This window comes from Hemiscyllium ocellatum, chromosome 7 (genome assembly GCF_020745735.1).
Source record: "Hemiscyllium ocellatum isolate sHemOce1 chromosome 7, sHemOce1.pat.X.cur, whole genome shotgun sequence".
Classification (NCBI taxonomy): Eukaryota; Metazoa; Chordata; class Chondrichthyes; order Orectolobiformes; family Hemiscylliidae; genus Hemiscyllium; species Hemiscyllium ocellatum.
The window spans coordinates 13723686-13867864 of record NC_083407.1 but is presented as its reverse complement, the minus strand read 5'-3'; the positions used below and the strand labels follow the sequence as shown (position 1 = coordinate 13867864).

Here is a 144179-nt window from a genome sequence, read left to right as displayed (position 1 = left end):
TTTTGTGTCATCCGCAAACTTGCTTACCCAGCTTTCAAGTCCTTCCTCTAGATCATTTATAAAGATAACAAAAAGCAATGGTCCCAAAACAGATCCTTGTGGTACACCGCTAGTAACTGCGCTCCAAGATGAACATAATCCATCAACTACTACCCTCTGTCTCCTTCCAGCCAGCCAATTCCTAATCCAAACCTCTAATGTATCCTCAATGCCATACCTCCGAAGTTTTAGCATTAGCCTACCATGGGGAACCTTATCGAACGCCTTACTAAAATCCATATACACAACATCTACTGCTTTACCCTCATCCACTTCCTTGGTCACCTTCTCAAAGAACTCAATAAGGTTTGTGAGGCACGACCTGCCCTTCACAAAACCATGCTGGCTATCCCTGATCACGTTATTCCTACCCAGATGTTCATAAATCTTATCCCTTACCATTCTCTCTAAGACTTTGCCCACCACTGAAGTCAGACTCACTGGCCTATAGTTACTAGGGCTATCCCTACTCCCTTTCTTGAACAATGGGACCACATTCGCTATCCTCCAGTCCTCTGGTACTATTCCCGTTGACAACGACGACATAAAAATCCAGGCCAATGGCTCTGCTATCTCCTCCCTAGCTTCCCATAGGATCCTGGGGTAAATGCCATCAGGCCCAGGAGACTTATCTATATTCATCCTTTCCAATATTCCCAAAACCTCTTCCCTGCATATTTCCAGGGCATCCATTCTAATTATTTGTGATTCCATATTCACATCAGCAACAGTGTCCTGTTCCTGAGTGAATACTGATGAAAAGTACTGATTTAATGTCTCTCCAATCTCCTCCGCCTCCACACACAACTTCCCACTACTATCCTTGACTGGACCGATACCTACCCTAGTCATCCTTTTATTCTTGACATACCTATAGAAAGCCTTTGGGTTTTCCCTAATCCTACCAGCTAAAGACTTTTCATGTCCCCTTCTCGCTTCTCTTAGCTCCCTCTTTAGCTCCTTCCTGGCTACCTTATAACTCTCAATCGCCCCTACTGAACCTTCACGCCTCATCTTTACATATGCCGCCTTCTTCCCTTTCACAAGGGACTCCAATTCCTTACTAAACCACGGCTGCCTCACAAGGCCCTTTACACCATGCCTGACTGGTACATACCTATCGAGGACACGCAGTAGCTGCTCCTTGAACACTCCCCACATCTCATTAGTGTTCTTCTCTTGAAGCCTGTTTTTCCAATCCACACATCCTAAGTCATGCCTCACTGCATCATAATTTCCCTGCCCCCAGCTATAGCTCTTGCCCTGCGGCGCACGATTATCCCTCTCCATCACTAAAGTAAAAGTTACCGAGTTGTGGTCACTGTCCCCGAAGTGCTCACCTACCTCCAAGTCTAACACCTGGCCTGGTTCATTACCTAGAACCAAATCCAATATAGCCTCCCCTCTTGTTGGCCTGTCGACATATTGTGTCAGGAAACCATCCTGCACACATTGTACAAACACCGACCCATCTAATGAACTCCCCACATCTCATTAGTGTTCTTCTCTTGAAGCCTGTTTTTCCAATCCACACATCCTAAGTCATGCCTCACTGCATCATAATTTCCCTGCCCCCAGCTATAGCTCTTGCCCTGCGGCGCACGATTATCCCTCTCCATCACTAAAGTAAAAGTCACCGAGTTGTGGTCACTGTCCCCGAAGTGCTCACCTACCTCCAAGTCTAACACCTGGCCTGGTTCATTACCTAGAACCAAATCCAATATAGCCTCCCCTCTTGTTGGCCTGTCGACATATTGTGTCAGGAAACCATCCTGCACACATTGTACAAACACCGACCCATCTAATGAACTCGAGCACAGTCTTTGGACTGTGGGAGGAAACCTACGCAGACACAGGGAGAATGTGCAAACTCCACACAGACAGTTGCCCGAGGCAGGAATTGAACTCAGGTCCCTGACACTCTGAGGCAGCAATGCTAACCACTGAGCCATTGTGCCTCTGTGGATTCAAGCCCACTGCTGAGAACTGAACACAGATCCACACTGGGACTCCAGTGCTCACTGTCAGGGATGTGATGTTAAATTTGGTGGTCCACTTGGATTGCTTCTTCCCAGCATTCATATCAATAGTAAAATGTCAGGCAAGTGCCTGAGCGCATCTAGTTGCTGAGTGAGGGTCCTTAATAATAAGGTGTAGTTAATCCCTTAGGTACACGTGGTAAATTGGGGAAGACAAACTACAATAATATTAGGCAGGAATAGGAGATAGATTGGAGGCGGCTGTTTGAGAACAAATCTACACTGGACAAGTGGGAGTATTTCAAACAGCAGTTGATTAGAGTTCAGGAGGGGCACGTTCCTGTGAGAATGAAGGATTGGTATAGCAGGTGATGTGGAGCTTGGGTGACCAGGGATGGTATGAAAAGGAAAAGGAAGCATATTTAAGGTTCAGGAGGATGGGAACTGATGAAGCCCTTGAAGTATACAAGGAAAGTAGGAAAGAACTTAAACAAGGAATGAGAGGGGTGAAAAGGGGCCATGAAACATGGTTAGCAAACAGGATTAAGGAGAATCCCAAGGCTTTTTATACATATATAAAAAGCAAGAGAATAGCCAGGGAGAGGATTGGCCCGCTCAACAACAAAGGAGGGAATGTATGTGTGCAGCCAGAAGAGGGTAGGTGAGATCCTAAACAAGTATTTTGTGTCGCCAAAGAGGAGGGATTGGTGGAGATTGATCTAAGGGAAGGGAGTGTTGAATTTATAAGCCAAGTTGCTATTAAAAATGAAGAGGGGTTGTGTCTTAAAAAAAATATTAAGGTAGATAATTCCCCAGGTCCTGATTGGATCTATCCCAGAATATGGAGAGAAGCAAGAAAACAAATTACTGGAGCATTGCCAGCCAACACTGTATTCTCTTTGACCACAGAGAACTGGAGAATACCCAATGATACTGGATCAGTGGTGCTGGAAGAGCACAGCAGTTCAGGCAGCATCCAACGAGCCTGAACTGCTGTGCTCTTCCAGCACCACTGATCCAGAATCTGGTTTCCAGCATCTGCAGTCATTGTTTTTACCTAATACCCAATGGATATCCCATTGTTTAAGAAGGGTAACAGGAATAATCCTGGAAATTACAGGTCTGTGAGTCTCATTTCAGTGGTAGGGAAATTATTGGAAAAGATTCTCAGGGACAAGATCTATATCATTTAGAAGCAAATGGACTGATTAGCGACAGACAGCATGGTTTTGTATGGGGGAGGTCGTGCCTCACTAACTTGATTGAGTTTTTTGAGGAGGTGACGAAGGTGATTGATGAGGGAAAAGCAGTTGATATTGTCTGCATGGACTTCAGTAAAGCCTTTGACAAGGTCCCTCATGGCAGACTTGTATAAAAGGTGAAGTCACATGGTATCAGAGTGAGCTGGCAAGATGGATACAGATATAAACAAGGACTGAAGATGCTGGAAACCAGAGTCTAGATTAGAGTGGTGCTGGAAAAACACAGCAGGTCAGGCAGCATCTGAGGAACATGAAACTCGATGTTTCGGGCAAAGGCCCTTCATCAGAACTGGATACAGAACTGATTTAGTCACAACAGACAGAGGATAGTGGTAGAAGCATGTTTTTTAAAATGGAGGGTTGTGATTAGTGGTGTTTCACAGGTGTCAGTCCTGGGACCTCTGCTGTTCCTGATCTATATAAATGATTTGGAGGAAAACATAATTGGTCTAATTAGTAATTTTGCAGATGATACAAAGATTGGTGGAGTTGTGGATAGTGAGGAGAATTGTTAGAGGATGCACAAGGATATAGATCAGTCAGAGGCATGGGCGGATATTGGCAGATGAAGTTTAATCCAGACAAATGACACATTTTGAAAGGTCAAGTACAGTGGTAATTATACAGTGAATGGAGTATTGATATGCAGAGGGATCTGGGTGTGCTGGTCAACAGATCACTGACAGTGGCAGTGTAGGTAGATAAGGTAGTAAAAAAAGGCCTAGGGCATGCTTGCCTTCATTGGAAGGGGCATTGAGTATAAGGATAGGCAAGTTCTGCTGCAGCTTGATAGATCTTTGGTTTGGTCACGCTTGGAATTTTGCATACAGTTCTAGTCACCACACAACCAGAAGGATGTAAATGCTTTGGAGAGGGTATGGAAAAGGTTTACCAGGATGTTGCCTGATATATGGGATCTTAGCTATGAATGAAAGTTGGATAGACTGGGTTTGTTTTCACTGGAGCACAGGAGGTTGAGGGATGACCTGATGGAAGCTTATAAGATTGTGAATGACATGGAAAGAGTGGAAAGGATGAGGCCTTTTCCCAGGGTGGAGGGGTTAATTACTAGGGGACAGAGGTTCAAAGTGCAGGGTGGGAAATTTAAAAGAGATGTGTGAGGCATGCTTTTCACACATAGGGTGATGAGTACCTGGAACGCACTGCCAGAGGAGGTGGTGGAAGCAGACACAATAACAGCATTCAAGAAGCTACCGGACGAATACATGAGTAGGAAGGGAATAGAGGGATACGGATCCTGTAAGTGTAGACAGTTTTGATATGGAAAGGCAAATTGTGTCAGCGCAGACTTGGAGGGCCAAAGGCCCTGTTCTTGTGCTGCATTGTTCTTTGTTCTTTGTTTAAACAGTGCACAGTGCATCTTTCAGCAAATGATTGTCTGATGGAAGAGGTGAGATACACACCCTAGATTTCCCATCAGCAATACATCAGCTGGGGCATCACTACAACTGCTGCAAGGCTAGGTCTCAGTTAGATCCTTCTCATACTCAACAAAAGCCCAAGCCCACATTCAACACAATGAGCTTCAGTTTGTGTTTCCCTCCAGATAGTTTATTAGATTAGATTAGTTACAGTGTGGAAACAGGCCCTTTGGGCCAACAAGTCTACACCGACCCGCCGAAGCACAACCCACCCAGATCCATTCCCCTGCACCTAACACTACAGGCAATTTAGCATGGCCAATTCACCTAACCTGCACATCCGTGGACTGTGGGAGGAAACCAGAACACCCAGAGGAAACCCACGCAGACACAGGGAGAATGCGCAAACAGTCGCCTGAGGTGGGAATTGAACCTGGGTCTCTGGCGCTGTGAGGCAGCAGTGCTAACCATTATGCCGCCATGCTTCTTGATACTGTCACTACAGTGCTGGGGGACTTCTGCATGGTCAGATGTGCAACCATTTGGGTGATACTTTAAAACAAGGTCCGGTCAGGTGCCTGTAAAAGAGTTGATATCATGCCACTATTTTACACCAGTGTATGAATTAATTTCTGTCATTCAATCAACATCGGTAAAAGATTATCGATCATTATCACATTGCTGCTGAAAAAAAGGTTGGTATTTGCAAATTTGTTGTCCACAAATCCAACTTTGCAATAATGTCAACACTTCAAACAGTACGACAATGACTGTAAAATACATTGGAAAGTTGCTAAAAAAAGATGCATGTGGTGAAACATTCTACTGAGATAGAACATTTGCATAGTATTGTTGAGTTATGGTTAACTTCTCCATCCCTCTAAGGTCGATAAAGGCATGAGTCTATCTGCAAAAATTAGCATTTTAGCATTTCTAAAGCACCTAACAAACCTAGTAATTATAATAGCATTTAGCAAATTCTTCATGCACTTTATAGATAATGAAGTTTTTTGTTTGAAATGTAGTCATTATTGCATGCAAGGGAAATGTGCTAGCCAATCACTGCCAGTAGCTCACCCACTATCTTCTCCAAAGCAAGTAGGGATGGGCAATAAATACCAATGATGCTCATATCCCATGAACACCTTTTTCAAAACACACTCACACAAAAAGAAATGGCCAGACAATCCACATTAATAAGGTTGGCCAACGGATTGACATTAATGCTTTCCTTGCTAATTGTCAAAATTGTCACCATGTGATTTTTTAACATCCACCTCAACTGGGAGGGAAGGCATTGATTTAATGTCTTGTGTTCATGACGGCACTTCTAACTGTGCAGAACTCCCTCAGTACTGTACAGAAGTATCAGTCAAGGTTTCGTGGTCACATTGCTGGTGTTGAACTTCAGCCAGTGACTGTCTGACTCAGAGGCATGCTGTCAATTGACACCTGACTTTGCAACAGTGACAGTTTGCAATAATGAGAGTTTGATTATATTTTCGTGTCGGGGTTTACGAGTTGGAATATGCTTGCACATTATAGTTCCACACCCAAAATAATCAAACTGAAAAGCTTCCTATGTTTATGTGGATCTTTATACATATATGACTCTTGAAGTTTTGCAAATTCAGTTTCATAAACATTAGGATAGATGATGATCGAGACATTCTTGTTTGAAACAAGTCGCCCTGTGTCTAAGCAAGTACTAGTCAGGAATTTGTACCCATCACACATTTGTAAAGCCCTGAGCTTTGTTTCCATGGGAAACCAAGATGACATATCAAAAAGCTGTAAACCCTGATTTTTATCAGTTTACATGTCCAATAAATCATGAATCGATGTTCGGATATCTCCGAGATTTATTATTTAATTGGAGAGTGTGCTCCAGAATGTATTTTGACTATCATGTCTCTTCTTGGATTGGAGTGGTTTTTTAAAGTGTCCAAGGCTTTCAATGCTGACATTCCAGAGATAACAACATATTGTAAAGGATTGGTAGTCAAGGAATTCTAAGTAATAGCCTGTAAAACAGAATTTGCTATCAGCTGAAGCCTTCTTGATAAAGAGCTGCCACGGAAGAAGAATATACTTTCATTTTGTGGAACGCACCTTTAAATGGTTTACATTTCTGTTCCCCAGGTAATGCCAGCTGAACTGGATCTGAGTGATGTGTGACGATACTCCAATTACTCCACTGCTCGCACCTCTGACTGTCAACAGCACCGAACCCGGATTGAAAGGTTGGCCAAGTCAACAACAAGCTGCATTTCATCAAGTTATAGAGTCATAGAGATGTACAGGACAAAAACAGACCCTTCGGTCCAACTCGTCCATGCTGACTGGATGTCCTAACCTAATCTAGTCCCATTTGCCAGCACTTGTCCCATATCCCTCAAAATCCTTCCTATTCATATACCCGTCCAGATACCTTTTAAGTGATGAAATTATACCAGTCTCCACCACTTCCTCTGGCAGCTCATTCCATACATGCACTAGCCTCTGTGTGAAAAATTTGCCCTTTAGGTCCCTTTTATATTTTTCCTCTCTCACCCTAAACCTATGCCCTCTGGTTCTGAACTCCCCCACTGCAGGGAAAAGACTTTGTCTATTTGTCCTATCCATGCCCCTCATGGTCTTAAACACCTAGGGTGTAGGTTTGCTCACTGAGCTGTAGGTTTGATATCCAGACGTTTCATTATCTGGCTAGGCAACATCATCAGTGGCGACCTCCAAGTGAAACGAAGCTGTTGTCTCCTGCTTTCAACCCCTCAGAAAATGAACAGGAAATGACATCACCACAAACCCCAGGAACCCCATCCAGGAGAAAGATATAAATAGAAAGTAGGAGACAACAGCTTCTCTTCACTTGGAGGTCACCACTGATGATGTTACCTAGCCAAGTAATGAAACATCTGGATATCAAACCTACATCTCATCGAGCAAACCTACACCCTAAACCTCAACCTGAGCTACAAACCTTGCATTTTATAAACCTCTATAAGGTCACCCCTCAGCTTCCGACACTCTAGGGAAAATAGCCCCAGCCTATTCAGCCTCTTCCTATAGCTCAAACTCACCAACCCTGGCAACATCCTTTCAAGTTTCACAACACCTTTCTGACAGGAAGGAGACCAGAATTGCACACAATATTCCAAAAGTGGCCTAACCAATGTCCTGTACAGCCACAACATGACCTCCCAACTCCTACACTCAATGCTCTGACCAATAAATGAAAACATACCAAACGCCTTCTTCACTATCCTATCTATCTGCGACTCCACTTTCAAGGAGCTATGAACCTGCACTCCAAGGTCTCTTTGTTCAGCAACACTCCCTAGGACCTTACCATTAAGTGTATAAGCCCTACTCTGATTTGCTTTTCCAAAATGCAGCACCTCATATTAATCTAAATTAAACTCCATCTGCCACTCCTCGGCCCAATGGCCCATCTGATCAAGATCCCATTGTAATCTGAGGTAACCCTCTTAGCTGTCCACTACACCTCCAATTTTGGTGACATCTGCAAACTTACTAGCTATACCTCTTATGCTCACATCGAAATCATTTATATAAGTGATGAAAAGTAGAGGACCCAGCACCGATCCTTGTAGCACACCACTGGTCACAGGCCTCCAGTCTAAAAAACAACTCTCCACCACTACCCTCTGTCACCCACCTTTGAGCCAGTTCTGTATCCAAACGGCTAGTTCTCCCTGTATTTCATGAGATCTAACCTTGCTAACCAGTCTCCCATGAGGAACCTTGTTGCACACTTTATCAAAGTCCATATACATCACATCCTCCACTCTGCCTTTATCAATCCTCTTTGTTACTTCTTCAAAAAACTTAGTCAAGTTTGTGAGACAGGATTTCCCATGCACAAAGCCATGTTGACTTTTCCTAATCAGTTCTTGCCTTTCCAAATACAGGTACATTCTGTCCCTCAGGATTCCCTCCAACAACTTGCCCACCACTAATGTCAGGTTCATTTTCATGGTGTCTTTAATGCAATAAAATATCCCAAGGGTCTTCACAGAAGTGATTATAAATCTAACTTTGACCTGGAGCCATACAACAAGATATTAGTATGGGTTTTTAAGAAACACATTAAAGGTGATTTAAGGGAGAGGTGGAAAGGTTTTAAGGAAGAAGTTTTGAAGGATAACATCATTGCATTACAGTTATCCATAATGGAGAGAGTCAAGTTGAGGGTCAGGATCAGAGGAGTGCAGAAATGTTGGAGGTTTGCAGAACTGTTTAGAGAGACAGGAACAGGCTACCGCTAGTCCCATTTTGTGATTGTACAGTATTTCCAGGAGAAAGCGAGGACTGCAGATGCTGGAGATCAGAGTTGAGAGTGTGGTTCTGGAAAAGCACAGCCGGTCAGGCAGTGTCTGAGGAGCAGGAGAATGGATGTTTTGGGAATAAGCTCTTCATCAGGAAGGTGTTTCCAGCCCTAGATCTATTGTTAATCTCAGGCTGAAAGACTCATTTGTGGAAAAATGCATACATTAAAATAAATGTTCCTTTCCTTTCATGTTGTCCTTTCTTAACGTAAGAGCTAGGAGCAGAAAAAGACCATTCAGCCCCTTGAGCCTGCACTGCCATTTTCATATAACCATGGCTGACCTCAACTTGGCCTTAACTCCATTTTCCTGCTCGCACGCCATAACCTTGCAATCCGTTACTAATTAAAAATTCCAAAAATCTCTTATTTAAATGTATTCAGCGGCCGACATGCACCGTACTCTGGAGTAGTGAATTTATGATTCTTGGAGAGAAGTAATTCCCCCTCATCTCTGTTTTAAATGTGATCCCTCAATCTAAACTGATAGTCCTCTCATTCCAGTTTGCCTCACAAGGAGAAACATCTCCTCTACGTCTACTTTGTCAATCCCCTTTAGTATCTTATGTATCTCAATTAGACCCCCTCACATTCTTCTAACTCCAGAGACTATGGGTTGAAACGGCCAATCTCTCCTCATAAGACCATCCTTTCATTTTGGAATTAATCTGGTGAATGTTCTTTGAACTGCTTCCAATGCAATTGCATCCTTACTGTATCTTTGTCAGTTCACTTACCTGTAGACAAAGTTAACAATCACACAACACCAGATTATAGTCCAACATTTTAAACCTGTTGGATTATAACCTGGTGTTATGTGATTTTTAACTTTGTCCATCCCTGTTTGAGGGTCGGTATGGACTTGTTGGGCCAAAGGACCTGTTTCCACACTGTAAGTAATCTAATCTAATGGAGGCAGCACGGTGGCTCAGTGGTTAGCACTACTGCCTCACAGTGCCAGGGTCCCAGGTTCGATTCCAGCCTCGGGTGACTGACTGTGTGGAGCTTGCACATTCTCCCCGTGTCTGGGTGGGTTTCCTTCGGGTGCTCCGGTTTCCTCCCACAATCCAGAGATGTGCAGGTCAGGTGAATTGGCCATCCTAAACTGCCCATAGTGTTAGGGAAATGGGTCTGGGTGTGTTACTCTTCGGAGAGTTGATGTGGATTGGGCTTACGGGCCTGTTTCCACACCGTAGGGAATCTAATTGAAAACCTTCCAATCACACTTACCTGTCAAGGGATCAAAAGCCCTGCTCCTGAATGTGAATAAACTGAGGGTTAAAGTGGGTGATGTCCTGTACTTCTCATGGGGATACCCAGGCAAACTGCACCGAACAGAAGATCATGGGAAACCACTGGATAGCTTCCCAATTTATAGATTCAGTTTATCATCGACATAATTCCTTGATCCCATTTAACCAAACCTTTAATATGTGCCCTTCACAAAGACCTCCACCAGTTCAGTTCACCTGCTTCCCCCCAGTGCTTGTATATGATATGTGTAATCTTTCACCTAAACTGGTGCATTGCTCAGGTTCCCTCCTCATTCCCATTCTTTGCAAATTGCTGTGTTCAACCGATTGTGGCACTTCTTTCATTAGTAACAGCTACTGCACTTCAGAGAAGTAAGTGATTGGTTGTGAAGTGCTTTGGGACAAGGTAATGAAAAGCACTTTTGGTTATTTTATTCGATAAAACCTTTTAATTTCAGGCCTAGTTTGAATACGTCTAAAGGAAAATGCTATATTCATAGTGGAAAGTCTCAAGAAGTCTAACAATTGGGAAAAATGCATTAAGTCATGGAATGGGATAGCACAAAGTAGGCCATTCAGCCCATGGCGCCCCATTCTAACTCTTTGAAAGAGGAGTTCAGCTTAACCCTCCATATCATTTTCTTTTCTTTCCATAACTCTCTAAACTCCTCATCTTCAATTGACTGTCCAATTCCTTTTCCTCATTACCAATGGACTCAGTGACAGCCATCATCTGTGCTGGAGCATCCCTGGTCTTATTAATTCTCCAAGTGATAGGGTTTCTTTCATCTCCTCTCTAGATCCTATTACATGGTTTCTGAGTGACCCACTCACTAGATGGAATAGTTTTCACCGTCTATTAATAGTCCATACCTCCGATGAGGACATATTTTCTTAACAGATAGCTGAACAGTTCCAGCACAGAAGGAGATCATTCGATCTATCATATCTGGAGGTCACACATCCATTCCCCTCCAAAAGTTTCACTTCAGCGTCTTATGTTGAAGGTCTTGATTAAATCCACCTCCACCATACTTGCTGGCAGTGAATTCCAGATCCTAGCCTCTCACCACATAAAAGATTTTCTCTTCATATTGCAATTACTTCTTTTATTGATTACCCTTTGGCTCTGGATTCTTCTATCAATGGAGCAGTTTCTCCTCATCTACTTCCTCATGATTTTGGACACTATCAAATTTGTTGTTTAATCTTCTCTTCTCAGGATATCATGTTGCAGCTTTATAAGACTTTAGTTAGGCCACACTTAAGAGTAATGTATTCAGTCCTAGTCACCACATTACAGGAAGGATGTAGAGGCTTTGGAGAGAGTGCAGAAGAGGTTTACCAGGATGCTGCTGGGATTAGAGGGTATGAGCTATAAGGAGTGGCTAGAAAAACTCAGCTTGCTTTCCCTGGTGCGGCAGAGGCTGAGGGGAGACTTGATGGAAGTCTGTAAAATTATGAAGTGCATACAGTTAGGATTGACAGTCAGAATCTTTTTCCCACAGTTGAAATGTTGAATACTAGGGGGCATGCATTTAAGGTGAGAGGGGGAAAGTTCAAAGGAGACGTAAGTGGCAAATGTTTTACACAGAGAGCAGGAGAAGTCTGGAATGCACTGACAAGTGTGGTGGTAGAGGCAGATATGATAGGGGCATTTAAGGGACTTTTAGATAAACACATGAATATGCAAGGAATGGAGGGATATTGACCAAGGGCAATTAACAAGGATTAGTGTAATTTGGCAATATGTTTAGCACAAAGAGCCATTCCTGTGCTGTATTGTTCTATGTTCTCCAATCTTCTCTCATAGCATCTAACAAGTGATTGAAAGGAGATTGCCCCTTTTTCCAGGAAATACGAATCAAAGATTAAAAATGCTGGAAACTCAGTGGTCAATGGTCCTTTGTCAAGACTCGCAGGTTGACGATGCAACTGCAGAGATGAAAAATAATTGGGGGAAGAGTGAGTGGGAATGAAAGGGAGGAAGGAACAGAAAGATCCATGACAGGGTGGAGGATGGGGGTGATTAAGTCATCAAAGAATGGCATTGGAAGGCTAACGAGGGAAGGAAATATGTGAATGTTAAAGAAACAAATTGTGGATCTAGATAAAACCATCAGTCCATAAGCTGTAATAGCAGAAGTAGGCCATTCAGCCCATTGAGACTGCTGTGCCATTCATCCTCAATTCCACTTGCCTGGGTTTTTTCCCCCATAATCCTTGATTTCCTTACTAATTAAACACTTGTCTATTTCGATGTTAAATACACAGCCTCAATAGTCCTTTGTGTTAAAGAAATCCATTGAGGAATTTTTGGAAAGGTTGGGACTACCTAAACAGTAAAAGGAAGGGTGTGGAAAAGGTGTAAATGATCTAAGGATGAATCAAGTTGAAATGTAAATGGTAGAAGTTTAGGTCTAAATAAGGTGTAAGTAATATAATGATGGGTTTAGATGAGGTATAAATGGAATAAGAATGGGTCAAATGAAGTGTAATAGTGTAAAGATGGATGTAGATGAGGTATAACTAGAAAAGATTGTGTCAGAAATAGAGGAAATGGAAAAAAAGTAGAATATTCCAGCTCTGACAAAATGTTATCGTGTGAAATTATTGAACTTAAAATGGAAAAAAAGTCAGAAGAGAGAAAAACAAATCTGTTTTGCACTCATTCGCAAAATCAAGATCTTGACATCATTGATGAGAAATATTTGAGGAATGGGAAGGAGTAGACAGACAATGGGGTGAAAGCATGAATATTAAAAACCCTCTCCCCGAAGGTATTCTGACATTTTTCTTCAGAAAACTTTCACGCTTGAGGGTATTTTTCTTAATGCCGGATTGAGTTGAGTTTTTCTTGTACTCGGTATCTGATGTGCTTTTGTGTTCTGGGCACATTCTGTAAAATGTAATCTTCATCTTGATGTTTGCACAAGTATCGTAATGTACTTTTATATTAAAAAAATCAACCTGGCTCATGGAATTAGGTACGTCACCTGCAGTGAATTTAGTGTGGTGTAAAGTCCTACCAGAGCCAATAAAAAAAAACCAGAGAGCTTTGCATTTAACATGACCAGCAAATGCTGTATCTACTGCTGCAAATCATTTATGGAAAGGGTCTAGTTAAATTTTAAAGCAGCATTGGCACCATTTACAGCCAATATAAGTTACATCTGTTCAAGCTTTCTTGTCTCCCTGTCATAAATGTTAGAATGGCTATGTTTTTTTTTGCATTTTACATCTCAATAAATGCAGGATGATTCAATTAAAGTTACATTGCTCAATTTGAACTCTAAACCTTACCATTATAATGCTTTACCTTCCTTTGTATCGCAGTTAAAATTAAGTGCAGGAACAAATTAAGTTCTAATGGTTATATACAGCTCAGGGGTGATAGTAGTGTAATGGTGGTGCCACTAGACAAGTAAGCCAGGAATCCTAGTTTATTTTATAGAGACTTTGGCTCATATCCCATCATGGTCAGGCAGCATCTGAGAGGCAGGGGAGTCAACGTTTCAGGCAAAAACCCTTAATCTTTTGCGTCAAAATATCCCCTGTTCCTCGGATGCTGCCTGACCCTGCTGTGCTTTTCCAGCACCACACTCTTGACTCTGGTCTCCAGCATCTGCAGTCCTCGCTTCCTTCTCACATCCCATCATGGCAACTAGCAAACTTTTGCTTCAATTAATTAAAACCTGGAATTGAAAGCAAATCAAAGTAATCTGATATGACTCTTTTTCAGAAGTGTTTGGAAATGTTAACACTGCTTTTTGTCCATAGATGAAGAAGGGCTTATGCCCAAAACACTGATTCTCCTGCTCCTCGGATGCTGCCTGGCCTGCTGTGTTTTTCCAGCACCACATTTTTCAACTCTGGTCTCCAGCATCTGCAGTCCTCACTTTCTCCTCCTTTTTGTCCGTAAAGGCTACCAGACCTGCTGAGTTTCTCCAACAGTTTCCGGTTCTAAGTGCTTTAGATTTCCAGCAGTTCTTTGTTTTGGTTAATTCTCCCAGATCATTAGTCTGGGATTCAACATTACACATGACCGCAACACCACGACTGCTCCATCACTGAGTGTTTTGCTAATAATTTTAAATCTGTGCTTCTGCTTACTGACCCATTTGACAGGTGGAATCGATGTGCTGTACTTGTTCCATCAAAATCCCTCATTATTCTGATTCCCTCTATTGGGTGTCCAATAACATCCATCATTTTTACCACATGAATGAAGTCCATCATCCCTGGTATCATTATTAGATTAGACTTACAGTGTGGAAACAGGCCCTTCGGCCCAACAAGTCCACACCGACCCGCCGAAGCGCAACCCACCCATACCCCTACATTTACCCCTTACCTAACACTATGGGCAATTTAGCATGGCCAATTCACCTGACCCGCACATCTTTGTGACTGTGGGAGGAAACCGGAGCACCCGGAGGAAACCCACGCAGACACGGGGAGAACATGCAAACTCCACACAGTCAGTCGCCTGAGTCGGGAATTGAACCCGGGTCTACAGGCGCTGTGAGGCAGCAGTGCTAACTACTGTGCCACCGTGCCGCCCATCCTGGTGAACTTCCACTCAATCCTCTCAGACGCCTTACCATTGCTTTTGAAGTCATCAGAATTGTACACAATTCTCCAATTAAGGCCTACAGCAGTGTTTGTAAAGTGTTTGACTTCACTCCCTTACTTTTTTATTCAATTCTGATGTCTACAAAGACAAGATCTTGTAGCTGCACATTCTCCCCGTGTCTACGTGGGTTTCCTCCAGGTGCTCCGGTTTCCTCTCACAATCCAAAGTTGTGCAGGTCAGGTGAATTGGTCATGTTAATTGTCCATGGTGTTAGATGCATTAGTCGGGGGTATATATAGGATAGGGAACGGGTCTGGGTGGGTTACTCTTCGGAGGGTTGGTGTGGACTTGTTGGGCCAAATGGCCTGTTTCCACACTGTAGGGAAGCTCTTCTAATCTAGATTTGGAGATACTGGTGTTGGACTGGGGTGTACAAAGTTACAAATCACACAACACCAGGTTGCAGTCCAACAGGTTTAATTGGAAGCACTAGCTTTTGGAGCAACGCTCCTTCATCAGGCAGTTCATCCCAACCACCTGATGAAGTAGCGGCGCTCCGAAAGCTAGTGATTCCAATAAACCTGTTGGACTGCAACCTGGGTGTTGTGTGATTTCTAACTTTATTCTAATCTAATCTGCCAAAGAATAACTTGGCAAAGATCCAACTGATCGTCAATGGTCAAAAACAACAACACCATGTATTTATTTATTATATGATGGAAATTGGCAACACCTTCAGTCAAACCATTCCAGTACAGCCACATCCTTGGAGCCTGCCTTGCCAGGTGGGAATTGTCTAAGCAAGTCATGTCCGCTAAAGGTAGGACAAATACAACCCCAACAGACCTCTCTCGCTCATTAGCAGAGTCTTGGAAGGAGTCATCATCAGGGCTATGAAGTGCTACTCAACTTTGTCTTTAGTTACTCATAGGACATGGGTTTTGCTGGCTAGACCAGCATTTATCGCCTGTCCCTAGTTGCCCTTGAGAAGGTGGTGGTGAGCTGCTGTCTTCTTGAACTGCTGCAGTTCATTTAACATAGTTACAGTCACAACACCCTCAGAGAGGGATTTCCAGGATTTTGACCCAGCGACATTATAGGAACAATGATATTCAGTAGTTCCAAGTCAGGCTGAGTGAATGACTTGAATGGGAAATTTCAGCTGATGGTGTTCCCATATATCTGCTGCCCTTGTCCACCTGGAGTGTCGAAGTCACAGATTTGAAAGTGTGTACTAAAGGAGTCCTGGTAGGTTTCTGTAGTTTATTTTGTAGGTCAGTGAGCACAAGAGTGATGGATGAAGGGGATTTTCTGCCAATTAAAACAGGGAGAATAGAATTTTGGAGATTGGATTGTAAGAAATAAGCATCAGAATGTTTCGGCAGCAAAGACGCGATGATAGGACAAAGTGAGGTGACGTTACCGAGGTAGAACCAGACCCTCTTAGTGATGGCACACATAGGGGCCAAGGAGGCATGGAGTAGGTAGCCCAAGGACAGAATACCGTGGGGACCAATGTCACTGTCATAACCTTCCTGTTACTTATTCAGGTATCCATAAGTCATAAACAGGAGCAAGATGGCTCATCCTTCTATTATGAGTCAAAGCATGATAGCCAGATCATCATGACTAAACACCTTTCACTCATTATATCTTTCCCAATCGACTTGACACTTTTTTGGACTCTTGTGGAGGCAAAATAAGTAAAGATAGGCCAGATAAAGGAAAATAATGCTGGAAAATTTCTCATTAACACAACTCAGGTGATCAAAGTGAATCCAGAAGATGATAACATTCTCCAAGTGCTGTCGATAAAGATGGCTACCTTCTCTATGAAGTGATCTGTGCCCAGTCAAGAACAGGTCCTCCTGAAGGAGAAAAGAGTAGCGCCAGGTGGGAACGGAGGCACCAGGAGGGAGGTTCATGCCACAGCCTTGAAGTTACTATATAAGGGTCCCAGTGGAAGAACAGCAGATGTGTCCCAGGGCTGACTGTCAACTTCTTGAGAGTCATAGAGACATAGAGCACAAAAACAAACCCAACTCGTCCATGTCAACCAGATATCTGAAATCAATCTAGTCCCATTTGCCAGCATTTGGCGCATATCCCCTAAACCCTATTCATATACCCATCCAGATGCCTTTTAAATGTTGTAATTGTACCAGCCTCCACCGCTTCCTCTGGCAGCTCATTCCATACACACAGTACTCTCTGCATGGAAAAAGTTGCCCCTTAGGTCCCTTTTAAATCTTTTCTCTCTCACCTTAAACCTATGTCCTCTAGTTTGGACTCCCCCAGCCCTGGGAAAAAACTTCCACTTACTCTCTCAGTGCCCCTTTGTTGACCATATTTCACTTCGGAGCTGATTGGCTAATTGTTAGAAGTCAAAAAGGTTGGGAGGATGGGTAGACTCTTTGGCTACTGTGCACAAGGACAATTACATATGGCCACCTCTGTTTAACTATTCTAGTCCATTAGACGTAGGTATTTTGATTAGCAAGAGGACTCTGCACTTAATCATCATGTCCATCTCATTCACTTATGCAACTCCAAAATCTAATGTGTGCTTGTTTCCAGCCCATGTTGTCAATCTCACTCAATCTGTTGTAAACACCGGATGCCCTCATATTAGTGCATTATAAGTATCCTGCAGTTAAGATTAGAGTTAACACACATCAATGGGGTAAAACATAGATTTCTTACCTCTACTGCTGGCTCTGATGCATAATGTCAGGCAGCATCCAAAGAGCAGGAGAATTGACGTTTCGGGCATGAGCCCTTCTTCAGGCTCATGCCCGAAACGTCAATTCTCCTGCTCTTTGGATGCTGCCTGACTTGCTGCGCTTTTCCAGCAACACATTTTCAGCTCTGATCTCCAGCATCTGCAGTCCTCATTTTCTCCTCTGATGCATAATGGTTGGTCTTATATCCCAAAAATAGGAATCTTTGATCAATCTGAAACAGTATTCCCTACACTAATGACTGCTGGTCACCTCTCACCACTTCACAAGAAAGAGTATGGTAAACTTGTGACTATGATGACTGAACTGGCAAACTGCAATTCCTGACTCCAAATCTAACCAGGGTACGTTGTAAAGTTGAATCTGGGAAATCTGGCCTTTTGTGGCTTGGATCTAGGAAGGCTGTTAAAGGAAGCTATGAGATAGACATTTTAAAAACCGAACTGATTAAGTAATAAGACCCTGTCACCTGTACCTGCATGGTCCAACTGAAAAGTTACTCAGTCTCATGCCATGCAGTTGAATATTAATGTTCATTGAACATAGGAAATAAAAACTGTGGCCTAACATTGCTCTCATCCTGTCGGATTAATTCAATTTCCGGGATTCAAACCTGTAGATGTATTGATTCATTTTTATTGTCACAGAGCAGAGATCAACAAAGTACAGCTTTTGTATCAACCATCTCAGATATGTTTAAACAATGATTTACAGCACCTGAATGCCACCAAATGAGATAACATGTTGTCTTCTTAACATTCGATGGCATTACTTTTGCTGATTTCCTCATTAGCAATATCCAGGGAGTTATCATTGAACAGAAGCTGAACTGGACTAGCCAAATAAATACAGTGGTTACAAGAGCAAGGCAGAGACATTGGAAATATTGCAATGAATAACTCACTTCCTAACTCCCCAAAGCCTGGTGACCATGTACACTGCACAAGTCAAAAATATTCTCTACTTGTCTGCTTAAGTGCAGCTCCAACAACACTTGAGAAGTTCAACACCATCTGGGAGAAAGTCGGCCATTTTATTGTTGCTAACAATGCAGCAGTCATTCTACAAGATGCACTGCAGCAAGTCACTCCTTCCACAGCAGCTTTGATACCTGCAACCTGTTCCATCTAGAAGGACAAAGGCAGCAGATACATGGGAACACTACCACCTGCAAGTTCCCCTCCAAGTCATGCACCAACCTGCCTTGGAAATGTATCTCCATTCCTTCAGAAGCAAACATAAAGATGATTGGAAAAGCTCAGCAGGTCTGGCAGCATCTGGGGAGAGAAATCAGAGTTAACATTTTGGGTTGAGTGACCCTTCCCCAGAACTGTTCCTTCAGTGTTGCTCGATCAAAACCCTGAAATTCCCTCCTTAGTGACTTGAGCAGGTACCTGCAGTACTTGACTGCAGCAATTCAAGAAGGCAGTCACCACCAACATCTTTCCTGAAGAAGGGCTCATGCCCGAAACGTCGACTCTCCTGCTCCTTGGATGCTGCCTGACCTGCTGCGCTTTTCCAGCAATACATTTTCAGCACCAACCTCTTAAGGGCAATTAAGGACAGGTTTGCCAGTGACACACAGAAGATCCCAAGGAAGATATTTTTAAAAACCATTTCATCACAACTGAAGTTGCCTGTTCATGCAATTCACAAGATGAAACCAATCATGGAATTCCAATATTTCACAGTGAAACATCAACATGTAATTTGGCAATGAAGTTTTAACGATTTGCCTGAATGTATTTTATGGATATTTTCTCAACAGCCTGTCAGCAATGTATTGCACACCTCTATAGCAGTTGGAACTTAAACCTGGGCTTCCTTGTCCAGAAATGAGGGACCACTACCATTTCACCACAAGAGCTCCTCAAATGCAGTTTCTGTTCGAGGAATGTCCTTTAAATGGCTCCTCATCTAAAAGAGTGGAGGTCATCACATTAGTATACAGAGTCAAGATTAGAGTGGTGCTGGTAAAACACAGCAGGTCAGGCAGCATCCAAAAAACAGGAAAATCGACGTTTCGGGCAGGAGCCCTTCATCAGGAATGAGGCTGGAAGCCTCGGGTGTGGAGAGATAAATGGGAGGGGGTGGGGCTGGGGAGGAGGTACCTGAGAGTGCAATAGGTGGATGGAGGAAGGGGTAAAGGTGATAGGTCGGAGAGGAGGGTGGAGCGGATAGATGGGAAGGATGTTGCTCCCAATGCCGTCTCCTCTACATTGGGGAGGCTGGATGCCTCCTCGCAGAGCACTTCAGGGAACATCTCCAGGATACCCGCACCAATCAACCCCACCGCCCTGTGACTGAACATTTCAATTCCCCCTCCCACTCTGCCAAGGACATGCAGGTCCTGGGCCTCCTCTACCGCCGCTCCCTCACCACCCGACACCTGGAGGAAGAACGCCTTGTCTTCCACCTCGGTACACTTCAACCCCAGGGCATCAATGTGGACTTCACTAGTTTCCACATTGCCCCTCCGCCCGCCTTATCCCAGTTCCAAACTTCCAGCTCAGTACCATCCTCATGACCTGTCCCATCTGTTAATCTTCCTTCCCACATATCCGCTCCACCCTCTCTCCCGACCTATCACCTTTATCCCTTCCTCCATCCACCTATTGCACTCTCAACTACCATTTCCCCAGCCCCACTCCCCTCCCATTTATCTCTCCACACCCTGAGGCTTCATTCCTGATGAAGGGCTCCTGCCCAAACCGTCGATTTTCCTGCTCCTCGGATGCTGCCTGACCTGCTGGGCTTGTCCAGTGCTGCTCTAATCTTGACTCTAATCTCCAGCATCTGCAGTCCTCACTTTCACCTATATTAGTTTATGCAGTCAAACAAATGCTGGTTAAATAAGTAAAAGCATTGTTCATGAAGAAAGCAATCCATGGCAATATTCTTACAACTCCAAGAATAAATTTAAAAGATCTGATCATTTGAAGCAGGTTAACATAAATAGGAGTACTTCCAACTGTGCATTGTGAGCAGCCATTTATTGTGTGTGGTGAACTTGAAGCTGAACCAATGGAAGTTTACGTTACATTGTGCAGAGCCATTTAATTTCCAACTCCATCTCCTAAAGCATTGCTGTTGTTTGAAACAAACAACTTATGACATGTCATATAATCTTTGTAAATAGCTATGGTAACAAAGCACAGAGCAGGTGACCAATTGCCTGACTTTTAAATACAGCTTATTTGTCTTTACTTGACCCTTTCAACTGGTTTAATATTTCTGTTGTAACGATAATATAGTGAACTCTTAACTGACTCCCTGCAATCCATTGAGTCATAAACATCGCCACACTCTAAATGTTTGCATCAACTAGTTCAGATACTTTACAGGACAACTCTCGAGCAGGGAGGACTTGGCTGCCTGGTCCAGAGACACGTGCACAATACTGCAGCACAAAAGCTCACCACGTAGTATCAGAAGGTGGTGGCCTAGTGGTATTATTGTTACACCAATTAGCTCTTTGGGGACCCTGAGTTCAAATCCCACCATGGTAGGAGTTTAGTTTAATTTTTTTTTAAATCTGGAACTAAATGTCTAATGATGACCATGAAAACATTGTTGATTGTCAGAAAAAAAACATCTTGTTCATAAAAGTCTTTTAGGGAAGGAAACTGCCATCCTCACCTGGTCGGGCCTACATGAGACTCCAGACCCACAGCAATGTGGTTGACTCTCAGATGCCTGATGAGTAATTATCACTGGCCTCGCCAGTGACATCCACATTCTACAAATGAATAATATAAGTATAATTAGAAATGGGTAAGAAATGTCTACAACCCACACTTCATGTGAATGAGTTGAGATGAAAATAGATTCTTTGACAACTATTTATAATGTCTCTTTTCTTTCATTGAGAGCTTAATCCACTTCCATTGCAATATTTTAAATTAAAGAGTTGGGGAATCTTATTGGAGCCTGAATGGTGTGGGCCATGTTGTGATTGATGTAGAACTAAATGAGAGGCCTGTTGAGGCCCATTTCGAAGTCGGGAGCATCTCACTCACTATTTCATGGTTTTCACAAGTAGTATGGCAAGTTTCTGACTGGGCAGTTGTGAGTCGTGCTGGCCTGACACACCTTACTAATATTTAACATTTTATCTAACTAAACTCACCAACCAAGCTAAACATCAGGAAAACAACCTGAAGACCAGAGTATGCACTTGCCGATATCAGAGTCAAAAAAGTGAGGCACTGGAAAAGCACAGCTGGTCAGGCAGTATCCGAGGAGCAGGAGAGTCGATGTTTCAAGCATAAGCCCTTCATCAGGAATGTGGTGACTCGAGCATCTGCAGTCCTCACTTTCTCCTACCTGCCAATATCAGCTAGCCATTTGCTCTGAACGATGTCCATGTTGGACACCAGGCACCAACATTGCAGGTCACACTCCATGGACATTATGTATCTGACATGTGCCAGCCTACAAGATCCCTCCTGATCCATCTGTGATCCACTTACAGTGCACTCTCACTAGGCAACTATCATTGCAATGCTGCAGCACAGACGCTGTGCACGAAGCGACACACATCCAGCTCATGGGCTGGACCACGCTACAACTCCAGGTTTGCTATTTGCTCTCTCTTTGCGCACTCTCACCTTTCTGAATGGTTACAGTATCCTTGCCCAGCCTTGGCTTTCAGCACTCTGTCCCCTCAGTCAGAGATAGCAGGCTCATCTTACTTCCACCTTGCCTTGCCATTTAGCACAGATACAAAAGCAGGAAGCTTGACATGGTCGATGACCCTCAGTCAAGTCAACAGGGTACAGCCTTCACTCAGGGAGTTGCCACACAGTAAGTCAAGGGCAGTCTCTAATACAACTTGCGGCTTTAAAACTGTCAATCCGCTATTCGGAGCCATCAATGTTAAGGCCTTAACCACACAAAGGGGTAAGGAGCTGAACGTCAGGCTGCCCACCACCTGTCTTGACTGTCTCTACCCTATTGGAATGACAGAGAGGCAGCTATTAATGGAGATGAAAGTGGCTGTTGTCTTTGGTGTAGATGGAAGGTGTCCAGGGTGGGTAGACAGCACAAAGGACTCCCACTCTGCTGAGGACATGCAGGTCCTGGGCCTCCTCCATCATCACTCCCTCACCACCCAACACCTGAGGAAGAACGCCTTTTCTTCCACCTCAGGACCCTTCAACCCCAGGGCATCAATGTGAACTTCACCAGTTTCCTCATTTCCCCTCCCCCCACCTTACCCCAGTTCCAACCTTCCAGCTCAAGACTGCCCTCATGACCTGTCCCACCTGTCAATCTTCCTTCCCATCTATCCATTCCACCCTCTTCTCTGACCTATCACCTTTACCCCCACCTCCATCCACCTACTGCACTTTCAGCTACCTTCTCCCCATTTATCTCTCCACTCCCCCCCCCCCCCCCCCCCCCCGCCCCAAAGCTCCCACCCTCATTCCTGATGAAGGGCTCTGGCCTGAAACTTCGATTCTCCTGCTCCTCAGATGCTGCCTGGCCTGCTGTGCTTTTCCAGCAACACACTCTCAACTCTGATCTCCAGCATCTGCAGGCCCCATTGTCTCCTAGCACAAAGGACAGGGTGAGTAGTGCTGGGAGTTGGACAGAGTGAGGAAAAGGTAGCAGGCTAATGAGAGTGGTAGAGCATGAGCCTTGATGGGAGACGAGTACAGTTGCAGAGATAAGGTAACTGTGAGGGATCAGAGAAACATTGTTGGTCCTTATTCTGAAGGAATGCTGAGCTTCCTCCTGTCTTGCTGGGCATTCGTCCAGGTGGCCGAGAGTGGTTTTAACCCCAGTATCAACCTTGAACAAGGTTGACATGGTCTGGTGTCATGACATCCACTGCTGATCCTATGGGGGAAGAGGAAATCTCACTTCTGCACCAGCCCATCCAGCAGGACCACCAGGGTCCCTGCCCCCAAGGCCTGGTGATGATTTCCCTGTTGCCTGCCATATCCAGCAATATGCAGGCCACCCCTCCCCGGGCTCACGGCGACTGTCCAGCTGCACAATGGACCTTTGAGGACAGCTCTGACACAAAGTTGCTGGTGGTTTCTGGGACATCTGCTGAGTGGCACGTTGTTCAGGGTTGATTGCAGAGTACAATGGTACTGGAATTGGACTTTACGGACTCCGTAGGTTGTGGGGTATGTGGTTAATGAGGCAAGTTTCATAAGATATGGTGAATAAAGCTCACCAAGCCTCACAATGGGAATCCTTCAATAAAAAAAATCAACATAACTCCGACTTGACCTAAAAAAACATAAGATTCTGCCCCATATACATTCAGCCTTACTATCTCCATTGACTTTTATTTAAAGGGAGACGATGGCCCAGCGTTGTTATCATCGGACTGTTAATCCAAAGATTCAGGTAATATTTTGGGGACCTGGGTTTGAATCATGTCATAGCAGGTGGTGGAATTCAAATTCAATTAAGATCTGGAATTAAGAGTCTGATGATGACCATGAGTCCATTGGTGATTGTTGTGTTAAAAACCCATCTGCTTCACTAAAACCTTTGGGAAGGAAACTGCCATCCTTACCTGGTTTGGCCCCCATGTGACTCCAAACCCACAGAAATGTGGTTGACTCTTAACTGCCCTCTGGACAATTGGGGATGGGTAATTAATGCTCGCCTAGCCAGTGATGTCTTCATCCCCTCAATGAATAAAGAAAAGTGGGTCAACAGTGTCAGTCGTAGTAAAAGGGGGATTTTAAATTTTAAAGGTTACAGACTCAAGTTTTACTAAAATTCACGTTTAACCATGGAGGACTGTGAGAGTGCTACCCTGTCAGAGGTACTGATTTTTGTTTAGATGTTAAACCAAGGTCCATCTGCCCTCAGAGTTGGAAATTTTTAAAAATTCCACAGATTTCAATGAACAGCTTGTGATTTATCTCCCAATATTTGTCCCTCAAAAGAGATTATTGTTAATCAGATCATTATCCTACAGTTATCTGTGGGAGCTGGCCGTATGCAAATTAGCTGCTGAATTTCATACAGTACAGCAAGGGCAAACACTTCAAGATCGCATCTTCCTTCAAAAGTGCTTTAGGACATCTGGTGAACAAGAAAAGCGATGCACAAATGCAAGCTTATTTTCTCTCTTGATTTCTGACTAAACTTTCGGCCACCCATCCTTTTCATTTTGTTGAGTGATTCCATTGTGTTCCCTTGGTTGATTGTCCCTTCTGTGAAACAAACTGAGTTCTTTTAATACAATAGAGGCGTCACCTGGAGATTAGCTGTGTGCAACTTGCGGTCTATTATTGGAGATTCAAGTGGGCCCAAGGCGTGGATCTTGACTGTGTCCAGCGTGGAGGAGAGTCAGCCACTACTTACTTTTCTGGAGCTAACACAGGACCTGGAATCAGTGGCTATGACATTGGCAGAGGAGACCCAATGTAGGCCCAATGGCTAAAAATGGTGCCTGCCTATCGATTACTTCGATGTTAGCTGGGTCTGGTGTAGACGGCCATGAAGTTGTGTCAGAGGAATGATGGCACACGCTTCGTTGAAGGTGATGAGCTTGCTCAGGACTGATGGACTCCTTTCAAGCTATAACTTTCTCTTCCTTTCCTTATTCTTAAATTATTCAAAATGGTGCCATTTTGTGGTGCGTAATGGCAGCTTTTCACTGTCTTCTATTGTATTCTCACTGCAAAATACGCGTGACAATAAAATCAGAAGCAAATTCACACGCATTCCTGCAAAAGGAACAGACTGAGGTAATGCCTGGAGGAGGAGAAGTATATGTTTGAATCCTACAATTCTGTAAATAAATGTTTAGAGAAGTGTGTAAAGATTGGGTCCAATTCCATCATCCAGCATCTGGCATTTCAAAGAATAGCACAATATAATTACAAGTGTTTGTTTTTGCCAATGATGATATCTTTATAAACTAACAAATGTTAACAAATAAATAAATATTAACAACATGAACTTGCACATTCCATCATACTAAAAGCTAAATTATACCTCAAATTCCAAACGTGCACTGTATCAGTTTCAACTAGACATGAGTGAGTTGGTTTTGCATGAATCAATCACATTGTTTGCTCACTGATCAATTTGAACGTCATTATTAAGGATTCTACAGTTTTGTACACTTTCTATTTAGTATAGCCTCACTTGGGATTGGTTGCAAAATGAGTTAAAGCAAATGTCCATCTCTAAAAAGACATCTTGTCTTCCACAGGAGAAAATACTGTGATTAAAGAGTGATACGCTTTAATTGGGAATAAGACTGATGTATTTAATTGTCACAGAATGACAGTGCTGTTGAATGATGTTACGAATTGAAGGTTTAGTGTGAAACTATGAGAAATTATGTAAGGAGCCTTTCTAATCCTCACACTGTAGGGCTGTCCCCCTTCAGTTTTTAGCTGGAGATCTTAGTATTTTTATTTAGTGAGACATCTGTTACTTTGCTTAAGGCCCAGTTTACAAGCTGACAATTAAACCTTGAACAACACTACAACAGTAGATACTTCTTGTGGGACCTTGCTGTTTGCAAATTGGTTGCTAAATTTCCTACATAATACCATTGACTACACCTCAAAAGAGGTCTATTGACTGCAAAATCATTGAGGCCACCTGAAATAATGAAAGATGCTACTGAAATGCATTCCTATCTCTGTACACTGTAGCACAGCTGTGGTAAGGACAGAAATAGCACTGAGGGCACTTTGGTGTTAGCTAAGTCTTAGTGCTGGACCTTTTGCCTTGAATCAGCAAATTGGAATTTCAAGTCCCAAGCTAGTGACTTCAGTGCTATAATTCAGGCTAACCCTCTAATGCTGTACTGAGCGAATGCCTCATTGTGCTACCTCTTTGGTGACATGTTAAATTAAGGGCTCACCTACCCTCTCAAGTGGATGCAAAAGTCCCCCCCTCTTCTTATCTTGAAGTTTTCAATACTTGAGAGTATTGATGGAAAAGACAACATTCATTGCTCATCAATAATTGCTCAAGATCTGAATGGTTTACTTGGCCATTTCAGAGGGCAGTTAAGATTCAATCCCATTGCTGTAGGTCTGGAGTCAGGTCAGTTTTTAAGATAAATATTGATAGCTTCCAAATCACATTATGAAAGCTAGCTGTTAATTCCAGATTCATTAATCAAATTTAAATTTGCACACTGAGACAAGAACCCCATTCCACCAGAACAATAGTCCTGGCCTAGTGTCATTATGACTATATAATCACCTCCCACCCCATAAGTTACTTTGCTAGTTCCATGGCACACACAAATTGGTTGCCCAACCATTGTTCTCTTACCATCAACCCTCAGAAAATGCACACTGTACACGGCAAACCAGTGAGAATCAGCAGCACTGCTGGACACTGTTTGTAGAGGTCACCTTGCTCTCTTGATTTCTCACAAGTGACCTGTAAAATAAATTGCTGCCACTCAGAATCCTTGTAACTAAAGCAAAGGTACGAAACCTGCCTCACACTTGGCTTATAACTCAAATGTCTTGGCAAAGATGGAAAGTAAGTGGAAGTCTTATCCAGTGGTGAAAATGTGTTGATGGAAAAGCGCAGCAGGTCAGGCAGCATCCAAGGAGCAGGAGAATCGACGTTTCGGGCATGAGCCCTTCTTCAGGAATCCAATGGTTTGGAATGGCTTCAACCTTATTCACCGCTGAGTTAGCCTATCCTGGTGAGGCAAGGTGTACTAACTCACGAAGCTGATAATCCTCCTCTTGTCTATCAATGATCATTGTCCGAAATGGATTTCTGTGTGTGCAGGAAGCAAGGGTAAGGGAAATGTGGAGGTAGCTACAATTTCAGTCTCCTTCCCTCCTTGGAGAACTGTGTAAATGCCACACATGAACAAATGAGCTGGGAAACTGTGATGCAAAGACCACAACGAGGTGAGCCAACAGATGACACTTTCTGGAATTAGGAAATTATGGACCCTTGTCCCCCACTGGACACTTGACCTCAAGATCTAGGTGGATATGCCAGCCTTTTATTGAGGGTGTGCTGCATTGTTGTAGGCACCATCTTTTGGATGGAGTGCTCAACAAGGACTCCAGTTACCCTTCAAGAGCACCAAATCAAAATTGGGAAGATATTGGAGATCAGAAATAAAAGGTGAAAACACTAACATAAAGATCCTTCATCATAGAGTCATTACAACACAAGAGGCCATTCAGTTTATGTTGGTTCTCTGCAGAGCAACAAATTTTATTCTGTCACTCATTTCTATATCAGTAGTCCTGCAAGTTTAATTCTCTAAAATGCCCAGTTTCTGTTGAAATCATTGAATCATCTTTGCTTCCATTAATCCGGTAGGCAGCAACTTTCATGTCATGACTTGCTGCACAAAACAAGCACAACAACACCTCTATTTCCTTAGGAGGGGAAGGAAAATCAGCATATAAAGACTTTTATCGATTTTGATAGATGCACCATAGAAAGCATTCTATCTAGATGCATCATGGCTTGGTGCCAAGGGTGAGGAACTTTATCTTGCAATAGATCGAAGACATTGGGACTGTTTTCTATGGGTAGTAGGTTTATTGAGAGAAGATCTGATAGAAGTTTTCACGACCATGAGGGGCTGTGTGCAGTAGTTTGAGAGAAACCGTTCCCATTCATTAAAAGATCAAGAACAAGAGTGCACAGATTGAAAGTTATTTGTAACATAAACAAATGTGAGGTGAGAAGACACTTTTCGCACAACAATTTTGGGTCTGGAATATACTGTCTGGTGGTGTAGTGAAGCCAGGTTCATTTGAGACATTCAATAAGACATAAAATGTATGTGTAGATAGAAAATCTATAAGGTTATGGGAAAATATAGGGGATTTGCACAAAGTTATAATGACCATTTGGAGAGCCAGTGCAGGTGTAATGGGCTGAATGGCCTCTTCTGCACCGTGACACTTCTGAGATTAGCTGCTTTGTCTAACCCTATCATATTTGAGTTAATCTCCAATATATCTTCCCTCAATCTTCTTTTCTTCAGCGGGAACACCTCCAGTTTCTCCAGCCCTATCCTTTCCACTGAAATTCCTCATCCATGGAATGATTATACTAAATCTCCTCTGTGGCAGATCTGGCTCAGGCAGTAGTGCTCCAGCCTGTGTGCCAGGAGCCCTGGGGCTCGGTGGCCACTTTAGGATTCGTGTAACGTGGGGGCAATTTTCATGCAGACTGAATCTTTCCCGTGTGTTCCGGCCACTAGCCGATTAGCTATGATCCTACTAATTGACAGAATGACCTTGCTTGGCTGAATGGCCTACTCCCATCTATTATGGTCTAAATATCATACGTGGAATAGGAAGAGTGTTATAAAGGTTGAGCAGAACTTTCCTGATTTTTCGGTCAGTACTCCACAGATCCAAAATGTCAAAGGATTGTTAATTACTCTCTCAGTCTCTGCTCTCTATGACCAGCCCACACTCAGAGATCTATGTACAAGATTTCCAGCTCCCTTTATCTCTGCACACACTGTGGGAATGTGCTGTTTAACACAGATGGCCTCTCCCTGTCCTTTTTGCCAAAATGCATCACATTGCTCTTCAGTAACACACCAGAAGATAAAAGGATTTAAATTGAGTTTGAATTTACATTTCAAATGGGAACTTTATTTCACTTAACTGCACTCCATAAAACTCACACACCACTGATTACTCCTCATATTTATATAACTTATTTCATATACCCATTTCATTTTATATATTTAAAACAGAGATCGATAAGTTCTTGATTGCCAAGGGGGAAAGCAGGAAGATGGGGTAGAAAACCATATCAGCTGCGATTGACTGGCAGAGCAGACTCGATGGGCCAAATGGCCTGATCTCTGCTTCTATGTCTTATGGTCGTAACTCATTCACACCCAATTAACATAAAGGTAAAGTCACATTCGGGCTACTCAGTCATGAATGATGACTGGTGGTGGTTCAACTGAAAGGTCACTATACCTCAGGTAAGGGGCTGGATTGAGATGGAGAGCCTATCATGGTAACTTCAATGGTTACAGGAATTGAACCCATGCTGTTGGCATTACTCTGCAACACAAACTGCCCAGCCAACTGAGATAACCAACCACCTCTGTCCTAGACCCATCTAACACTGATTCCCTCATCCCAATAAGCTTCTACTGTGTTAAATGATAACAGTTACCTGTATTAAATTGCATCTTTCACATTGTCTGGATCAGAGTGGTGCTGGAAAAGCAACAGCAGGTCTGGCAGCATCCGAGGAGCAGGAAAATCAACGTTTCGGGCAAAAGTCCTTCATCAGGAATCATTCCTGATGAAGAGCTTTTGCCTGAAACGTCAGTTTTCCTGCTCCTCAGATGCTGTCTGACCTGCTGTGCCTTTCCAGCACCACTCTGATCTAAAATCTGGTTTCCAGCATCTCACTTTTGTCTCTTTCACATTGTCTGCCCATTCTGTTAGCTATCCAGGTCCTGCTGCAGTCTATTGGCTTAATCCTCAGATATTACACTTCTTCAAATTTGGTAGCATGTGCTAACTTTGAAAATTTGCTCTTGTATTTATTGTAATACACTAGGGGTTGATGTCAATAGACTTTATTAACATGGACATAGATGACAGGCACAGGGAGTTTGTCCTGAACCTATATAAGATACTATATAAGCCTCACCTGAGTACTGGATGCCACACTTTAGGTACAGTGTCAATGTATTGGAGAAAGTGCAGAAGAGGCTTAGAAGGATGATTCTAGAGCTGATAAATCTTATTTGTGAAGATACATTGCAGAAGTTGGGACTGTTTTCCTTGGAGGAGAAGGCTTCGAGGAAAATATGATTGAGGTTATCAAAACCATGAGACATCTGTACACAGCAGACAGAGACAAATACTTTTCACATTTCAAGGGATCAAAAAGGCAGGGCACAGATTTAAAAGTGATTTCAAAAGAAATGGAAGCGAGATGAAAAAATACTTTTTTCACGCAGTGAGTGTTCAGGTCTGGAATTCACTGTCTGAGAGGGTGGTGGAGGTTAGTTCAATCGAGGCATTCGAGATGATTATTTAAATAGAAACAATGTGGCAAGTTACAGAGCGGGAGAATGCACTATCATAGACACAGAGAATCACAGAAGATAGGAGCAGAAGGAGGCCATTCGGCCCTTCCAGCTTGCTCCACCAATTATTGTGATCACGGCTGAAAATCCAACTCAATAGCCTAATCCATAATCTATAAGCTTTGATCCCATTCGCCCCAAGTGCTATATCTAGCTGTCTCTTGAGAACATTCAATGTTTTGACATCAATTGTTTCCTGTGGTAATGAATTCCACAGGCTCACCACTGTTTGGGGGAAGAAATGTCTCCTCGCCTCTGTTCTGAATAGTCGACCCTGAATCCTCAGACTGTGACTCTGGATCTGGATACTCCCACCATCAGGAACATCCTCCTGTCATCCACCCTGTCTAGTCCTGTTCAAATGTTATAAGTCTCTGTGAGATCCCCCACGACTTATATGGAGAACCAGTTCCAGTGCAGAGACAAGGGCTGAATGATTTCTTTTGAATCTGAGCAAATTCTGCCATTCTACGACTAAGAGTACCAAAAGATTGGATTTACATAGCACCTTCAACCCAATAGTGCTTCACAGGAGCATAATCAGTCAAAACAAAGCCAGATGTTGGGATGCAATGTCAGTGTTCTGACTGCTTTTTTTTTAACCCAGAGACCTGGGTTCAAGTCTCACCTGCTCCTGAGATGTGTGTTATATTGCTTTATATATATAGATTGATTAGGAAAATATTTACAATGAGACCCTGAGCCACATGAGAAGATATTAGCACAGGGCAATCAAACGCTTGAGCCAAAAGGTAGCTTTCAGTCAGTAGAAAGAAAGAGAGAGAGAGTGGCGGGAGGTGAGAGGGATATATCAGTGCACAGGACCCCAGTGCCTGTCAATGGCAGAGTGGTTAAAATCTGGGAGTGCGCCAGATTTGGAGGAGCAGGGATAGGGAAGCGATGAGGCTATAGGGGATGAAAATGTTTCGTTGTCACAATGACAAGTTCTCATCTGTCAGAGTTGGCAACACAGTGAGCTCAGTGGTTAACACTGCTGCCTCACAGCACCAGGGACCAGGTTCAATTCCAGTTTTGGGCAGCTGTATGTGCACACATTGCAGGGTTCCTCATGGCGAGAATTTGCAGGCTCAGTGGATTGGCCGGGGGATAATGTTGGGGGCTAGGTCTGAGTGAGATGCTCTGGGTAGATTTGACAGCCTCTTTTCCCACTGTAGGGATTCTATGACAAACTACCATTTTCTAAAGGTCTCCTGAGCACTCCCTGGCTAATGGTGCAGATGAACATTAATGATGCCCTAATCTCTCCCTTTTCACAAGTTAATTTACATTCTGTTTACATCTCTCTCTACAATTAAAAACCCTTTTGCGTTTGGTATCTACACTGTCTGCCCAGACACGTCCTCCACATTTGTTAAAAGTTTAACAAAGACTATTTTCCAGCATTTACTCTGTCTACAGATGCTACTGAGTTTCTCCAGCGTTCAGTTAAGGTGGTTTTGTTTCCCTTTGTGCCAGGTATAACTAATCAATGGAGAGCTTTCCCCACGCACTCCCATTGGTTCCCGTTGTGCTGGGCCACACTAGGTCAAATACAGCTTTGATGCCAAGGGCTGTCACTCTCACCCCACCTCTGGATATTCCACTCTTTTGCCCACGTTGATACTTTAGAAAATTGGTTTTCTTGGTCCAACGGCTCTGGGAGTTGCTGAGGACATTGGGGAGTCAACTGGGGGGGGGGGGGGGGGCCGGAATATCTCACCTGACCAAATAAAAAGGGTCACTGTATTCAGCTTCTCTTCCTGAGTGGAGACTGAGTCAGTGTGGGGAGTGTGGTGCTGGAAAAGCACAGCAGGTCAGGCAGCATCCGAGCGGCAGGGGAATCGATGTACCGGGCAAAAGCCCTTCAACAGAACTGTGCTCAGCTCCCCAACTGCGTAGTCAGAAGGTACTATCTGTGTCTAATTTAACATAAGGCAGCAACTTTGTAAGCAGAGGCAGTATTATAGGAGGATGAAAAGTTACGTAGATTGGAAAGAGGTTGGGGGGACCCCCTAGTCGGTATGCCACGCACTGCACACACACACACTCACAGGAATTGTCAGAGGAACTTTTCTGCTGTTCCTTGCAATTTTGGAAAGTGGTCAAAGGTCCCTGAGGGGGAACCCCTCAGCCCGGGTGTTTTTGTTTGGAACTGTCAAAACCATGTTGCGAGATCTGCTCGTCAGTGCCCCGGAGCCGGTCGGTTACTAATCCCGAAGTGAAACATTAACCAGAAAGTAACACCAACGACCAGAAAATAAAAAGCGCAGGGCTCAGAACTGATTGATTGCAGAGAGAGAGGTAGCAATTTCTGTTTGCAAACTTTCTTACAGCCTTTTCCAAAATGGGGAAGAACAAAATAGGTACGTGACTATTTCAATAAGCATTTCTTATATTCATTGTTGCCATTTGGCATTCAGTTTGTTTGAGTGTGATTTTGTTGCTTTTGCAGCACCAATTTATTTCACCCTATTCTCTCTTTCTCTGCCCACCCCCAACTATTCACAGATGGCGAGATACAAAAAGACCTTTCCCCTCCCGAGAAGCAAAAACCGGTTAGTATTGGCAATGGTGCAGAAAGTTAAGCCAGCGCGAAAAGAAAAACACAGAGTTGCAATGAACCTGTACTTCAGTTATAACTCCGAGGAGTTTATCCGGAAATGTATCAGCTCAGTTATTAACTGGATTATCACTTTCTGCAAGTTGTTTTTTTTTAATGCCTGCGTTTCCGTAGAGTAAATGAGAGATACTTTCTTTTTGAAATCCTTTCTGATCTGTAATGTGTGTGCGTGTGTTGGTACCTTCATGGGAACCGGTTAGTTTGAATGGTCAGTTTGTGATTCGGAATAACGAGAGCAGAAACAGTTCGATTCTTGGAGAGGACATACTTTCATGCAGGTGAAAGGCAATGGTAAAACCACTGGTGCTAAAAGAAACACACGCATTGGCTCTTTGTATCAATAAACAATGTGTTTTCCCCACTGTGGGGGAGTCCAAAGCATAGGTTTAAGGTAAGCGGGGAAAGATTGAAAGGAGACCTAAGAAACAACCTTTTAACACAGAGGGTGGTGCGTGTCTGGAATGAGCTGCCAGAGGAAGTGGTGGAGGCTGATTTAATTACAACATTTAAAATGGATCTGGATGGTATATAAATAGAGGGTTCGGAGGGATATGGGCCAAGTGTTGGCAAATAAAACTAGATTGATACAGAATATCTGGTTGGCATGGACGAGTTGGACTGAAGGGTCTGATTCAATGCTGTACATTCCCATGACTCGCTATTACTGGCAAGATCCAGTTTATCTTTGGGCAGTGAGTGAGTAACTTTCCTTGTGCAGTATATTGATGTGTATACTTAAGAGTCATAGAGGTGTACAGCATGGAAACAAACCCTCTGGTCCAACTCGTCCATGCCAACCAGATACCCTAAATTAAACTAATGCCATTTACCAGCACTTGGCCCATATCCCTCTAAACCCTTTCCTATTCACGTACCCATCCAGATGCCTTTTAAATGTTATAATTGTACCAGTCTCCACCACTTTCTCTGGCAGCACATTCCATACATGCACCACCCTCTCTGTGTGAAGATGCTGCCCCATAGGTTCCTTTTTTTCTAACTGAATGGGCAATTGAATCTTAGCAGCAAACGTAGGCCATTCAGCCCATTGAGTCTGCTCCACCATTCGATGAGATCATGAATGACTTGATAATCCTCAAATTCACTTAACCCCATAGCCCTTTAACTGATTAAAAATCTGCCTATATCTGTCTTAAATATACTTACTGGCCCAGCCCTCTCTGGTAAAGAATTCTACAGATTCAGTGTCTCTGAGAAAAGAAATCCCTCCTCAACTCTGTCCTAAATGGGCATTCACTTTTTCTGAGATGATGCCCTCTGGTCCTAGACTCCTCTACAATGAGAAACAACCATTCCACATCCAGCCTGTCAGGTCAATAAGATCATCTCTCATTCTTCTAAATTGCAATGAGTACGTGCCCAGCCAATGCCAGTATCTCTTTCCTTAGATAAGGGGATCGAAGCTTTTCACAGTATTCCAGCTGTGTTCTGACTAGAACCTTGTATCGTTTTAGAAAACCTCCCTATTTCAGTCCCTTTGAAATAAAGACACATAATCTGTTTGTCTTCCCTATTACTTGCAAACTTAGGTGTTAGCTTTCTGTGATTTGTGCACAAAGATTCCCAAATTCTTCTGTGCCCAAATGTTCTGCAGTCGTTCTCCATTGGAATGATATTCAACTCCTTAATTCTTACCGCCAGTGTGCAAGACCTTGCGTTTTCCCACATTATACTCCATCTGCCAAGTGTTTGCTCATTTCCTTTACTTGCCTCCCATTGCAGAGTCTTTATACCATCCTTACCACTTGCCTTCCCACATACTTTTATAAAATTCTCAAACTTGGTTATACCGCATTCACTTTCTTCATCCAAGTCATTGATTTTTATTGTAAGTAATTGTGATCCTAGCACTGATCCCTGTGAAGGTCCATGAGTTACAGGTTACCATCCTGAAAATGCCCCAATATCCCAATTCCCCGCCTTCTATCAATTGGTCAATCCTCTATCCTTGTGAACATACAAACTCCAACAGATGGACTCTTATAAGAAGTCTAATGTGGATACCTCATCAAATGAGAGTTGGTTCATTTAGTTGGCTGGACAGTTGGTTCGCGATGCAGCACATCATCAAAGTGTGGGTTTAATTTCTGCACTGGCTGAGGTTTATTTTTCAATCTCTCCCCTTATCTGAAGTGTGGTAACCCTAAAATTAAGCCATCACATGTCATCTCTTCCTCGCTAATGAGAGAGCAGCCCTATCATCTGGTAAGAGTGTGGTGATTTTACTTTGACCTTATAAAAAGACCTGAAAATCCAAATAAGTTATATCCATTCCTTCCCCTTTATCTATTCTGATTGTTAATCCCTCAAAGAATTTTTTTTAGATTATATTACTAGCAGTGTGGAAACAGGCCCTTTGGCCCAACAAGTCCAAACCTACCCTCCAAAGAGCAACGCACCCGCACCCATTCCCCTTCACCTAACACTACAGGCAATTTAGCATGGCCAATTCACCTAACCTGCACATCTTTGGATTGTGGGAGGAAACCGAGCACCCAGAGAAAACCCACACAGACAGAGGGAGAATGTGCAAACTCCACATAGACAGTTGACAAGCGGGAAATGAACGCGGGTCTCTGGCACTGTAAGGCAGCAGCGCTAACCATTGTGCCACTGTGCCGCCCACAAAAACTCTCATAAACATCTCAGGTATTGTGAATCCATGCTGACTTTGCTTAACCATATTAAATATTTCTAAATGGTCTGCGATTATACCCTTTATAATAGATTCTGTCTTGCCATGACCAATAAAAAGCTAACTGTTTTACAGTTACATGTTTTATGCCTGCTTCCCTTTTTAAATAAAGGTATTGCCATTTTTCTAATCCACCGGGAATTGTCCAGAATTCAAGGATTCCTGGAAGATTAAATCAGTGCATATCTGTAGCTACTTCCTCACCTTTCCTAAGATGCATACTATCATGTGGAGATGCTGGTGTTGGACTGGAGTGGACAAGATTAGAAGTCACATGACATCAGGTTTATTTGAAATCTCAAGCTGTCCTGTCATCACCAACAGCTTGTGATTTCAAATAAACCTGATGTCATGTGACTTCTGTCCTTGCATCCCGTCAGGTCAAGGGGACTTGTCATTAGCCCCATTTGTTTTACTATCAATTTTTCTCTCAGGATAGTAATTTTATTTACTTCCTTACCTCCTTTTCCCACTTGATTATTTAGTAATTTTGGGATCCTATGAGTGACTTTCATTGTGAAGACTGACGCAAAGTATTTTGTGATAGTGTTCACTCTAGAAAATGAAAATGTTGGCGAGGAAAATACAGAGATACTTGCATCTAGACTAGAAGAGATTGAGGTTTACAAGGAAGAGGTGTGAGAAATACTGCAGAGTGTGAAAATAGACAAGTCCCCTGGGCCAGATGGGATCTATCCTAGGATGCTCTGGGAAGCAAGGGAAGAGATTGCCGAGCCTTTGGCATTGATCTTCAAATCATCATTGTCTACAGGAATAGTGCCTGAGGACTGGAGGATAGTAAATGTGGTTCCCTTGTTCAAAAAGGGCAATAGAGACAACCCTGGTAATTACAGACCAGTGAGTCTCACTTCAGTTGTTGGTAAAGTGTTGGAAAAGGTTATAAGAGATAGGATTTATAACCATCTAGAAAAGAATAATCTGATCAGGGACAGTCAGCATGGTTTTCTGAAGGGTAGGTCGTGCCTAATGAATCGTATTGAGTTTTTTGACAAAGTGACCAAATAGGTAGATGAGAGTAAACCGGTTGATGTGGTGTATATGGATTTCAGCAAGGCGTTCGATAAGGTTCCCCACAGTAGGCTATTGTACAAAATGCGGAGGAATGGGATTGTGGGAGACATAGCAGTTTAGATCAGTAATTGGCTTGCTGAAAGAAAACAGAGGGTTGTAGTTCATGGAACATGTTCATCTTGGTGTCTGCAATGGTTGGAATTGGTTCCACTGCTGTTCATCATTTTTATAAATGGCCTGGGTGAGGGCTTAGAAGGGCGGATGACACTAAGGTCGGTGGAGTTATGGATAGTGACGAAGGATGTAGTAGATTGCAGAGAGACATAGATAGGGTGCAGAGCTGGGCTGAGAGGTGGCAAATGGAGTTTAATGTGGACAAGTGTGAGGTGATACACTTTGGCCGGAGTATTCGGAATGCAAAGTACTGGGCTAATGGTAGGATTTTTGGGAGTGCAGATGAGCAGAGAGATCTCAGTGTCCATGTACACAGATCCCTGAAAGTTGCCACCCGGATTGACAGGGTTGTTGAGAAGGCATACAGTATTTTGGCCTTTATTAAAGAGGGATTGAGTTCCAGAACCAGGAGGTTATGCTGCAGCTGTACAAAGCTCTGGTACGGCCACAGTTGGAGTATTGTGTACAGTTCTGGTCACCACATTATAAGAAGGATGTGGAAGCTTTGGAAAGGGTACAGAGGAGATTTACTAGGACGTTGCCTGGTATGGAAGGAATGTCTTACAAGGAAAGGCTGAGGGCCTTGAGGCTGTTCTCGTTAGAGAGAAGAAGGTTGAGAGATGACTTAATAGAGACATATAAGATAATCAGACGGTTAGATAGGGTGGACAGGGAGAGCCTTTTTCTAAGTATGGTGACGGCAAACACGAGGGGACACAACTTTAAAGTGAGGCGAGATAGGTATTGTTCAGATTTCAGAGGTAGTTTCTTTATTCAGAGGGTAGTAATGGTATGGAATGCTTTGCCTGCAATGGTAGTAGATTCGCCAAGTTTAAACGCATTTAAGTCGTCAATGGACAGGCATATGGATATACATGGAATAGTGTAGGTGGGATGGGCTTCAGATTAGTATGACAGGGCGGCACAACATCGAGGGCCGAAGGGCCTGTACTGCGCTGTAATGTTCTATGTACTATGTTCTCTGACATTTTCTTATTTCCTATTATTATTTTTCCAGCCTTATACTCTAAGCAACCTATTTTGCTTCTCTCGCCCTTTTCATATATTTAAAGAATCTCTTGCCATCTGTCTTGATATTGCTTTGAAGTTTACCCTTAAAGTTAATCTTCTTTTGATTTTTTTATAGTTGTCTTATTTTGGTTTTTCAAACTGTCCTAATCATTTGGTTTATCTTTGCCATATTGTATGTTTTTTTTTCTCTCTGTCAATGCTTTGCCATCCTCAATTTCCTTGGTCACCCATCACTGTACTGTACCCTTCCTAGAATGGTTTTCTGTCCCTGGGACATATCTTTGATGTGAGCAATGAGCCAATTCCTTAAATGTCTGCCATTGTTCCTCGACTCATCTTTGCTGCTAAACTCCATTTCTCCAATCCACTTGGGCCAACTCGATCCTCCTTCATTTGTAATTACTCTTGGGTAAACTCAGCAAAGTTGTTTCTAACCCATGTTTCACCCTCTCAAACAGAATGCTCAATGTTATGATTACTGTTTCCTAAGGGATCTTTTACTCTGACATCATTTATTTAACCTGGTTAAATAAATTCCTGGCTGGATCCACAACACATTGTTCTAGGAAATGACCTGAATGCACTCTATGAATTCTTCCCTGTGGCTGCTTATGCCAAACTGATATCCCAGATCATGAAGATTTAAATCGCTCATGATTATCGTAATGCCTTTTTTTACATGCTCTCATTATCTCTATTATAGCTATTGTTAAGGGCCCAATAAAGTATTTCTAATAGATCTTCATCCACTTTTTATTTCACCCCTCTATCTGTATGGATTTTAAAACTTCTAATCCAAGATCATTACTTTCTATCATACTTATTCCATTCTGTACCAACAGTGCTACCCCAACACCTTCTCCTCACTGCCTGTCCTTTTGAAAAGTCACATACCCCTGAATATTTAGTTTCCAGCTTTGATCTCCTTAAAACCATGTCATTATAATGGCTATAAGATCCCAATTGGCTATAACATCCCAATTGACCTGCATTTATTCATTTATTTTGTTCAGGGTACTGCACACATTCAAGTAAAGAGACATTGATGTTGCCTTTTTGCCCCTTATCCCCTTTGATCCTATTTGCTGCAATTTTTCTATATTTTGACCCTTCCTGACCCACCCTAGGTTAACATCTCATCTTCCCCCTGGGCAGCCTACATCCCAGAGGACTCAACATTGAGTTCTCCAATTTCAAATAACCTCCCTCCCCCTCCCCCTACCCCTTTCCCAGCCCCTCCCCATCCCTTCCACTGCTTCCTGCCACCATTCCTCCTATTGACCAACCAGGTGGTACCCTCTACCTGTCTTCACCTGTCCCCACTTCACCACTCTGCCCCCGCCACCCCCTTTATCTACAGCTACCCCCACACCTACCCCCAGTCCTGAAGAAGGGTCACACCCGAAACGTTGACCTCTACACCTCCTTGCTGTGTTCTTCCAGCCTCCTGCTTATCATTATTCAAATAGCTGCCATTTAATACCCCCTCATTCCGTTACTTTATAGGCCTGTAGTTTCCTTTCTCTGAGTTCATGGAAGCCACCCTATAATGTGCACAATGGCATGTGAATTCAGCCAAACCTGCTGGTCCCGCACCATGCCCACTGTACTTTAGAACCCAATATTCTGAAAAGCAGTGGAGAGCTGGGCTGTGCCTGTTTTATTCCTGATGAAGAGCTCATGCCTGACCGTTGACTCTCCTGCTCCATGGATGCTGCCCGACCTGCTGTGCTTTTTCCAGCACCCCACTTTATCAACTGTGACCTTCTAGCATCTGAATCCTCACTATCTCCTGTTTAAAATAAAATCTCATCAACTAAAATCAAAAGGCTCCCAGCGATGTGTTCCAGGTCGGTCCACATGTAAGTATTATTTTGTCAGAAATCAGTCTGAACTGTATGGTAATCATTACCACCTCCAGCCACCCAACCCTGAAATGTTGCAACCTCCAGTTGAAACGTTCTGATCACTGGTGTTTGATTAATTATTTAAGGGACATGGGCATCACTGGCAGAGTCATCATTCCTGGCCCGTCCTTGGTTTCCCTTTAGAAGGTGATGACAAACCCCCTTCTTGAACCACTGTAGTTCATTTGGTGTAGGTGCATGCACGGTGCTGTTGGTGGGAGATATTCTGGAATTTTGTCCCAGTGACAATGAAGGGATGCTGGTATATTTCCAAGTCAGGCTGGTGCGTGGCTTGGGAGGCGAGGTTCCCTCGAAGCTGCGTGAGTGCATCTGCTCCGAGGTTCCATGCACAACACAGCATTGGCTTCCAGCTCTGGTAGTTGCTGCCATACACGGATCTCGGAAAGCCTTGCAGCTGGGAAGCAAATGAGAAGGATCTTGCGGAGGGTGTTGTTCCCATGGATCTGGTGGCCTTGTCCTCCTGGATGGTATAGGTTGCGGATGTGGAAGGTGCTGTCTAAGGGATGTTGGTGAGTGGCTGCGGTGCATTCATGTAGAGAGAACACACTGCTGCTAATGAGCATCAGCAGCATTGGACATCCGTTAACTCATTCAGACAGACACTGATCTACAGGGGCTCAACATATTTTCAACTAATCACCGATTTTTGGTGTTTCATAAGCAATTGTATATCTCTGCTTTAAACCCAACAGTCCGATAATTTGCATTCCACGCAGAAAACACCTGAGAAAAAAAAGGAATTAGATTAGTTACAGTGTGGAAACAGGCCCTTCGGCCTAACAAGTCCACACCAACCCAACCCCCTACATTTACCCCTTCACCTAACACACAGGAAATTTAGCATGGCTAATTCACCTAACCTGCACATTTTTTGGAATGTGGGAGGAAACTGGAGCACCCGGAGGAAACCCACACAGACATGGGGAGAATGTGCAAACTCCACACCTGAGGCGGGAATTGAACCCAGGTCTCTGGCGCTGTGAGGCAGCAGTGCTAACCACTGTGCCACCCACATGTAGAAAGTTGGAGACAATCGTAAATGGACTTCAACAAGATGTGATAAACTGGGAAGGTGGTGATGTTGCCACACTGCTGGTACAGATTAAAAAGGTGAAGAAGAAATACACTCTCGAAGTCTCTCGGAATTGGAAGCACGTATGTCTGGAGTGAGTCTTGAATGTTGTGACTTAGAGACATAAATGCAAGAAATAGAACTTCTGCTGAAACCTAATAAGGCTAAACGAGTGCTGACTCACCACTATATTTGTTTCATGTCATACATTGCAAACTATCGTCTTTCGTCTTCTGCAGAGACTGTGTGGAACCAATTACCCACTGAGCATTCTGTTTGTCGTGGTAAATGAATTCTGTGAACGCTTCTCCTACTATGGCATGAAAGGTACGTTTGATCTTCATGCTTTTATCAAACAAAATCCTTATTTTGTGGTTGAAGAGCGAGCTCCAAAAGGCTACAATCTGCCCCTATGTGTCACAGAATCCCTGCAGTGTGGAAACAGGCCATTGAGTCCACACTGACCCTCCAAAAAGCATACCACCAGGATCCATACTCCATTTCCCATAGCTAATCCACCTACCCTGCAAATCCTTGGATGCTATAGGGCAATTGAGCATAATCCACCTAACCTGCACATCTCTGGATTGTGGGAGGAAACTCAGATAGACAGAGGGAGAATCTGCAAACTCCACACAGACAGTCACCTGAGACTGGAATTGAACCTGGGTACCTGGTGCTGTGAGGCAGCAGTGCTAACCACTGGGCCACTATATCACCCACATCCTGTAAAGATGGCCGTGGGAGCTCTTCTTACCCTGCAATAACCAAGTTTCTAAAATAGGTTTGAAACAAGCTTGGGCGGCCTGGTCCCGAGTAATCCAGAGGCACAGATTAGTGTTCTTTGTTCACTTATGAGCTGTGGGTATCACAGGCTGGCCAGCACTTATTGCCCATCCTTACCTGCCCTTGAAGGTGCCTTCTTGAACCCTGGAGTGCATGTGGGGTACGTATCCCCCTACAGCTGGGAGGAAGGATATTACAGGAATTTGACCCAATGACAGTGAAGTTGGGATGGTGTGTGGCTTAAAGGAGAACTTGCATTTGGTGGTCTACCATGGGTCTACTGCCCTTGTCTTTCTAGGTGGTAAAGGTTGAGTTTGGAAATTAAGCCTTGGTGAGTTGCTGCAAGTCATATTGTAAATGGTACACACTGCTGCTACTAAATGTCTGTGGTGGTGGGCATGAATGGTAAATGATGGTGGTTGGGATGCCAGTCAACCAGACTGCTTTGACCCATATGGTTTCAGGCTTCCTGAGCATCCCCAATACTGTCGCCAGGATTGTATTTTCTAGAATTCTCGGAGGAGGCGATGGTCTATCACTTGGCTGTTAATGAGACCCAGGTAATGTTCGGTGGAATTTGAATTCAATAAATACCTGGAATTAAGAAACTAATGACTATCATAAATCCATAGGTAAAAACAATGACTGCAGGTGCTGGAAACCAGATTCTGGTACTGGAATAAAGGCAGAGAGCCTGAAGGGTGGAGAGATAAGCTAGAGGAGGGTGGGGGTGGGGAGAAAGTAGCATAGAGTACAATGGGTGAGTGGGGGAGGGGATAAAGGTGATAGGTCAGGGAGGAGGGTGGAGTGGATAGGTGGAAAAGAAGATAGGCAGATAGGACAAGTCATGGTGACAGTGCTGAGCTGGAAGTTTGGAACTGGGGTGAGGTGGGGGAAGGGGAAATGAGGAAACTGTTGAAGTACACGTTGATGCCCTGGGGTTGAAGTGTTCCGAGGTGGAAGACGAGGCGTTCTTCCTCCAGGTGTCTGGTGGTGAGGGAGTGCTGCATCTGCTCCCAGGAGGACCAGTTCCACCACACTTCAGGTTCTCTGCCTTTATTCCTGATGAAGGGCTTTTGCCCGAAACATCGATTTTACTGCTCCTCGGATGCTGCCTGAACTGCTGTGCTCTTCCAGCACCATTAATCCAGAATCATGAATCCATTGTCAACTGTCGGAAAAACCCATCTGGTTCAGTTATGTCCTTTAGGGAAGGAAGTCTGCCACGCTCACCTGATCTGGCCTACATGTAACTCCAGACCCACAACAAAGTGGTTGACTCTCAAGTGCCCTCTGGGCAACTAGGGATGGACAATAAATGCTGCCTAGCCAGCGATGGCCTCATAGTGTTAAAGAATGTAAAAAAGATGTAGGTTTGATCGACAAAATGTTCTTTCTCATTGCTCGGTTTTTTTACATTCTCATGTCTATTGTGTTGCAGCGATTCTCACCTTGTACTTTACAACCTTCCTTTGTTGGGATGATGATCTATCCACTGCCATCTACCATGCCTTTTCCGGATTCGCCTATTTCACACCGGTCCTCGGAGCTCTCATTGCTGATTCCTGGCTGGGAAAGTTTAAGTGAGATGGCATTTTGTTCAAATCTTTCCTTCTTCTGTTTTGTGATGACGTGAACGCCTGTCTCCTTTAACTGCTAAAGCCCCTCGCCATGCTTTCCTCTGTCTGTCACTAACTCAATGCACACTGTCTGCTCCTGATTCCACTGCACCAAGCATAGCTTCAGAGGAGTGTTGGTGAAATTGTTCTCGACCTCCTGCGGATGCCCGTTCGATCATGAGCAAGCGTCCAAGAGTATGCCAGCAATTAGTGTTGCACTGATCGTTTTCAGTCCTTGTGCTCAAAGTTTGACTGCTCTTGAATCCTGGTCAAAAAGACCCAAGCTGAAACTGAGAAGCCCCATTTCCCAAGGTTATTCTCAGAAACGTCCCCATCATAAAGCAATTATTGAGACTTCGTGTGGTGCAAAGTCCTTCACGTGATAAGGGTAGTCCCCGCACTTAAGATTTATCCCTTTAAAATGTTACTCAATGGTAATGAGTATTTTGGGGTGGCACAGTGGCCTCATAGTGCCAGGGTCCCAGGTTCGATTCCACCCTTGGGTGACTGTCTGTATGAAGTTTGCACATTATCCTCATGTCTGTGTGCGTTTCCTTCAGATTCCTCCCACAGTCCAAAGATGGGCAGGTCAGGTGAATTGGCCATGCTAAATTGTCCATAGTGTTCAGGGATGTGCAGGCTAGGTGGATTAACCATGGGAATTCTGGGATAGGGTAGGGGTTAGGTTTGACTGGGATGCTGGAGAGATAATGTGGACTTGACAGGCTGAATGACCTACTTCCACACTGTAGGACTTCTATGATTCTATGAATGAGTAAAGGGAGGAAACCCATTACAATTATCCATTGCAAATGCCGTGGCTGAGACAGGAGCCTCATATTCAAGTCCCGCTGTTGGAGAGGTGTGTAGTAACATTTCTGAACAGATTGAGTAGAAAATATCTTCCAGTCTCAGACAGTATCAGGTTCCATCATTAGAATAAATACTGTGGCAAGAAGGATTGCTGGTGGTGTTAGGCAGGATTCAAACTAGTTTGGCAGAGGGATAGGATCCTGAGGATATTTTCAAATGGGGCGGCACGGTGGCTCAGTGGTTAGCACTGCTGCCTCACAGCAGCACCGACCTGGTTTCGAGTCCAGTTTCAGACCATTGTCTGTGTGGAGTTTACACGTTCTCCCCGTGTCTGCATGGGTTTCCTCTGGGTGCTCCTGTTTCCTCCCACGGTCAAAAGATGTGCAGGTTAGGTGATTTGGCCATGCTAAATTGCCCATAGTAGGTTAGATGCATTAGTCAAGGGTAAATGTAGAGTAATGGGGTAGGAGAATGGATCTGGGTGGGTTACTCTTCAGAAGGTTGGTGGGTTCTGGATCAGTGGTGCTGGAAGAGCACAGCAGTCCAGGCAGCATCCAACGAGCAGCGAAATCGACGCCTCGGGCAAAAGCCCCCCATCAGGAATAAAGGCAGTGAGCTGGAAGCTGCTGTACTCTTCCAGCACCACTGATCCAGAATCTGGTTTCCAGCATCTGCAGTCATTGTTTTTACCTAGAAGGCTGGTGGGGACTTGTTGGACCAAACGGCCTCTAGGGATTCTATGATTCTGTGAAAATCAGGAATGATGCAGAAGACAAAGGAATCTAGTAAATTCGTCTGGAAAACAGAGGGAACTAATGTTAGAAAATAATGAAGCGTTTGTGATCAAAGGTATACAGGAAATAAAGCTAATGAATCGAGGTCATATGGAGGTCATATGAAGGGCAGCTCAGTGTTTCTATTTACAGATTCTTAGATGAGAGAGAACAGAGAATAAAAAAGAAGCTTGCTGACATTTCATAGCAGTGAAGTAGGATGTCATGTTTGAAAGACCATCAAATAAAAAACATAAGAAACAAGGTAAGGGGCAGTCACCAGTTAAGAGCAAATATATAGTCAACTATCTGACCAGTACAAAAACAATAGGACAGTAATTGTAAGGGTTTATACCTCGGGTAGTTGCTGTATAAAAAGAGTAGCGAGAACAGCGTTTTTTTGTCATACATTCAGGAGATCATACATTTTTTAAAAACTGAAAGAACTTTGGATGCTGAAACAAAATCAGAAACAAAAACAGAAATTGCTGGGAAAGCTCAGCAGGTCTGGCAGCATCTGTGGAGAGAAATCAGAGTTAACATTTCAGGTCAAGTGACCATAAGTCTGACTCTTTCCACAGCCACTGCCAGACCTGCAGAGTGTTTCCATTTTTGATTGAGGAGAATGTTCAGACCAGTATACACACACACAAACATATAAATCAGGAACGAGCAGCCCAGCAAGTCCAGCAAGCGAACTCTGGAATAGCCTGTCGGAAATAAAGCTGAGCAAGTGGAAGGGGTGGCAATGAACAAAACATTTTGGTGTTACTGATTATAATTCAGTTAGTTATAATGTTAGATAAAGGTTACAGCAGGATTTTAAAGTTCTAAATTGAGGTATGGTCAATTTTAGTAGGCTGAGGAATGATTCAGTGTGATTGGAGTTTAGGGGGTATTTCTGGGGGATATTCAAATTGCTCAGGGTAAACATGTCCCCGCAGAAGGAAGAGGATGAGAAAGTTAACTTTAGAGCCTGCTGCATTTCAAGGAGCACACGGGATTAGGTAAAGCAGAAAAGGAAAGCTAATGTCAGATAGCAGGTCACTTCGTGCTACAGAAAGTTGTATACACAGCGTAGGAGTTAAATTCAAAATGAACTTATGGAGGAGAGAACACAAAAGAATGATTGTAAATCAAGGTAAACGCAAAGATATTTGACAATATTTAAGAATAAGAGGATAATTAAGCACAGAGTATGACACAAAACAGCACAAAGTAAACTACGTGTGAAGATAGAAGATGGGAATATTCTACTCAATGAACACTTTGCATGTGTTCTCATAAAAGATGAAAAATGCAGACATTCTAGTTAAGGAGAATTACTGTGAAGTATTGGATGTTATAAATGTAAGAAGAGAGACAAAATGTTAAGAAGATTAGTATTTGTGAAAGTGGATAACTCACCAAGGCCCGTTGATATGTCAAGAAAAGGACTTAAATGCTATCCTACTGGTGGCCATTAAACCATTATCAATTGTTATATAAACCCCTCTGGATCACTAACATCCTTCAGGGAAGGCAATCTGCTGTTCTTCCCCAATTTACTGAGATCAGTAAGGACAGGCAACACCACCACTTCCACAATAATCCTCAACACAAGTACCCCACCAGGCTGCATACTCAACCCCTTACTATGCTCCTTATATACACACAACTGTGTGGCTCTAAATCCACTGACAAAGTTATGGGTCAGATCTCAAACAACGATGAGACAGAGTATAGGAAAGAGATAGACAGCTTAGTGGCATGGTGTGAAGGCACCAATCTCTCCCTCAATGTCAGCAAAACAAAAGAGCTGGTCGTTGACTTCAGGAGGTGTAGCAGACACACCCCTGACTGTGTCAATGGTGCTGAGGTACCGGTGGTCAATAGCTTCAAGTTCCTAGGAGTAAGTATCACCAACAATCTGTCCTGGTCCATCCACTTCGATGCTACAGTCAAGAAAGCACAATAATGCCTCTACTTCCTCAGGAGGCTAACAAATTCAGCATGTCCACAATGACTCTTGCCAATTTTTATAAATGCGCCATAGAAAGTATCCTAACTAGATGCATCACGGCATGTATGGATGCATGGCAATTGCTCTGCACAAAACCACAAGTAATTACAGAGAGTTTTGAGCACAGCCCAGTTCATCATACAGTCCGTCGATCGAGTCTGCCTCGGGAGATCAGCCAACATAATCAAAGACCACTCCCACCCCATTACACTCTTTTCCACCGTCTTCCATCAGGCAGAAAGTGCAAAGTTTGAGAACACATTCCGACAGATTCAAAAACCAGCTGCTTCCCCGCTGTTATCAGAATTATGCTCCGACCTCTCTAAGATTAGAGCTGATCTTTCTCTGTACTTTCTCTCTGGCTGTAACACTATGTTCTCCTGTATAGTTGCAGTATGGAAAAAGTGGATGAAAGCGCATGTTTTGAAGTACATTCAGGAGCTCACAAATTTAAAAAAAAAGAACTTTGGATGTTGTAATTCAGAAAGAATAACAGAAGTTACTGGAATAGCTCAGCAGGTCTGGCAGCATCTGTGGAGAGAAATCAGAGTTAATAGAACATAGAACATAGAAAAGTACAGCACAGAACAGGCCCTTTGGCCCACGATGTTGTGCCGAGATTTAATCCTAATGTAAAATATAGTAACAATCTACACACCCCTCAACTCACTGCTATCCATTTGCATGTCCAGCAGTCACTTAAATGTCTCCAATGACCCTGCTTTCACCACCACCGTTGGTAATACATTCTGTGCATTCTCAACTCTCTGTGTAAAAACCTACTTCTTGTGTCTCCTTTATACCTTCCTCCTAATATCTTCAAACTATGACTTCTCGTACCAGTCAACCCTGCCCTGGGGAAAAGTCTCTGGCTATTGACTCTATAATGTTTCCGGTCATGTGACCCTAACACTGATTTCTCTCCACAGCTGCTGCTAGACCTGTTGAGCTTTCCTGTTTTTGATTCAGAGAACATTTCAGACCAGTATACGCACACAAACATATAAATCAGGAACTGATTCTGTGGCTGTAACACTATGTTCTGCATTTGGTTCTATTACCCTATGTACTTAAGTAAAGTTTGATTTGTCAAACAATACTTTTTGCTGTATCTCGGTACATGTGACAATCGAAGTCCATGAGAACTTGAGCTCAGATTATGGATGAGATTATTGCCTTGCTCGCTGAGCTGGTAATCACAGATGTTTTGCCACCATTCCAGGTCATATCATTAGTGCGCCTCTGGTGAAGCGTTGGTGTTCTGGTGTTCATGTAGCAATAATAAAACAAATCAAATCAAACAAAATCCACCTGCAGGTGATTCCAGATCTACAGCAATGAGGTTGGGTCTTCACCGCCCTCAGAAGTCACCTAGCAAGCTGCTAAATTCAAGGGTCTTTCAGCACAGGCAACAAAATGCCCACAACCCATGCAATAATAAAGAAAAATCACTACTATTTCAACTTTTCATAGAATCGCTACAGTGTGGAAGCAGGCCATTCAACTCATTCAGGCCACACCAACCCTCTGGAGATTACCCCATTCAGACCCATCCCATCCTTGTAACTCTGCATTATCTATTGCTAACCATCTAGCCTGCACATCCCTGGATACTATGCACAATGTAGCATGGCCAATCCACTTAACTTGTACATATACAGAATGTGGGAGTAGACTGGAACACCTGAAGGAAACCCACGGAGTATATGTAGACTATACAGACACTCACCCAAGGGTGAAATCGAACCCAGGTCTCTAACACTGTGAGGCAGTATTGCTAACCACTGAGCCGTCATGCCAACCCCTTTTCCCTTAGTTATGATACTTTGAGACATCTGGAAATGTGGTGAAGGTAGGTTGAATAGGGCTTTGGATAATTATTGGGATATAAATAGTTTGTAAGGACATGGGGAAAGGGAGGAGATTGGCACAGGGTAATAGAACTGGTTCAGGCAGGATGGGCCAAATGGCCTCATTCTGCCCTATAACAATTCTGTGACATTGATCCAGACATTTGATCATCCATATAAATTAAAATTGGTTCCCAAACGTCTTATTGCTTAAACATTGAAATGTGAAAACTTTAATGTTTATATTTATTTTAATGTATTAATTATAGGTGGTTGTTCTTCTGCTTTCATACAGAACCATCATCATCCTTTCCACTGTCTATGTTATTGGTCATGTTGTGAAGTCCGTTGGTGCAGTACCAACTGTGGGTGATCACACTGCACATGTGTGAGTATAAGTAATGATATTTTTGATGCTCTGATTCACCGGTACAGTATTGAGGTTGTGTTGCTCTCTCAGAGGTGCTGTCTTCTGGATGAAGCTTAGGATCTCTCACGTAGGATGCATGAGACTGACTGTACATCATTTTGGGATGGTCAGTGGCTGGGAATAGTGCTATATCATTACAGGCTCTTTCGATGGTTCTTTAGTGCTTAGTTTAGGAGATGTGCTGTTTGACCCAAGCACCCGACACTACCCACGAGAAATCCAAGGCGGTCAACTCTATGTAACAGAGTTACATAGAGTTGACAGTTCCCAGCTCAGCAAATCCAGCCCGGAAAAGAGTGTTCCGGAATTTTTGTTATCTAGGATTTCATCTCTACAATTTGGAATGGGTGGAAAGGCTGCTGGGTGTGGGAACTGGCTGGGCAATGTATCAACGTTTTAGAAAAGAACGTTAAAGCAGCCCTCACCGCCTTACACCTCCTCAGCCATTCAAACATTCCCATGCCTCATCCATGCCACCCAATGCCCTCACAGGGCTCCTCATAATCCCAAAGACAACCTTTGTCCTCTATCAATCCTCAAGTCCATTTTGTTTGTAAATCCTGGGTCTGAGGCTCCACATTAGAAACGCATAAATCCGCTACCTTAAAACTGGACATGATGGAAATTGCTGCTGTAATAATTGATGAGGTGGAATTAAATTTCATCAAAACATAGTCATTGGATAAAGACAAAATTATTAAAGATGCACTGGGAATGGTGTGTTCACTACGATGCCTAACCCTTGAAAGAATAAACAAAGTGAATTGCGATTTAGAAACTGTGGCGTGTGTACTTTGTGGTGGTTGAGGTTAGGGGAAATGTTTTAGATAAGATTAGATTAGATTAGATTCTCTACAGTGTGGAAACAGGCCCCTCAGCCCAACCAGTCCACACCGTCCCTCCAAAGAGTAACCCACCCAGACCCATTTCTCTCTGTGTTAAAGATAAATGAATACACACATTAGCAAATATGCATGCATGTACTTTTTAATATTATTTTTACAACATTTTGTAAAATATTTGTCCTCGCAAAAGTGTGTTCACTAGTAATAAAAAAAGGTGTCTGTAGAGTTTGTCCATCTGTTGCAATGCTGTAATGACTGAAGGTTATCATATATGGCTGTTGTACAGCCTTGAATAGAAGGTTCTGGAAGCTGCTTTGCAAGTCTAGCACTCTGGGAGATTTGACAACTCTGCTTTTTAATTTTGAACAACAGTGTAAAGAAAAAGCAATATTGGGAGATACAACTAAGAGGTGGATGATCCACTAACCAATAAATGACCAACCGGCTAACAAGAAGCTGGAGGGAGCTAATGGGGAATTGTTCCTTATTCTCCCTGGTCAATGACAAAACAACAGTGAAACAAACATATTGAGAAGACAATAAATAAAACCCAGCAGTGATTCCCAACCAGGAGAAAGTGAGGACTGCAGATGCTGGAGATCAGAGTCAAAGAGTGTGGTGCTGGAAAAGCACAGCTGGTCATGCAGCATCCGAGGAGCAAGAGAATCGATGTTTCAAGCATTCCTGATTAAGAGTTTCCGCTCCAAACATTGACTGTCCTGCTCCTCAGATGCTGCCTGACTGCTGTGCTTTTCCACACATTTTGCCAGTGATTCCCAACCAGTCAGTTTCAAAATGTGGGATTTGGATGGGTGCTGGTTAATTCAGTCATGGATTAACCATGGACAGCCATGATGGGTAGAATGACCTCTTTCTGTGCTGTAAGTTATCTGTTTCTATAATCTGATTATCCCTTCACACAGATGCTGTAGGTTAAAGAAAAGATGCAGTTAAATAGAGCACACTTTCATTTGGAAACATTAACTGATAATAATACCAATTGGCCCAGAAGTGCCAAAACACTTTACAGCCAATGACATCCTTTTGTAAAACTGTTGTAGTGTAGGCAATGTAGCAGCCAAAATAGGCACACAACAAGCTTCCAAAAACAACAAAGGCATAATGATAGAGTTCAGTTTTAGTGATATTTGTTGAGGGATAATTATTGATTGGGATCCAGGCGAGAATAGCTCATCTGATGGGTGGCACCTTCACCAGGAGAGTACTTCCTCAGTAATAAGCCACATTGTTTGGATTTTGCATCAAGTCTCTGTGCTGAGACTAGGTCGCAGAACCTAATGACTGTCAAAGCAACAAAAGAACTGTCAACACACCCATCGCTGTGGCTTATATTTATTCTTCTCAGGGAATGGAGTTATACCAGTCTCTTCAAAACGTAATGAAGGTTCTCTTGTTTGCAGAGTGTTATCAATGCTTGGCCTCTTCTTAATAGCCCTGGGCACTGGTGGCATCAAACCTTGTGTTGCAGCTTTTGGCGGTGATCAATTTGAAGAGGAGCAAGTGAGTGCACTATAAGAATGTCAGATGTTGGAAACAGCGTTGTTCTTATTTATTCTGCCACTAGAGATTTAGAATACTCAATCCTGGGTTTTGTGAATAGACAGCAGGAAAATGAAGAATGCGGGTAGACCAGTCAGCCCCTTGAGCCTCTTTCCTCAGTGGATAAGATCATGGCAGATTGGATGGTGCTGTCTCCTCCACTTTGCTTTCTGCTTCTCATGGCCCTTGACTCCCTTGTTGCTCGAAGAACCATGAAGGTCAAAGCAAAAAGTTAAGTGAAATATTTATTGATAATCCTTAGACCTCAGCGTGCGCGTTGTGCGTCAAAGTAAACACAACACGGTAAGAAAGACCTCAAGGACTTTGAGAAAGTATAGAGAAGGTTTGTAGAACAGGATGAAACCAAGAATTGAGGAACTTCGGTTGTGTGGAAACATTCTGCACGTAACCCATATTGAAGTAGCTATGTCCTGCATCACAGCCTGAGCACAGAGAACAGGCTTCAATGATTCATTTTGACATTGTCCTCATTCATAGACTGGACAGCTTTGCAGTCATTGACTGTACACACTTTCCACTCATTGGCTGGTATACCCAACACTCGCTGGCTGTATATGTTGCATAGACTAGGCATATGTGTTAGGAGAAAGCGAGGACTGAAGGTGCTGGAGATCAGTCGAAGAGGGTGGTGCTGGAAAAGCACAACAGGTCAGGCAGCATCTGAGAAGCAGGAAAATTAACATTTTGATAATACGCTCTTCATCAAGAATGAGAGGCCCGCCCAAGGGCCCTGAGAGGTAACTGGGAGGGGGTGGGGCTGGAGGGAAGGTAGCTAGGAATGCAATAGGTAGATAAAGTTGGGGGTGAAGGTGATAGGTCGAAGAAGAGGGTGGAGCAGATAGGTGGGAAGGAAGATGGACAGGTACGACAGGTCAAGAGGACAGTGACAAGTGGTCTCCTTCCTATCGGAAAGATGTTGTGAAACTTGAAAGGGTTCAGAAAAGATTTACAAGGATGTTGCTAGGGTTGGAGGATTTGAGCTATAGGGAGAGGCTGAACAGGCTGGGGCTGTTTTCACTAGAGCATTAGAGGCTGAGGGGTGACCTTATAGAGGTTTACAAAATTATAAGGGGCATGGATAGGGTAAATAGGCAAAGTCTTTTCCGTCTAGAATTAAAGGGCATAGGTTTAGGGTGAGAGGGGAAAGATATAAAAGAGACTTAAGGGGCAACGTTTTCACGGAGAGGGTGGTACGTGTATGGAATGAGCTGTCAGATGAAGTGGTGGAGGCTGGTAAAATTGCAACATTTAAGAGGCATTTGGATGGGTATATGAATAAGAAGGGTTTGGAGGGATATGGGCCAGGTGCTGGCAGGTGGGACTAGACTGGATTGGGATATCTGGTTGGCATGGACGGGTTGGACCGAAGGGTCTGTTTCCATGCTGTACATCTCTATGACTCTAAATAAGGTGGGGCAAGGGGAAATGAGGAAACTGTTGAAATCTACATTGATCCCCATGTGGCTGGAGGGTCTCAAGGTGGAAGATGAGGCGTTCTTCCTCCAAGCATCTGGTGGTAAGAGTTAGGTGGTGGAGGAGGCCCAGGACCTGCATGCCCTTGGTGGAATGGGAAGGGGAGTTAAAATGTTCAGCCACGGGGTGGTCTATATGTTGCATTGTATCTGGGAGGTGGTGGCATCATGGTAATATCACAGCACTAGTGAGTGAGAACCCTGGACTGAAGCTGTCGGGGACCTGGGTTTAAATCCCATTGTGATGGATTCACATTAAAAATCGAAATGTGAATCGATTTTTAAAACTCTGCAATTAAAAATCCAATGACAACTATGAGTCAATTGTTGTAAAAGCCCATTCGGTTCATTAATGCCCTTTAGGGAAGAAGTCTGCCATCCTTACCTGGTCTGACCTACATGTAATTGATTCTGAACTGCCTTCTGGGCTATTAGGGATGAGCAATAAACCCTGACCTCTCCAACAAGACCCACATCCTGTGAATGCATGAAATTTGTTTTGATTTATTATTGTCACAGTGAAAAGTATTGTTTTGTGTGCTAACCAGACAAATCATACGTTACATAAGTACATCAGAACAATAGCATAGAATAGAATGGACTGACTGACTAAGTGTGGATTTTATTGCATTAATTGATTACTTCCCAATTTCTCATTCGATATTCCAGGATTCTGAGCGGAGTAGGTTTTTCTCCTTCTTCTATCTGTCCATTAATGCAGGAAGTTTACTCTCAACCATCATCACTCCCATATTGAGAGGTCAGTGCTGACTTGCAATTCTAGCTGTACTGATATAAGTTATGTGCAATATTTTATACAGAATTTGATCTCTGATACATTTTCTCTTCGGTGTCTGGTGGTTGTGCAATATGATGTGTTGCTGTTTTTGGGAGTAATACAAATCTACACAAACTCAGATTTGCTCCTTCATCACGACCTATCTTAAATCGGGTTTCACTTCCTATTTTGCTGTCAGGTTGATTGATACTGGAGAAGACAATCAAAGAACTACAAGTGCTGGAAATCAGCACAAAACAAAAGCAGAAACTGCTGGGAAAACTCAGCAAGTCTGGGCAGCACCCGTGGAGAGAAAGCAGAGTCAACGTTTCGGGTCCGATGACCCTTCTGCAGAACGTTCGGAAGAAAGGTCACTTCTGAAGATGAGTCACTGAACTCATAACATTGACTCTGCTTTCCCTCCAAAGATGCTGGCCAGACCTGCTGAGTTTTCTGAGCAGTTTCTATTTTTGACAGACACTGAGGTATTGTTATGGGCATTTACAGCAGAGTCCTGGAAATCAGCCAGGTCGGGATCTCTGTAGCCCAGCTGAGCTTGTGTTTCACTGTTTTGTTGTGGCACGGTGGCTCCGTGGTTAGCACTGCTGCCTCACAGCACCAGGATCCCAGGTTCAAATCCTCGGGTAACTGTCTGTGTGAAGTTTACATATTCCCCTCGTGCCTGCCTGGGTTTCCTCCAGGTGCTCCGGTTTCATCCCACAATCCAAAGATGTGCAGGTTAGGTGAATTGGCCATGTTAAATTGCCCATGGCGTTAGGTTCATTAGTCAGAGGGGGGTGGGTTGCTCTTCGGAGGGTTGGTGTGGACTTGTTGGGCCAAAGGGCCTGTTTCCACACTGTAGGGAATCTAATCTCTTCAGGGTGAGAGAGGCTGGAGCCCCTTTGCCACTTATTAGGAGGAAATAGTGACATAGCGATACTGTCACTGAGCCTGTAATCCGGAAGCTCAGGTGAATATGCTGGAAACACAGGTTCATAATCTCACAGTTGCAACTGCGGGAATTTGAATTCAATTAATAAACTAAAAAACCAGGCATGTAAAGCTTGCCTCACTGATAGTGACCCATCATAAAGTGTTGTAAAATCCCTTCTGATTCATTAACATCCTTCCAGGAAGGAAATCTGCCATCCTTTTCCTGGTCTGGCCAACATGGTGACTCCAGATTCACATCAATGCAGTCACCTCTTCATTGATATGGAGTAATAAAATATTTAGTTTATATGTTATAGAAAGGGAAGTAGGAAATGCAGGGAGTAGTGAGTGAGGTGGGGAGGGGGAGATTGTGTGTTTTTTTAAATCAAGGATGGGGGCACACACACACACACACACACACACACACACACACACACACACACACACACACACACACACACACACACACACACACACACACACACACACGCTTTTGCCAGGAACATCCTTTATATTCCTGGCAATAAAATGAATATAATTGATGCAGATCCTTGTGTTCTCTGTTTGAAGATCTCATTCATGGCTTGCTGCTCACATAATAAGACTTTTCAGATGCTGTAAAGGCCATGCAGCATATCCATCCTCATTGACGTTGCCTTGTTGTGTTTTCCAGCTGAAGTTCAGTGCTTTGGTGGAGACTGCTACGCTCTTGCCTTTGGTGTTCCTGCTGCACTAATGGTGATTGCATTAGGTGAGATGTAACACTGCTTTCAGCAAGTCAGCCATCGTTGTGTCACGTGCTTGCTACTTCTGGGATAATCTGGCAATCCCTTTTCTTTAGACAATATTAGGAACTTTTAGTGGCTATTGAAGCACAAAGTGGATGTGGAGTCAAAACTCCGTGTGCTGCGCTACGAACCTTCTTTCTCACCAACTTCAGCAATGAACTGAAGTGACAATCCAATAGTTCAATGGCCTCAATTATTTGCATTTCATGCAGTTTAGGATAACCTTGTGCTGTGGACTTAGGACCACTTTTATGGCCCATCTTTTGAGAAGGGGATGGAATACCTTTATGGACCAGAGCAGTCCTTTTGTTGACTTATCATTCCAAGGAATTGTTCCAACCTTACGGGTGGCACGGTGACACAATGGTTAGCACTGCTGCCTCACAACACCAGAGACCCGGGTTCAATTCAACTGTCTGAGTGGAGTTTGCACATTCTCCTCGTGTCTGCGTGGGTTTGCTCCGGTTTCCTCCCACAATCCAAAAAATGTGCAGGTTAGGTGGATTGGCCATGCTAAATTGCCCATAGTGTTAGGTGTAGGGGTAAATGTAGGGGAATGGGTCTGGGTGGGTTGCTTTCCGGAGGGTCGGTGTGGACTTGTTGGGCCGAAGGGCCTGTTTCCACACTGTAACTAATCTAATCTAAAAAAAAAGTAATCTCAGATGTGACAAATTTTGGCCCAACAATGATGAAGCAATATTGATATGTGGCCAAGTTAGGCTGTGCTACAACATGGACTGGGCATTGAGAGGAGGTAAAAGTTCAGTGGTTAGCACTTCAGCCACACACTGCTAGGGACCCGGGTTCAATTCCAGCCTGGGGTGACTGTCTGTGTGGAGTTTGCAAATTCTTCCCGTCTCTGTGTGGGTTTCGACCGGGTGCTCCAGTTTCCTTCCACAGTCCAAAGGCGTGTTAGGGCAGGTGCATTGGCCATGCTAAATTTCCTCATATGAGTAGGAATGTGCAGGTTAAGGGGATTATCCATGGGAAATATGGGGTTATGGGGATAAGGTACAGGGTCTGGGTGAGATGCTGTCTGGACAGTTGGTGCAGGTTCGATGGGCTGAATGGCCTCTTTCCACACTGGAGGCACTCTTTGATTCTGGATGGTGCTCCCATGAGGTATTGTCTGGTCTCATTGTTCTGGTTGATAGCCAACATGAGCTAGGAAAGTTGGCATTGAATCCTGCCTTCTAGATGTTCAAAAAATATTCCTATTTATAAACAGGAGAGTGGAAAGAGAAAATACCCTGATGCAGAGCGAGAAGAGAAATTGCAGCAGAAAAATGAACAATAATTTGATGATCTTTTCCTTTTGTTTAGTCGTGTTCATATCTGGAAGTGGGCTATACAAGAAACTTCCCCCACAAGGAAACATACTGGTGGAAGTGTGTAGCTGTATTGGGGTGAGTGCCTCAGGAGTAATTTAGTGATAATCCTGTCCTTATAATTAACATACCTTCCTAAATACAGCTTCATTGTTAGGAAGCTTGTTTTATGTACAGCAGTTCTGGATTTTGGGGTACTAACTCCTCAAATCATGGAGTAGCTCAACAGTTGAAGGCTATTTCAATTATCAGTTAGGGAATCAAGGGTAGGAGCAAAATACTGCAGATGCAGCGAGCTCTGGTAAAGGATCATCCCGACACAGAGCATTAACTTGCTCTCTCTCCATGGATGCTGTCTGACCCACTGTGATCTCCAGCATTTGTCACTTTGGGTAGAGAGTCAAGGGTGATGGAGGTAAGGTAGGATGTCAGATAAACCATGATTTTAATGAATGATGGAGTGGACTACATCTGCATCCAGGTCTTATTGTCATTTGAGCCACTGTCTCTTTCAAAATGTAAACCCATTATTGCCACACTTCAACACTTGCCCCTTTCGACTGGGTCACCAAAGATGTCCCCTCTTCTCCTGTCACCTCTTCTCTTTGGAGGGCAACTCTCATTGTAACGGGTTGCTGCCAACATGCTGAGAACTGAAAGTGTGTTGGCCCAAGGTAAAACATATGACCAGCATGGTGAGCAGTGCTGAGGTATGGACTGGTGCCAATATACTGGGCAACGTAGATGACCATCTCGACGAGACCTGAAATAAACAGCTATCAACTTGTCTGAACACTAGTATAAGCCAAGTTCTCCCTCAATTTGATGCCCAGAGAGGGGAATTGATAATCCACTGTTGTTGGCGCTATCTGGAAGAACTGGCATGGTTGATGGAGAGACAAATATTCTGAGGAACTGTACCCAACTGCAAAACCAACCTGGACTGTGCTCCATGCTCATAGAAAGGAACTTGGATTTGTATAGCATCTTTTCATGACCTTAGGGTTTCCCAAAGTGCCTTACAGCCAATGAGAGACTTATAAGGTATAGAAAACCTGGTCGCCAAATTGAGCACCAAGCTTCCACAAAGAGCAATTCAAAATTAGCCCAGCTTAATTTGTGAGTGTTGTCTTTGGGATAAGTGATTCATGATTTATGATTACTTGGAAAACCATAGTTTGATTTGAGATAAGCACAGCAGATCAGGCAGCATCCAAGGAGCAGGAAAATCGATGTTTCAGGCATGAGCCCTTCTTCTGAAGAAGGGCTCATGCCCGAAACGTCGATTCTCCTGCTCCTTGGATGCTATCTGATCTGCTGCACTTTTCCAGCAACACATTTTCAGCTCTGACCTCCAGCATCTGCTGTCCTCATTTTCTCCTTTGATTTGAGATAGTCAGCATGGCTTTGTGAGGGGCATGTCATGTCTCACAAACCTTATTGGATTCTTTGAGGGTGTGACAAAACACATTGATGAAGGTAGAGAAGTGGATGTGGTGTACATGGATTTTAGCAAGGCGTTTGATAAGTTTCCCCATGGTAGGCTCATTCAGAAAGTAAGGAGGCATGGAGTACAGGGAAATTTGACTGTCTGGATACAGAATTGGCTGGCTCAGAGAAGACAGAGGGTGATAGTAGGTGGAAATTATTCAGCCTCGAAATCTGTGACCAATGGTGTTCCACAGGGATGTGTTCTGGGACCTCTGTTCTTTGTGATTTTTTATAAATGACTTAGATGAGGAAGTGGAAGGGTGGGTTAGTAGGTTTGCCGATGACACAAAGGTTGGTGGAATTGTGGATATTGTGGAGGGCTGTTGTAGGTTGCAATGGGACATTGACAGGATACAGAGCTGGGCTGAGAAGTGGCAGTTGGAGTTTAACCTGGAAAAGTGTGAAGTGATTCATTTTGGAAGGTTGAATTTGAATGCAGATTACAGGCTTAAAGACAGGATTCTTGGCATGTGGAGAAACAGAGGGATCTTGGAGTCCACATCCATAGATCCCTCAAAGTTGCCACCTAATTTGATAGCATTGTTAAGAAGGCGAATGGTGTGTTGGTTTTCATGGTCAGAGGGATAGAGTTTAAGAGCTGTGAGGTTATGCTGCAGCTCTATAGAGCCCTGTTAGACCACTGAATATTGTGTTCAGTTCTGGTTGCCTCATTATAGGAACGATGTGGAAGCTTTAGAGAGGTTACTGAGGAGATTTACCAGGATGCTGCCTGGACTGGAGAGCATCTCTTATAAAGAAAGGTTGAGGGAGCTAGGACTTTTCTCATTGGAGCGAAGAAGGGTGAAAGATGACTTGATAGAGGTGTACAAGATGATGAAAGGCATAGATAGAGTGGATAGCCAGAGACTTTTTCCCAGGGCAGAGATGGCTATCACAAGGGGGCATAATTTTCAGGTGATTGGAACAAGGTTTAGGGGAGATGTCAGAGGCAGGTTCTTTACTCAAGGAGTAGTGGGTGCGTGGAATGCACTACCAGCAGTGGTAGTAGAGTCAGATACATTAGGGACGTTTTAACGATTCTTGGATAGGCACATGGATGATAGCAAAATGAAGGGTAGGCAGGTTAGTTTGATCTTAGAGTAAGATAAAATGTTTGCACAACATCAAGGGCCAAGGGGCCTGTACTGTTTTATGTTCTAAGTATGGACGCCAGGATGAAACCCCACTCCTCCTCTTCAAAGCATTGCTGTGGGGAATCAAGGATGATAGAGAAATTCACATCCTACGTGGAAGACTGATCAAGAAGGTAAAGGCACAAAGGGTCCAGGGTAACTTGGCATATTGGTTCCAAAACTGGCTTCTTGGGAGGAGACGGAGGGTAGATGGCTGTTTGTATAATTGGAGGCCAGTGTCCAGTGGCATACCATAGAAATAGTGCTGGGTTCCTATTGTTTGTGATATGTGTAAGTAATGTAGATGAAAATGTGTGGGGTTATAAGTAAGATTATGGATGACGTGAAGATTGGCCAAGTGAGAGAGAAGGTCTTGGGTGACAGGAGGATATAGATGGATTGGTCAGATGGGCAGATCTGGGGAGATGGAATTTAACCTTGGAAAATATGAGGTGATGCACATTGGAAGGTGCAACAACTCAAGGAGTACTCAATGAATGGCAGGACACTAGGAAGCTCAGAAGAACAGAGGGATATTCAGGCTTTATCCGCAGATTCCTGAAGGCAGACAAGACAGGTCAACAGAGTAGTTAAGAAGGCATACAGGGCACTTGCCTTTATTAAGGGTAAAAAAAACGCTGCACCCGATGTGGCCTCCTCTATATTGGGGAGACGGGCCGCTTACTTGAAGAACGCTGCACCCGATGTGGCCTCCTCTATATTGGGGAGACGGGCCGCTTACTTGAAGAACGCTGCACCCGATGTGGCCTCCTCTATATTGGGGAGACGGGCCGCTTACTTGAAGAACGCTGCACCCGATGTGGCCTCCTCTATATTGGGGAGACGGGCCGCTTACTTGAAGAACGCTGCACCCGATGTGGCCTCCTCTATATTGGGGAGACAGGCCGCTTACTTGAAGAACGCTGCACCCGATGTGGCCTCCTCTATATTGGGGAGATGGGCCGCTTACTTGCGGAATGCTTCAGAGAACACCTCTGGGACGCCCGGACCAACCAACCCAACCACCCCGTGGCTCAACACTTTAACTCTCCCTCCCACTCCACCGAGGACATGCAGGTCCTTGGACTCCTCCACCGGCAGAACATAACAACACGACGGCTGGAGGAGGAGCGCCTCATCTTCCGCCTGGGAACCCTCCAACCACAAGGAATGAACTCAGATTTCTCCAGTTTCCTCATTTCCCCTCCCCTCACCTCGTCTCAGTCGGTTCCCTCAACTCAGCATTGCCCTCCTAACCTGCAATCTTCTTCCTGACCTCTCCGCCCCCACCCCACTCCGGCCTATCACCCTCACCTTGACCTCCTTCCACCTATCACATCTCCATCGCCCCTCCCCCAAGTCCGTCCTCCCTACCTTTTATCTTAGCCTGCCTGGCACCCTCTCCTCATTCCTGATGAAGGGCTTATGCCCGAAACGTCGAATTTCCTGTTCCTTGGATGCTGCCCAACCTGCTGTGCTTTAGCCAGCAACACATTTTCAGACTTGCCTTTATTATTTGTGGTATTGATTATAAGAGCAGGGAAGTTATGTTGGAGCTGTGCAAGACCTTGCTTAGGACTCAGCTGGTGTGCATACAGAAAGGATGTGATTGCACTGGAGGGGTTGCGAAGGAGATTCACCAGGATGGTGCCTGGGATGGAACATCTCAGTTGGGAAGAGAGGCTAGATAAGCTCAGGTTGCTTTTTTTGGAACAGAAAAAGTTGAGAGGGGACCTTATAGAAGAACATTGTATTGAGAAGTATGGACACAGTAAATAGAAAACATCTGTTCCCCTTAGTCAAAGGGTCCACAACAAGGAGGAATAAGTTTAAGGTGAAAGGCAGGAAGTTTAAGGGGGATTTGAGGATGTTTGTTTTCATCCAGAGGATGATGGGAATCTGAAATGCACTGCCTGGGAGAGTAGTAGAGACAGGAAAGCTCATAACCTTTAAAACGTAATTGGATGAGCATTTGAAATGTCTTAAAAAGTGCTGGAAAGTATCATAGAGTCATAGCATCACCCAATACAGAAACAGACCCTTTGGTCCATGCCAACCATAATCCCAAACGAAATTGATCCCGCTTGGCCCACATCCCTCCAAACATTTCTTATTCGTGTACTTATGTAAATGTTTTTTAAATGTTGTAACTCTATTCATATCCATCACTTCCTCTGACAGTTCATTCCACACGTGAACCACTCTCTGAGTTTAAAAAAGTTGCCCCCATGTCTTTTTAAAATCGTTCTCCTCTCACTTTAAAATTATGCCCCCTAATCTTGAAATCCCCCTCTCTAGGGAAAAGACACCTGCCATTCACCTTATCTATGTTCCCCCTTGATTTTATAAACCTCTATAAGATCAACCCTCAATCTCTTACGCTCCAGGGAAAAAAGTCCCAGCCTAACCAGCCTCTCCTTGTAACTCAAACCCAAATTCGTTTTGCTGGTGCAGAGCTGATGGATTGAAGGGCCTGGTCTGCACTGTATAATTTAATGATCTGTCTGCGAGGGAGATATGTCTTGAGTTTAACAGCTCATGAGAAAGACAGCCCATTTGTCAGCACTGTAAATTGAGGACTGTCAGTGTAGATTTTTACACTCAGTTTCTAGTAAGAACTTTGAGCCTATAATATTGTGATTCAGAAGCTGGAGTGCTGTCAACTCTATCAACTGAATCAAATCTGCCTGGACTATTACTCAAAGATGTAACTTCACTACATCAGGTCAGGAAAGGATTGAAGTGATCATTTTTGAATGAATACAAGAGGCATTTGCACATTTGTATGGGTGACATGGTGGCTCAGTGGTTAGCATTGCTGCCTCACAGTGCCAGGGATCGGGGTTCAATTCCAGCCTCAGGTGACTGTCTGTGTAGAGTTGCACATTTGCTTTCCATCTGTGCGGGTTTCCTCTCACAGTCTAAAGAGGTGTAGGTTAGGTGAATTGGACATGCTATGGTGCCCAGGGATGTGTTGTTTGGGGAATGTGTCTGGATGGGTTACTCTTCAGAGGGTTGGTCTGGATTTGTTGGGCTGAAGGGCCTGTTTCCACACTGTAGGGATGCTTGTAGGAGAGGGAACGTTGAAGGACAAAATGCGACTGTGAAGATTTAGGGAAGGAAATGGATGAACCTTTTGAATGTTCGCTCATCCCTAAGAATTCTCATGTTCAAGTATTACATTGAGGCACTGCAGTGTGACACAGTGTTGTCTAAAAAGTCACATTTGTATTCTGATTTCTCACCTCTTCGTAGTTTCACTTCCTCCTATCAGTTCCAGGTCCGGATCCTGGACCAAAGCCTCCTGGAAAATATTAACATATGTTTCTAAATTTCGGGAGCGGTTTACTGAACAACCTTCCCCCTCTCCCTTTCTACTGTTCCTCAAGGTGGCTCCTGGTTAAATGAGCTGCCAATACTTACTCTTGTCAGCGACCAACCCCACTGTTGTGGAGAAGGCTATTCAGTTTGTCTGCTCTGTGCTGGCTCTTTGAAGACATATGAGTGAGTGCAGCCCCAACAACACTGAAGCTTGACACCATCCAGGACAAGGCAAAAGTAGGTACTGTAGCTGCTGGAGACCAGAGTCAAGATTAGAGTGGTGCTGGAAAAGCACAGCAGGTCAGGCAGCATCCAAGGAGCAGGAGTATCAACGTTGCAGACAAAAGCTCTTCGTCAGGACTTTTCCAGCTCCACTCTAATCTTGACAGCATCAGGACAAAGCAGCCCGCTTGATTTGCACTACATCCACAAGCATCCACTCACTCCACTACCAAAGCTCAGTAGCAGCAGTCTACAAAATGCACAGCAAAGATTCACCAAACATCCTCAGACAGCATCTTCCAATTGCATAAACACATCTATCTAGAGGGACAAGGGCAACAGATGCATGGGAACACCACCACCTTCAAGTTTCCCTCCAATCCACTCATCATCCTGACTTGGAAATATGTTCCTTCACTATCACTGGGTAAAACTCCTGTAATTCCATCCCGAGCTGCATTGTGGGTCAACCCACAGCAAGTGGACTGCAACAGTTCAAGTTGAAGAAGGCAGTTAGAATATCTTGTTGGTATGGACGGGTTCGTTCGAAGGGTCTGTTTCCGTGCAGTACATCTCTATGACTCTATTGTCAGCCACATAATGGGAAGTAAAGTAGAGCTTCAAACATCACTCCATAATTCCAGGCTACAAGATACATCTAAAAGTCTACATTCCCATAGCAACCTGAGGTCCCTATGGGGGGATATTGTTTGGCTCATTTGATAGGATGCGCAGTGTGAGTTCCATTGGTACCGACCACATGGGGTCGGTCCCCATTATAACTCAGAACCTACTCCATGGTGGATGATGTGATCTATGGTTGAGACATCCCTCTGGGCACAAATTGAAGGATAGAGCTGTAGTCTGCTCTGCTCCTAACGAGATCAGCCTTAGCTCAAGTCTGGGATTAAAATTGGATGGCTCTTCCAAAGAGTCAGCTCAACATGGAGGGCCAAAGGCTCACACTGAGTTCTGAAAAAAAATCTGCAAATCTATGATTATTTATTTGGAAGTTGGAGAAGCAAGATTCTGGAGACATACTGAAAAGTCCAAGGATTTGAATAAAAGCACAATTTAAAACAATGAGAGGTTGTGGGCGGCACGGTGGCACAGTGGTTAGCACTGCTGCCTCACAGCGCCTGAGACCCGGGTTCAATTCCCGACTCAGGCGACTAACTGTGTGGAGTTTGCACGTTCTCCCCCTGTCTGCGTGGGTTTCCTCTGGGTGCTCCGGTTTCCTCCCACAGTCCAAAAAAAAAATGTGCAGGTCAGGTGAATTGGCCATGCTAAATTGCCCGTATTGTTAGGTAAGGGGTAAATGTAGGGGTAGGGGTAGGGGAATGGGTGGGTTGCGCTTCGGCGGGTCGGTGTGGACTTGTTGGGCCGAAGGGCCTGTTTCCACACTGTAAGTAATCTAATCAAATCTAATCTAATCTAATCAAGACAAACATGATACTTAAGGGGCTTGACAGAGTAAATGCTGAGAGGAAGCTTCCCCTCACGGGACACCAGAGGGCACAGTCTCAGAATTAAGGAGCGCCAATTTAGGATTGAGATGAAGGGGAATTTCTACTAATCTCAGAGGGTTGTGTGTCTTTGGAGTTCCTTGCTAGAGAGAGCTGTGGGGCAGAGTTCTTGTGAATATTTAAAACTGAGATAGATTCTTGATCAGTAAGGGAATCGAGGATTATGGGGAAATGGTAAGAAAGTGGGCAGGAGGAATGTTGGATTAGACACTGAAGGGGCCAAATGGCCTACTTCTGTTCCTACTTTTTGCCATTAAGTTCTAATACAGCAGATATTGGAGATCTCAAATAAAAACCGAGAGTGCTGGAGAAACTCAGCAGGGTCAGAGACAGGCAGAGTTAATATTTTGTGGCTGATATGATTCTTCTAAGTCATGCGGACTTGAAATGTTAACATTGTTTCTCTTTCCACCGATGGAGTCAGACATTGGAGTCCCTACAGTGAACTCCCGAGTACCCAACACACACACACACAGGGAATGTGTGAGTGTGAGGGAGCTGCTGGTTACATGAGTGTTAGAGACAAAATAAACCTGCAGATGTTGGAACAAGCAGGAGGCTGGAAGAACACAGCAAGCCAGGCAGCATCAGGAGGTGGAGAAGTCAACAGTTCTGACCAAGACTGCTCATCAATACCATCAGAGAGGTCTAATCAAAAAGGAGAGAGAGAGAGAGAGAGAGAGATGCAATCAAGCAGTCAGTTCCCAGAGTGAGGAAAATGACTCGTATTGTTCACCGGTTGCATAAGAATTCCAAAAAGTGGAATATTGTTACCAGGGACTTTGCTTCTCTTTAATGTTTGTGTTCTTGGCTCAGCACCATGATAAAACTATTCTCTTTTTAAGATACAAGGTTGATTCAGGAAGACAGAAAATTCCCAGGATCTACACGCAGCCTAATTTGATGGGTATTTACACTTAAATTTAAAATTTTCATCTCAATAAAATTACCCTTTGTACCTCAGATGTACAAGTTTCAAGTAGCATTAGATGGATTCAAAATAGACCCAGTGCAATCTTCAAGGAGAAAGTGAGGACTGCAGATGCTGGAGATCAGAGTCAAAGAGTGTGGTGCTGGAAAAGCACAGCCGGTCAGGCAGCATCCGAGGAGCAGGGGAACCAACATTTCGGGCACAAGCCCTTCATCAGGAATGGGGCACTCCAATGCAGTCTAACATCTTTTATACAATATGGGTATTTTGTCCTAATTCTCTGATCATTTTCAGACTGAAAGTTCAATCTGGGGCCACCTTTTAAAAAAGAATTGTCTTCTCTTCCAGTTTTCGATAGCCAATCGCTGGAGACACCGCAGCAAAAACTATCCGAGACGGGAACATTGGCTTGACTGGGCAAGGGAAAAATATCCAGTTACGTCTCACTCCTTTTGTTGAATTGTTTGAATGCAGAACATCTTTTTGAAATAATTCAATTTACTAATAAATACAGATAAACTCATTTTTAAATGTTCATTTCTTCCAGAAGCATATGATTAAAGATATTAAGATGGTTACCCGGGTTCTGTTCCTCTACCTTCCACTTCCAATGTTCTGGGCGCTGTTTGAGCAACAGGTAAAGAGCTGATTCTTCTTGGGTTTGGGTTGGTAATCACTGAATAATCAATTGCTCTGACCAGTTAGGAGGAGTTAACACATTTGGAAAGGGAATTGTGCTCCACCAGCCTGAACAATGAATGAGGGTTTGAGAAACTTAGAGTCATAGAGATGTACAGCATGGAAACAGACCCTTCAGTCCAACCCGTCCATACCGACCAGATATCCCAACCCACCTGCCAGCACATGGCCCATATCCCTCCAAACCCTTCTTATTCATATACCCATCCAAATGCCTCTTAAATGTCGCAATTGTACCAGCCTCCACCACTTCCTCTGGCAGCTCATTCCATACACGTACCACCCTCTGTGTGAAAAAATTGCCCATTACATCTCTTTTATATCCTTCCCCTCTCACCCTAAACCTATGCCCTCTAGTTCTGGACTCCCTGACCCCACGGAAAAGACTTTGCCTATTTACCCTATCCATGCCTCTCACAATTTTGTAAACCTCTATAAGGTCACCCCTCAGCCTCCGATGCTCCAGGGAAAACAGCCCCAGTCTGTTCAGCCTCTCCCTATAGCTCAAATCCTCCAATCCTGGCAACATCCTTGTAAATCTTTTCTGAACCCTTTCAGGTTTCACAACATCTTTCCAATAGGACGGAGACCAGAATTGCACGCAATATTCCAACATTGGCCCAACCAATGTCCTGTACAGCCGCAACATGACCTCCCAACTCCAGTACTCAATACTCTGACCAATAAACGAAAGCATACCAAATGCCTTCTTCACTATCCTATCTACCTGCGATTCCACTTTCAAGGAGCTATGAACCTGCACTCCAAGGTCTCTTTGTTCAGCAACACTCCCTAGATCCTTACCATTAAGTGTGTAAGATTTGCTTTCCCAAAATGCAGCACCTCGCATTTATCTGAATTAAACTCCATCTGCCACTTCTCAGCCCATTGGCCCATCTGGTCAAGATCCTATTGTAATCTGAGGCAACCCTCTTCGCTGTCCACTACACCTCCAATTTTGGTGTCATCTGCAAACTTACTAACTGTACCTCTTATGCTCACATCCAAATCATTTATGTAAATGACTAAAAATAGAGGACCCAGCACTGATCCTTGTGGCACTCCACGGTCATAGGCCTCCAGTCTGAAAAACAACCCTCCACCACCACCCTCTGTCTTCTACCTTTGAGCCAGTTCTGTATCCAAATGGCTAGTTCCCCCCTGTATTCCGTGACCTTGCTAATCAGTCTCCCATGGGGAACCTTGTTGAACGCCTTACTGAAGTCCATACAGATCACTGTGAAGAGTGCAACACGAGGTAATGGGCAACACAGATGATAAACCCGGTGCATGACTTCTAGATTACTTACAGTGTGGAAACAGGCCCTTCGGCCCAACAAGTCCACACCGACCCACCGAAGCGCAACCCACCCATACCCCTACATTTACCCCTTATCTAACACTACAGGCAATTTAGCATGGCCAATTCACCTGACCCGCACATCTTTGGACTGTGGGAAGAATCCGGAGCACCCGGAGGAAACCCACACGGACACGGGAGAACATGCAAACTCCACACAGTCGCCTGAGTCGGGAATTGAACCCAGGTCTCAGGCGCTGTGAGACAGCAGTGCTAACCACTGTGCCACTGTGCCGCCCACATGGTAAACCAAAGCAAGAAGGAGACACATTTTCCCAAATGAGGAAGGGCAAGTATAGGACAGAAACACGGCAGTGCATCAAACCCTGAAGAAAACAAATGGTATGTTGACCTTCACAGGGAGAGGATTTGAGTACAGGAGCAAGAGTGTCTTGCTGCAATTGCGATATTTTGGTCAGACCACACCTGGAGTATTGTGTGCAGTTTTAGTTTCCTTATCTGAGGAAGGATGTACCAGCCATGGCGGGAGTGCATCAAAGATTTACCAGATTGGTTCCTGTGTGGGCTGATGTTAGTTCTATATTCACTGGGGTTTAGAAGACCGATGGGGGAATCTCATAGAAACCTATAAAATTATGACAGGAATGGACAGCATAAACATAGGCATGACATTTTTGATGACTGGGGAGTCCAAATCCAGAAGTCACATTCTAAGGATATGAGGTAGGCCATTTAGGATTGAGATGGAGAGAAATTTCTTCACCCAGAGAGTGCTGAACCTATGAAATTCTCTATTACAGAAAGCAGTTAAGACCAAACTTTGGATGTTTTCAAGAAGGAGTTACATATAGTTCTTAGGGCTAAAGGGATCTAAGGATACAAAGTGTTAACAAGGGATGGAGTTGGATGAGTAGCCATGAACGTATTGAATAGTGGAGCAGGCTTAACGGGCTGAATGGCCCATGCTCTGTTCCTATTTTCCATGATTACGTTTCTATCTCAGATGTCTTGAAAACATGCACCATATGAGTAATAATGGAGTCATTGGAAGGTATACAGTAGAGAAGAGGCAAGTTGGACTGTCAAGTCTGTAACAAACAGTCCATCATTGGTACACTCCAACCCCAATTCTTGTCTGTCACCTATAAGTTCCTCAACTTCAAGAACCTATCCAACACCCTTTTAAATTTTGTCATGCACTGTTTCCACCACCTTTATCAAATAAAATGTTACAGGTACTGCCCACTCTTTGAGTTGAAGAGCCTTGTTTATTTGGTGGAACTTTCACTCCATCAGCTTTGTGCCTAGCCCTTTGTTATTTAAGGTATTGACAGTGTCGTGAAATAAACACAGAGCATGCTGGAGGAACCCAACAGGTCTGATGGCATCTGTGGAGAGAGATACAAAGTCATGACTCCAGGTCAGAACCCTGTCCTGATTTTAATTTGTAATTTTAAAATGTGATTTTCAAAGTGGGCTAATATATTTAAATATGGCTATGCGCATAAATGGTGGTCTGTAAAGAGAGAGAGAGAGAGACCCATGGATTGTCACACCTTGAGGGAATTTTAGATGCCAATCCTCAAAAGGGGGAAGTAGCAAGTCAAAAAGACAGAACTATGGAGTCATAGAGTTGTATAGCATAGAAATGTCACTTTGTCCATACCAACCAGGTTTCCCAAACTAAACTGGTCCTGTTTGTCTACATTTGGCCTATTTCCCTCTGAACCTTTCCTATTCATGTAACTAGAGTTGAAAAATGTGGTGCTGGAGAAACACAGCGGCCAGGCAGCATCCAAGGAGGAGGAGAATCGACGTTTCGGGCATAAGCCCTTCTTCAGGCCCAAAACATCGATTCTCCTGCTCCTCGGATGCTGCCTGGCTGCTGTGTTTTTCCAGCACCACATTTTTCAACTCTGGTACTCCAGCTTCTACAGTCCTCACTTTCTCCTATTCATGTAACTATCCTAATGTATTTTAGATGTTGTAACATCTGCAGCTGCATCTTCTGGCAGTTCATTCCACATATGACCCACAGTCTGTATGAAAAAGATGCTTCTCAGGTCCCTTTTAAATCTTTCTCATCTCAACTTAAAAATACGCCACCTAATCTTGAAACCCCCTATTGAGGGAAAAAAAAACCTGCTACTCACCTTATCTATACCCCTCATGATTTTGTAAACCTTAATAACCTCCTGAGCTCCCGTGATAAAAGTCCTAGTCTAGCCAGCCTCACCTTATAACGCAAACTCTCCATTCCTGGCAACTTCCTCCTGAACCGTCCCCACCTTCATAATATCCTTCCTACAACAGGGTGAACAGAACTGCACACAGTACTCCAGAAGAGGCCTATGGTCTCATAACTGAAAAAGATGAAGCCAGAACACCCATCCTGACAACTGCCTTCTCAACAGCAAATTACTCCCTGTGGATTTTGTCACAAACTGCAAACACATTTTGTACTTTTCCCTTTGAAGAATACACAATGACAGGGCTTAAGAAAAGATAAAATCTCTACTGGAAGGGATTAGTGAGACTGAATTCTCTTGTATATACCAGCTTAGGGAGTGTTAGCATGCTGTGAAAGTCACAGTTGAAGAAATATTCCCTAGTCACCCCTGGGTTACAGGTAAGGACATTCCATCACTCCAAGTGCTATAAACCAGAAGAAAGGAAACAGAATAACAAAACTCTGTCTTGCTCTGAGTGCTAAAAAGAATTAGAAATACAAAAATTTCTTCGAACAAGACTGTGAGGCTGATTGTGTAACTATCAATGCCAACACTATTGGTAACTTCCATTACAATGTTCAACTATCTGCGCTTTTTAGACTCACCACAGTTACTTTTCTGTTCTGTGTTTGCATGTGTTGTGTTAGTATTTCTTCTCATGTTTAATAATCAATGAACACAATCCTTTCGCTCATTCAAGTAAATCTGATTAAATCGGCTTCTCTTTAAAAAAATAGGAAATATAGAAACATTTGGTTCTGGGAGAATGGTATCCCCAAAGGAAGTAATGCGTGTTTAAAAAAAAATTAGTCTTCTTGTGACCAGTTGGCAGAAGGTCAGATTAAAAAAGAAGGGGGAAGCCAGTTCATCACCTCGCACATGAAAGCTAATGGTTTGGGGAATCCCATTTGGAACGGTAACAAATTGGGAAACCTCACCTTGGGTCTGGATGTAATATTTCAGAAGAAGTTACAGAAGTACATGAGTTAGAAAAGAAGAGGTGGGCACTCCAATAGAATGGGATGATAAAGTAGGAGAACGCTTGGAACATAAGACATGGAATCCCTGTAGTGCCGAGGGGGGCCATTTGCCATCAGGGCCACACCAAAGAGCACCTCACCCAGATCCACTTCCCTACCCTATCACCCTACATTTCCCATGGTTAATCCATCTAGCTTGTACACCCTGGATACTAGCCTGGCCAATTCACCTAACCTGCACAGCTTTGCACTGTGGGAGGAAACCAGAGCACCCAGAGGAAACCCACACAGACACAGGGAGAATGTGTAAATTCCAATAATCATAGAGTCTATGCGATGTACAGCACGGAAATAGACTCTTCAGACCAACTTGTCTATGCTGACCAGATATCTGAACCTAATCTAGTCCCATTTGCCAGTACTTGGCCCATATCCCTCTAAACCATTCCTATTCATATACCCATCCAAATGCCTTTTAAATGTTGTAAATATACCAACCTCCACCACTTCCTCGAGTAGCTTATTCCATACACGTACCACCCTCTGTGTGAAAAGGTTGCCCCTTAGGTCACCTTTAAATTTTTCTCCTCTCACCCTGAATGTATGCCCTCTAGTTATGGACTCGCCCATCCCAGGGAAAAGACCTTGTCTATTTACCCTATCCATGCCCTTCATGATTTTATAAACCTCTATAAGGTCACCCCTCAGCCTTTGATGCTCCAGCCTATTCCTATAGGTCAAACACTCCAACTCTGGCAATATCCTTGGAAACCTTTTCTGAGCCCTTTCAAGTTTCACAACATCCTTCTGATGGAAGTGAGATTACCCAAGGCTGCAATCAAACCTGGGTCACTGGTGCTGTGAGGCAGCAGTGTTAACCACTGAGCCACTGTGCTACTACACTGGCTTATGTGCTGTCAATTTTAAATCATTTGTGTTGTTCGGAGTCTGCTGTAATGAGGTTTGGGAATGATGACCAACGTGTTTGCTAATTAGTGAAGTTCATGGCTGCACAACAACCTGGAATATACTGTGCTGACTTCAAGGACCACTTGTGTGCTACTGCAAGAAATATGCAAGTGCTACACTTTGAGGAAAAACTGGCCATACACTCAGTAAAATTTCACAGAATGTTCTGGTGCAGAACCCATTGTGTCTGCCCCCGATTTCTGTACATTCTGATTTAGTGCCAATCACCATCTACTTGCCTGCTAATCCTGCACATTGTTCCTTATTAAATGATGACCTCTCAAATGACTCAACTGAACCAGCCTGCACCACATTTCCAGGCAGTGCGTTCCATACCCTAACTACAAACTGATGTGTGAGAAAGCCTTTCCTCCCCTCGCTTTTTCTTCTTTTGCAAAACACTTTAAGTTTGGTCTTTTTGCAGGGAACAGTGGCTTCCTAACAGAGGTCAGTCCTGACTTTTGTGAGATAGAGTAAAGCAGGCAAGAGTGAGTTTACAGCTTTTCTGATTTTCCTGTCCAGTAACACTTGAGAGCGACTGTAAAGTAGACAAAGCCCCAGCATCGCCCTCTCCCACATTGTCCGGATTTAACTTGCACTGGGATAAGGTGATATTACTTCCTGACTGAAATGACATGCAGGACCGCTGTGCTACTTTAACGCTGGGCTTAGCTTTGTGACAAATGAAACTTGCAACCAAGTTGTAGATTCAGAATTTAAGATTACAGGGCATTGGCCAGACCCTAAACACTTGACTAAATTAAACTGAAAGGAGTCCAAGGGTCATAAGATTCCATTTGAATCATGTTCAAGTTATTAGTCCAGGACTTTGTGGCGTTTTTAAACATGTAATGGCCCCTGAAGTCAATATCATACTTTACTTGCTTTAGTGTTCCGCTGAGCCTTTATTTAGTATTTTCTTTGTTTACTAAGAGTCGTACAGCACAGAAACAGACCCTTCGGTCCAACTCGTCTATGTCAAGCAAATATCCGAAATTAATCTAGTCCTATTTGCTAACATTTGGCCCAGATCCTCTAAAACCTTCCTATTCATATATCCATCCAGATGCCTTTTAAATGCGTTGCCAGCAGCAGTTGTGGAAGCAAGGTCATTGGGGACACTAAAGAGACTGCTGGACATGCATATGGTCACAGATAATTTGAAGGTGCATACATGAGGATCAATGGTTGGCACAACATCGTGGGCTGAAGGGCCTGTTCTGTGCTGTACTGTTCTATGTTCTATGTTCTAAATGTTGTAATTGTACCAGCCTCCACCACTTCCTCTGGCTGCTCATTCCATAAACGCACCACTCTCTGCGTGAAAACGTTGCCCACTTTAAATATTTCCCTGCTCACCTTAAACCTATGCCCACTAGTTTTGGACTCCCCTAACCTTGGAAAAAGACCTCGGCTACTCACTCTGTCCACACCCCTCACGATTTTGTAAACCTCTATAAGGTCACACCTCAGCCTCTGACGCTCCAGGGAAAACAGCCCCAGCCTATCTAGCCTGTCCCGATAGCTCAAACCCTTCAATCCCGGCAACATCCTTATAGCTCTTTTCTGCACCCTTTCAAGTTTCACAACATCTTTCCTCTAGCAGAAAGACCAGAATTACATGCGGTATTCCAAAAATGGCTGTGTTCCGATCTAATTCCCTTCCCCCTGCCCCCACTACACCTTAGAGTGGTTTGAGGAGTAGGGGATACTGAAAACTGCAAACATATGAATGTGGAGCAAGAGCAGGCCATTCTGCCCTTCTAGCCTGCTGCTCCAGTCTATAAGATCATGGTCTATCTGATTCTGGCCTCAACTCCACATTCCTATCCACTCCCTATAACAAACTGACTCCTGTATTAGTCAAGAATCAATCTACCTCCGCCTTAAAAATATTCAATGGCCTTCTACTGTTTGCTGGAGAAGAGAGTTCAAAACACCATGACCCTTTAAGAGAAGAAAGAATTCTTCCTCATCTCTGTCTTAAATGTAAGACTTTCTTACATTTGAACAGTGCCCTTTATTTCCATTCACCAGTGCATCATTTCTGGGGTTGAAAGGCCCATTGTCAGCCCAATTCAACCTCCCCCCACCAAAGATCAGATCTGGGACAGAAAGATTAAAGAATGATCTCTTAAGGACTTCACCCTGCAGCCATTTACTGCAGTAAATGGGGGTCCAAGCATGTGAGCAAGGTACATGGTAGACCATGATGGCCTACCCTGGGAGGCAGTGGTATATTGGCAATATCCCTGACTTAATAATCCAAACACTTGGCTTATTGCTGTGGGTGCACAGGTTCAAATCCTGCCACAGCTGTTTGTGGAGTTTAAATTCAATTAATAAATCTGGAATTTAAAGTCTTGAAACTGTGATCAATTGTAATAAAAACTGACTGCTTTACTAATGTCTTCCAGGGAAGATGACCTTCCAACCTTTAGCTGGTCAGGCGTATGTGTGACTCCAGACCCACAGCAATGTGATTAACTCTTAGCTGCCTTCTGAAATGGCCAGAACAAACTGTTCATAGAGTCATACAACATGGAAATCGAGACTTCAGTCCAATTGGTCCATGCCAACCATTTTCCCAAACTAAATTGTCCCACCTGCCTGCACTTGGTCCATATCACTCCAAACGTTTCCTATCCATGAATTTATCCAAATGTCTTTTGAATGCATCCATCATTTTCTCTGGCAGTTCATTCTACACTGGCTGTGCAAAGAAATTACCCCTCATGTCCTTTTTAAACCTTTCTCCTCTCACCTTAACAATATGCCCCTTAGTTTTGAACTCTCCCACCCTAGGGAAAAGACCCTTGCAATTTACCTTATCTGTGCCCCTCATGATTTTACAAACCTCAATAAGGTCACCATTCAACCTCCTACTCTCCGTTGAAAAAGTCCCAGTCTATTTCAGTCTATTTTTATAACTCAAACCCTCCATTCCTGGCAGCATTCTGGTAAGTCTTTTCTGAAGCCTCTCCAATTTAATAATATCCTTCCTATAGCGGGGCGACCTGAATTCCACACAGTACTCCAGAAGAAGCCTCACCAATGTCCTGTACAGCCTCAACATGATCTCCCAACTCCTGTACTGTTCAGTTCAGGGGCAAGGTGCACTGATTCTCAAATGAGGCTTTTTTTTTTCGACCAAAACCTTGTTTACTCTCCATAAGGAGGTCATAAATAATCACACACCGCAATTTATAAGCAGAGCAGCATAGCCTTTGGAGGTCTTGCTGTTTTTTTGCCATTCACAAAAATCTATAAGTGTGGTCAGTTCACGGGGATAGTGGTTTACTAAACAGAGATCAATCTTGTCTTTCGTGTCATAAAGTAAAGCAGGTAAGAGTGGTAACTCCGTTGCCCTCTCCTCAGACCCTGCCAGACCTGCTGAGTTTCTCCAGCATTTTAACTCAGCAGGTGCGGGACCTCGGTTTGTGGGAGCTTGCTGTGCAGGTTTCCCACAATGTAACAATTGCTGTCCCTCAAAATGGTTTGTTGGCTCCACAGTAACTCGGGGTGGCCTGAGGTTCTGCGAACAATGAACGTTTTAACATCTTAAATCAACCAAGAACTTTGTGTTAATGTTTACTCAGGGATCACGATGGACTCTGCAGGCTGCCAGAATGAATTCCAACTTTGTAAGTAATTTAAATGAGAATCTGTACCTCTCTCGGAGTTATCACAGTAACTAGAAAAGATCTGACCAAAGCTTCCTCATTACACACAGCCATTAACACTTTTGCTCATATTTCAGGGTGGGTTCGTTATCCAACCAGATCAGATGCAGGTAACATGAAATATGTTCTAACTTCTCAATCATTAACCTTTTGTATGGAACTCACGAGTGAAATGTTTCTGCTTTTTAAAATCTTATTCTTTAACATGATGTGAGTGATGTCGGATAGGCCAACATATATTGCCCAACCTGAATTGCCCTGAAAAAGAGGGTTATGACTAAGATATCATTGAGATAACTCAATAAGGAATTTAAGATCATTTACCTTCCTGACTTTCCCAAGCCTGATGTAGCTGAATTAAATTACGGTGCAGCTTCGGCATTTTCCATCTCTCCCCTGTTGCTGACTATTCACCACATCTGAACACAGACAGTGAGTGACAATATTTGCTTTCTGTGTTGCATTCTTGTCTCTGAGTCCAGAGCCTGTGAAATCAAAACCCAACTCCAGAGACTTAAGCTTAACACACCGGAACTGGTGTTGATAGATAACTGTGTCTTTTGGAGAAAGGTTATGTTGTGATGTGCGCTGTCAGATTAATGTGAAAGATCCCATGGCACTGTTTCAGAGAAAAGGAATATCACTGGTGATCCAATCAATATTTAACCTTTAATCAATATCAATTAAGCTGATTATCGAGCATTAGAGATTAGATGAGATTACTTACAGTGTGGAAACAGGACCTTCGGCCTAACAAGTCCACGCTGACCCGCCGAAGCCGCAACCCACCCAGATCCATTTCCCTGCATTTACCCCTTCACCGAACACTACGGGCAATTTAGCATGGCCAATTCACCTAACCTGCACATTTTTTGACTGTGGGAGGAAACCAGAGCAGCCAGAGGAAACCCACGCAGACACAGGGAGAATGTGCAAACTCCACACAGGCAGTCGCCTGAGGCTGGAATTGAACCTGGGTCTCTGGCGCTGTGAGGCAGCAGTGCTAACCACTGTGCTACCATGCCGCCCATTTATGTCACATTTATGATCAAATTTGGCAACCACATTTCCTGCTTAAAAATAGCATTCTAATTTATTTCAGTATCAATATTTATTCCTTCAGCTAGAATGTAAAAAGAAAAACAGATGGGCAAATGTTGATTTCCTGTACTTTTTTTTTGTGCACAAACCTAGCTCTTGGGATTGACTCCATATGCCTAATTTTACTCCATGACCTTTAATACACTTATAGAGTCATAGAGTCGTAGAGATGTACAGCATAGAAACAGACCCTTGGGTCCAACCCGTCCATGCTGACCAGATATCCCAACCCAATTTAATCCCACCTGCCAGCTCCCACCCCATATCCCTCCAAACCCTTCCTATTCATATACTCATCCAAATGCCTCTTAAATGTTGCAATTGTACCAGCCTCCACCACTTCCTCTGGCAGCTCATTCCATACACGTACCACCCTCTGCATGAAAACGTTGCCCCGTAGGTCTCTTTTATATCTTCCCCCTCTCACCCTAAACCTATGCCCTCTAGTTCTGGACTCCCCAATCCCAGGGAAAAGACTTATTCTATTTATCCTATCTACGCCCCTCAATTTTGTAAACCTCTATAAGGTCACCCCTCAGCCTCCGACGCTCCAGGGAAAACAGCATCAGTCTATTCAGCCTCTCCCTACAGCTCAAATCCTCCAACCCTGGCAACATCCTTGTAAATCTTTCTGAACCCTTTCAAGTTTCACAACATCTTTCCGATAGGAAGGACACCAGAATTGCACTCAATATTCCAACAGTGGCCTAACCAATGTCCTGTACAACCACAACATGACCTCCCAACTCCTGTACTCAATACTCTGACCAATAAAGGAAAGTATACCAACCGCCTTCTATCCAATCTACCTGCGACTCCACTTTCAAGGAGCTATGAACCTGCACTCCAAGGTCTCTTTGTTCAGCAACACTCCCTAGGACCTTACCATTAAGTGTATAAGTCCTGCTAAGATTTGCTTTCCCAAAATGCAGCACCTCGCATTTTTCTGAATTAAATTCCATCTGCCACTTCTCAGCCCATTGGCCCATCTGGTCCAGATCCTGTTGTAATCTGAGGTAACCCTCTTCGCTGCCCACTACACCTCCAATTTTGGTGTCATCTGCAAACTTACTAACTGTACCTCTTATGCTCGCATCCAAATCATTTATGTAAATGATGAAAAGTAGGGGACCTAGCACCGATCCTTGTGGCACTCCAGTGGTCACAGGCCTCCAGTCTGAAAAACAACCCTCCACCACCAACCTCTGTCTTCTACTTTTGAGCCAGTTCTGTATCCAAATGGCTAGTTTTCCCTTTATTCCATGAGATCTAATCTTGCTTATCAGTCTTCCATGGGGAACTTTGTCAAACACCTTAGTGAAGTCCATGCAGATCACATCTACTGTGCTGCCCTCATCAATCTTCTTTGTTTCTTCTTCAAAAAATTCCATCAAGTTTGTGAGTCATGATTTCCCACGCACAAAGTCATGTTGACTATCCCGAATCAGCCCTTGCCTTTCCAAATACATTTACATCCTGTCCCTCAGGATTCCCTCCAATAACTTGCCCATCACTGAGGTCAGGCTCATCGGTCTATAGTTCCCTGGCTTGTCTTTACCGCCCTTCTTACCATGTTTGCTAACCTCCAGTCTTCCGGCACCTCACCTGTGACTATCGATGATACAAATATCTCAGCAAGTGGCCCAGCAATAACTTCCCTAGCTTCCCACAGAGCTTTTGGGTACACCTGATCAGGTCCTGAGGATTTATCAGGACTTATCAACAGTGCTTCGCCTGAGACCCACTGAAGATGTTACCTAGTAGGGTGACGAAACGTCTGAAAATGAACCTTTCAGCTCAGCGAGGAAGCCTCCATCAGTGATAAGGTCATTGGCTTGATAATCTAAGACATTAGCCTGGGGATATGAATTCACATTCCATCACAGCAGATGGTAACATTTGAATCCAATCAATATTTCGCCGTACAGTGAGCACCACTGATGATTGTTGTGAAAACCCATCTGGCCCATGAATCCTTTTAGGGAAGGAAATCTGCCATCTTTACCTGGTCTGGCCTACATGTGAGTCTATAGGCATAGTAATTTGGAAAACTCTTGACTGTCCTCTGGGCAACTGGGGATGGGCAATAGATGTTGGCCGAGCCCACATGGCACACCTCTCAAGAACTAATTAATGTTTTGAAGGCTACTGTTGAATCTGCTTCCTCTGGATGTAGGTTTGCTCGCTGAGCTGGAAGGTTCATTTTAAGATGTTTTGTCACCCTACTAGGTAACGTCTTCAGTGGGCCTCAGGCGAAGCACTGCTGATAAGTCCTGCTTTCTATTTATATGTTTGGATTTCTTTGGCTTTGTGATGTCATTTCCTGTGATGATGTCATTTCCTGTGATGAAGTTGCTTCCTGTTCTTTTTCTCGGGAATGGAAAATGGGGTCTAACTCAATGTGTTTGTTGATAGAGTTTCGGTTGGAATGCCATGCTTAGTCCGGAGGCTCACTGAAGACGTTACCAAGTATAGTGACGAAACTTTTAAAAATGAACCTTCCAGCTCAGCGAACAAACCTACTTCCAGAACCTCAACCTGAGCAACAAATCTTATCAAAACTGCTTCCTCTATCCTCTTAAGCAGCAGATATCCTTAACTTGCATCAGAGAATATACTTTCTCTACCCTCTGCTTCTTTTGCCATTTATCTAAATTTGACTCCTTTCTGTCAATTTGCTTCATCACATTGAATGTATTAGATCTTATCTTCTCCTTTGCCTTCTATGCCTTGCTTGACAACGCACCCAGTCTGTCCACAATCTCCCTTGCCATAGAGGTATGCTAAGCAGTGCCAAGGAGGGTGAACAGGTAACAGTCTTCCCTCTGTCAAACAGTAGTGAGTTATGTTACAGACAAAAGTGAGGACTGCAGATGCTAGAAACCCGAGTTTAGATTAGTGTGGTGCTGGAAAAGCACAGCAGGTCAGGCAGCATCCGAGGAGCAGGAAAATTGATGAAGGGATTTTGCCCTGAAACGTCAATTTTCCTGCTCCTCGGATGCTGCCTGGCCTGAATTAGGTTACAACCCAGGTGTAACTATTCCACGACTGGCCCTGGACTGGAAGTGGGTTACATCAAACCGAGCAATCCAACATATTACTTAACATCCAATCAAATCAGTGGGCACAGGCTAACTGTGCCCCACCTTCCAGACTTTTTTATTCATTCACGGATTGTGGGCGCTGCTGGCAAGGGTAACGTTTGAATTGAGTGACTTGCTAGGCCATTGCAGAGGGCAGTGAAGAGCCAGTCACATTGCTGTGGGTCTGGAGTCACACATAGACCAGACCAGGTGAGGATGGCAGATTTTCTTCCCTAAAAAAAATTAGTAAACCAGATGGGTTTTTACAACAGTTATCAAGAGGGAAAAAAACTTAGTATTTAAAAATGAGTTACTGAAGCTCCATTTTGAGGTACTTGCAGTGCTGGGTTGTGAATGGGTTCTGATCTGGAGTCCAGTTGATTCATTTGGATGCCGGAACACAAAGCAGGACAATACAGAGGGGCCATTCGTAAGTCCAGGTAATGTTTGTACGTTACATTTTTAAAATTACACACCAACGTTGGATCACATTTGTAAGTACCAGGGTTCATAAGTCAGACGTCAATAAAACAATGACTCCCTGAATACAAAACAAGTCACACCATTATGCACGTGTCATTTGCAAGTTTTACTGGTCTTACCTCAGGGCCTCACTGACACTCGCTCAGGCATACCAGTTTAATCACTGAGTTTGGAAATTGTATTGGGAATTAAACCCATGTGGCTATAGCATTAGCCTGGGTCCTTGGATTTCTCATGCAGTGACATTTCTCCAACATCACCCGTGGCCGATGCAACCTTCTCCTGTTGGTAATTGATCACCTATCACTTTCTTTGTCCCTAAATCCCTTCGCTTCCTCCTGACACTGTTTCTATCCCTTAACTGACTACAGAAACGTACCCACAAAGGGTGAATGAGGCTTAGGTTTTGGCTTTCCTGTTAGAATAGATGTTATCGTGAAGGATTTCTGAGAGTGCTGATAAGATTTGTCATTTAAATACAAGTCTCTCTGTTATTTAATCCAGTTAATTGGCTTTATCTATGGCTTTATTTGTTTTGTTTTCTCTCTCTCTCCACAGACTATTAACGCCCTTTTGATTGTTATTTTTATTCCAATCTTTGATATGGGCATTTACCCTCTCGTTAGGAAATGTAAAATCAACTTCACGTGAGTATTCATTAGCCTTTAAGTGACACTGCCAGTTACATGATTACTTGATGATTTGCTGTCACCAAATGGGGAAAAGATTAACTAGAAAATGGGTGGCATATAACAGGGTCATTTGGCCGACTGTATCTGTGTTAGCCATTGAAGAGCTGTTCAGTCTGATCCTACCTTCCAACGCCTGGGCCTGTGGCTGTGTCAGCAGCTCAAGTATATTTCCAATACTTGCATGTGCCAACAGAGTTTCTGCTTTTACCTCTTTTGCACCCTCTAGGGGAATAGAATAGAATAGAATAGAATCTGAACAATGTGGAAACAGTAAAAAATGAGGTCTGCAGATGCTGGAGATCACAGCTGCAAATGTGTTGCTGGTCAAAGCACAGCAGGTTAGGCAGCATCTCAGGAATAGAGAATTCGACGTTTCGAGCATAAGCCCTTCATCAGGAATAAGAGAGAGAGAGCCAAGCCGGCTGAGATAAAAGGTAGGGAGGAGGGACTAGGGGGAGGGGCGATGGAGGTGGGATAGGTGGAAGGAGGTCAAGGTGAGGGTGATTCCTTTCAGCCCAACAAGTCCGCACCGATCCTCCAAAGAGTAAGCCACTCAGATCCATTCCCCTACCCTATTATGCCTATATTGAGCCCTGACTTATGCATCTAACCTACACATTACTGAACACTGATTCAGTTCTGAAAACACGTCTAGTCCCTTCACCACCGATGCTCAGTAGCAGCAGTTGTACTATCTACAAGATGCACTGCAGAAATTCAACAAAGACCCTCAGGCAGTGCCTTCCCAATTCATGACCACTTCCATCTAGATGGACAAGAGGAGCAGATACATGGGAGCACGACCACATTCAAGTTCCCCTCCAAGCCACACATCACTCCTGGCTTGGAAATATATCAGTGTCCCTTTACTGTCGCTGGGTCAAAGCCCTGGCATTCTCTCCCTAAAGGCATTGTGGGTCAACCCACAGCAGGTGGACTGCAGCGATTCAAGATGGCAGCTCACCACCATCTTCTCAAGGGCAAGTAGGGACTGGCAATAAATGGTGGTCCAGCCAGTGACACCCACATCCCACAAATGACTAACTTTTTAAAAAGAGAGATTAAATAGACTGGGATTGTTTTCCTTAGAGCAAAGGAGGCTGAGAGGGGATGTGAATGAAATGTATAAAATTATGAGGTGTTTAGATTGGGTAGATGGGAAGGAATGTTTCCCCTTGGTGGAAGGATCAATGATAAGGGGACATCAATATGTTCACCCAAAGGATGGTGGGAATCTGGAACTGACTGCCATAAGAATGGGAGAGGCAGAAACCCCCAGAACATTGAAGGAGTATTTAGATGTGCACTTGTGGTGCCAAGGTATCCAAGGCTGTGGGCCAAGTGCTGAAAAATAGAATTAGAATAGTTGAATGGTTGTTTTTGACTGGCACTAATTCAATGGCCGAAGGACCTTTTCCTGTGCTGTAGCCCTCTATAATTCTGTAGCATGGTTTCAAATCCAACCATGGAAACTGTTGGAATGAATGAATAAATAGAACAAATAGAATTGAAAGCTCACCTCAGTAACAGCGACCAGGAAACTGTCATCGATTGTTATAAAAGCCCATCGTTTAGGGAAGGAAATCTGCCACCCCTACCTAACGTGCCCTACATGTGACTCCAGACCCACAACAATCTGCTTGATTATTAACAGCCCTCAGATGGGCCCTTTCAAGCAACTCAGTTCAAGGGCAATTAGACAGAGGCAACAAATGCCAGCCTTGCCAGTATTACCAACATTCCACAGGAGAATAAAGAAAATTATAATTATCTCTATTTCAGCTACTCACAAGATGAGGAGTAATTTCTTCACCCACAGTGAGGAGCCTGTGGAATTCCCTGGCTTGGAAAGCAATCGAGCCCAAAAGATTGCATTTTTCAAGAAGGAGGTAGATATAGATCTTTGGGCTAAAGGGATCGAAAGATACAGGGAGAAAGCGGGAACAGGGGACTGAGTTGGATGATTCTTTGGCCTCAAACACTTTCTCTGGCAGAGAATTTCTTTCAGCTCACCATTCTCTGGGTGAAGAAATTTCTCCCCTTCTCAGTCCTAGATGGCCTACCCCTTATCCTTAGACTGTGACCCCCCTCATTCTGGACTCCCTTGTCATTGGGAACATCCTTCCTACCTTTGTCATGTCTAGCCATGTTAGAATTTCATTGGTTTCTATGAAATTCCCCCCTCATTTTCCTGAACACCTGTGAATATAGTCCTAACCAATACAGTCTGTCTTCATACGTCAGTCCTGCCCAGGAATCAGTCTGGTAAGCCTTTGATGCCCTCACTCCATAGGCAGAACATCTTTCCTCAGACAAGGAGACCAAACTGTACACAATAATCCCGTGTTGCCTCACCAAAGCCCTGTACAATTGGGGCAAGACATCCCTGCTCCACACTGCAACAATTTGCATCCATATACGGCCTTTAATAAAACATTCTAAGGTGTGTCACAAGGTAAATTTGGCTCCAATCCTTAGAAGGAGATAGATATGGAGATGGCTTATGAGGCTTGGTCCATCGATATTGGAACTTCTGGTTGACTTTGGGTTGGGGTTAACCAAAACACTCAAATGGCCAACTGACACATGATGCATAGTAATCTTGTTCTAGTGAATTCAGACCATAAATTCTGCAAAACCTGTGATGATTTAGTCAACTGTGGTTTACTAAAGAAATTGAATCTCTTGCTAAGCGGAAGAGGAAGGCTTATGTGACGTTGAGGTGAGATGATTCAGATGAGGCGATGGAGAGTTACAGAGTAGCTAGAAAGGATTTAAAGAGAGAGTTAAGAAGAGCAAAGAGAGGACATGAGCAGTTTTTAGCAAATAGAATAAAGGAGAACCCTAAAGCTTTCGATAGATATGTGAGGAATAAAAGGATGACTAGGGTAGGAATAGGGCCAGTCAAAGACAGAAGTGGGAAGTTGAGTGTGGACCCTGTGGAGATCAGAGAGGTGCTAAACGAACATTTCTGATTGGTTTTCACTCAGGAAAGGGAGAATATTGTAGAGGAGAAGGCTGAGAAATGGGCTACTAGACTAGAAAGAATTGAGGCTAGTAAGGAGGAGGTGTTATCAATTCTAGAAAGTGTGAAAGTAGATAAGTCCCCTCGGCCGGATGGGATTTTTCCGAGGATTCTCTGGGAAGCTAGAGAGGAAATGTTGGAGCCTTTGGCTTTGATCTTTGAATCATCATTGTCTACAGGTTTAGTACCAGAGGACTGGAGGATTGCAAATGTTGTGCCCTAGTTCAAGAAGGGCAGTAGAGGTGACCCAGGTAATTATAGGCCAGTGAGCCTTATGTCTGTTGTCGGAAAAGTTTTGGAAAGGATTATAAGAGATAGGATTTGTAATCATCTGGCAAACAACAATTTGATTGCAGATAGTCAACACGGTTTCATCAAGGGCAGGTCGTGTCTCACAAACCTCATTGAGTTTTTTGAGAAGGTGGCCAAGCATGTGGATGAGGGTAGGACAGTTGATGTGGTATACATGGACTTCAGTACAGCCTTTGATAAGGTTCCACATGGTAGGCTGTTAGAGAAAATGCAGAGGCATGGGATTGAGGGTGATTTAGTAGTTTGGATTAGAAACTGGTTTTCTGTAAGAAGGCAACAAGCCTTCAATGTAGCTAATGGAATTCAATGTAGCTAAGTGCGAAGTCGTTCACTTTGGTAGGAATAACAAGATGATGGATTACTGGGCTAATGGTAGGCTACTTGGTAGTGTGGATGAGCAGAGGGATCTTGGTGTCCATGTACACAGATCTCTGAAAGTTGCCACCCAGGTAAATAGTGCTGTGAGGAAGGCATATGGTGTACTGGGCTTTATTGGCAGAGGAATTGAGTTCCGGAGTCCTGAGGTCATGTTGCAGTTGTATAAGACTCTGGTGCGGCCTCATCTGGAGTATTGTGTGCAGTTTTGGTCGCCATACTATAGGAAGGATGTGGAAGCTTTAGAACGAGTGCAGAGGAGGTTTACCAGGATGTTGCCTGGAATGGTAGGAAAATCTTATGAGGAAAGGCTGAGGCACTTGGGGCTGTTCTCATTGGAGAAGAGAAGGTTTAGGGGAGATCTGATAGAAGTGTATAAGATGATTAGGGGTTTAGATAGGGTAGATACTAAGAACCTTTTCCTGCTAATGGAGTCAGGTGTTACTAGGGGACATAGCTTTAAATTAAGGGGTGGTAGGTATAGGACAGATGTTAGGGGTAGATTCTTCACACAGCGGGTTGTGAGTTCATGGAATGCCCTGCCCGTATCAGTGGTGAACTCTCCTTCTTTATGGTCATTTAAGCGGGCATTGGATAGGCATTTGGAAGTTATTGGGCTAGTATAGGTTAGGTAGGATTCGGTCGGCGCAACATCGAGGGCCGAAGGGCCTGTACTGCGCTGTATCCTTCTATGTTCTATGTTCTAAGTGGTGGTTGATGGAAAATATTCAGCCTGGAATCCAGTTACTAGTGGTGTGCCACAAGGATCTGGTTTGGGACCATTGCTATTTGTTAGTTTTATAAATGACTTGGACAAAATAAGCATAGATGGATGGGTTGGTAAGTTTGCAGATGACACTAAAGTTGGTGGACAATGTCGAAGAATTTTACAGGCTGCAGGGAGTGACTTGGACAACCTGCAGAATTGGGCAGAAAGGTGGCAAATGGAGTTCAATGCAGTGAAATGTGAGGTGATTCACTTTGGGAAGAATAGCAGGAAGGCAGAATACTGGGTCAATGGAAATGTGTGTAGTAGTGTGGATGTGCAGAGGGATCTTGGTGTTCATGTACAAAGCTCCCTGAAAGTTGCCACCCAGGTTGATAATGCTGATAAGAAAGTATCGGGTATATTAGGTTTCATCGGCAGAGTTCCGAAGCTGTGAAGTAATGCTGCAACTGTACAAAATGCTAATGCGGCCGCACTTGGAATATTGTGTATAGTTCTGGTCGCCGCATTACAGGAAGGATTTGGAAGCACTGGAAAATGTGCAGAGGAGATTTACCAGGATGTTGCCTGATCTGGAGGGAAGGTATTATGAGGAAAGGCTGATGGACTTGAGTCTGTTCTCAGTGGAGAGAAGAAGGCTAAGAAGGGATTTGATAGAGACATACAAGGTGATCAGAGGATTAGATTGGGTAGACAGTAAGAGTCTATTTCCTAGGCTGATGATGTCTGCTTGTATGAGGGGGCATAACTACAAATTGAGGGGTGATAGATTTAAGACAGATGTCAGAGACAGGTTCTTTACTCAGAGAGTGGTAAGGGCGTGGAATGCCCTACGTGCCAATGTAGTTAACTCAGCCACATTAGGGGCATTGAAGCAGTCCTTGGATAAGCACGTGGATGATGATGGGATAGTGTGGGATGATGGGCTTAGATTAGTTCACAGGTCGACCCAACATCGTGGTTCGAAGGGCCTGTTCTGAGATGTATCATTCTATGTTCTAAGATTTATTAATAGACACGTTTTATGGATCCCAGTAACATCCTGAACTAGGAGCAGGCACCAAACCTTTTGAAAAAAGTGTCTTTAATAGACATATTGTTGCTCACTGTAATTTCTATTGAGTGTGGACGGAATGCACAGAGGTCAAGTAAAGACTCGGGGGCCAATTGGTCTGCTTCTGCTTTATTTTTCATAGTTGGAGGGAATGCAATTTATCACGGGACTCACTTGAGTTTTGGTGGTTCGGCAGACTTGCTGTATTTTGCTTCTCCGTTGACCTGCAGTGTGAAATCCCAACTGTAATCTTTTCCTGTTAGTTGCATCATGCTCAAAGAACATTAGCAAACAGCACAAAAGCTGACATAAAATCCTAGTTAAACCACTGTGCATAAATTGTGCCTGTTAAAGACAATAAATGATAGATAGTGCAGTCAGTTCAGCTGGATTATAACTCATGCCTTAGGGGCTGGTCACATTGCATTCCAGCTGTAGCTCTCTCCCAGGTATCCATTATTCTATGTACAAACCATCTGGATTCTTTGATTAAATTCCAGCCTGTAACACTCTCCCAGCCTGTCCATAAATAATCGCTTAGTAGGACAGAACCAGAACATTTGTTTGTTTTAAAATGTAGTCAAAGTTTTTTTGCCTTGCACTCGTCAGGATGGAACAGCAATTTATACAGCAGGAGAAGATTATGCAACATGATTTGTGTTCGCTTTCTAAAGTTGGTTTTCTTGCTTTTCCATCCTGACGAGTGCAAGACAAAATGCTTTGACTTCATGTCTCCTTTTCACACTGTTTAGATTTTATATGTAGAAAACCACCCAAACTCCTCAATTAGATTTGCCTTCTGACAATCACACATTCTGTCTGCTTCTCCTAGTGTTTGTCCCACACTCACTTGTTTGGAATTGATCCAGAACTCTGCTGCCGATATTTTAACCAACACCAAATTTCTTTCAACCATGCAATTGCTGAGCTGCACTCTATCCCCATCGACACACACCTCATATTTAAAATTCTCTGCCTTCAACTCGGTAGCCGTAATGTGTTATGGGATAGTCTTGAGGTTGTGCAAAATAAATACCAGTTCCTTCATTTAAGACATAAAACCATAAGAGATAGGAGCAGAAATTAGGCCATTCAGCCCATTGAGTCTGCTCTGCCATTCAATCATGGCTGATAAGTTTCTCAACCCCATTGTCCCACTTTCACTCTATAACCCTCGACCCCCTTGACAATCAAGAACCTATCTATCTCCATCTTAAATATACTCAATGATCTGGCCTCCACAGCCTTCTGTGGCAGTGAATTCACACCTCATGAAGAACATACTGGAACGTTTCCAGCGGAGATTCACACGGATGATCCCTGGAATGGTTGGTCTAACATACGAGGAGCGGCTGAGGATCCTGGGATTGTATTCATTGGAGTTTAGAAGATTAAGGGGAGACTTAATAGAAACTTACAAGATAATATATGGCTTGGAAAAGGTGGACGCTCGGAAGTTGTTTCCGTTAGGCGAGGAGACTAGGACCCGTGGACACAGCCTTAAAATTAGAGGGGGTCAATTCAGAACAGAAATGCGGAGACATTTCTTCAACCAGAGAGTGGTGGGCCTGTGGAATTCATTGCCGCAGAGTGCAGTGGAGGCCGGGACGCTAAATGTCTTCAAGACAGAGATTGATAGATTCTTGATGTCTCGAGGAATTAAAGGCTACGGGGAGAATGCGGGTAAGTGGAGTTGAACTGCCCATCAGCCATGATTGACTGGCGGAGTGGACTCGATGGGCCGAATGGCCTTACTTCCACTCCTATGTCTTATGGTCTTATGGTCTTATTCAACACTCTCTGGCTGAAGAAGTTTCTCCTTATCTCCGTTCTGAAAAGTCTTCCTTTTACTGTAAGGCTGTGCCCTTGGGTCCTAGTCTTTCCTACCAATAAAAACATCTTCCTAACATCTACTCTATCCAGGCAATTCAGTGTTCTGTAAGTTTTAACCAGATACCCCCCCCCCCGCCCCCCCGCCCCCCCGCCAACACCTCATCCATGTAAACTCCATCAAATATAAACCCAGAGTCCTCAAACGTTCCTCGTATGTTAAGCTTTCATTCCTGGGACCATTCTCGTGAGCCTCCTCTGAACATGCTCCAGGGCCAGTACATCCTTCCTGAGATTTGGGGCCCAAAACTGCATACAATACTCCAAATGTGGCCTCATTCCATTTGCCTTCCCAACTACTGCAAGTTTACCTTGAGAGAATCCTGGACCAGAACTCCCAAGTCCCTTTGCAGTTCAGATTTTTAAATTTTCTTCCCTATTGAGAAAATAGTCCATAAATCTATTCTTCTGACCAAGGTGCATGACCTCACACTTTCCCACGTTGTAGTCTATCTGCCACTTCTTTGCCCACTCGCTTAAACTGTCCAAATCCTTCTGCAGCTTCCCCACCTCCTCAATGCTACCCGTCCCTCTACCTATCTTTATATCATCTGCAAACTTCGCCAGAATGCCCTCTGTTCCTTCATCTCGATCATTAATATATAAAGTGAAAAGTTATGGTCCCAACACTAATCCTTGCGGAACACCACTTGTCACCAACTGCCAACCTAAGAAGGAGTCAAAGACTGTGGCACTGCAAACGTACAGCAGGTCAGGCAGCATCAGAGGAGCAGGAGAGTCAACATTTCAGGCATAAGCCCTTTATCGGGAACGCAAATCCTGATAAAGGGCTTATGGCCGAATCGTCGACTCTCCTGCTCCTCCAATGCTGCCTGACCTGCTGTGCTTTTCGAGCTCCACACTTTTTGACTCAGATCTCCAGCATCTGCAGTCCTCACTTTCATTCTGAGAAGGAGCCTTTTTATCCTCACTCTCTGCTTTCTGCCAGACAGCCAAGCTTTTATGCATGTTAGCACCTTGCCTCTAACACCATGGGCCCTTATCTTAGTCAGTAGCCTCCTGTGCGGCACCTTGTCAAAGGTCTTGAAGTCCAGGTAGATAACATCCATTGGCTCTCCTTGGTCTAACCTGCTAGTTACATCCTCAAAGAATTCTAGCAGATTTGTCAGGCATGACCTACCCTTGATGAAATCATGCTGATTCTGCCCTATTTAACCATATACTTGCAAGTATTCAGAAGTCTTATCCTTCACAATGGTTTCCAAGATCTTACCCATGACAGAGGTTAGGCTAATTGGTCTGTAATTTTCCTTACTCCCATAGTTATTGGCCATGCTGAGGGGTTCAAACATGTAATTGGTCTAAGACCCCCCCCCCTCACCTTGGTTTAAAGCTATCAGATACACAAACCCACGCCACCATCATCACCTTAGACCCCAGCCAGCCTTTATGAAATTGCTTGATCTGAAACCAAAAGAGACTACTGTGCTTTACAACATTGTTGAATTTGTATGAGATTTTGACAGAGGGTAACAGGGTACATTGAGAGGTTATTACCCCTGGCCAGGGAATCTTGAATGCAGGGACAGGGTCACAGGTTAACAGGCTGATGATTTAGGACTGAGCTGAGGAAACATTCTTTCACCTGAAGATGGGGTGAGAATCTTTGGAATTCCCTTCCTCAGAGAGTTGCAGATGGGCCATTATGATTCACATTCCCCATCATATACTCTGATTATCTATAGTATACACCGATTTGCAACGGTATACACCGATTACCAGTGGTGTGCTCTGATTACCAGCGGTGCACACTGATTACCAATGATGGACACTGGTTACTAATGACATGCACTGACTGTAAATGATATACTCTGATTACCAGTAGCATATCCTGATTACCAATGACGGACATTGATTACCAATGACATATACTGGTTACCAATGACGGACACTGATTACCAGTAGCATATCCTGATTACCAATGACAGACACTGATTACCAGTAGCATATCCTGATTACCAATGACAGACACTGATTACCAATGGCATATCCTGATTACCAATGATGGACATTGATTACCAGTAGCGTATCCCGATTACCAATGGTGGACTCTGGTTACCAATGGCATATACTGATTACTGATGACAGACACTGATTACCAGTAGCATTTGCTGATTATCAATGACGGATACTGATTACCAATAGCATATCCTGATTACCAATAACAGACACTGATTACAGTAGCAGATCCTGATTATCAATGACAGACACTGATTACCAATGGCATAGCCTGATTACTAATGACAGGCTCTGTTTACCAATGGCATACACTGAAAGCCAGTAGGATATACAGAATGCCAATGACATATGGGATTGGGTGGTTAAAAGGTATTGGAGTGTTCACATTGAATGCTGGAGCAGGCTCAATGGGCTGAATGGACTGTGCCTGTTCCTACTGAATCTACTTTCAGTTCAGATGGGCAGATTCCTGATTTCTCTCAGACAGGGGAGGGAACAGGAACATAGAGCTGAGCTAATGTCACATACAAACGGCCGAACAGCTCCATTGACAAAAAAACACCCGCACTGCACCTTCTAATGCTCTTACGTCAAGTCCCTGAAAACTGCAAACCTTCTGTTTCTTCACTCCTGCCCAGGCCCCTCAGACGGATGACGGTCGGGATTGTCTTTGCAGCTCTGGCGTTTGTGGCAGCGGCCATTGTGGAGATCGGAGTTCAGGTACCAACACCGGGTGGAATGCTGCCCAGTCTCTATCACTGTCAGAGGGTGGGAGCGAGAGTTTCAGTAACCAGAGTGTACGAATTTAAGATTAGATTAGATTACTTACAGTGTGGAAACAGGCCCTTCAGCCCAACAGGTCCACACCGACCCTCCAAAGAGCAACCCACCCAGACCCACTCCCCTACATTTACACCTTCACCTAACACTATGGGCAATTTAGCATGGCCAATTCACCTAACCTGCGCATTTTTGGACTGTGGGAGGAAAACGGAGCACCCGGAGAAATCTGATGCAGACACAGGGAGAATGTGCAAACTCCACACAGATAGATGCCTGAGGTGGGAGTTGAACCCTGGGTCTCTGGCAGCGTGAGGTAGCAGTGCTAACCACTGTGCCACCATGCCATCATTGTCTAAAACCTGGCAACAAGAGCTTCTTTCATGCAGCAAGTTGTTATAATCTGGATAACAAACTGAAAGAAGTGCAGATGCTGGAAATCAGAAGCAAAATCAGAAGCTGCTGGAAAAGGTCAACAGGTCTGGTAACATCTGTGGAGACAAAGCAGAGTTAACATCTAGGGCCCAGTGACCCTTCTTCAGAATCCTTCCCTTTAGAACCCTTCCCTTCAGAACCCTTCTGTAAAACAGTCACTGGATGCGAAACGTTAACTCTAATTTCTCTCCACAGATGCTGCCAGACTTACAGAGCTTTTCCAGCAATTTCTATTTTTGCTTGTTATAATCTGGAATGGACTGCCAGAAATAGTGGTGGAAGTTAGTTCAACAACTACCTTCAAAATGGAATTAGATAAATCCTTGAGAAGATGAACTTTATGTGACTTTGATGAAAGAGCCAGGGAAATAGGATTAACTGGTTAGCTCTTTCAAAGACCCATTGTCGGTATGATGGGCTGAATGGCCTCCTATACGGTATGATGCTAAACTCTGATCTCTAATTTCTCAACAATGAAAATTGATTGGCTGTAATTCCCTGAGAACAACTTAAGATGGATCCCTACTTTCTTCATACTGTTTGATGTCATGTGTGCCCTCATTATGACGTTACAACCGTACATACTTGCGCAGTCATTAAAACAGCATGTTTTCACTTCTGTAAGATTGGCCAACTTGCTTCTAAAACAACTTGCTTCTATCACAAAAAGAAGCCATTCGGTCCATTGTGTGACGTAGGGATGTAACTCTGCCCTCCCCCCCGCCCTTCCTCATATGCACAATATCTGTCAATAGTGCTAGAATCATAGAAGCTCTACAGTGTGGAAGCAGGCCATTCAGCCCATAAAGTCCAACCCTCTGAAGAGCATCCCACCCAGTCTCATTCCCCCACCCTATCCCTGAAACCCTGCATTTCCTATTGCCTATCTACTTAACCTGCACATCCCTGGACACTACCCTGTGTGACACTTTAACATGGCTGATCCACCTAACCTGCACATCTTTGGACTATGGGAGGAAACCAGAGCACCTGGAGGAAACCCACGCAGGCACGGGGAGAATATGTAAATTCCACACAGACAGTCACCCAAGGTTAGAATTGAACCTGGATCCCTGGCACTGTGAGGCAGCAGTGCTAACCTCTGAGCGACCAAATCAAAAGAAAATCCTTGACAGATTAGAAGGGCAAGTGTGTGTGGCACATTAGGAGCCACTGTCATGTCACTCATGAAGGCAATGTGTTCATTCACCTTTACAGAGCTCACACGCGAACAATATAACTCATAATGTGGGTCATGATTTGGAGACGCCGGTGTTGGACCGGGGTGGACAAAGTTAAAAATCACACAACACCAGGTTATAGTCCAACAGGTTTATTTGAAAGCACTAGCTTTCGAAGCGCTGCACCTTCATCAGGTGATTGTGGTGTGATAGTGTGGTATAGTCAAATGTACAACCCAGTGAAACATGGGTTCAATCTTACCATGGCGAAGCTGAGGTTGCCGGTCCCCTCACTCCGATCGCACGGCATCCTGGGGTAATGCTGCTGGTGTGTCCAATCGGATACCTGGTGGGATTTGTTTCTCCAACACCCACAATGTTTGATGTGGGTGTACAGTTTGGCAGGAGATGAAGAATATTCACCCTCACGAACATCTCTAATACACCCATAAGATACTTGCAGTCACATTAATCTAGTCTCTTACAGAGTTGAACAGCCATTGCTGGCTATCCTGAAATAATGCTTTATCGCTTAGCACACTGTGATTGGTAAAATGTATCCAGTTCCTCTGGGATGTTGGACAGGCATCACATTAGGACAGGCATCATTTAGGACAAGAATCACATTGAGACCAGGCCAGATAAATACAGTAGGTTTTCCGTAAAGGTGATGAGTACACTGGCTGGGTTTTGTCTAACTATCCAGAATTTGTAACTGAATTCAAATTCCTAGTACCCCATGGTAAGATTGAACCCATGTTCTACTAGGTTGTATGTTTGAATGTACCACATGATCATACCCACATTGTACACTATGTTGTAAAAATGAACCAGTTAGTCAGAATTGAAAGGATGCCTGTCCAACATCCCAGAGGAACTGGATACATTTTACCGATCACAGAATTGTCATGGTACAGAAGGAGACCATTCAGTCCATCATGCCTGCATCGGCTCTTCAAACATCATCACCTTCTGCCAATCTCCAGCCTTTTTCCTGTACCTTTGCACATGTCACTAGGCAAGGGAAGGCAATGGCATAATGGTATTGTTGCTGGACTGTTAATCCAGGGACCCAGGTAATGTTCTGGGGACCTGGGTTTGAATCCTGCCATAGCAGATGGTGGAATTTGAACTCAACAAAGGTCTTAATTAAGAGTCTAATGATGACCTTAAGTCAATTGTCAGAAAATCCCATCTGGTTCACTAATGTCCTTTAGAGAAGGAAATTGCCATTCTTACCTGATCTAACCTACATGTGACTTCAGACCCATTGCAATGTGGTTGACTCTTAACTGTTCTCTGGACAATAAATGTGGCCTAGCCAGTGAAGTCCTCATCCCATGAATGAAGTTTTAAAAATTCCTATCCAAATATCATCCAATAACTTCCTAGAATCATACAGCATGGAAATAGACCCTTCAGTTCATCATGTCCATGCTGACCATGTTTCCCAAAATAAACTAGTCCCACTTCCCTGTGTTTGGCCCATATCTCTCTACACCTTTCCTATTCATGTACCTGTCCAATGTTACTTAAATGTTGTAACTGTACTTGCATCTACCACTTCCTTGCCACATACTGTGTGAAAAAGTTGCTCCTCAGATCTCTTTTAAATATTTCTCCTCTTGCCTTTAAAATATGCCCCCAAGTTTTGAATTCCCATACCCCAGGCAAAAAGGCCTTTGTTATTCACCTTACCAATGCTCCTCATGATTTTATAAATCTCTATAAGGCCACCCCTCAACTTCCTACACTCCAGTGAAAAAAGTCCCAGCCTATCCAGCCTCTCCTCATCACTCAAACCCTCCATTCCCAGCAACATCCAGGTAAATCTCTTTTCTAATTTAATAAAATTCTTCTTATAGCAGGCTGACCAGAACTGTAGCTGAAAATGTGTTGCTGGTTAAAGTACAGCAGGTTAGGCAGCATCTCAGGAATAGAGAATTCGGCGTTTGGAGCATAAGCCCTTCATCAGGAATGTTTGAGAACGTGGCTGAAGAGCTTCTGTGCAGAGGAGATGACCTGGGGGTGCAGTGAGAGAGAGACTCACTGAAATCCTTGTAGAGACTCACTGACCAGAACTGTACACAGTACTTCAAAAGTAGCCTCACCAACATCCTGTACAACCTCAACATGATGTCCCAACTCCTATTCTCAATGATCTGAGCAATAAAGGCTTGATTGCCTCAATTAAATTTGCCTCCATCACATTTCCAGGCAGTGTATTCCACACGCTAACATCCCACTGAGTGAATTTTGTTTCCTCACGTCTTCCTTGTTTCACCTCAAAGCTGTCCTCTCTTTAAAAGTGGGAGCAGCTTCTCCCCATCTACCTAACCCACTCATGACTTGAAAGCCTCTGAAAGATCCTCTCAGCCTTCTTTCTCCAAGGAGAATAACCCGACTTGCTTCAATCTATCCTCCTGAAGTTTCTCATCCCTGTAATCATTTCTATAAGTTTCTTCTGCAATCTCTCCAATGCCATGGGCAGCACAGTGGCTAACACTGCTGCCCCACTGTACCGGAGTCCTGGGTTTGGTTCCAGTCTTGGGTGACTGTGTAGAGTTTGCATGCTCTCCCCTTTGTCTGCATGGGGTTCCTCCCACAGTCTAAAGATGTGCAGACTAGGTTGGTTAGCCATGGGGAATGCAGAGTGACAGGGATAGGATTGAGGGGTGGATCTGAGTGGGATGCTCCTTGGTGGGTTGGTGTGGATTCAGTGGGCTGAATAGCCTGCTTCCACATTGTAGGCATTCTAGGATTCTCACTTTTCCTGTAATGAGGCAGCTACAATTGGACACAGTGCTGCACCTGAAGTCTACCAGATGTTTTATTGAAGATTTTAATCTATTTTGACAATCTGTTACCTTTCAGAAAACTGTGATGCCTGAACTTGCAGCCAAAGAAAGTTACATTCAGTTCCTAAACCTGGCAGATGAAAATATCAGCGTCACAGTCCAAGGACAAGATGACTTTCAAGTCACCATGGCTCCCTTTCAGGTAAGCATCGACAACATATCGCAGATGGTCCCAGCTAGCTGTAAAGCTCTGAGGAAAAGAGGAAATGGATGAGGAGTAAAACAAAGATGCTGTGTATGCTACAGATCTGAAACTAGAACGGAAATGGCTAGAGAAATAGGCCTGGCAGTATCATTGGGAAGAAAGCAGAGTTAAAGTTTTGAGCCCTGTGACTATTCATGAAGGAAGAGTTGCTTTGGATGAGGAATAGTTGGATAGGTTGGGCCTGTACCCCGTGGAGCTTGGAGGAATGAGAGGTGATCTGAGTGAAACCTATAATATCTGAGGGGACTTGAGAGGCCGGTCACCAGCAGGATGTTTCCTCATGTGAGGAAGACTAGAACTCCAGGGCAAAGTTTAAAAATGAGAGTTCTCCCTTTAAAGATGGAAGTGAAGAAAATATTTTTTCACTCAGTGGGTGGTTAGTCGGTTTAACTGACTTGGCTGGATGGTTGGTTTGCAAAGTTTTGTGACGCCAACAGTGTGAGTTCAGTTCCTGAGGTTAGCATGAAGGACTCTCCTTCTCAACCTCTCTCCTCACCCGAGACCTGGTAGCCCTCAGGTTAAATCATAAGCAAAGAGACCTTGAAGTGCAGGTTCATAGCTCCTTGAAAGTAGATTAGCAGATAGATAGGATAGTGAAGAAGGGGTTTGGTATTCTTGCCTTTGTTGGTCACTGCATTGAGTGCAGGAGTTGGGAGGTCATGTTGAGGCTGTACAGGACATTGGTTAGACCACTTTTGGATTACTGCATTTATTTCTGATCTCCATTCTATGGGGAAAATGTTGTTAAAGCTTGAAATATTTGCAAGGATATTGCCAGAGTTGAAGGGTTTGAGTAATAGAGAGAAGTTATGGCTATTTTCCCTGGAGGGTCGGAGGCTGAGGGGTGACCTTATAGAGGTTTATAAAATCATGAGGGGCATGGATAAGATAAATAGACAAGATCTTTTCCCCAGGGTGGGGGAGTCCAAAAGTAGAGGGTATAGGTTTAAGGTGAGAGGGGAGAGATTTAAAAAGGGAGCTAAGAGGCAACTTGATCAGGCAGAGATGGCGTGTATATAGAATGAACTGTCAGAGGAAGTGGTGGAGGCTGGTATAATTACAACATTTATAAGGCATCTGGATGGGTATATAAATAGGAAAGATTAGAAGGAATATGGGTCAAATGCTGGCAAATGGGACTAGATTAGATTAGACTATCTGGTCAGCATGGACTAGTGGACAGAGAGATCTGTTTCTGTGTTGTCCACCTCTATGACTCTATGACCACCAGTCGTCTGTCTCTAATGAGAGAGCAGTGCTATGGTCTGGTAAGACCAAGACAATCTGACTTGAGTCTGTTGCAGTCTTATCCTTGCAGAGCAGTGAGTCATTGAATTTACTGAGGACTGAGTTAGATAGATCCTTGATCAATAACAGAGTCAAAGAGGTGGGCTGAGAGAAACGTAAAGAGAGCTGAGACCACAATGGTATCAGAGAAGATGTTACTGAAGGTTGGAGCAGGCTCAAAAGGCCTACTACTGCCCAGATCCGAATTGCTGATGTTATTGTTTATTCTTAAAAAGTTTGCACCCTCATATTTGAGGTCCTGGGAGTGTCACTCATGGCTTTGGCTTGCTTGTTGAGATGGCAGGTGATGGGTTTGAGTCACAGTGGAGCTCAAAATGATGCTTCTCGTGTGGGTACCCTGTGGGCACTGAGTTCATGGAGATGTCGTCAACATATGAGCATATGAATTAGGAGTAGGCCATTCAGCCCTTATTGCAATGAAGCAACCCAACTGTCAAGGCTAACTTGACCCCACAGCCTTCTGACTGAGTGGCATCAGTACTGCTCACTGTACGACAGTTGATACCTGGGTCTAGGTCACAGAGGGAGATATCCAACTGTAAGACCCTGTCAGCCTGGATATTAGCCAGATATTTCAATACGCACTGCTTCAGTCTCTGACAGGTCGTGAATGGTGCTGAACATTACATTGCCATTGGTGAACATCCCCACTTCTGACCTTCTGGTGGAGGGGAGGAAGTAGCTGAAGATCGTTGGGCTTAGCACACTACACTGAGCAGATGTCCTGGAACTGGGATGGCTCAGATGGGTCAGCATACCATGAAGGACTCTCCTTCTCAATCTCTCTCCTCACCTGAGATGTGGCGACCCACAAGTTAAACTACCACCAGTCCTCTCTCTCTCTCTCTCTCTCTCTCTCTCTCTCTCTCTCTTTCTTTCTCTCTCTTTCTCCTTTAATATATATCTCTAATGAGAGAGCAGACCTCTGGTCCAGTGATTTCCATCATTCTGCTATTGGTAGCTGCAGCTTCAGCTGCCTCAGTGCTAAGCTTTAGAGTTGACTGCCCCTTAAGACTTTTTTAAAGACACTCACTAAGGTCACCTCTTTGAACATCTAATGTTTCTTTTCCTGCCTTGTCTTTAAATGATTGCCTGATTGTATTCCTGTGAATCATCTCAGGATGTTTGAAGGTGTGGTTGACCAGACAACCATTAGACACAGGAGCAGAAATAGGCCATTCAGCCCATCAAGTCTGTTCCACTACTTAATGAGAGATGATGGCTGATCTGATAATCCTGAACTTCACTTTCCTGCCTGTTCCCCATGAACCTTTTATCCCCTTACTAATTAAAAGGCTGTCTATCTCAGCCTTGATTATAATTAAAATAGCTCTCTGCTGTAAAGAGCATCACAGATTTCCTGCACCAAGAAATTCCTCCTCATCTCAGTTTTAATTGTGCAACCCTCTCATTCTGACATTACCCCCTCGACCGTCCCACAAAGGAAAAGAAACCTTTTTGCATCTATCCTGTCAAGTCCTCATTAGTACCACGTGAATTCAAGTTGTTGATAGAAGTTGGTAATTTTAGAAAGATCTTATTAAATAAATGTCCTTTCTTGTCTTTCACAGGATCCGGACAATTACACCAAGTTACAGCTGGATGCTCCAAATCAAGTTTTCAGTTTTAATATTACGTATAAAAACAACACCAAGATGTGCTATCAAAACATCAGTGAGAGGAGTGCATACAGCATACTAATGTACACAGAAGTCAATACACCCTATTGCACACTGGTCAGTAAATAACATTAGCCAGCTCTTCTAACATTTAGATTAAAAACGGGGTGAACGCTGCAGCAACAGCCTTTGCACCTCCATTATTCGAGTTCTTATTTCACAACATCTCTCTTTTCGCTCTAGCTTAGAATCTCCACAATGTGGATAGAGGCCATTTGGCCCATCGAGTCTGCAACATCCCTCTAAAGGCCAACCCACCCAGACCAGCCCTGTAACCCTACATTTCTCATGGCTAATCCACCACATTGCACATCCCTGGACACTACGGATCAATTTAACACGGCCAATCCAGCTAACATGTTTGGATCATGGGAGGAGACACACACACACAGACAGAGGGAGAACGTGCAAACTCCACACATGCAGTCACCCGAAGCTCTGCTCTTCCTAACTTCTTGTTGTGGTTCTGTTCGCCGAGCTGGGAATTTGTGTTGCAAACGTTTCATCCCCTGTCTAGGTGACATCCTCAGGGAGCCTCCTGTGAAGCGCTTCTGTGATCTTTCCTCCGGCATTTGTAGTGGTTTGAATCTGCCGCTTCCGGTTGTCAGTTCCAGCTGTCCGCTGCCGAGGCCGGTATATTGGGTCTAGGTCGATGTGTTTGCTGATTGAATCTGTTGAAGCACATGAGGTTTAAAGGCATGAAGACTGTAAAGGAGAGCAAGGCCGAGGGGGTGCTGCAGATTTCAAGTCCTGGATTGCAATGAGTCAGAGCAGGAGATGGTGTAATGATGCCTCAATTCAACAGGGAACAGGAAAGTAAGGAGGAGAAAGTTCAGAGGAACATGATATATTGCAAATATAATCAAAATTCTGACAGATATTGAAAGCTGGAGCTGAATGAAAAGATTGACTATCAAATGACAACCTGTTATCTTTATGAAACATTGATTTGACCCCAATGGAACAGAATATTGTGTTCGATTCTGCAGTGCGTTGACTTGGTCCTGGTGAAAAGATTAATTGGTCTAGAAGCAGGCTAGATGGATGAGCCATGGGAAATGCAAGGTTACAGGGATGGGATAGTGGGAGTGAGTTGGATGGGATGCTCCTTGGTGGGTCAGTGTGGATTCAGTGGCCTACTTCCACGGAGTCTAAGTCTGGAATTAAACCCAGGTCCCTGGTGCTGTGAGGCAACAGTACTAACCAGTGAGTATTTGTGGGACTAGTTTTTGGGGCGAAGTGATTTAAGGCCAGGTTTGTTATAAATGCACACCCAAGGGAAGCATAGAAAACTTCCAGTTTTTATGGGTTGAGGGGATTAATGAGTGCTTAGTCGGTGGTCTGGGTCGAAAGAGATGGTGCAAGTGAAAAAGGAAATGGTATAGGTAAAGTGAATTCAAATCCAAATTCAGCAGCCATCGTTATGGTCTCGGTCTTGTTTAATAAATGTAAGCACCTACATCTTTAGAGCAGCCTGGACAGAAAGGGAACTGGAAGTCAGGAATAGGGTAGAGATATTTCAATGGTATGGAAATGTAATTACTGCAGCACAGAACCTTTGTCGATTAATGAAGACACCTTTCACCTGCCAGCCCTGTTTCTGACAGGCCCCAGCTGGTCAGCTTCTGGAAGTTTCCAGTGGCCTTCTGCGCTTGTGTAAACTCACAAATCAGCCTCAGGAACCTACTCTGAAAAGCCTCCAATGCAACTGTCTCCCGTCTTCAGGAAGAAGTGCAAAACTGTATGCAGGGGTAGGCCTTTCAGCCCTTCAAGCCTGCTCCACCATTGATATGATCATGGCTGATCCTCAACATATATGGGGTGGTACGGTGGCTCTGTGGTTAGCGCAGCTGCCTCACAGTGCCAGGGACCCAGGTGTGATTCCTGCCTTGGGCGACTGTCTGTGTGGAGTTTGCACATTCACCCCCAGTGTCTGCGTGGGTTTCCTCCGGGTGCTCCGGTTTCTTCCCACAATTCAAAAAGATGTGCAGGTCGGGTGAATTGGCCATGCTAAGTTGCCCATTGTGTCAGACACATTAAGTCAGGGGTAGGTATAAGGTATGGGTGGGTTACTCTTCGGAGGGTCAGTGTGGACTTGTTGGGCCAAAGGGCCTGTTTCCACACTGTAGGGAATCTAATCTATACTCCACAACACTGCTTTCCCTCCACACTTCTCTAAAGTCTAAAAAATAGGTCAATCTCACACTTGAGTGTACTCAGTTACCTGGCTTCCATAGCTGTCTATGTTCCACTGATTGACCACTCTCTGAGAGAAGAAACGTTTCCTCAGCTCAGTCCTGAATGGTCTACCCTGTGTCCTGAGGCCCTGACCCCTGGTTCCAGGCCCTCCAACCAATCCTCCTTACTCTAACAAAACTCTCAAGGCTGTGAATGTTCCCATTGAATTTCCTCTCTTCTCTAGGGAGATAAACCCGATCCTCCACATAAGTAAAGTCTGCTGACTCTGCTTTTAGACCAATTAATCTTTTCACCAAGACCAAGTCAACACACTTCAGAATCGAACACAATATTCTGTTCCACTGGGGTCAAATCAATGTTTCATAAAGATAACAGGTTGTCATTTGATAGTCAATCTTTTCATTCAGCTCCAGCTTTCAATATCTGTCAGAATTTTGATTATATTTGCAATATATCGTGTTCCTCTGAACTTTCTCCTCCTTACTTTCCTGTTCCCTGTTGAATTGAGGCATCATTACACCATCTCCTGCTCTGACTCATTGCAATCCAGGACTTGAAATCTGCAGCACCCCCTCAGCCTTGCTTTCCTTTTACAGTCTTCATGCCTTTAAACCTCATGCTGGACGTTCCCTAAGCACTGCACCCTGGCTGACTTTGTTTATCATGTCTCCCTCTCGTTGGTGATCCTTCCACCGAATAATGTTTTGAATGTGCTTGCTTTGCGTTGTGCGACTTTAAGATGTTTTGTTATTTGTTCATGAGACATGGGTGAGCTGCCCATCCCTAGTTGCTCTTGAGAAGCTGCTTTCTTGAACCACTGTACTCCAAGTGTTGTAGGTAGACCAACAATGCTATAAGGGCAGGAATTCCAGGATTCTGACCCTGCAATACTGAAGGAACGGTGATATATTTCCAAGTCAGCATGGTGACTGACTTGGAGGGAAACTTGCAGATGGTGGTGTTCCCATTTATCTGTTGCTGTTGTCCTTCTAGATTGAATTGAATTAGCTTCATAGTCACACATACTCAAAGGGGAACAGTGAAAAGTTTACAAGTTGCTGCTTGTGGATGGAAGTGGCTGTGGATTTGGAAGGTGCCGTCTAAGGATCTTGGGTGAATTTCTGCAGTGTATCTTGTAGATATTACACACTGCTGCTACGGAGCATCGGTGGTGGAGGGAGTGGATGCGTGTAGATGTGAGGACTGCAGGTGCTAGGATCAGAGTCAAAAAGTGTGGTGTTGGAAAAGCGCAGCTGGTCTTCCAAGGATGCCCACCTTGAAGAAGTTCTCCTCCTCCTTCCACAAGGATCTCAGTGAGCCTGTCTCTCTCTCTCTCTATCACTGCACCCCCCACCCCACCCCCCCACCCTCCCCCAGGTTGACTCTTCACCCCTGAAGCATTTCAGCCACATCCTGCAGCAATTCAGATGCTGCCTGACCGGCTGTGCTTTTCCAGTGCCACGCTTGTGGATGTGATGCCAATCAAGCGGACTGCTTTGTCCTGGATGGCGTCAAGCCTTTGAGTGTTGTTGAAGCCGCACCCATCCAGGCAAGTCAGAGTATTCCATCACACTCCTGTCTTGTGCCTTGTAGATAGTGGACAGGCTCTGGGGAGTCAGGAGGTGAGTTATTTGCTGCAGCGTTCCTAGTCTGAATCAATGGTGCTGGTTTTTACACACAAGGCTCTTCGGTGGTGAAACTGCAATAGGAACTCTGCCTGGGAATGATTCCAAACAAACATTGTGTTTCTGTGTGAGTTACAGCCTATCTAAAAAAAGACAAGAATGGAATTCCCTCAGCACAGTTGTAAACATTATTAATCACAGTCGCTGCCTGAATCTATCACCTCAGGATTAAATCAGGTTTCCGATCTGCTGTTGTAGCCACCGTGTTTATATGGCTGGTCCAGTTGACTTTCTGCTCAGTCCTAACCCCCAGAGTGTTGGTAGTAGATGATTCAATTATGGGTAATGCCATTGAATGTCAAGAGGACAAATTTCAACAATGATCAACGTTTAATTTATACGGAGGAAATTCCACTGTCTTCAGTTTAGAGTAGCATTTGCCAAACTCAGTGGGACACCCCCAAAACCACTGCAAAGAAACAGGCAGGAAAGATAATAAAAAGACTTCGGTATTCGTGTCACATTACACAATCTAGCCTCAAAGAATTGACAGTCTCAATTCACAGTAAATAATGTTGTAGCAGTCGATAGCATCACAGCCTGCTGTGTCAATTGGTGCAACTTCACGCTCCACTGCGGAGCCTGGAGCACTGAACCTAGCCCGATGCTCTAGTGCAGTACTGAGGGAGTGCTGTATTGTCAAAGGTGATGGCTTCTGAATGTCAAACTGAGGCACCGTCCCTCAGGTGGACACAAAAGATCCCATATCACTATTTCAAGGAAGAGGTCTCCCCAATGTCCTGGCCAATATTTATTCTTCACCCAGTACCATTCCAACAGATAGCCTTCGGGTGATCACATGGCAGTTCGTAGGATCTTGCTGGCGGCACGGTGGCTCAGTGGTTAGCACTGCTGCCTCACAGTGCCAGGGACCCGGGTTCAATTCCCGGCTCGGGCAACTGTCTGTGTGGAGTTTGCACATGTGGTATCAACGTGGGTTTCCTCCCACAATCCAAAGATGTGCAGGTTAGGTGGATTGGCCATGTTGAATTGCCCATAGTGTTCAGGGATGTGTGGGTCAGGTGTATTAGTCAGGGGGAATGTAGAGTAATACAGTAGGGGAATGGGTCTGGGTGGGATACTCTTTGGAAGGTCATTGTGGACTAGTTGGGCCTAATGGCCTGTTTCCACACTGTAGGGATTCTATGCTGTGCACAATGTGTTTGCTACATTGCACTTCTGTCAATCCATCATTAGATGTAAAGCGCTTGAGGAGATCCTGGGTCTTGCACAACGGAAATGCGAAGTGGGGAAATATCCAAAATGGTGGATGGGAGTGAATGTGAGAGCTGCTCCTTTTTTGGAGAATTTTTTTTCAATGCTGAAATTCATTCCCCAATTTCTTGGGCCAGTAATTACTGCTGTCGTCAGTTTTTGCTTTGTTTTTGGAACTCTAAAAGAAAAAACTTTCCTTCCCAAACTCACAATAATTTGTGTCCAAACTCACAATAATTTGTGTTATTTTGTATTCAGCTGGAAGATCAAACATCAAAGCCACAGAAAGGAAAGGCTGCAGTGAGGTAGGACACTGTCCTCTTTAATTACTCCATCTCCTTCTTGTAAGTAAACTGTTTCTTCTGATCTGTGCTCAATCCCTGAGATCTGTCTACAGAATCGTAAATGCCTTCACTGAAGATTTAAACGTGACCATGGGGGGTGTGGATTTTGGCACAGTCGACACGAACTTCGGCAGCTCATTGTACAAGACCGTGGATAGAGGATAGTAAGTGGGGCTTTCTTTCTAAAATATTTTATCATAACCGTGTGCCTAGATTCCAATTCCCCTATATGACAAGTCCTCACCCGTTCGTATTATAGGTATGTTAGTATTGTAGCTATGATAATGAGTGAACTGAAAATGTGTTGCTGGTTAAAGCACAGCAGGTTAGGCAGCATCCAAGGAACAGGAAATTCGATGTTTCGGGCCAGAGCCCTTCATCAGGCCCGAAACGTCGAATTTCCTGTTCCTTGGATGCTGCCTAACCTGCTGTGCTTTAACCAGCAACACATTTTCAGCTCTGATCTCCAGCATCTGCAGACCTCACTTTTTACTACTACATGATAATGAGTGAGCCATCCACTAATTACATTTGAATCCCATCTATGGTGAGCTGTAAAATTACAATGAATAAATCCTTCCCCAACCTGGGGAGATCTCTGTGTTTTTGCTTTCTTGCACATTCCTGATTTGCACCATCTACAAGACACAAGTCAGGACTGTGATGGACAACTCCCCACTTGCCGGGATGGGTGCATCACCAACAGTACCCTGTGGAGCAAAACAGCCCATTCAATTGGCACCACCTTCAGCATTCAGTCACCCATCACTGCTGCACAGTGGGAGCAATGTGTGCCAACTGAAGTGGTACTTTTTCTAGAGAAGGGAAGACTAAGGGTTGAACTGATAGAGATGATTTTTGATTGGAATTATTATTGTCACATGTACCTAGGTACAGTGAAAAGGTTTGTTTTGTGTGCAATATAGGCTGATCATACCATACAAAATGCATTAAGTTAATAGAACAGAGTGAGGTATATACTGCTACTGCTGCAGAGAAGGTGCACAAACAGCAAGGTCAGCATTAAATTTGAGATTTGAGAAGTCTAAGAGCAGTGGGGAAGAGCTTGTTAGTATGTGTGAATAAGCTTTTGTATCTTCTGCGCAAAGGAAGAGGTGGAAGAGATTATAACTGGGGTGGGAAGGGTCTTTGATGATGTTGGCTGCCTTTCTGAGGCAGCGGGAAGTGTAGATGAAGTCCATGGATGGAAGGTTGGCTTGTGTAATGGACTGGGCTGTGTTCACAGCTGTCTGTAGTTTCTTACAGTCCTGAGCAGAGCACTTACTGCACCAAGGTTGTGATGCATCCGGATAAAATGCTTTCAATGGTGCATCCATAAGTAGACAAGAAACTTTATGGGCGTGTCGAAGTGTTGAAAGATATTGATAAGGTGGACGTGGATAAAATGTTGAATTTATAAGGGAGTCCAAAATCAGTGCTACTTCAATAGGTGATAATTAACAATGAGAAACGAGATAGTCTTGGGAGAGTGACTCAGATTGACTGCGGGATTCACTAGCACAGCAACATTTTTAAAACATTCTTTCATTAACTATTGATCTCATTAACAAGCCAAGCATTTTTGACCCATTCCCACTTACCCTTGAATTGGGCGAGTTGTTGGACCATTTCAGAGAGAAGTTAGGAACAGTATTGCTTTGGGTCTATGGTCATGTCGAGATTGGAGCAGGTAAGCACAGCAGATTTCCTTCTGTAAAAAGACAATTGGTTGTTTAAATGATCAATGATAGCTGTATTAATCAAACACTATCAGTGTCTTTGGTGAGGTTTGAACCTATATTTCCACAGCATTAGGCTCTGGATTACCAGAATCAAGAGTGTGGTGCTGGAAAAGCACATCCGGTCAGGCAGCAGCTGAGGAGCAGGAAAATCGATGTTTTGAGCATAAGTCCTTCATCAGGAATGATTCCTGATAAAGGGCAGATGCTCGAAACGTCGACTCTCCTGCCCCTCGGCTGCTGCCTGATCAGCTGTGCTTTCCAGCACCACACTCTCGACTCTGATCTCCAGCATCTGCAGTCCTCGCTTTGTCCCTCTGGATTACCAGCCCAGTGTGATATTGCCATTGCACTATCATATCACCTACTGATGTGGCGATGGAGTAGCATTTAAGGAGATGCTGGATCTACCCATGAGGGAGAAAGAAATAGAAAGGATTTTAAAATTGAAAAGACAGCAAGTGCTGAAAAAGCCAGCAGGACTGTCAGTGTCATTCCAGCAGTTCAAGAAGGCAGCTCACCACCTCCTTAACTAGGGATGGGCAATAAATCAATAAATAAATATTTATTATAAATAAATCAATAAATCATAAATAAATATGCCAGCGATACCCATATCCTGCCTGTGAATATGTAACTATAGTCTGTGGAGAGAGGAACAATGTTAACTTTTTGAGGCCAGTATGACTGTTCAGAACATGTTACTCAAGCTATTAGTGCCATTCCACAGATCCATCAGCAGTACCTTACTTTTACTATCCTTAGAAGGGTCTCTGGAAAGGGTGAGATGATGTCGTCATGGGAGGGGGACTATATCGAAACAAATACATACCAGTTCTGTTCAGTTCCCTGTTCTGAACTCAAAAGAAACAGATTTTCACTTTTTCTTTGTTCATTCAGCATCACTGGCTGGGCCCAGCATTTATAGCCCATCCCTAGTTGCCCCTTGAGAGGGTGTTAGTGAGCTGCCTTCTTGAACCACTGCCGTCCACCTGCTGTAGTTGGACCCACAGTGCCCTTGGGTAGGGAATACCAGGATTTTGATCCAGTGACAACGTAGGAGCAGTGATATATTTCCAAGTCAGGGACTGGTATTCCCATGTATCTGCAACCCGTGTTCTTCTAGATAGAAGTAATCATGGGTTTGAAAGGTGCTGCCTGAGGATATTCGGTGAGTTTCTGCAGTATATCTTGTAGATAGTACACACTGCTGCTACTGAGTGTCGATGGTGGATATATTTGGACAAATGAGTTACGTGTATTAACCAGGACAAAGTGTTGCATTTGTTTAAAAGAGTATATATTAATCTGGGAGAAAGTAAGGACTGCAGATGCTGGAGTACCAGAGTTGAAAAATGTGGTGCTGGAAAAACACAGCAGGCCAGGCAGCATCCGAGGATATATTAATCTGTAATAGGGAAAACGCTGGAAGGATATTCCTGAAGACCGGGGGAAACCAGTGCTAGGGGCACAAGCTAAGGATTCGGGGTAGACCGTTTAGGACTGAGATAAGGAGAAATGTCTTCACCCAGACAGTGGTGAGGCTGTGAAAGCGGAAGCATGGAAAACAGTTGAGACTTGAACATTGAATGTTTTCAAGAAGGAGCTATAGTTCTTAGGGTTAAAGGGTTTGGGGAGAACGCGGGCACAGGGAACTGAGTTGGATGATCAGCCATGATCGTATTGAATGGTGGAGCAGGCCGAAGGGCCGAATGGCCTACTCCTGCTCCTATTCTTTACTTTTCTGTGAAACGTTCTGATGGATTGCATCTCTGGCATTGCTTATTTGGGAACTTTTATGAGTGAGGCGAAAGTGAGGAATGCAGCTGCTGGGGATTAGAGTTGAGAGTGTGTTTCTGGAAAAGCACAGCAGGTCAGGCAGCATCCAAGGAGCAGGAAAATCGACATTTTGGGCGGGAACCCTTCATCTGGAATGAGGCTAGAAGCCTCGGGGGGTGGAGAGATAAATTGGAGGGGGGGGTTAGTGGGTGGCTGGCTGGGGGAGAAGATAGAACATAGAAAGGTACAGCACAGAATAGGCCCTTTGGCCCATGATGTTGTGCCAAGCATTAATCCTAATGTATAATAAAATATCTTAACCTACGCACCCCTCAATTCACTGCTATCCATGTGCATGTCCAGCAGTCACTTAAATGTCCCTAATGACTCTGCTTCCACCACCTACCACTGGCAACGCATTCCATTGATTCACAACTCTCTGGTAGTTGAAGGCAGTTGGGAATGCAATAGGTTAATGGAGGAAAGGGTAAAGGTGATAGGTCAGAGAGGAGGGTGGAGCGGATAGGTGGGAAGGAAGATCGACAGGTAGGACAGGTCATGAGGATGGTGCTGCCCTGGAGGTTTGGGACTGGGATAAGTGGGGGGGGCGGGGGGTGTGTGTGGGGGTGGTGGGGGGGTGGGGAAATGAGGAAACTGGTGAAGTCCACATTGATGCCCTGGGGTTGAAGTGTTCCGAGGCGGAAGATGAAGTGTTCTTCCTCCAGGCGTCAGGTGGTGAGGGAATGGAGATAGTGGAGGCCCAGGACCTGCATGTCCTCGGCAGAGTAGGAGGAGGAGTTGAAATGTTGGGCCACGGGGCAGTCGGGTTGATTGGTGTGGGTGTCCCGGAGATGTTCCCTGAAGCGCTTTGCTAGGAGTGTCCAGTCTCCCCAATGTAAAGGAGACCACATCGGGAGCAACGGATACAATAAATGACATTTGTGGATGTGCAGGTGAAACTTTGATGGATGTGGAAGGCTCCTTTAGGGCCTTGGATGGAGGTGAGGGAGGAGGTGTGGGCGCAGGTTTCTGGGGTGGCAGGGGAACGTGCCAGGAGGGGACGGTGGGTGATTGGGGGGACGTGGATCTGACCAGGTAGTCGCAGAGGGAATGATCTTTGCGGAAAGTGGATAGGGATGGGGAGGGAACTAAATCGCTGCGGTGGGGTCCATTTGGAGGTGCAGAAATGTTGGCAGATGATGCGGTTTATGTGGAGATCGGTGGGGTGGAAGGCCCCACCAACCTCCACATGACCTCCAGTGACGACCGACTCAACACTCACATTTTTTACAAACCCACCGGCTCCCACAGCTCCCTGGATTACACCTCCTTTCACCCTCTCTCCTGCAAAAATGCTATCCTGTATTCCCAACTCCTCCATTTCTGCCGTATCTGCTCCCAGGAGGACCAGTTCCACCACAGAGCACACCAGATGGCCTCCTTTTTTTTAAAGACCACAATTTCCCCACCCACGTGGTTGAAGATGCCCTCCAACGCATCTCTTCCTCTCTGACCTATCACCTTTACCCCTTCCTCTATCCACCTATTGTACTCTCAGGTACCTTCTCCCCAGCCCCACCCCCTCCCATATATCCCTCCACTCCTGAGCCTTCCAGTCTCATTCCTGATGAAGGGCACCTGCCCAAAATGTCGATTTTCCTGTTCCTCAGATGCTGCCTGACCTGCTGTGCTTTTCCAGCACCACTCTCATCTTGACCTCTATGAGTGGCACCACCCCACCCCACATGAGCCTTGATTTAGACAGATATGACACGGACCTAATGCAACCATCAGTGAAACCCGCTGTTAACTTTTTGGAGAGTGGCCAGGGACGAGTATCGGGGTTTTTCTTTCCACTGATCATTTCTCTGTTTTACACAGCTACAAACTAGAGTGCCAAAATGCAACAGCAAAGCAGGTCATGGATGTGGGATTGGTCGACTTTGGAGCAGTTTACACACTCATTCTGGCTAAAAAGGTGAGTGTGAAGGTGAACGATGCAGTCTGTTTTGTTGGATGAGAATTTGTGAGATGGTGGGGAAAGCGCAGGGAGCGGTGGTGGATGGACAGAAACACGGAGTTCAAGCCGCGATCAAATCGGCCACAATCTTATCGAGTGGCAGAGCAGGCTCGAGGGGCTGAAGGGCTCTTAATTCTTGGGAGTGGGATTAATGGGATGGATCTTTCAAAGATCTTTCAAAGATCTTTCATTGCTCCCAGGTTTAATCAGTCTGTTATTGGAGGCCACGCCTTCAATTTGCCAAAACTCCAAACCCTCCTCCTCCCTCCCTACACCTCGCCACCCCTCTTCCCTCCTTTAGGACACCCATTAAAGCCTACCTCTTGGACCAACCTTTTTGCCCTCTGTCTTTCTGAATATTTTATTTTATACGATGCAATGACACTTTGCTTCATTTAAGGTGCTATAGAAATGTGAGTCATATATCTAAATATCACCCAATTCCCTGGTACTCTGACTGACTGACTGACTGACTGATTGATTGAGGAGAACGTGAGGTCTGCAGATGCTGGAGATCAGAGCTGAAAATGTGTTGCTGGAAAAGCGCAGCCTGACTGATTGATTGATTTGGTTTATTGTCACGTGTACCTAAATCCAGTGAAAAGCTTTGTTTGTGAGCAGTTCAGGTAGATCATAGTAAACAAGGACATAGAGATCACTGGGGGAGAAATAAACTCAGAGTAAGGCATACAGGATACATATCAAAGGATGTGTGGTGGGCAAAATCAACTTTAACAAGATCAGCATTATTTGAAGTTAGAGAGGTGTGTGTGTGTGTGTGTGTGTGTGTGTGTGTGTTCGTTCAAGCTCTGTACCTTCTGCCTGATGGAAGAGGTTGTAGGAGAGCATTACTGGGTGGGAGGAGTCTTTGATGATGTCGGCAGTCTTTCTGCAGCAAAGGAGGTATAAATGGCGTCCATGTTGGAAGGTTGGCTTCCGTGATGTGCATGCAACCTTCTGTAGTTTGTTGACACGGTATTGCTTGCATTTGGAAGTACTGACTCCACCCCGTTATGTTCCACTTACCTTCAGCCTAATGACAGCAGCTTGAAGATTTGGAAGACTGAAGACGTCAAAGCAAACGTCATGCATATCGCGTGGCAAATTCCTCAATACGTCCTGATGTCCGCTGGAGAGATTATGTTCTCCATCACTGGCGTGGAGTTCTCTTACTCACAGGTATTGTAATGTCCCTGAGACTGTCTGACGTTGCTGAGCTTGAACTAAGAACGAAAGGATATTTCTACAGTGACTACTAGATGCTTTGCTGATAAAGACATATTTTTGATTTGCACTCATCAGGATAATTCACAAAAATATCAAGGGAAAGGGATATTTATACTGCTGGATGATTATCAAGCCTTTAGTAGACCTAGAGATTGAATAAATGGTGACATTTTCAATAGTGAATGGTTTGGAAACTAGAAGTCTAAATTAGGAGCAGGAGTAGGCCTTTCATCTCCTCAATCCTGTTCCATCAAACCGAGGTCTCTGGTGCTGTGAGGCAAAGGTGCTAATAACTGAGCCACTGTGCTGCCCCAAACTGTTGCAGGCCCTAGTGCCCCACTCATAGGCAGCAGGTCCCCAGTCATCACCACTCACTGCAGAAAAGTTCTCTTCCTGACATCCTCCTCTCTATCTCTAATACTAAACTTAAATCTGTCTTGCCGTAGTTCTTGGAACATAGCATAGTATAGCACAGGAGCAGGCCCTTCTGCCCACCATGACTGTGTCAAGCATGATGCCATTCTAAACTACCCCATCTTCCTGCACATGTTCTATATCCCTCAATTCCATGCCTGTACACGTGTTCGTCTAAATGCCTTTTAAACGTTACTGTTGTATCTGCTTGTACCACCTCCCTGGCAGTGCATTTCAGACACCTATCATCTTCTCACTAAGAATCTTTCCTTGACATCTCCTGTAAAAGTCCCCCCCCACCCCTACCATTCCCCCCTCCACTCCCCCTGTCCTTATACGTCTACCCTTAGCAATTGAGATTTCCACCCTGGAAAAGAGACTCTTGACCCAGTGCATGCCTTTCATTATTTTATATACTAGAATGTCGCCCCTCGGCTTCCAAATACCTTAGCGAAAATAATCCAAGTTTGTCCAAACGTGGACATGATCTGTATGGACTTCAGTAGGTGTTTGACAAGGTTCCTCATGGTAGACTGGTTAGTAAGGTCAGATCACATGGAATAGAGGCATTTGGAATTTGGAAACAGAGCTGGTTAGAAGGTAGAAGACAGAAGATATATAGAAGGTCTGGCTAATAAGTTTGCAGATGACACTAAAATTGGAGGAGTAGTGAACAGCGAAGCTCTCCAAAGTTTCCATGGTGTACCTCAGAGTACAACAGGATCTTAATCAGATGGGCCAATGGGCCAAGGAGTGGCAGATGGAGTTCAATTTAGATAGTTGAAAATCACACAACACCAGGTTATAGTCCAACAGGTTTATTTGGAAGCACTAGCTTTTGGAGCGCTGCTCCTTCATCAGGTGGTTGTCCTGATGAAGGAGCGTCGCTCCGAAAGCTAGTGCTTCCAAATAAACCTGTTGAAGTATAACCTGGTTTTGTGTGATTTTTAACTTGTACACCCCAGTTCAACACTGGCACACCCAAATCTTAATTTAGATAAATTTTGGAAGGACAATTCAGGACAGGACTTATATATTTAAAGGTAAGGTCTTGGGGATGTTGCTGAACACAGAGACCTTGGAGTGTAGGTTCATAATTCCTTGAAAATTGAGTTGTAGGTAGATAGGATAATGAAGTGTTTGGTATACTTGCCTTTATTAGTCAATGCATTGAGTATTGGAGTTGAGGCATGTTACAGCAGTACAGGACATTGGTTAGGCCACTGTTGGAACATTGCATGCAATTCTGGTCTCCCTGCTAGAGGAAGGATATTGTAAAACTTGAAAGGGTTCAGAAAACATTTACAAAGATGTTGCCAGGTTTGGGGGGCTTGAGCCAGAGGGACAGGCTGAATAGACTGGGGCTATTTTTTCTGGAGTATCAGAGGCTGCAGAGTAACCTGACAGAGGTTTATAAAATCATGAGGGTCATGAATAGGATAACTAGGCTTGGTGGGGGTGAGGGAGTCCAAAACTAGAGGGCATACATTTAAGGTGAGAGGGGAAAGACTTAAAAGGGACCTAAGGAGCAACTTTTTTCACACAGAGGGTGGTATGTGTATGGAATGAGCTACCAGAGGAAGTGGTGGAGGCTGGTACAATTACAACATTTAAAAGGCATCTGGATGGGTATATGAATAGGAAGGGTTTAGAGGAATATAGGCCAAGTGGTGGAATATGGGACTAGATTAATTTAGGATATCTATGACTCTCCTTATATCTAATACCCTCCACTCCCGGCAGCATCCTAATAAAGGAGGAGAAAGTGAGGACTGCAGATGCTGGAGACCAGAGTTGAAAAATGTGGTGCTGGAAAAGCGCAGCAGGCCAGAAGCTGTGTTTTTCCAGCACCACATTTTTCATCTCTGGTGTCCCTGAAGAAGGGCTTATGCCCGAAACATCGATTCTCCTGCTCCTCGGATGCTGCCTGGCCTGCTGTGTTTTTCCAACACCACAGTTTTCAACTCTCAGCATCCTAATAAATCCAAAGTTTCCACATGCTTCATAAAGTATGGTAACCAGAACTGTACACAGGACACCAAATGTGGTCTGACCAAAGTTTTATACAGCTGCAACATGACTTGCCAACTTTTACAAGCACGTCATATGCCTTCTTTAGCAACGTATCCACTTTCGGGGATCGTGTACCCCAAGATCCCTCTGCACATCAATGTTCCTAAGGGTCCTGCGATTTACTGTGCTATCCATTAATGGGAATAGTTTCCCTTTGTCTTGCACAGCAAATTTAAACGTGGCGGTGTTAAGATGGAGTCCTGCTTGCCTGCCTGCCCAAAGCCCTGTGTCAATATGGGCCTTGCACAGATTTACTATTCTGCCACTGGGTTACCATCAGGGATTTGCTGCTGTGAGTGACCTGACCTTGTTTCTTTACCAGAACCTCTTGCTTTATCAGCCCTCCTGTACAGCCATTCATGAACAAGTGTGTCTCCTGAACCTGGAAGGAGGCAATTTGTCCCCACACTACAGTTATAGATTTGTAGAGTCACACAGGCATAGAATTATACAGTCATAGAATTATACAGCCAGAGTTATACAGCCATAGAATTATACAGCCATAGAATTATACAGTTAGAATTATACAGCCATAGAATTATACAGCCATAGAGTTATACAGTCATAGAGTTATACAGCCATAGAGTTATACAGCCATAGAATTATACAGCCATAGAATTATACAGCCATAGAACTATACAGCCATAGAACTATACAGCCATAGAATTATACAGTCATAGAGTCAAAACTGTCGATTGCAAGTCATAATCAAACTATAAAAAGACTTCAAATTTTCCACAGTATTGCCATTAATTAACCCATTCCAACCACAAGTTCCATGAGCTGTCTTTGAACTGAATAAGACAAAGTCAGTGCAAAACCTAATCTAAACAGCTTCAACTTCTGCTTCCCACTGAGGTGCACCGTAAAGTGATTCACTACTGCATGAGGCTTCCGGTGGTGTGTTGTAAAGGCTTTACAATAACGGCTAGGTAACAGGGGACTGAGTGCACCCTCAGAAATTCTACTCCGACAAGAGTAACCACTTACAGGAAACCAGAGAGGAGGACTGATTTGTACGGAAATAGGTTCACCCTGATTCAAAAGGTTCCAAACAAGTCCAAGAACAATTGAATTAAGGTAAAACCATTGAAAATTGACATCTGTTCTATGTGTGACATGGAATATATTTGAGTAAAAATTGAGGTCTGCAGATGCTGGAGATCAGAGCTGAAAATGTGTTGCTGGTTAAAGCGCAGCAGGTCAGGCAGCATCCAAGGAACAGGAAATTCGACGTTTCGGGCACAAGCGAAACGTCAAGGGCTTGTGCCTGAAACGTCGAATTTCCTTGGATGCTGCCCGACCTGCTGTGCTTTAACCAGCAACACACTTTCAGCATGGAATATATTTGGCCAAATTAAACAACTGCTGATGAATTAAGTTGTCACAGCAAAACATGCACAAATGTCTGAACTCAGGAATGAGTTGTTGTATGAAAGCAAAAAGAAAAAATTAATCAGTTAATCAGGAATATTTTGCTATAAGCTCATGGTTGCACCATAGTACGCAGTACTTTTTATGCTGGGGTGGCAGGGTGGTTCAGAGGATGACATTGCTGCTTCGTAGCACTAGGGACCTGGGTTCGATTCCAGCCTCGGGTGACTGTCTGTGTGCAGTTTGCACATTCTCCCCGTGTCTGTGTGGGTTTCCTCTGGCTTCCTCCCATGGTGCAAAGATGTACAGGTTAGGTAAAGTGACCATCCTAAATTATCCACAGTGTTCAGGGATGTGTAGATTAGGTGCATTAGTTAGGGGTAAATGTAGAGTAATAGGGGAATGGGTCTGGGTAGGTTACTCTTTGGAGGGTCGATGTGGACTCGTTGGGCCAAAGGGCCTGTTTCCTAAACTGTTGGGATTCTAGAGTCACAGACGCACAGACCTTTCGGTCCAACCAGTCCATGCCAAACTAAACTAGTCCCACCTGCTTGCACCTGGCCTATTTCTCTCCAAACTTTCCAATTCATGCACTTATCCAAATGTCTTTTAAATATTGTAATTTTACCCACTTCCTCAGGAAGCTCATTCCACATGCAAACCACCGTCTGTGTGAAAAACATTGCCCCTTGTGTCTATTTTACAATCTTTCTCCTCTCACCTTAAGAATGTTCCTCTGGGTCTTGAAATCCCCTATCTTGGGGAAAGGACCCCTGCCATTAACCCTATCTATACCCACAATTACCACAGAAAGGGCCACAGGAGAAAAAAGAGGCCATTCAGCCCATCCAATCCCTGCCAGCTCTCTGCAAGAACAACTCAGCCACTTGTCCACCATTTCCCATCACCTTGATTTTCTTTTCTCTCTTTGAACTTATCCAACTCCCACTCGGAAGATACTGTTGATTCTGCCTACCCCACACTCTCGAACAGTGTAGTCCAGACCCTAACCACTCGCTATCTGAAAAGAATTGTCTCCTCATGTGGCCTGTGGTACTTTAACCAATCACCTTAACTCAGTGCCCTCTGGTTTTTGAAACTTCTGCCAATGGGAACCGTTTCTCCCTGTCCACTGTGTCAAGAACCCTCACAACTTTAAGCATCTCGAACAAATCATTTCTCCAAGGAGGACAACCCTAGCTTTCTCCACACAACTAAGTCTTTTGTACTCAGAAACCTTCTTGTAGTAGTTTTAGGCCCAGTGCCTAAGGAAGGTTGGGATGGTGTTGAAGGGGGTTCAGAGGAGATTTACAAGCTTGTCACGTGAGGAGTGGTTGAGGACTCTGGGTCTATACTCGATGGAGTTGAGAAGGATGAGGCGGGGGGGATCTCATTGAAATTTACAGAATACTGAGAGGCCTGGATAGAGTGGATGTGGAGAAGATGTGGCCACCAGTAGGAGAAACTAGGACCCAAGGGCACATCCTCAGAGTGAAGGGGCAGTCCTGAGATGAGGAGGAGTTTCTTCTGCCCAAGGGTGGTGAGTCTGTGGAACTCATTGCCGCTGAGGGCAGTGGAGGTCATGTCATTGAGTGTATTTAATTCAGAGATGGATAGGCTCTTGATTATAAAGGGATCAAGGATTATGGGAGAAGGCAGGAGAAAAGAGTTGAGAAACATATCAGCTATGATCGAATGATGCAGCAAACTCAATGAGCCGAATGGCCTCATTCTTCTCCTACACCTTCTGGTCTTCAAAGAACAAAGACAATTTGCCGGTTGGGAACAGGCCCTTCAGCCCTCCAAGCTTGTTCCAATCCAAAACCAAAAGAGAAAATGCTGGAAAATCTCAGCAGGTCTGGCAGCATCTCTAAGGAGAGAAAAAAGCTGTGTTTCAAGTCTGACTGGTCAGTAGTTACACGGAATATCCCTACTACCCTTCTTGAACAGGGGGACAACAACATGAGCAACCCTCCAGTCCTCTGGCACATCACCTGTGTTTAAGGATGCCACAAAGATATCTGTCAGGGCCCAGCTATTTCCTCCTTCACCTCCCTCAGCAACTTGGGATAGATCCCATCTGGGTTGTAGGTTTGCTCATTAAGCTGTCGGTTTGATATCCAGACGTTTCGTTACCTGGCTAGGTAACATCATCAGTGGCGACCTCCAAGTGAAGCGAAGCTGTTGTCTCCTGCTTTCTATTTATATATTTGTTCTGGATGGGGTTCCTGAGGTTTGAGGTTATGTCATTTCCTGTTCGTTTTCTGAAGGGTTGATAGATGGTATCTGGATCCATGTGTTTGTTTATGGCATTGTGGTTGGAATGCCAGACCTCTAGGAATTCTCTGGCATGTCTTTGCTTAGCCTGCCCCAGGATAGATGAGTTGTCCCAGTCGAAATGGTGGGGTTTTTTCATCTGTGTGATAGGGCTACAAGGGAGAGAGTGTCGTGTCTTTTTGTGGCTAGCTGGTGTTCGTGTATCCTGGTGGCTAACTTTCTTCCTGTTTGTCCTACGTAGTGTTTGTGGCAGTCCTTGCATGGAATTTTGTAGATGACGTTGGTTTTGTCCATGGGTTGTACTGGGTCTTTTAAGTTTGTTAGTTTTTGTTTGAGAGTGTTGGTAGGTTTGTATGCTACTAGGATTCCGAGGGGTCTTAGTAGTCTGGCTGTCATTTCTGAAACTTCTTTGATATATGGTAAGGTGGTTAGGGTTTCTGGCTGTGTTGGGTCTGCTTGTCATGGTTTGTTCCTGAGGAATCTGCGGACTGTATTTTTTGAGTATACATTCTTCTTGAATACCTGGTATAGATGGTTCTCCTCTGTTTTCCGAAGTTCGTCTGTGCTGCAGTGTGTGGTGGCTCGTTGGAATAGTGTTCTGATACAGCTTTGTTTGTGTATGTTGGGATGGTTGCTGGTGTAGTTAAGTATTTGGTCAGTGTTTGTCGGTTTTCTGTATACGTTGGTTTGTAGTTCTCCGTTGCCCTTTCTTTCGACTGTGACGTCCAGGAATTTGAGTTTGTTGTCGGTTTCTTCCTCCTTGATGAACTTTATGCCTGTGAGGGTGTTGTTCATTATGTTAAATGTCTCTTCTATCTTGTTTCGTTTTGTGATGACAAAGGTGTCATCTACGTAGCGGACCCAAATCCTGTCCTGGGGATTTGTCCACCTTAACATTCTTTAGCCTACCCAACACATCTTCCCTCCTTATGTCGACGTGATCCAGAGTAAATGTCTATCTCTGATCTCAACATTCATCATGCCCCTCTCCTCAGTGAACAATGATGCAAAGTAATCATCGAGAATCTCACCCATTTTCTCAGGTTTGACACACAGCCTTCCTTCCTTATCCTTTAATGGGCCAACCCTTTCTCTCGTTACCCTCTTGCTTGTTATATGTGAATAAAAGGCCTTGCAATCCTCCTTAATTCTGCTCACTAATGTTATTTAATGACCCACCCCCCTCCCCTTAGCCCGCTTGATTCCTCATTTAAGACTGGTCCTACTTTCCCGATATTCCTCCAAGGTCCATTCTGTTCTGAGCTGTCTGGACCTTATCTACGCTTCCCTTTTCCTCTTGGCTAGTTGCACAATTTCTCCTGTCATCCGCAGTTCACGAATCTTGTCTTTCTTATCCCTTGTTTTCAAAGGGACATGCCTATCCTGCACTATCTCCAACCTATTTTTGAAAGCCTCCCACATCTCAAATGTGGACTTCCCTTCAAATAGCTGCCCCCAATCCAGCTCCTGGCTGTCAAATTTTGATATAATTGACCTTCCTGAAGAAGGGCTTATGCCCGAAACGTCAAATCTCCTGTTCCCTGGATGCTGCCTGACCTGCTGCGCTTTTTCAGCAACACATTTTCAGCCATAATTGGCCTTTGACCCAGCTCAGTACTCTTCCCTGAGGACCACTCTCATCTTTGGTGGATTGTTTTGTGCATTTTTTCTAAAATTGCGTGAAGGAATTCCTGTTCCTTCTTGATTGTTATCATGTAATCTTGCTCAGGCTAATTGTGTCAGACTTCCCCCTCAGAATCAAGACAGGTTTGATCAAATTGCGTTCACTTCTCCCTCCTTCCCCAACACAGGCTGTGCTAGCCTCTCCCTTTCACAACATGAGACAGTGCAGTTCGCTTCTTGTGTTCTGCCAGTGGGTCTCATTCAGCACAATGAGAAAATAGCTCCAAGATTATTCCCTTGCTCTGATGGCAGAGAAAAGAATCGCACTACCTTCACTCACCATCAGGGGGAGCCAAAAGACAAGATTTGAAAAATCCAAGGAATGCAGGAATTATTCTATGAGGGCTGATGAAGATCTTTTTTGGTTCATTTGCTAATTTCCTGATAGTCATGCGATATGAAATGAGGAAAACCACACTGGAGCAGGGCTTTGTAAACCACGGCTCCAAGTTCATCTCATTTATCCCAAGCCCTGCTACACTCACCCCATTACATCTCAAAATCATTCACAGAACCAAGTACCAAGCACACACCAGACAATCAAACAATCAAGAATTTAATCATCACCCCTTAATATTGCTATTGCTGAACGCCCCACGACCAACGATCAGAAACCGAACTGGATTCACCACATAAACGCAGTGGCTGCAATAGCAGTTCCGAGGCTGAGAATACTACAGCCGGTAGCTCACCTCCTGACTCCCTGAACCCTGTCCACCATCTACAAGGCACAGGACAGAAGTTTGATGGAATACTCCACACTTGCCTGGATGGGTGCAGCACTAGAGCCTGACAGAAGTTTAGAAAATAATGAGGGGTATAGATAGAGTTAAGGGTCGTTGTGTTTTCTCTGGGGAGGGGCATTTCAAAACCAGGAGAGAGGAGAGAAATTTAAAAAAGACATGAGGGGCAAATCTTTTACACAGAGGGTGGTTTATGCGTGGAATGAACTTCCAGAGGAAATGGTGGATGTGGGTACAATTATGTTTAAAAGACATTTGGATGAGCACATGAACAGAAAAAGGTTTGCAGGGACATGAGCCAGGAGTAGGTAAGTTGGGGCTAGTTTACTTTGGGATCATGGTCTTCATGGACTGCAGGTTCTGTTCCTGTCTTGTATGATTCTATGACAATCCAGGGCAAAGCTTGATTGTCGCCCCATCCAACACATTCAGCCTTCACTCTCTTCACCTCTGAAACAATGTGAATACCACCGATAAGGTGCACTGTACTAACTTACCAAGGTTCCTATGACAGCATCATCCAAAACCACCACCGGTATCATCTAGTAGGACAAGGGCAGCAGATCCATGGGAACATCACCATCTTGAAGTTCCCCTCCGAGCTATTCGCCATCCTGACTCGGAAATATATCGCCGTTCCGTCACTGTCACTGGGTCAAAATCCTGGAATTCCCTCCCTCAGAGCATTGTGCGTCAACCCACAGCAGGTGGACTGCAGCGATTCAAGATGGCAGCTCACCCCCCTGCCCCCACATGCGCCAGGGTAACGCGGGATGGACCAGCAATACCCACACCCTTTGAATGAAATTTTGTCAAAAAATGGTGAGGGCCCAAAATGGTCACTCATCCGATCGCGTCTGTAATGGATCTCCTAAATCTCTTGCTGACATTCTCCCCCCACCTCCTTTTCCTGCATCCCTGTGCATTCCTCCTCCTCAGATAGTCACAACTGGAATTTGAAAATGTGGAAACATGTGCGGTAAGCATGGAAGCCATTCCGGCAAAAAATAAGCCAGCAGCTTCGTGCCACCTTGCAGCAAATTAAAAACAGGATTGAGTTCTCTTTTCTGGGCCACAGTCACTGATTCCTCACTTTGCAATCCCAGACTGTGGAGAACGATTGTCGTGTCTTGTTCCCTGCCAGTGGGAAGTTAATTGCTGAGCAACTGGAAGGTTATATTTTTCATTCCTTTGAAGTGAGAAGCGCAGAGATGTGCAGGTTGGGTGGATTGGCCAGGCTAAATTGTTCACAATGTCCAGGGATGTGCAGGCTAGCTGGATTAGCCATGGGAAATGTAGCCATGGGATAGGATAGGGTGCGGGTCTGGGTGGGATGCACTTCGGAAGATCAGCGTGGACTTGATGGGCTGAATGGCGTGCTTCCGACAATGAAGGAACTCGAGGATTCTGGGGGTAATTATGATATCGAATGCATTCCATGTGGAGAAAGGTTGAATTCGATTTCAGTAGCAATACTCAAAAGGAGTTGGAGAAATACATAATTGAGGAAAGAGCAAGGTAGAATTGCTCTGGTAGCTCCTTCAGCATGTCATGAGGGGCAGAATGGCCTTACCGTGCTGTATAATGCTGTAACAATTTTTAAGAATAATTTATTTGTAAGAAGAAAAGGTTTTTCCAGGGCCCAACCACTGGTGTGTTTGTTATTCCAGGGCCCAATCACTGGCAATTTTGATATTCCAGTGCCAATCACTGGTGTGTTTGTTATTACAGTGTCCGAACACTGGCATGTTTGTTATTACAGTGCCCAACCACTGGTGTGTTTGTTATTACTGTGCCCAATCACTGGCGTTGTTGTTATTACAGTTCCCAATCACTGGTGTGTTTTGCTATTACAGTGCCCAACCACTGGCGTTGTTGTTATTACAGAGCTCAATCATTGGTGTGTTTGTTATTACAGTGCCCAATCGCTGGTGTTGTTGTTATTACAGTGCCCAACCACTGGCGTTGTTGTTATTACAGTACCCAATCACTGGTGTTGTTGTTATTACAGTGCCCAACCACTGGCGTTGTTGTTATTACAGAGCCCAATCACTGGTGTGTTTTTGTTATTCGAGTGCCTAATCACTGGCATTGTTGTTATTACAGTGCCCAGTCACTGGTGTGTTTGTCATTACAGTGCCCAATCACTGGCGTTGTTGTTATTACAGTGCCCAATCACTGGTGTGTTTGTTATTACAGTGCCCAATCACTGGTGTTGTTGTTATTACAGTGCCCAACCACTTGAGTGTTTGTTATTACAGTGCCCAACCATTGGCGTTGTTGTTATTACAGTGCCCAATCACTGGTGTTGTTGTTATTACAGTGCCCAATCACTGGTGTGTTTGTTATTACAGTGCCCAATCACTGGCGTTGTTGTTATTACAGTGCCCAATCATTGGTATGTTTGTTATTACAGTGCCCAATCACTGGTGTTGTTGTTATTACAGTGCCCAATCACTGGTGTGTTTGTTATTACAGTGCCTAATCACTGGCGTTGTTGTTATTACGGTGCCCAATCATTGGTATGTTTGTTATTACAGTACCCAATCACTGGTGTGTTTGTTATTACAGTGCCCAATCACTGGCGTTGTTGTTATTACAGTGCCCAATCATTGGTATGTTTGTTATTACAGTGCCCAATCACTGGTATGTTTGTTATTTCAGTGCCCAATCACTGGTGTGTTTGTTATTACAGTGCCCAATCACTGGCGTTGTTGTTATTACTGTGCCCAATCATTGGTATGTTTGTTATTACAGTGCCCAATCACTGGTGTTGTTGTTATTACAGTGCCCAATCATTGGTGTGTTTGTTATTACAGTGCCCAATCACTGGCGTTGTTGTTATTACAGTGCCCGATCACTGGTGTGTTTGTTATTACAGTGCCCAATCATTGGTATGTTTGTTATTACAGTGCCCAATCACTGGTGTTGTTGTTATTACAGTGCCCAATCACTGGTGTGTTTTTGTTATTCGAGTGCCCAATCACTGGCATTGTTGTTATTACAGTGCCCAGTCACTGGTGTGTTTGTCATTACAGTGCCCAATCACTGGCGTTGTTGTTATTACAGTGCCCAATCACTGGCATTGTTGTTATTACAGTGCTCAACCACTGCCGTTGTTGTGATTACAGTGCCCAATCACTGGTGTGTTTGTTATTACAGTGCCCAATCACTGGCGTTGTTGTTATTACAGTGCCCAACCACTTGAGTGTTTGTTATTACAGTGCCCAACCATTGGCGTTGTTGTCATTACAGTGCCCAATCACTGGTGTGTTTGTTATTACAGTGCCCAATCACTGGCGTTGTTGTTATTACAGTGCCCAATCATTGGTATGTTTGTTATTACAGTGCCCAATCACTGGTGTGTTTGTTAGTACAGTGCCCAATCACTGGTGTGTTTGTTATTACAGTGCCCAATCACTGGCGTTGTTGTTATTACTGTGCCCAATCATTGGTATGTTTGTTATTACAGTGCCCAATCACTGGCGTTGTTGTTATTACAGTGCCCAACCATTGGCGTTGTTGTTATTACAATGCCCAATCACTGGTGTGTTTGTTATTACAGTGCCCAATCATTGGTGTGTTTGTTATTACAGTGCCCAATCACTGGTATGTTTGTTATTACAGTGCCCAATCACTGGTGTTGTTGTTATTACAGTGCCCAATCACTGGTGTGTTTGTTATTACAGTGCCCAATCATTGGTATGTTTGTTATTACAGTGCCCAATCACTGGCGTTGTTGTTATTACAGTGTCCAATCACTGGTGTGTTTGTTATTCCAGGCTCCTTTGAACATGAAAGCTGTTCTCCAGTCTGGCTGGCTCCTCACTACAGCATTTGGAAATGTCGTGGTGATTATTGTGGCCAAAGCTGCTTACATGGAACAGGTATGTGCTTCTAACATTCTGCCATTCCCTGCTTGAAGATAGACGAGAATGTCATAAATGATGAAAACTGGAAAATCATGATCATGTTTCATAGCTATTGTACACATGTGCTGGGTATGCCTGTGTATTGTGATGATGAGTCAGCAGTCTCTTGTTAAAAATGTGAGTGAGTAGTGTCTACATGTTAGTTGTAGCAGTGACTTCGATGTTAGATGAAACCAATGTACTGTCTTGGAGAGAGAGAGAGATGAGATGGAGTGATTCAGCCTGATGGCCACCATACCTCAGGTGAGGAGATAGGTTGGGAAGGGGAGCCTTTCATGCCAATGGCAGCTGGTGCCGAAACTGAATCCACACTGTAGGTATCACTCGGCATTACTAATCAGCATCCAGCCAACTGAGCTTACTGACCATTAACTGTGACAGAGCTGCATATGTGTGGTGGTTATATCTGTGTATTAGTTGTGTCTGTGTGTTAGCTGGGTCTGTGTGTGAGCAGGGTCTGTGTGTTAGCTGGATCTGTGTATTAGCTGTGTCTGTGTACTGCCTGTGTCTGTGTGATAGCTGTGCCTGTGTATTGGTGTGTAACTGTGATAGCTGTGTCTATGTGTTAGCTGTGTCTGTGTGTTAGCTGTGTCTGTGTGTTAGCTGTATCTGTGTATTAGCTGTGTCTGTGTGTTAGCTATGTCTGTATGTTAGCTGTGACTGTGTGATAGCTGTGTCTGTGTGTTAGCTATGTCTGTGTGTTAGCTGAGCCTGTGTGTTAGCTGTGTCTGTGTATTAGCTGAGTCTGTGTATTAGCTGTGTCTGAGTATTGCCTGTGTCTGTGTGATAGCTGTGCCTGTGTACTGGCTGTGTAACTGTGATAGCTGTGTCTATGTGTTAGCTGTGTCTGTGTGTTAGCTGTGTCTATGTATTAGCTGTGTCTGTGTATTAGCTATGTCTGTGTGTTAGCTGAGCCTGTGTGTTAGCTGTGTCTGTGTATTAGCTGAGTCTGTGTATTAGCTGTGTCTGCGTGATAGCTGTGTCTGTGTGATAGCTGTGTCTGTGTGTTAGCTATGTCTGTATGTTAGCTGAGCCTGTGTGTTAGCTGTGTCTGTGTATTAGCTGAGTCTGTGTATTAGCTGTGTCTGCGTGATAGCTGTGTCTGTGTGTTAGCTATGTCTGTATGTTAGCTGAGCCTGTGTTAGCTGTGTCTGTGTATTAGCTGAGTCTGTGTATTAGCTGTGTCTGCGTGATAGCTGTGTCTGCTTGATAGCTGTTTCTGTGTGATAGCTATGTCTGTGTTTTAGCCATGTCTGTGTATTAGCTGTGTCTGTGTGTTAGCTGTGTCTACGTGTCAGCTGTGTCTGTGTATTAGCTGTGTCTGTGTATTAGTTGTGTCTGTGTATTAGCTGTGTCTGTGTATTAGCTGTGTCTGTGTGATATCTGTGTCTGTGTAATTGCTGTGTCTGTGTGATAGCTGTGTCTGTGTGATAGCTGTGTCTGTGTTTTAGCCATGTCTGTGTATTAGCTGTGTCTGTGTGTTAGCTGTGTCTACGTGTCAGCTGTGTCTGTGTATTATCTGTGTCTGTGTATTAGTTGTGTCTGTGTGATATCTGTGTCTGTGTGTTAGCTGTGTCTGTGTGATAGCTGTGTCTGTCTATTAGCTGTGTCTGTGTATTAGATGTGTCAATGTGTTTGCTACGTCGCTATGATATCTGTGTATTGGCTGTGTCTGTGTGTTACTGTGTCAGTGTATTAGCTGTGTCAGTGTATTAGCTGTGTCAGTGTATTAGCTGTGTCTGTGTATTAGCTGTGTGTGTGTATTAATTGTGTCTATGTATTAGCTGTATTGTGTATTAGCTGTATTGTGCATTAGCTGTGCCTGTGTGTTAGCTGTGCCTGTGTATTAGCCATGTCTGTGTTTTAAATGTGTCTGTAGGACAGTTGTGGCTGTGTCATAGTGGAGTCTGTGTATTAGGTGTGTCTGTGTGTTAGCTGTGTCTGTGTTATAGCTGTACCTGTGTATTAGCTGTGTCTGTGTATTAGCTGTGTCTGTGTATTAGCTGTATCTGTTTATTAGCTGTGTCTGTGTATTAGCTGTGTCTGTGTGATAGCTGTGTCTGTGTGATAGCTGTGTCTGTGTGATAGCTGTGTCTGTGTGATAGCTGTGTCTGTGTATTAGCTGTGTCAGTGTGGTAGCTGTGTGTGTACATTAGTCGTGTCTGTGTGATAACTGTCTGTGTGATAACTGTGTCTGTGTGATATCTGCATCTTCGTATTAGCTGTGTCTGTGTGAAAGCTATGTCTGTGTAGCAGCTGTGTCTGTGTGTTAGCTGTGTCTGTGTGTTAGCTGTATCTGTGTATTAGCTGTGTCTGTGTGTTAGCTATGTCTGTATGTTAGCTGTGACTGTGTGATAGCTGTGTCTGTGTGTTAGCTATGTCTGTGTATTAGCTGAGTCTGTGTATTAGCTGTGTCTGAGTATTGCCTGTGTCTGTGTGATAGCTGTGCCTGTGTACTGGCTGTGTAACTGTGATAGCTGTGTCTATGTGTTAGCTGTGTCTGTGTGTTAGCTGTGTCTATGTATTAGCTGTGTCTGTGTATTAGCTATGTCTGTGTGTTAGCTGAGCCTGTGTGTTAGCTGTGTCTGTGTATTAGCTGAGTCTGTGTATTAGCTGTGTCTGCGTGATAGCTGTGTCTGCTTGATAGCTGTGTCTGTGTGTTAGCTGTGTCTGTGTATTAGCTGTGTCTGTGTATTAGCTGTGTCTGCGTGATAGCTGTGTCTACGTGATAGCTATGTCTGTGTTTTAGCCATGACTGTGTATTAGCTGTGTCTGTGTGTTAGCTGTGTCTACGTGTCAGCTGTGTCTGTGTATTAGCTGTGTCTGTGTATTAGTTGTGTCTGTGTATTAGTTGTGTCTGTGTAATTGCTGTGTCTGTGTGATAGCTGTGTCTGTGTAATAGCTGTGTCTGTGTTTTAGCCATGTCTGTGTATTAGCTGTGTCTGCGTGATAGCTGTGTCTACGTGTCAGCTGTGTCTGTGTATTAGTTGTGTCTGTGTATTAGCTGTGTCCGTGTGATATCTGTGTCTGTGCAATTGCTGTGTCTGTGTGATAGCTGTGTCTGTGTGATAGCTGTGTCTGTGTGATAGCTGAGTCTGTGTATTAGCTGTGTCTGCGTATTAGCTGTGTCTGCTTGATAGCTGTGTCTGTGGGATAGCTCTGTCTGTGTGATAACTGTGTCTGTATGTTAGCTGAGCCTATGTGATAGCTGTGTCTGTGTATTAGCTGTGTCTGTGTATTAGCTGTGTCTGCGTGATAGCTGTGTCTGCGTGATAGCTGTGTCTGTGTGATAGCTGTGTCTGTGTTTTAGCCATGCCTGTGTATTAGCTGTGTCTGTGTGTTAGCTGTGTCTACGTGTCAGCTGTGTCTGTGTATTAGCTGTGTCTGTGTATTAGTTGTGTCTGTGTATTAGTTGTGTCTGTGTGATATCTGTGTCTGTGTGTTAGCTGTGTCTGTGTGATAGCTGTGTCTGTCTATTAGCTGTATCTGTATTAGCTGTGTTTGTGTATTAGATGTGTCAATGTGTTTGCTACGTCGCTATGATATCTGTGTATTGGCTGTGTCTGTGTGTTACTGTGTCAGTGTATTAGCTGTGTCAGTGTATTAGCTGTGTCTGTGTATTAGCTGTGTGTGTGTATTAATTGTGTCTATGTATTAGCTGTATCTGTGTATTAGCTGTATTGTGCATTAGCTGTGCCTGTGTGTTAGCTGTGCCTGTGTATTAGCCATGTCTGTGTATTAAATGTGTCTGTAGGACAGTTGTGGCTGTGTCATAGTGGAGTCTGTGTATTAGGTGTGTCTGTGTGTTAGCTGTGTCTGTGTTATAGCTGTACCTGTGTATTAGCTGTGTCTGTATATTAGCTGTGTCTGTGTATTAGCTGAGTCTGTGTATTAGCTATATCTGTTTATTAGCTGTGTCTGTGTATTAGTTGTGTCTGTGTATTAGCTGTGTCTGTGTGATAGCTGTGTCTGTGTATTAGCTGTGTCAGTGTGGTAGCTGTGTGTGTACATTAGTCGTGTCTGTGTGATAACTGTCTGTGTGATAACTGTGTCTGTGTGATATCTGCGTCTTCGTATTAGCTGTGTCTGTGTGAAAGCTATGTCTGTGTGATTGTTGTGTCAGTGTATTAGCTGTGTCAGTGTATTATCTGTGTCTGTGTGATAGCTGTGTCTGTGTGATAGCTGTGTCTATGTGTCAGCTGTGTCTGTGTGATATCTGTGTCTGTGTATTAGCTGTGTCTGTGCATTAGCTGTGTCTATGTATTAGCTGTGTCTGTGTGTTAGCTGGATCTGTGTATTAGCTGTGTCTACGTACCAGCTCTGTCTGTGTATTGGCTGTGTCTGTGTGTCAGCTGTGCCTGTGTATTGGCTGTGTCTGTGTGTTAGCTATGTCTGTTAAGATAGCTGTGACTGTGTGATAGCTGTGTCTGTGTGTTAGCTATGTCTGTGTGTTAGCTGTGTCCGTGTATTAGCTGAGTCTGTGTATTAGCTGTGTCTGCGTATTAGCTGTGTCTGCTTGATAGCTGTGTCTGTGGGATAGCTCTGTCTGTGTGATAACTGTGTCTGTATGTTAGCTGAGCCTATGTGATAGCTGTGTCTGTGTATTAGCTGTGTCTGCGTGATAGCTGTGTCTGCGTGATAGCTGTGTCTGCATGATAGCTGTGTCTGTGTGATAGCTGTGTCTGTGTTTTAGCCATGTCTGTGTATTAGCTGTGTCTGTGTGTTAGCTGTGTCTACGTGTCAGTTGTGTCTGTGTATTAGCTGTGTCTGTGTATTAGTTGTGTCTGTGTATTAGTTGTGTCTGTGTGATATCTGTGTCCGTGTGTTAGCTGTGTCTGTGTGATAGCCGTGTCTGTCTATTAGCTGTATCTGTATTAGCTGTGTTTGTGTATTAGATGTGTCAATGTGTTTGCTACGTCGCTATGATATCTGTGTATTGGCTGTGTCTGTGTGTTACTGTGTCAGTGTATTAGCTGTGTCAGTGTATTAGCTGTGTCTGTGTATTAGCTGTGTGTGTGTATTAATTGTGTCTATGTATTAGCTGTGTCTGTGTATTAGCTGTATTGTGCATTAGCTGTGCCTGTGTGTTAGCTGTGCCTGTGTATTAGCCATGTCTGTGTATTAAATGTGTCTGTAGGACAGTTGTGGCTGTGTCATAGTGGAGTCTGTGTATTAGGTGTGTCTGTGTGTTAGCTGTGTCTGTGTTATAGCTGTACCTGTGTATTAGCTGTGTCTGTGTATTAGCTGTGTCTGTGTATTAGCTGTGTCTGTGTATTAGCTATATCTGTTTATTAGCTGTGTCTGTGTATTAGTTGTGTCTGTGTGTTAGCTGTGTCTCTGTATTAGCTGTGTCTGTGTGATAGCTGTGTCTGTGTGATAGTTGTGTCTGTGTATGAGCTGTGTGTGTATTAGCTGTGTCTGTGTGTTAGCTGTGTCTGTGTGAGAGCTGTGTTTGTGTGATAATTGTGTCTGTATGATAGCTGTGTCTGCGTGTTAGCTGTGTCTGTGTATTAGCTGTGCCTCTGTGTTAGTTGTGTCTGTGTATTAGCTGTGCGTTTGTGTGTGTATTAGTTGTATCTGTGTGATAGCTGTGTCTGTGTGATAGCTGTGTCTGTGTATTAGCTGTGTCTGTGTATTAGTTGTGTCTGACTGATAACTGTCTCTGTGTCATAGCTGTGTCTGTGTGATAGTTGTGTCTGTGTATGAGCTGTGTGTGTATTAGCTGTGTCTGTGTGTTAGCTGTGTCTGTGTGAGAGCTGTGTTTGTGTGATAATTGTGTCTGTATGATAGCTGTGTCTGCGTGTTAGCTGTGTCTGTGTATTAGCTGTGCCTCTGTGTTAGTTGTGTCTGTGTATTAGCTGTGCGTTTGTGTGTGTATTAGTTGTGTCTGTGTGATAGCTGTGTCTGTGTATTAGCTGTGTCTGTGTATTAGTTGTGTCTGGCTGATAACTGTCTCTGTGTCATAGCTGTGTCTGTGTGATAACTGTGTTTGTGTTATAGCTGTGTCTGTGTGATATCTGTGTTTGTGTATTAGATGTGTCTGTGCGAAAGCTGTGTCTGTGTATTAGCTTTATCTGTGTGATAGCTGTCTCTCTGTGTTAGCTGTGTCTGTGTATTAGCTGTGTCTGTGTTTTAGCTGTGTCAGTGTATTAGCTGTGTTGTGTAGTAGCTGTGTCTGTGTGATTGTTGTGTCTGTATGATAGTTGTGTCTATTATCTGTGTCTGTGTATTAGCTTTGTCTGTGTGATCACTGTGTCTGTGTGATAGTTGTGTCTGTGTGATAACTGTGTCTGTATGATAGCTGTGTCTGCATGTTAGCTGTGTCTGTGTGATAGCTGTGTCTGTGTATTAGCTGTGTCTGTGTGATAGTTGTGTCTGTGTATCAGCTGTGTCTGTGTGATATTTGTATCTGTTTATTATCTGTGTCTGTATTATCTGAGTCTGTGTGTTAGCTGTGTCAGTCTGATAGTTCTGTCTGTGATAGCAGTTGTTCGAGTGATAGATGTATCTGTGTATTAACTGTATCTGTGTGATAGCTGTGTCTGTGTGTTAGCTGTGTTTGTGTGATAGTTCTGTCTGTGATAGCAGTGTCTGTGTGACAGCTGTGTCTATATATTAGCTGTGTCTGTGTATTAGTTGTAACTGTGTGGTAGCTGCATCGTGTATTCGCTGTGTCTTTGTGACAGTTGGGTCAGTGTTTTCGCTGTTTCTGTGTGTTTTCTGCGTCTGTGTATTAGCTGTGTCTGTGTATTGGCTGTGTCTGTGTATTAGCTGCGTCTGTGTATTAGCTGTGTCTGTGTGATATCTGTGTCTGTGTGTCAGCTGTGTATTTGTATTAGCTGTGTCTGTGTGATAATTGTATCTATGTGATACCTCTGTCTGTGTCTTAGCTGTGTGTGTTTGATACTTGTATCTGTGTGATAGTTGTGTCTGTGTGATAGTGTGTCTGTGCATTAGCTGTGTCTGTGCATTAGCTGTGTCTGTGTATTAGCTGTGATTGTGTGTTACTTCTGTCTGTGTATTAGCTGTGCCGGTCTATTATCTGTGGCTGTGCATTAGCTGTATCTGTGTATTAGCTTAATCTGTGTATTAGCTGTGTCTGTGTGATAGCTATGTCTGTGTGTTAGCTGTGTCTGTGTGATAGCTGTGTCTGTGTGATTGCTGTGTTCGTGTGTTAGCTGTGTCTGTGTGTTAGCTGTGTCTCTGTGTTAGCTTTGTCTGTGTGATACCTGTGTCTGTGTGATAATTGTGTCTGTGTGATAGCTGTGACTTTGTATTAGTTGTGTCTGTGTGTTAGCTGTGCCTGTGTATGAGCTGTCTGTGTCATAGTTGTGTCTATGTGATAGCTGTGTCTGTGTATTACTGTGTCTGTGTGTTCGTTGTGTCTGTGTGTTAGCTGTGACTGTGTTTTAACTGTGTCTGTGTATTAGCTGTGTCTTTGTATTAGTTGTGTCTGTGTATTAGCTCTGTCTGTGTGATAGCTGTGCCTGTGTGATAGCTGTGTCTGTGTATTACTTGTGTATGTGTTTTAGCTGTGTTTGTGTGATTGCTGTGTCTGTGTATTGAATGTGTCTGTGTATTAGCTGTGTCTGTGCGATACTTGTGTCTGTGTGATAGCTGTGAGTTTGTATTAGTTGTGTCTGTGTGTTAGCTGTGCCTGTGTATGAGCTGTCTGTGTGATAGCAGTGTCTGTGTGATAGCGGTGTCGGTGTGATAGTTGTGTCTGTATATTAGTTGTGTCTGTATGATAGCTGAGTCTGCGTATTACCTGTGTCTGTGTATTAGCTGTGTCTTTGTATTAGTTGTGTCTGTGTATTAGCTCTGTCTGTGTGATAGCTGTGCCTGTGTGATAGCTGTGTCTGTGTATTACTTGTGTATGTGTTTTAGCTGTGTTTGTGTGATTGCTGTGTCTGTGTATTGAATGTGTCTGTGTATTAGCTGTGTTTGTGCGATACTTGTGTCTGTGTGATAGCTGTGAGTTTGTATTAGTTGTGTCTGTGTGTTAGCTGTGCCTGTGTATGAGCTGTCTGTGTGATAGCAGTGTCTGTGTGATAGCGGTGTCGGTGTGATAGTTGTGTCTGTATATTAGTTGTGTCTGTATGATAGCTGAGTCTGCGTATTACCTGTGTCTGTGTATTAGCTGTGTCTTTGTATTAGTTGTGTCTGTGTATTAGCTCTGTCTGTGTGATAGCTGTGCCTGTGTGATAGCTGTGTCTGTGTATTACTTGTGTATGTGTTTTAGCTGTGTTTGTGTGATTGCTGTGTCTGTGTATTGAATGTGTCTGTGTATTAGCTGTGTCTGTGCGATACTTGTGTCTGTGTGATAGCTGTGAGTTTGTATTAGTTGTGTCTGTGTGTTAGCTGTGCCTGTGTATGAGCTGTCTGTGTGATAGCAGTGTCTGTGTGATAGCGGTGTCGGTGTGATAGTTGTGTCTGTATATTAGTTGTGTCTGTATGATAGCTGAGTCTGCGTATTACCTGTGTCTGTGTATTAGCTGTGTCTGTGTATTAGCTGTGTGTGTGTATTAATTGTGTCTATGTATTAGCTGTATCTGTGTATTAGCTGTATTGTGCATTAGCTGTGCCTGTGTGTTAGCTGTGCCTGTGTATTAGCCATGTCTGTGTATTAAATGTGTCTGTAGGACAGTTGTGGCTGTGTCATAGTGGAGTCTGTGTATTAGGTGTGTCTGTGTGTTAGCTGTGTCTGTGTATTAGCTGTGTCTGTGTATTAGCTATATCTGTTTATTAGCTGTGTCTGTGTATTAGTTGTGTCTGTGTATTAGCTGTGTCTGTGTGATAGCTGTGTCTGTGTATTAGCTGTGTCAGTGTGGTAGCTGTGTGTGTACATTAGTCGTGTCTGTGTGATAACTGTCTGTGTGATAACTGTGTCTGTGTGATATCTGCGTCTTCGTATTAGCTGTGTCTGTGTGAAAGCTATGTCTGTGTGATTGTTGTGTCAGTGTATTAGCTGTGTCAGTGTATTATCTGTGTCTGTGTGATAGCTGTGTCTGTGTGATAGCTGTGTCTATGTGTCAGCTGTGTCTGTGTGATATCTGTGTCTGTGTATTAGCTGTGTCTGTGCATTAGCTGTGTCTATGTATTAGCTGTGTCTGTGTGTTAGCTGGATCTGTGTATTAGCTGTGTCTACGTACCAGCTCTGTCTGTGTATTGGCTGTGTCTGTGTGTCAGCTGTGCCTGTGTATTGGCTGTGTCTGTGTGTTAGCTATGTCTGTAAGATAGCTGTGACTGTGTGATAGCTGTGTCTGTGTGTTAGCTATGTCTGTGTGTTAGCTGTGTCCGTGTATTAGCTGAGTCTGTGTATTAGCTGTGTCTGCGTATTAGCTGTGTCTGCTTGATAGCTGTGTCTGTGGGATAGCTCTGTCTGTGTGATAACTGTGTCTGTATGTTAGCTGAGCCTATGTGATAGCTGTGTCAGTGTATTAGCTGTGTCTGTGTATTAGCTGTGTCTGCGTGATAGCTGTGTCTGCATGATAGCTGTGTCTGTGTGATAGCTGTGTCTGTGTTTTAGCCATGTCTGTGTATTAGCTGTGTCTGTGTGTTAGCTGTGTCTACGTGTCAGCTGTGTCTGTGTCTGTGTATTAGCTGTGTCTGTGTATTAGTTGTGTCAGTGTATTAGTTGTGTCTGTGTGATATCTGTGTCTGTGTGTTAGCTGTGTCTGTGTGATAGTTGTGTCTATTATCTGTGTCTGTGTATTAGCTTTGTCTGTGTGATCACTGTGTCTGTGTGATAGTTGTGTCTGTGTGATAACTGTGTCTGTATGATAGCTGTGTCTGCATGTTAGCTGTGTCTGTGTGATAGCTGTGTCTGTGTATTAGCTGTGTCTGTGTATTAGCTGTGTCTGTGTGATAGTTGTGTCTGTGTATCAGCTGTGTCTGTGTGATATTTGTATCTGTTTATTATCTGTGTCTGTATTATCTGAGTCTGTGTGTTAGCTGTGTCAGTCTGATAGTTCTGTCTGTGATAGCAGTTGTTCGAGTGATAGATGTGTCTGTGTATTAACTGTATCTGTGTGATAGCTGTGTCTGTGTGTTAGCTGTGTTTGTGTGACAGTTCTGTCTGTGATAGCAGTGTCTGTGTGACAGCTGTGTCTATATATTAGCTGTGTCTGTGTATTAGTTGTAACTGTGTGGTAGCTGCATCGTGTATTCGCTGTGTCTTTGTGACAGTTGGGTCAGTGTTTTCGCTGTTTCTGTGTGTTTTCTGCGTCTGTGTATTAGCTGTGTCTGTGTATTGGCTGTGTCTGTGTATTAGCTGCGTCTGTGTATTAGCTGTGTCTGTGTGATATCTGTGTCTGTGTGTCAGCTGTGTATTTGTATTAGCTGTGTCTGTGTGATAATTGTATCTATGTGATACCTCTGTCTGTGTCTTAGCTGTGTGTGTTTGATACTTGTATCTGTGTGATAGTTGTGTCTGTGTGATAGTGTGTCTGTGCATTAGCTGTGTCTGTGCATTAGCTGTGTCTGTGTATTAGCTGTGATTGTGTGTTACTTCTGTCTGTGTATTAGCTGTGCCGGTCTATTACCTGTGGCTGTGCATTAGCTGTATATGTGTATTAGCTTAATCTGTGTATTAGCTGTGTCTGTGTGATAGCTATGTCTGTGTGTTAGCTGTGTCTGTGTGATAGCTGTGTCTGTGTGATTGCTGTGTTCGTGTGTTAGCTGTGTCTGTGTGTTAGCTGTGTCTCTGTGTTAGCTTTGTCTGTGTGATACCTGTGTCTGTGTGATAATTGTGTCTGTGTGATAGCTGTGACTTTGTATTAGTTGTGTCTGTGTGTTAGCTGTGTCTGTGTATGAGCTGTCTGTGTCATAGTTGTGTCTATGTGATAGCTGTGTCTGTGTATTACTGTGTCTGTGTGTTCGTTGTGTCTGTGTGTTAGCTGTGACTGTGTTTTAACTGTGTCTGTGTATTAGCTGTGTCTTTGTATTAGTTGTGTATGTGTATTAGCTCTGTCTGTGTGATAGCTGTGCCTGTGTGATAGCTGTGTCTGTGTATTACTTGTGTATGTGTTTTAGCTGTGTCTTTGTGTGATTGCTGTGTCTGTGTATTGAATGTGTCTGTGTATTAGCTGTGTCTGTGCGATACTTGTGTCTGTGTGATAGCTGTGAGTTTGTATTAGTTGTGTCTGTGTGTTAGCTGTGCCTGTGTATGAGCTGTCTGTGTGATAGCAGTGTCTGTGTGATAGCGGTGTCGGTGTGATAGTTGTGTCTGTATATTAGTTGTGTCTGTATGATAGCTGAGTCTGCGTATTACCTGTGTCTGTGTATTAGCTGTGTCTGTGTGTTAGCTGCGTTGGTATATTCACTGTGTCTGTATTATCTGCATCTGTGTGTTAGCTGTGCCTGTGAATTAGCTGTGTTTATGTGATAGCTTTATCTGTATATTCGCTGTGTCTGTGTATTTTTCTGCCTCTGTGTGATAGCTGTGTCTGTGCATTAGCTGTGTCTGTGTATTAGCTGTATCTGTGCATTATCTGTGTCTGTGTATTAGCTGTGACTGTGTGATAGCTGTGTTTGTGTAATAGCTGTGTCTGTGTGATATCAGTGTCTGTGTTAGCTGTGTCTGTGTATTAGCTGTGTCTGTGTGATAGCTGTGTCCGTGTGATAGCTGTGTCCGTGTGATATCAGTGTCTGTGTTAGCTGTGTCTGTGTATTAGCTGTGTCTGTGTGATAGCTGTGTCCGTGTGATAGCTGTGTCTGTGTGATAGCTGTGTCTGTGTATTAGCTGTGTCTGTGTATTAGCTGTGACTGTGTGATAGCTGTGTCTGTGTGATAGCTGTGTCTGTGTGTTAGCTGTGTCTGTGCATTAGCTGTGTCTGTGTGATAGCTGTGTCTGTGTGATATCTGTGTCTGTGTGTTAGCTGTGTCTGTGCATTAGCTGTGTCTGTGTGATAGCTGTGTCTGTGTGATATCTGTGTCTGTGTGTTAGCTGTGTCTGTGCATTAGCTGTGTCTGTGTGATATCTGTGTCTGTGTGTTAGCTGTGTCTGTGTATTTGCTGTGTCTGTGTGATAGCTGTGTCCGTGTGATAGCTGTGTCTGTGTATTAGCTGTGTCTGTGTATTAGCTGTGACTGTGTGATAGCTGTGTCCGTGTGATAGCTGTGTCTGTGTGTTAGCTGTGTCTGTGTGATAGCTGTGTCTGTGTGTGACTTCTGTCTGTGTATTAGCTGTGCCGGTCTGTTATCTGTGGCTGTGCATTAGCTGTATCTGTGTATTAGCTGTGTCTGTGTGATAGCTGTGTCTGTGTGATTGCTGTGTTTGTATTAGCTGTGTCTGTGTGATAGTTGTGTCTGTGTGATAGCAGTGACTGTGTATTAGCTGTGTCTGTGTGATAGCTATATCTGTGTGTTAGCTGTGTCTGTATGATAGCTGTGTCTGTGTGATTGCTGTGTTTGTATTAGCTGTGTCTGTGTGATAGTTGTGTCTGTGTGATAGCTGTGACTTTGTATTAGTTGTGTCTGCGTGTTAGCTGTGCCTGTGTATGAGCTGTGTATGTGTGATAGCTGTGTCTGTGTATTAGCTGTGTCTGTGCGTTAGTTGTGTCTGTGTGTTAGCTGTGACTGTGTTTTAACTGTGTCTGTGTATTAGCTGTGTCTTTGTATTAATTGTGTCTGTGTATTAACTGTGTCTGTGTGTTAGCTGTGTCCGCGTATTAGCTGTGTCTGTGTGTTACTTCTGTCTGTGTATTAGCTGTGCCGGTCTGTTATCTGTGGCTGTGCATTAGCTGTATCTATGTATTAGCTGTGTCTGTGTGATAGCTATGTCTGTGTGTTTGCTGTGTCTGTGTGATAGCTGTGTCTGTATGATTGCTGTGTTTGTGTGATAGCTATGTCTGTGTGATACCTGTGTCTGTGTGATAGCTGTGACTTTGTATTAGTTGTGTCTGTGTGATAGCTATGCCTGCGTATGAGCTGTGTCTGTGTGATGGCTGTGTCTGTGTATTAGCTGTGGCTGTGTGTTAGTTGTGTCTGTGTGTTAGCTGTGACTCTGTTTTAACTGTGTCTGTGTATTAGCTGTGTCTTTGTATTAGTTGTGTCTGTGTATTAGCTGTGTCTGCGTGATCACTGTTGCTGCATATTAATTATGTCTGTGTGATAGCTGTGCCTGTGTGATAGCTGTGTCTGTGTATTGAATGTGTCTGTGTATTAGCTGTGTCTGTGCGATAGTTGTGTCTGTGTCTTAGTTGTGTCTGCGTATTAACTGTGTCTGTGTGATAGCTGTGACTTTGTATTAGTTGTGTCTGTGTGTTAGCTGTGCCTGTGTATTAGCTGTGACAGTGTGATAGCTGTGTCGGTTTATTAGCTGTGTCTGTGTTTTAACTGTGTCTGTGTATTAGCTGCGTCTGTATATTCGCTGTGTCTGTGTGATAGCTGTGTCTGTGTATTAGCTGTGTCTGTGTGTAAGTTGTGTCTGTGTGTTAGCTATGACTGTGTTTTAACTGTGTCTGTGTATTAGCTCTCTCTTTGTGATAGCTGTGTCTGCGTATTAGCTGTGTCTGTGTCATAGCTGTTTTTGTGTGATAGCTGTGTCAGTGTATTATCTGTGTCTGTGTGTTAGCTGTGTCTGTGTGATAGCTATGTCTGTATATTAATTGTGTCTGTGAGATAGCTGTGTCTGTTTGATAGCTGTATCCGTGTATTAGTTGTGTCTGTGTGATAGTTGTGTCTGTGTATTAACTGTGTCTGTGTGATAGCTGTGTTTGTGTATTAGTTGTGTATGTGTTTTAGCTGTGTCTCTGTGATAGCTGTGTCTGTGTATTAGCTGTGTCTGTGTAATAGTTGTGTTTGGCTTATGCCCGAAACGTCGAATTTCCTGTTCCTTGGATGCTGCCTGACCTGCTGCGCTTTTCCAGCAATGCATTTTCAGCTCTGATAGCTGTGTTTGTGTGAAAGCTGTGCCTGTGTGATAGCTGCGTCTGTTATTAGTTGTGTCTGTGTTTTAGCTGTGTTCGTGTGATAGCTGTGTCAGTGTATTAGCTGTGTCTGTATGATACCTGTGTCTGTTATTAGTTGTGTCTGTGTGAAACCTGTGTCTGTGTGATAGCTGTGCCTATGTGATAGCTGTGTCTGTGTCTTAGTTGTGTCTGTGTTTTAGCTGTGTCTGTTTGATAGCTGTGTCTGTATAATAGCTGTGTCTGTGTATTAGCTGTGTCTGTATAATAGCTGTGTCTGTGTATTAGCTGTGTCTGTGTGATACCTGTGTCTGTTATTAGTTGTGTCTGTGTGATACCTGTGTCTGTGTGATAGCTGTGCCTATGTGATAGCTGTGTCTGTGTCTTAGTTGTGTCTGTGTTTTAGCTGTGTCTGTTTGATAGCTGTGTCTGTATAATAGCTGTGTCTGTGTGATAGCTGTGTCTGTGTGATAGCTGTGTCTGTGTACTGGCTGTGTCTGTGTGATACCTGTGTCTGTGTGATAGATGTGTCTGTGTGATTGCTGTGTCTATGTATTAGCTGTGTCTGTGTGATACCTGTGTCTGTGTTAAATATAACATGGAGGTGCTGGTGTTGGACTGAAGTTCACAAAGTTAAAAATCGCACAACACCAGGTTTTAGTCCAATAGATTTATTTGTAACCTTAGCTTTCAGATTCCGCGCTCATTTCTCAGACACAGAATTTATAGTAAAACATCAAAAGGTCATACAACTTTCATGAATGTATTGAACAAACCTAGGTGGCTATTAAGTCTTTAATCAGTTAAAAAACAGTTTTCGATCGATTAATATGTATATCCCTGCTCCTAGGTAACTTCAGTTTATTCAGAATAAAGATGACACCTTAGACCATAAGACATAGGAGTGGAAGTAAGGCCATTCGGCCCATCGAGTCCACTCTGCCATTCAATCATGGCTGATGGGCGTTTCAATCCCACTTATCGCATTCTCCCCGTAGACATTAACTCCTTGCAAGATCAAGAATTTATCAATTTCTGACTTGTAGACATTTAGTGTCCCGGCCTCCACTGCACTCCATGGCAATGAATTCCACAGGCCAAAGGTTTGTGTATTAGCTGTGACTGTGAGATAGCTGTGTCTGAGTGTTAGATATGTCTATATCTGTGAGATAGCTGTGTCTGTGTGTTAGATGTGTCTATATCTGTGTGATAGCTGTGTCTGTGTGAAAGCTGTGTTCCTGATGAAGGGCTTATGCCCGAAACGTCGAATTTCCTATTCCTTGGATACTGCCTGACTTGTTGTGCTTTAACCAGCAACACATTTTCATCTGTGTTAGATGTGTCTATATCTGTGTGATAGCTGTGTTGTGAGATAGCTGTGTCTGTGTGTTCGATGTGTCTATATCTGTGAGATAGCTGTGTCTGTGTGTTACATGTGTCTATATCTGTGAGATAGCTGTGTCTGTGAGATAGCTGTGTCTGTGTGTTACATGTGTCTATATCTGTGAGATAGCTGTGTCTGTGAGATAGCTGTGTCTGTGTGTTACATGTGTCTATATCTGTGAGATAGCTGTGTCTGTGAGATAGCTGTGTCTGTGTGTTACATGTGTCTATATCTGTGTGATAGCTGTGTCGTGAGATAGCTGTGTCTGTGTGTTCGATGTGTCTATATCTGTGTGATAGCTGTGTCTGTGTGTTAGATGTGTCTGTGTCTGTGTGTTAACTGTGCCTCTGTGTGAGATATTTATATATGTTTGCTGTTTCTATGTGTTTGCTGCAAATTAGGAATGTACATCTTATGGTAAAAAAGCACATTTAGTGGATCAGGACAGTTTCCAAGTACAATATGCTGTGGATCCAACCACAGGTCTGGCTGTTTTGGATCTGATAATGTGAGGTGAGGCTGGTTTAATAAATGATGTTAAAGTAAAAGATCTGCTGGGGAGCAGTGACCAAAACATGTTAGAATATAGTTTTCAGTCTAAGAGGGAGGAATTTGGCACAGAAACAATTGCACAGAGCTAAAGTAAGAATAATTACAAGAAATGCAAAGCTAGCTGTACTGGACTGGGATAGGCATTTTGCAGTAAAACACTTGAGAACATGGCAGACAATTAAGAAAATAGTTCAAGACTCACAGCAATGATATGTCTCACTGAACAGAAAGGAGTCTAGGAATGTGGTAATCCAACTATGGTTAATCAGGGCAGTAAAGGATGGCATCAGATTGAAAGATGTAATATACAATGTAGTAAATAGTAGGGGTAAGCCCAAGGATTGGGCAAGTTTTAAAAACCAATAAAAGGTGACCAAAAAAAAATGAGGGAAATAAACTTTGAGGATAAACTTGCAAGCAATGAGGTGGCATGATGGTCAGTAGTTAGCACTGCTGCCTCACAGCGCCAGGGACCTGGGTTCAATTCCCGTATCGGCTGACTGTCTGTGTGGAGTTTGCATGTTCTCCCCGTGTCTGCATGGGTTTCCTCCCACAATCCAGAGATGTGCAGATCAGGTGAATTGGCCAGACTACATTGCCCATAGTGTTAGTGCATTAATCAGGGGTAAATGTAGGGGAATGGGTCTGGGTGGGTTGCTGTTTGGAGGGTCCGTGTGGTGCCAAAGGGCCTGTTTCCACACTTTAAGTCATCTAATCAATATCAAGATGAACAGCAAGAACGTCTTTGGAGAAGCCAAAGTGAACATAGGCCCCTTAGAGAAGGAGGTGGGGAAATAATAGTAGGGAACCCAGAAATGGCAGAGGAGTTGAATAAATACTTTGCATCAGTCTTCACAGTAGAAAACACTAACGGCATCCTGAGATTAGGAAATGTTCCAAGAGCAAAAGGAGGAGAGGAAGTAAATACAATAACGTGCAAGGGAAACTAACGGGGCTGAAGACCATTACTTTCCCTCGGCCTGATGGGATGCATTCTGGGATACAAAAGGAGGTATCAACAGAGATACTGGATACGCTGGTAGTAATCTTCCAGGTTCCCCTAGATTCTGTAAAAGTCTTAGGGGATAGGAAAACTGCCAATGTAACCCATTTATTTTGAAAAGAGGAGACTGAAAACAGGTAACTACAGGTCACTTGACTTAATGTTTATATTGGGAAAATGTGAATCTATTATGAGGCAGAACGTTTACAAGTGCAGAATATGATCAAGCCAAGTCAGCATGGCTACATGGACAGCAAATTATACCTGACAAATATACAGGAATTCTTTGAGGTGGTAACAAAGGCAGGATAAATAAAGGGGAAGTAATGGATGCAATATACTTGGGTTTCAGAAGCCCAAGGATTTGGGACTATGACATTAGCATTGATAGAAGATTGGCTCATTAACAGAAGGCAGAGAGTGGGAATAAGAGGAGTGTTTTCGGGATGACAACCTGAAATGTGTGGTGTGCAGCAGAGGTAAGTGCTGGGACCACAACAATGAGTGACTTGAATAAGGACAGTGAATGTATTATAACCAAATGTGAGGATGACACAAAACTGGGTGGGAAGGCAAGTGGTGAGAAGCCTACAGAGGAATAAAGATAAGCTGGGTGGGCAGAAAATTGGCAGATGGGACAGCATGGTGGCTCAACGGTTAGCGCTACAGTCTCACAGCACCAGGAACCCGGGTTCAATTCCAGCCTCAGGCAACTGTCTGTGTGGAGTTTGTACATTCTCCCCGTGTCTGCTTGAGTTTCCTCCGTGTGTTCCGGTTTCCTCCAATGCAAAAATGTGCAGATCAGGTGAATTGGCCATGCTAAATTGCTCTTAGTGTCAGGTGCATTTGTTGTAGATTATAAGTATTGAAATCTCAATAGGTATGAGATGATACATTTTGGGAGGTCTGATAAGGGAAGGATACACATAATGAATACTAGGTCACCAGGGAGTACTGAAGAACAAAGGAATCTTGGTGTACAAATCCATAGATCTCTGAAGGTTAGTATAGGTAAAGGGTGGGAAAAGAAGGCAAATGGGTTGCTGGCCTTCATTAGCTGTTACATAGAAACTAGAAGCAAGGAAGTTTGTTGCAACTTTATAAGATGCTGACTAGGCCATGGATGGAATACTGTGTGCAGTTCTGGTTACCACACTATCAGAAGGAAAGGGTGCAGGGGAGATTCACCAGGATGTTGTCTGGGATGGAACGTCTCAGTTATGAGAAGAGACTGGATCAGGCTGGGTTTGTTTTCATTGGAGCAGAGAAGGCTGAGGGGAGGATTAATTGAAGTAGTCAGAATTATGAGGGGCACAAACGGGGTAGATTGGAAGAATCTCTTCCTCATGGCAGACATGTCTAAGAGCAGAGGGCATATGTTTAAGGTGAGGAGTAACTGGTTTAGAAGGGGATCTGAGGAAAGAGTTTTCACCCAGAGATTGGTAGAAATGTGGAATGTGCTGCCTAAGAGAGTGCTGGGGGCAGGTATTCTCACAATATTTAAGAAACATCTGCTTAAAATGACAGGGCATAGTGGGCTGTGGACCAAGAGCAGGTAAGTGGGGTTGGTGTCATTTGATGTGTGTTGGCCAGCACAGACATGGTGGGCCAAATGGCCTGTCTCTATGCTATATAACTCTCTCTCTCTCTCTCTCTGTATATGAATCAAGGTCAGTGGGTAATAAGGAAGGCAAATGGACTGTTGGCCTTTATTTCAAAGAGAATGGAATATAAATGTAGGGGGACTTTGCTAAAGCCTCAAATAGCACTAATCACACCACAGATGGAATAATGTGATGAAATAATTGGTCCTCCCACCCAAGGGAAGATATACTGTCATTGGAGGCAGGCCAGAGAAGGTTCACTTGGCTGATACGAGGTAAGGAGAGTCAGATGTGAAATATAGAACGGACCAAAGGACCTGTTTCTGTGCTGTACATCTTGAGGACTCAGACTGTAAGAGATGGCCAAATTGCAACATGCAGGATTCTTAGGGGATTTAGCTGAATGTGTTGGCACAGGCTTGGAGGGTCAAAAGGCCTCTTCCTGTGCTGTATTGTTCTTTGTTCAACACTTTGCTGTAGGTGGTGGGGAGGGGATTGTCCCAGAACGGGTAAGGATGGCAGATTGTTCTTCTGACAATTGATGACACTTCCATGGCATTTAATTCCAGACATATTTATTCTATTGGTTCATAGAACCTGGGTACCACAGGCTGGGCCAGCATTTGTTGACCGTCCTTGAGAAGGTGGTGGTGAACGGCCATCTTGAACTGCTGCAGTCCTTGGTCAGGGTAACGGAGTTAACAGAGTCTAAAATTCCACCAATTCTAGGTTGGGAATTGAACCCACAATATAATACTGGATTACTAACCCTTTGACTCGATCACTCTGGCACCATCTTCCTTCCTGTTTGTGAAGTATGGGGAGATGATGATGTAGTGCCATTATCACTGGGTTAGTAAGCCAACAGCAGCTATATAAAGGTTCTGGACACTCAGGTTCAAATCTGATGACAGCAGGTAGCTGGAATTTGAATTCAGTAAAAATCTGGATGTAAAAGCTCCTCCAATGGTTTCTGATGTTTAACAGCCCATCTCTTTCACTCATGTTCATTCAGGGAGGTATATCTGCCACCCTTACCTGGCTTAGCCAACAGCCGTTGACTCCTAGCTGCCCTCTGAAATGGCCATAGCAGGCCACTCAGATCAAGGGTCAATTGGGGATGGACAATAAATGCTGGACCAGCCAGTGACATGCATATCCTGTGAATGACTAAAGAAGAAACTTAATTAAGACTTCCAAAGAGACATTTGGGCTTTCTGTGCTGTTTGATTCTCTGGTAGTAATTGGAACACCTCTCCTGTTTCCTGTCTTCCTCCCTGCAGTGGGCCGAGTTTTTGCTGTTTGCTTGCCTTCTATTCGCTGTCTCCATCATTTTCTCCATCATGGCTTACTTCTACACCTACGTGACATCAGAGCAACTGGCCAAGCAAGAGGAGGAGAAGGAAGAGGAGGTTCCTCCACTGTATCAGGATATCTCTCTCAGCTCAGTTAACAAGCAGGCAAAGATGTAGAACACCATCAACCCTCCACAGCTGATCATCTTCTTAACTTGCTGTTTCCTGTCTTATTTACAGGATACATTCTGTCTCCATGTAGATATGCCCCAGGATCTTTAATCAGATGTGGATTCAGAGTAATGCATTCATTATTTTTCTTACTTTGAACATTCTGGAGGTAGAGGGGAAATCAAGGAATTTATTTTTCCCCTCCCCCACTCCCCAATGTTCTTGCTTCCCTCCAATACTGCTGATGGGCTCTCTAACCCTCAGATACGACTAAAGGGCACTTCAGAGAGTAGGTCAGAGTTAACAATGAGTTGCTTTGTGACTGGAGTCACATAGAGACCAGCGCATGAGCAGCTCTCCTTTGTAGTTAAACTAGTTTGATTAGAACGGCCACCTTCACTGATATAAGTTTACCAATTCCAAATTCTTCAGTTCAGAATCCTCAAACTGCCATGGGGGGTGCAGGGTAGGTGGGAGATAATTTACACAAATGTTTTCTGGCCTATGCGGTTCACTATGCTGCCCAAACGTACTCACATAATATGGGCATCGATGCCTAGTCGAATATTTATTTCCCATCCCTAATTTCCAAGAGTGCACTTAAGAGTCAACCACATTTCTGTGGGTCTGGAGTCAAATATAGGCCAGACCAGGTAAGAATGGAAAA

General features: G+C 44.0%; 1 protein-coding gene across 1 annotated transcript; it reads left to right on the top strand.

Annotated features, from left to right (window-relative positions):
* The first annotated feature begins 23901 nt into the window (after positions 1–23901).
* Positions 23902–143518, top strand: slc15a2 (solute carrier family 15 member 2). Its single transcript, XM_060827732.1, has 23 exons — positions 23902–23946; positions 39345–39459; positions 41461–41544; positions 43445–43586; positions 49356–49448; positions 51757–51856; positions 54058–54148; positions 55773–55850; positions 57211–57293; positions 66188–66274; positions 66387–66476; positions 75639–75683; positions 75800–75832; positions 80948–81036; positions 91083–91164; positions 95715–95840; positions 98783–98947; positions 104248–104294; positions 104387–104497; positions 109733–109835; positions 110904–111050; positions 123445–123549; positions 143330–143518. The coding sequence occupies exons 1-23, from the start codon at positions 23902–23904 to the stop codon at positions 143516–143518; spliced, it is 2250 nt and encodes a 749-aa protein (XP_060683715.1).
* The last annotated feature ends 661 nt before the right edge of the window (positions 143519–144179 follow it).

Coding starts and splice junctions, on each gene's coding strand:
- slc15a2 (XM_060827732.1), top strand. CDS start 23,902: ATGGCCCAGCGTTGTTATCATCGGACTGTTAATCCAAAGATTCAG. Junction 57,294..66,187: donor AAGTGTGTAGCTGTATTGGG/GTGAGTGCCTCA, acceptor CTTCTCTTCCAG/TTTTCGATAGCCAATCGCTG. Junction 104,295..104,386: donor AAAGGAAAGGCTGCAGTGAG/GTAGGACACTGT, acceptor ATCTGTCTACAG/AATCGTAAATGCCTTCACTG.